At 43.9% G+C, this 144179-nt stretch overlaps 2 protein-coding genes across 5 annotated transcripts in view; one reads left to right on the top strand and one right to left on the bottom strand.

Moving 5' to 3' along the window:
* Window positions 1–19473, top strand: part of LOC139419017 (rho GTPase-activating protein 10-like) — a 59058-nt gene extending 39585 nt beyond the window's left edge. The window contains exons 16-24 of one of the 2 annotated variants that reach the window (XR_011635372.1): window positions 266–324; window positions 2855–2960; window positions 4687–4846; window positions 7314–7443; window positions 9791–9944; window positions 13320–13403; window positions 14424–14524; window positions 16216–17579; window positions 18342–19473. Coding sequence is in view for 1 of the 2 variants with exons in the window: in XM_071168840.1 (XP_071024941.1) it covers window positions 266–324; window positions 2855–2960; window positions 4687–4846; window positions 7314–7443; window positions 9791–9944; window positions 13320–13403; window positions 14424–14524; window positions 16216–16304 (883 nt within the window). In the remaining variant the exon portion in view is untranslated. Of the gene's footprint in view, window positions 1–265; window positions 325–2854; window positions 2961–4686; window positions 4847–7313; window positions 7444–9790; window positions 9945–13319; window positions 13404–14423; window positions 14525–16215 lie in introns of both variants that reach the window. The other variant, XM_071168840.1, reaches the window with a different exon arrangement.
* Window positions 19474–25782: 6309 nt separating this feature from the next.
* Window positions 25783–131040, bottom strand: LOC139419016 (mineralocorticoid receptor-like). Of its 3 annotated transcripts, none has more exons than XM_071168838.1 (9): window positions 130582–131040; window positions 127164–129110; window positions 75174–75301; window positions 52586–52702; window positions 51297–51650; window positions 49297–49441; window positions 41540–41670; window positions 32319–32476; window positions 25783–30674 (listed from the first exon to the last, which is right to left on the bottom strand). In XM_071168838.1, the coding sequence occupies exons 2-9, from the start codon at window positions 129089–129091 to the stop codon at window positions 30519–30521; spliced, it is 3117 nt and encodes a 1038-aa protein (XP_071024939.1). In that variant the 5' UTR covers window positions 129092–129110; window positions 130582–131040; the 3' UTR covers window positions 25783–30518. The 3 variants fall into 3 exon arrangements, with proteins under 3 accessions (XP_071024939.1, XP_071024940.1, XP_071024938.1); XM_071168839.1 differs by having other exon boundaries at window positions 130674–131040; XM_071168837.1 differs by having other exon boundaries at window positions 26745–30674; window positions 75165–75301; window positions 130674–131026.
* Window positions 131041–144179: the final 13139 nt, after the last annotated feature.

Raw genomic sequence — 144179 nt, 5'->3', positions numbered from 1 at the left:
GGGAGGCTAAGTAGCCTTGGCACAGGGCCTGGTGCAGCACTGAAAGGACCTTCAGAACTTGGTTATCTCAATGTGGCATGGTGCGCCATCTAATTCCATCCCCGACACGGCCACATTAATCATTGTTGTGTACAGACCCTATAAAACAGTGCTGCGTCTATTTCTGTCCCCCCCCAATTCTCCACCTCTTCTGCGTTCTTTTGCTCTCCACCTCTTCTCTCACTTTTGCTCTATAATGCATTCTCTTTATTTCTGGTCTCTCTAGGAGTCTTCCTGAGCCACTGATGACCTATGGACTCTACAAAGACTTTATCGCCCCTGCAAGTAAGTTTGAGCCGTCCTCACTCACAATACAGCTCTTCTCAAACCAGATGTAAAACTACTCACAGGAGTGTAGGAGCAGAGCAAAGGAATACTTATCCATTTTATTGCATGTTATCAATGAGTGCAATGCTGTGTGCATGACTAGCAAGTGTTTGTCTGAGACAATTCATCGTCTAAGTGTCCCAGCACAGTTAGGTTGGCTATTAATCATTTTCATTGTCTCAGTAGTTCTATGGAAAGCGGATGCTAACTTAACTGTTTTGCATGTTCCACATCTTGTAGAGTCTAAACAAATACTTGTTTTCATGGTTTTCCTCTAAAAGTGCCTCAGCATGTATCCTTAAAGCCTTTCATGGGACCCATAAAGATGTCTTCATCTCTCTCTCTCTCACTCACACACACACACACACACACACACACACACACACACTGTAATTCAACCTTCATCTGCCATTAAAGTAACCTTTGGTTCTTTGCAATTAAGGTAACTTAAAAGGGAAATGTTACCACCTGTTAAACACTATAAATCTTAGTATCACACACTAACGTCTTCAAATGGCCCAGTGACTTTGAACAGAGAGAAACATGACATTTCTCTCCCTATATAATCTTACTCCAATAGCCTGCCTGACATGTCCTGAGTGATCCTCCTAACATGAATTACCCTCAAGTCCCATAATTGGATCACGATGGAGTGTTTTTATCAGCTGTTTGCAATGCCCTCATAATGCAGGTACAGAAATGCATTAGCAATAAATATTTTCTGAAAGATGACAGCATCCTTAAGAAGCTTTATTCCCTTATTCAAATTTGTGCCGTTCCCATAGTAATGGGGGGGGGGGGGGGGGGGGGGGGGGTGCACGCCGGCTGTTTCTGTGTGTGGGCAGTAGCCATCAGATGCCTGTGTGGGTGTGTGAGGAAATGTTTAAGGGATGATGTTGTGGGTTTCATCACAACCCTTTTACACGGTAGCTTTATACTATCTCTCTCTAGCCAGCAACAGTAGCCTATATATCCTCTGGCAAAATGCACTCATGTCTAATATCGGCATCGAACAGGAAGTTTGCTGTTCATCTCTATTCTCTTTTTATTTGCTGTTAACTCTTTTTACTGTTTTCTTTTAAATATGAAAAAATCTGTAGTCTACACTAGCTGATCAAGCCAATGTAAACGGCATCCATTGTTTTCTTGTATGGTAGCTTGTACTGGGCTAAACTGACTGTTTTGTGCTGTCATTCTGTTACCAAACTTTGCATCTGCACTGTTCTTCAACTGCATGTATTTTTGTAACTTTTTCAGTGAACAATTTCCAAAGTCGTCCTTATGCATTGAGTTGTGTGGTACTTTGTTTAACTTGGCAATCATTGGTTTTTGTTTGGCGTACGTTTCTGAAGTGAAAAAAGAGTCTCCGCATTCTGTTACTGTGGAATTGCCTTACTGTAACTGCACCAATATTGACTGGAGCTGCCGACAAAATTTAAAACGGACGACCCTGTGTCTCCAGTGAATAGATCCGGAGTCGGTGGTTCCACATCTCCTACTGTGACAGTTCCTTCCAGAGTGAGATCTGACTGGACCAGAGTGCTTGCTGCTCAGGAGTCTTTCCACCTAAGGAATGGATAGTACAGCACTGTAATAACACAAATGTTCTGTTTTTGGTGGATTCCAATTGTATTTAACTTTATTTAGCCAGGGAGTCGAGCTGAAACCAGTCTCTTTAGCAGATGAGCCCTGCATACACAATCAACAATGACACTATACATGTACACTATAAATGAAAAGCGCAAACAAAACATGAAAAGCAAAACGCAATCATATGAAATGCATTCCTCACTTAAAAAGCCTTCTGAATCCATCTGAATCGCTCTAAAGGCACCAACTCCACCAGCTTTAAGGAGTTTTGCATATCATTCCAAATGAGGTGCAAAAAACTAAAAGTATTTTCCTGACTCTGGAGATTGAAGGGATCTCCAGGGTCAGCCATCCCTGAGTCTAGTAACTTATGTCTAAGGTTAACAGTGAGGTGTGGTGGAAGTTTATGCAAGAGGGCTTTATAGACGATTGCAATGTACGCTGATAAACTGCCTCCAATGGCTTCAATACAGTGGCAGCAGCATTCATACAGTCAATAACCAGAATGAATGTTGACATACTCATTGGTTTTCTGCTATTAAACAAAAGGCAGGTCCTGCTCCTATAGAAACCTTTTAATTCTCAATTCCTTAACTAACTCATCAACATACTTTAAGAACAATGGCTTTTTATCAATCCAGTTGTGCAGATATTTATAATTGGGGACACGGTCAATATGGGTTCCATCCAAAGTACATATGCATAAGTAACTTATGTGATTTTGAGAAATAAGTTTTACCTTGAATTTTGGTTCAACAAAGGATTTCTGCAGATCAATAAAGTTGACGCCTACAGCATGGTGCTAGCAACACGTGGGTTTGATTCCCGCATGGTCCACATAGAATCATGGCACTGTAAGCGGCTGTCAAATAACCTTGTTTGTCCTGTTTTTAAACAGAGGGTGGTAGTCCAGAGTCTCGTAGCCAAGCCATCCACTGCCTGGTCCACAAGCTGCCTGAGAAGAACCGTCTGGTCCTGGGGCTACTGTTGAAACACCTGGCTACGTGAGTTAGCAGCCTTACACTCGTCCTCGGTCTTGTACTCTTTCTCAACTGTCCTTGATCCACCCCCCCCCCCCCCCATCTTTCGCTCTCTTTCCTGTCTCTTCTCTCTCTCCCATCAATCTTTCCTTTTCTCACATGTTCTGTTCCAACTAAGTTCAGGCAGAGAACTCCCTCCCCACCCTGTCTTAGAACAGCCCAGCACCCTCCACAATAGTAGTCAGAAGTTTGAACTGCTTCACCAGTTCCCTATGCCTTTAATGAAATATCCCGCTCCCTCCATTTCCCACCCGCTCCTCTGGGTGTACCCCTCTCTCCAAACTGGACTGTTAGCTGTTACACAACTTGCCCTTTCAGAGATAGGATCTGAGATTTCAAAATCTTTGCTAACATTACAAGGTTTTACCTCAGCAACTCACTTTTTATTTTTTTTTACGACAAACTAAATAGTAGCAAATTGAAGATAAGTAACATGATCCTCGTTCCCTGAGGCAATCAAAGTCTGGAGGATCTTATTTCTTAGAAAACCTGCCCCAGGGTTCTCAAAGTAGAAGTAAAAAGGCATTTAAGTGCAGCAATTGAATTTGGATTATCCAGCATGAAATTCTTCCGACTGGAGTTTTTTTATTTTATTGAAATTGGCTGCGTGTGTATGTGTGTGTAGAGGGGGTGGGGTTTGACTGTGAGCTTGTCCTGCAGGGAGAGAGGCAAAGCCAAAATGTCACACCCCTGTCTGAAATGGTTTGAGAGATGTGATAAAGGAAGGTTGTCACTAGGTGACATATTTAGGTTTGCAAAGGCTCCCTTTCATGCATTTCCACCATCCCTCTGCTGAATGACAATTTGTCATTTTATACATTTAAGGAGAATATCTTAACCGGTCTAATGACTTTGATTTGAATTTGTCTTAAATGTATGTTCTTACTATACAAAATTGTAAGTTAGAATCATTAAAACAACAGTTGATTCGTTGTAACTCAAAATGATTGATTGAATTTGAGGTTTCTGTTTAAAAAACAAAAAACAAATGCAGCAACACCTCATGGCACAACGCCTCCCCTGCATGTGACCTACGTGTGTGTTTTTTGTTTTTAAATGTATGTAAATTGTAGTCTTGTCTGTCTTTTTCGTTGTGTGCAGGAACCCAGTAAGACTAGCTTTGGCAATTGGTTTAAGGGTAATGGGAATCCAAAAAATATCTAATCTCTGCAGTTTTTTGCAAATCTTCAGTCATTCTAAAGTCAAGCAAAAATTCCTCCTCTAGAAAAAAGCAACCCAATTTGGCGTCCACTTACTGTGAATCGGATGAAAGGCAACTGAAAAAGTTCAGAGTTTGAAGTGACAAAGTTTAGGGGAGAAGGTCAATGTTCAAGAACAATCTACGGAGTGGTGATGAACTGGGTAATGATGTCAGTCAGAACTCTAGCGAACACCTATGAGGCCAAGCCAGAGATGCTGTTCTAGACACCTCTGACTGCCAACAAGGTGGTAGCAACACCTTCCTTCCTTGGCAAACTGTCAGAAAGATGTTAGTAAGCTGTCAGACATGGAGTAATCTGATTTTCAAAGCGAATTTGAAATTTTCTAGCTGAATTCTTTATAGTATACAGGCCTTCTAAAGAGTATGTATCCCCCTATGTAAAACATTTTTAAACGTCAGGAAAAAGCACTCTAAATCAATTGTCTATGAATTCATGAATTGTTTATCCTCCCTGGTCTCCCCATGCAGTGTGGCGGCCCACAGTAAGTTGAACCTGATGACGGTGGCCAACCTGGGTGTGGTGTTTGGTCCCACCCTGATGAGGCCCCAGGAGGATACTGTGGCTGCCATCATGGACCTCAAGTTCCAGAACATTGTGGTGGAGATCCTCATCGAGCAGCACGAGAAGGTAACCACTGGGTTCTTCTCTTGAACGATACAGACATCCGAACGCACTCCTGAGCAGTGGTGGAATGTACTTGCAACACAAAACTACTTAAGTATTTTTACTTATCTGCACTTTACTATTTATATTTTTGACACATTTTACTTCACTACATTCCTTAAGAAAATAATGTACTTCTTACTCTATTTTCCTGACACCCAAAGTACTCGTTACATTTTGAAAGCTTAGCAGGACAGAAAAATGGTCCAATTCACACACTTATCAAGAGAACATCTTTAGGTCATCCATACTGCCTCTGATCTGGCAGACTCACTAAACACATGTTTCATTTGTAAATTATGTCAGTTGGCGTGTGCTCCTGGCTATCCATAATTTGAAAAAAGAGAATTTAAAAGAAAATTATGCTGTCTGATTTGCTTAATATAAGGAATTTGAATGCTTAAGTTACTTTTGATACTTATATTTTAGCAATTACATTTACTTTTGATACTTAAGTATATTTAAAACCAAATGACTTTTTCTGAAGTAGTATTTTACAGGGTAACTTTTACTTGAGTTTTTTTTTTAAGGTATTGTTACTTTTACTCAAGTATGACAATTGGGTACTTTTTCCACCACTGCTCCTGAGCTTTTCCCCCTGACCACAGTAACATCTATAGACCCATCCTCTAATATTGTTCCTCAAAGCTGCAACCAGAGGAAAGCTTGTCTAAAACCCACCGCTAAACGCACTGCTGAGACTTTTCTCCAGTGCTGGCAATGGGATTTTGAGGACATTGCTCTGAGTGACATTTTAGGCAATATTAAAGCATTTTCTCGTTTGCAATATTCTTCACATTTTATGAGTAAAGTAAAACTTAATGAAATCCCTGTTTGTCTTGGGCTAGGGCTCTAAGACAAATGAAACTAAAGCAGCTTATTGATAAGAAGCATTAAATAGATAAAAACTATGTGTTTTACATAATGTAGAGATGATCACTTTGAGCTGACTACAGAACCTGGCTGACATCATTCCATTGGCCCAGTGGTTGACTTACAAAGCAGGGATTCTCATGTTGCCCCTTTTTGTGCTTAAAAACGATATCCAGTATGTCATGGTACTCTGACATCTACAGGGGTACATGGAAGGTCCTTTGCCTAACCTACAGGGTTTAAGTCCCATTTTGAGCCATGCTACGACAGAACTGTAATCTGCTTTTAATGTAAATAGTCATCTGCCTACATCTATAGAGTGGCTCAATTCCCAGAGCCACAACAAAGGGCTGAAGTTAGTATGTGATTTGTGCTAAGTATTCTGGTCAGCTATAAGATGCCAAGAGTACCCCTAAACTCAAATGTGAATTGACTATGACTTACTCGTCAATTTCGAGATCCTCTATTTCTAATAGTCCAAATAATAGAAAGCGCTCAACCTTCAACCACCCAGCAATTAAAGTTTTGGTGAGGAGACACTTCCATAAATGTTCCAGAACTTCACCATACACACCACAAGGTGATGGACGACTTGGTGTCAGAGCCAGAATGTAATAACCTTGGAAGCTTTAAGAAAAGTGCTGAGCTGCGAGACGAGAGGTGAGGGAGTTTTGCAGCCAGACAGACAGACATTAGCTTTCCTCTCAGGCCCAGTGCCTCCCTCCCCTCCCCTTCTCTCTCTCCTTCCCCCTCTCTCCTTCTCGCCAGACTGTTGATACCCCCAGATGCTAGCAGACAGTGTTTTACATTCACATCCATCTGCAGAGATGGTAGGGGGAGAGATTGCTGAAACTCTGCTGCTCTCAACCATATCAGATTTCTCTCACTGTAACGTACTTTTTTCTCCCAACTTCCTCTTACTTTTCTCTCGCTCTCTCCCCTCCCTCATCCTCTTTACCTAAATTCTTTCAACTCCACATCTGAAGTTAGTCTGTATGTAAAAACATCTGCTATGTAAACAAGCTGTACAGTGAGCCTCCAGTCCAGACCTACTGCCCGTCAGTGGGTCAGCAGCTCCTAGCCACCTCTGTTTCCTGTTCATTAGGCACTAAACGGAGCTAAAACCGAGAGTTTGTCCAATGAAAACAGTCATTTTTGTCTATTGTAAAATGTGGGTGCCCTAATAAACATGCTGCTTTCAGCAGATTCCCTAGATTCCCTGGATTTGGTCTTAGTGTTTCGGGGTCTGAGTTTATATTAACCCTGATATAAGTTGCAAAGGAAGATCCAGTGTGTTTTCTTAGTACGCAATAAGTGAGCAAAGAGTGAGCAAATCTCAACTGTCCCTAGAGATACACATGCTGCTGGGCTAAAGTGCTTTGCTATCTGACTTGTGTCAAATGTGAGCTCTTCAAAACACACATTTTACTAAGGTCAATTGAGGACATGCCTCTGCTCAATATGCTCTATCTTTGCTTTGAGGGAGTAGTTAAACACATTTTTGTTATGCAAACACAGTATCCCCGCCACTCACACACGCTTTCTCTTCTGGTTTCAGATCTTTGGAGATGTCCCAGGCCCGTCTTCCCCAGGGCTCTCCGCCCCCACCAGGCAGTCCAAGAAACTGTCTGTTCGACAGAACCGACCCCTTGCCGTCTATAACCCAAAGAAAGTGGACCTGCAGACAGGTAAGAGACAGAGCCCTAACGTTACATCCTTAGCCAGCCTTGCTGAAAGGTTGAGTTGGAATGGGACCCCTACTCATGACAAGTATTTGACTCAGCGAACCCAGTAAAGGTTCCTGTACTATATAAAGCAGTCATGAAGCTAGTGTTGCGCCTTTGTAAACCTGCACAATAGCTTTATAGATCATCACTAATATAAAGGAGACAGCTGTACCACTACTGTACCAGGTGCCTCCTCCCACACTGCTCTACCAGGAGAGCCTGGTGTTTTAGCCTGGTGACTTAACCTGCTGCCCTACTGTAAACCCCAGATCCCCAGCCCCCATCAGATCCTCCTCCTGGAACATGACCTAAAGGAGGCTGAATCTGCTTACCAGACTGACTCCTGCCATATTGCTCCAGGCTTTTACTATTGGGGTATTTTAATACCTGGGATGAAAAATATATAATCCTATCTTTAACCAAATTGTGTTCTGGGTCTGGATGTTTTTAAAGTGATGTCTAACTACCTGGCGGAGAACGTTTTAATTTTTAAATATATGTGTGGGCAAATATACCCAGTAGATATGGGTGACTAAGCCAAGGGATTTTTTTCTATGGGGCTGATAATGTTCGAAGGAGAACGGAGAGAACTGATGGCATCCATAGATTTGTCTCATTTTTACATATGCGACTCGTGTGTTTAGAAGTTGAAATGAGTTAAACATTTGACGGACTACAATGGACCGTGAGGAAGGTATGTGTTTCTCATCCATTTTCACACGTCTTTGTGTGGCCGTAGCTTCAGCCCCTTGCAAATGTGTTAATACACTTTCCTTTCAATGGGGCAACTGTCCAACAGGTATTGGGTTTCTGAGGACACTGCAGTTTGGAGTGCCAGGAATATCATATTTTCCTGGATCAAATCATTCACGATCAAGTTTTGTTTTATACCGTACTCTATTTTCTCTCTGTGATGGACATCTTACATTTTTCCAAAACTCGGGTGAAGCAGAACATATACTTTTAACAATATGTTGACACGTTATTAAACTATATGACTGCCAGGGTTTGGAAGAAAGTCCTGTCATTTGCAAGACGATTAACCAGGTACTTTTGAAAATTTTCTGGGCCAGTTCAATCCTGTGTTTAGCTTTTAGCATTAGCCAGGGTTGTATTCATTAGTCATCAAATGGAAGACTACTTGAACTTGTCCAATACTAAACACTTGTTTGCGCTTTCTGTATTATAGGTTTTGCTACAGCACCTTGGTTTCCATCCAATTAGCGACAGATTTTCATGCGAATATTGTCCAATCTGTGTAAAACGATATGCGCATCTCCCACCCAATGTTTCCATCAACCCAGTTGTGACTTTAAAAAATAAAAGATTATGCGTAAGGTAATTAATCCACATAATGGCACAGTCATTGTGTACAAAGCACATGTTCCATTTTACAAGAACTCTCTGGTTTTGATTATTTGCTTCTATTTGGGCTTTTTCTAGTAAAAGTAATGAAGTAATTCTGAATAACTCATTTGGATCGTGTAAACATGGGAAATGAGTTTTGTTCAACTGCAATATCCTCTTGATAGATGCTTCTTCTTAACTCTATACAGCTGACGGTAGTGAACGTTTTTAATAATGGTAGAAGAGAACGGGTTTAACTGGTTCCAGAGGCTCTAAAACCCAGACAGTCATCCATCTTGTGCTCAGTGCAACCAACAAGCAACAGTTCTTTGTAGTTGTGTAGACTTTGTTTCGATACAATCGAGGCTAGATGTCATATAATCATGGGATATATATGTCTTTCATATAATCAATGTCATCTGACCTACCGTATACGGGCCGAAAAGCTACAGTAGTTTATGAATGTCCCTTTTTATGATCATGATTGTCTTCGACAGAAACTGAAACACTTTCTTCCACAGTGCAGCACAGCACTGTCAGCCATTAGCTTTTAGTGGAGTCCAGGGGGGGGGGGACTGCCTAAACGTCACTCATTCAATATAGACTCTCATAATCCAGAATGGCCACCCTGTTGCTTTGATCGGTGTGGTGGGAAAGGAAACGACACTTCCACATTTAAACAAGCAACTTCCTTTAACTTTTCATTGCTGCTTAGGATCGTCTGTCCCTCTGTTTTTAAAAACAGGAACTAAGAGTTGTACTGGACAGTGAACTTGGCCTGGAACCTCCTAGCGTCCCTTAGTCATGGTGATCTCCTGGTCGTCCACTGCCACATTCAGCTGCTGTAGTGGCACAGGGTCATTCACAGAGCCACGTTTAGCCTTGCTCCCCTAAATAATGGACAAAGACGTTCTCGTCCAACAATTTGCTCTCAATGACTAACAGCCTTACTTCTCCTCAGTGTCACCGTCACCTGATGTCGGTTCCAACTCGGATGAGGCGTCGCTAGGCAGCAACGAGTCGGTGTCGTCCCAGTCGACTGCCTCGGGGACGCCTCCGGAGAAGGCCAACCATGGTCGCCTTCTCGCCAGCCTCAGCACAGGAGACAGCCCAGGGTAAGTGGGTCTACATGGAGAAATGCCTGTGGTTAACCTCAACATCAGTCTACCTAACCCCCCCCCACATTAAGATCTGTAGCCGTCTGGCTTCACCCTCTCAAACTCAGACAGTCTGGAAGAGCTGACGTGTTGCAGTGGGATTGAGTGTTTTCTCTACTCATGCCACTTAGTCGCTGACAGGGACATGTTGGTGTTGCTGGCTCCATTCATACAGCAAACCTTCATATCTCTTTAATTGAAACTCTATCTCTGTCTCTGAGAAACTCTTTGAGCTGAATATATCGCTAGTGTCATAACCTGCCCAAGAAAATATGCATTTTATTATTTTTTTTATTATGTGGTGCAAAGTAAATTGATGCCCACTTCCTCCTGTCTACCCCTCCCAGCCTCCACGTACATAGGCATATCTTTCAATTTCCTTGCTTTCGCACTCCTCGCTCTCCTCGCGCTTGCTCTCTTCCCCCTCTCCCCCCTCTCTATCCAACCCTTCTCTCTGAAGTCCTTGGTTTCTTTTAGTTGTCTCCAGCCCACAGCTTGCCTTGAATGCTGATGCGAGAGCTAATAATAATATTGGGTTAGACTGCAGATGTTGGGCTGCTCTTTGTCTCTGCAGTGTCACATGTCTGCAGATTCACCTCGTGAAAAACTTTGTTTCTGACTCCCCCCTACCCCTCGCCCACTTTCCCTCCCTTTCTCTCTCTGAGATGCTCAGAGTGCAATGAGTTTTCTCAAGACACACAAGCTGTAAAACAACAAAATTAGCACATACTTAACTGAGAAATGACTTCTCTTTGGTTTTCAACTTGTCTCTCTCTCTCTCTCTGTGTGTGCGTCGTGCTCGTCTGTGTCACACCTCTAGCCTTGGCTCCGAATCGCCATGGTAGACAGATGGAGCTACAGTGGCTTACATAACCAAGACTAGTTTTTTCCTATGTTTTCCCACTTTGTGGCTTGGCCTCTCCTCCAGTGGAACGGAAGGAGTGACCGGGAGGGGGTCGTGAATATCGCCGTTATTTGTTTGTGAGACGGGTGGCGGTGCGTCAGCCATGTAAATCGTATTGGCTTTTGGAGATATTCTAGTTCACTCTTATAGCTCAGCTCTGACCTTTTATGAAGACTGCCGTGTGTGAGAGCATGGCAGGGAGCACCTTTCTGGCAGAGGTCACGGCACCGCCACTCTCCACCAAAAAAAAGGCGTGGGAGGTGGAATGTGTGTACAACAGGTAGCCTGTTTTCAGATCAATTTGTGCTGCCTACACCTACATTTTAAATGTGTCTACTGTGGCCAGTGTCCAGATTCCCTTTTCCCGCTATATTAAAATGCCAGTAGCCCTGACCACCAAAATGCATCCCAGACTACCACCTGAAGTGGTCAGACAGATCTGAACACAATCAAACAACAGACTTTTGTGCATCGAGACCAGTCTATTCAATGCGGTCTTCGTATTCTGATAGCAGAAGTTATGGCCAGAGAGGGGTAAGGACTATGTTCCCTCATTCCCATCCCACCTGTAACCCCTGCCCCCAGGCCCTCCCAAGCTGCTCCATCTAATTGTATTTTAGTGTCTCTATGGGAGCAGCGGCTAGAAGCAATTTACTCATTGCGCTGTATTAGCATGGGCCCCGGGCAGGGAAGGAGGGAGGGCGGCTTGACGCTGGCTGTCCCTCTCAGCCCCTCTGTGCCCTGGCTGGCCCTGCTCCGTCTCTGGAGGTTAAAGTAGGACGAGACTTGACGCAGAGAGCATAGAAGAGCGCAGACACACTCTCTGCCACCTCCGTCCCCCTAGCAGTAAAGAGCGTATGGCACAATGAGATCTTTACTAGTAATGGTTAATAGGATTGATGTGAATGGTCGTGTCTATAGGGTGTCCTCTTATATCCATTTAGTGAAGATGTTGTTATGGGCTGTGACCTCCCCAGGTAGTTTATAGAGGACAGTTGAATTAGTGGGGAAGTGGAGGCTTTACTGTTAAGGGAATTGTTTCCCCCTCCAGTTACACTGTTCAGGCTAAAGGACCTCTAGTAATGGTTCTCTAGAACATTCTCTAACTTGGTGATACTGGTTCTTTTTTTTTTCTGCCCTGAGAACAGTGGAAGTTGTTCCTAGGGGGAAAATACAATTTATGGGTCAATCGCATGTTCTTTTATACCATTGGACTAATCCATACATCAAATATCAGTCAAATAAGTGATTACGATGTAGGACATTAATTTTCAAAAATATTCAAACAGTGCTTCATTAATAAAGTGAGGACAGCTGTGAACATCCCCAGATTTGAATAATTATGCACCTGCTCTGTTTTATTCATAGGTTGTGCCGCTCATCTGTGTCCCCCCCCCCTCTTTCTGTTCCGCAATCAGCATGTTAAAGGCTGTTGAATTGTCCTGAGATGGTGTGGTAGTCAGACGGGGGGGGGGGGGGGGGGGGGGGGGGGTCAAGGGCATGATCAAAGAAACGGTGTTAATTCAGCCCCAATATGAGACTGTTTTTTTTATTTTTTTTTAGATCTGATGAATTGTCAATAGTTTCTTTCTAAAGTGATGACCCTTGATTCTGTGCCCTGCTGTGCTTCACAAAGGGCCAAATCTCTCGCTCTTTCCTTTTTGAAACACTCCACTGATTTTGTCCTTTAAAAAAAAATTCTCACATAAATAAACTTGTGTAGAATTTAAATGTGCCCTTCAATACAGAATTGTTTTTTTTTTAAAAACTGTACAAACAAAGGTAATTAGAACAAAACCTGTGAGTTTCTGTAAGCCTTGCCAAGGCTGTGTAGATTCTGGAGGTGGAATATTAATTGGCTGCATGTGAAAGTAGCTAGCTGTTAAGTGTGGTGCTCTTCCCAGCCTCTTCTCTCTGCCACACACTGTCCCTTGCTGAAATCCCCTCTGGCTTTACCCCCACAGCTCAAGGGCACTAGCCATTAAAACCTCACACTCTACCTCTCACTCCCGAACAATTGCTAATGATTTCAGTGTAAATTATAGCAGTCGTTTTGAGATGGCTGTGTACTTTTTAAAATTCTTATTATGTTGGTGACTACAGGGAATTAAGCATGTTTAACTTAAACAACTTGAAATATGCGTTTGAGAAGGGAATTCACTTTTCAACTTAACGATGGCGGTCACCTAGATCTTCTCACTGCAGTAAAATACAGATGGGAGGACATTAACCATTCAGTTAAACATGCCGCAACAATCTGAGTTCATAGGCTTCACACGGGCCCGTGAGAAGCCTAAGACCCACTACTGGGTGGATGCAGTGGTCACTGACATTGTGTTGGCAGACCACTGTCTGGTGTCATTGTGATGCTACTGTATGTATTTGGTATCTGGTTATAGATGTTTGTTGTTCCCTCTGTTTGACTGCAGGGCCTGCATCGCTGTAGCAGCCTCGCGGCTCAACTCTGGAGCCCTGACCAAAACCAGTTCTGATGGGGACAAGACCGTGGACGGGTAAGCGCGCGCACACACAGGTATTTGAATGAACTCTGGGAACTCTGTAGACATGTAGCCCATAACTGTTATCCATAGCTGGGCTACCTACCAGACAAAAATATTAAGTCAAGCTTTCAAATTATGCTGAGGAAATTGCACATGGCCAAGTCATTATGGGCAATCCATTATGTTATTTAATATATACAAAAGGCCTGTTCCTCCAGATGCAGTAAGAATACCCTCTATTCAAAAGAACAAATCCCAAAGTGCAGGTGAAGATAGTTGCGGTGACAACTCGGCATCCGCAGAAGTTTTTCAGTTTGAATAGATGTTATGTTTTGCTCTCCAATGTTGTTGTTGTTGTAGCAGAGTGTAGGTATATGAAATATTTGTCAGGATATGAGGTATTGAAGGCTGAGTTTTCTACATAGTTCTCAACTGGCAGCAGGCATTACTGTTTGCAAAACAACAACAAAAACCTTGCAGAATAAACATGTTGTTTTGTCAAGGCCAGAAAAGCATCTTCTCAAACCTTTGCAGGTCTATGCATGCATATGTCTTAGACAACCCTTTTACCTCACATTCACTTTAAGAATGTAGCCTCAAAGTGTGTCTGTAACCACTACCTACGGGTAGAATTTTTCATAAAACCGTGCCAGGAGAGGAACTCAAGAATTCCATTCGGCTGTTCTGTGTGTGTAGAAACCTGCTTTAGAATTGCCCCGCTCTTTTTCTCAGTAGAACCATAATGGTTATCTATCGCTGTGGCCTGACGCATGTCTGCAGTCTGAGATGCATCTACACTGACCCTGTGTCTCAGAGGGGGGCGGTGGTGTGGACTCGCTCGCCAGGTTCAGATAGCGGCCAGACAACAGTCCTCTTGGTTCGCGCCAGCCCCTGAGATACCCGCAGTCCTTTTGCTCATTTTCTCCCTGCTGTTTCTACTGAATACCTAGCCCAGATTGAACCGTGGAGTAATCCTCTGATCTCCCTCCCTCCCAAAGCCCCGCCAGCTCACTGATTGTCTTCATTTTTCAGTGTCACCGGTGGCGGCGGCAAGAGAGCCATGGCGGTGTATCCGTGCGAGGCCGAGCACGATTCTGAGTTATCCTTCCAGGTCGGAGCAATATTCAGCGCCGGTAAGTGTTATCGCTCCGACAACGGTCGCTCACTCCCGAAATCTCAAAGAACCACCCGGCATATTGGATTCCATGAGGGAACCGGTAACAGGACAGCCCAATCTGATCTTAAATCAGACTGAGGGGATGGAGGGCGAGAGGGGTAGAGATTGACTCTCCAGTCCATCTGAAAGGACTTGACAGAGCTCTAGTCAGTCAAGGGAAATGTACTTGATACACAAGTCTTTACAACAAGAGGATTATGTAATTGATACAATGTGTCCGTGGCTGGGTATTACCAGCCAATTATCATTGAGGGCTTACTCAAGTATGCATATGGGCTGGGGTTCCTGAAGATGCAAGACACTTGCCTAGCTTCCCATCCATATGCCTCTTGCCAAAATGATGTTTTCTCTCCACGATGAGTCTGGATTTGCCCTATGATTTCAAAATGCCGTTCTGATTGGTCCCAGAAACCGATGGGTTGGGCCAGAGCCAGCCTCCATGATGACTTTATCAACTTTGATTTGTTAGAGATTGAATCGCTGATTTTTAAAAAAAAAAAAATTTTTTATTTGTTTTGTACAACTCTCCTCAATGAGTTCTAGGATGTCAGATTCAGACTGAATGTATATAGCAGTTTTAATAGAGCAGAGGAATTAAATTCAGGGTGAGTGGTCAGGCAAGGGAGACACTACTAATAAAATATTATCTGGTATGAGGTTGTTTTCCAATTGAGTTTAACTGAGGTGTTTGAGATTGTAACAGACGGAAAATATAAAATGTACGCCCTCGTGCCAAAAATATTTGAAAAATATGATTCACTGTCAATTGGCAGTGCATGGGTCGACAAATGTGTTACAGTATGAGGGCGAATATGGGCAATCTCTTGACTAGAGACCTATATTGGCTTGCGCATGCATACCTAACCAAACATGGTCAACTTATTTTATCAATAATTGTTTTAATAATGGCACAGCTTGATTTAATATCATCTTGGGTTTTCCATCTCATAAGAAATCGTATGAAATAATATACACCACAAGCAAGGGAGCCAAATATCACGTAGTATAGAGATGGGTTAGAAAATACTAAAGTTATGCATCAACATACCTCAGCCCATTTCACTTTAGTCAAATATACAGAGTTTGGGTAGGAATCCATTGGTGCTGTATTTTTCTGCCAATATACCTCTGACGATCATCTCATATTCAGTCTGAAGATGGTCCGGCACCATGGGAAGACCAACTTAAAAACGTTTTCAAACACTTTGCAATGCAGAACTAAAATGGAGAATTCTGATTGGAGAAGTCCCTCCCTGTATGTCTGTTTTAATCCATTTAGTGCCTAATTAACATGTCCCTGTTCTCTGAAAAGCTTATCTGTGCCAAACACAGCCTACAATGATACCCTCGAGTCATTCTCCCAGCAAATGGGGTACATTACCTGAACGGACAAAATGAGGATGATGTGGCACGGGGGCATTGCCCATCACGTTCGGTATTTCCTGAGCACAGAAAGTAAAATGTTTATTTCCACCACAATGTCAGTGTTTGCTGAGATGATGGTTGTTTATATACTCTGTCAACTATAAAGCTCTGAGCAAAACTTTCTCTCACTGACACAGCCATCTGTTTTCTAACACTGTTGAAACACACTGCGTTTACTCCTATCTCACCCTGTCTCCTGGTACCTTCTGTTCCCATCTGCAGTGGCACCTTCCAGAGAACCTGGCTGGCTGGAAGGAGAGCTGGAGGGGAAGAAAGGCCTCATCCCTGAAAACTATGTGGAGATGCTGTAGTCCAGAACCTTAGACCTTAGACTGTATTCTCTGTGAAAGACTAGCCTTGTCCCAGAGCTGTTTGTGCTGTATACCTTTATATGGTCATAGTCATTACCAAACTGTGGACGTTTGCTATACAGCAAAACATTGTTGGGAAGTCCTGATTAACAGATCTTGGACCAGGCTAGTGGAAGAGGGGTCTCGTCATCCCTGACAATCTACGTCTAGATGCTGTATGCCAAACCCAAGGGTCGCCTGGCCTGCTACCATCTATGGCGGTATCTCGCCCAACTGTCACCTTATACATGGTATCCATGAAGTCGATGATGACACACTCCCATTCTCAAAATCATACTTTTTCTTATGCCTTCAACTCTCTCGTTCCCTGCCCGGCGACTACTATGCGTTCATCAACTTTAATGCAGAATAATAATAAATACCCCCCAGCAATGATGTACAATCTATCTTGGATATAGGAAAGAAACATTTTAAGGTGCCTTACAACACCAAGACAGTTGACATGTATTTACTGAACGAGTATGTTTGGAAAATGCTAAAGAGTTGTGTTCTGTGAATGTCTGGAATACTCTTCAAGAGGTGCTTTGGTATAATATGATGTATTTAATTGGCACATGGATTGCATTTTTTATTGTTTTACCACAATTTGTTCTTTTTTTTAAAGTATGGAATCCACCGTTGTGACTGATTGTACACTGACATGCTGTAGAGGCAGTCATATTGGAATGGTTCTCCTTCGATCAAACCATAGAAATATAATTACTAGAATGGTTCGTGTATGTCTATGGTTCAGACACTCTTCCTCTGCATACTTGTTGACCTAGACATTCAAGGATGTCCGAACTTAGACTAGTTATCGGGTCGTTTCCACTTCTAAAAGCACAAGGAGTTCGACACCCACCATCTCAGATTGTGCTGAAATCGTTTCTGTAGTTACAAACATAAGATTAACATTCCTGAATTATTATTTTGTTGAAATATAATTTGATCTAAGAATTTAAGCTAATTGATTGCAGTTAATTGGCCATTTTTTAAAATAGGATTTAAATAATCTTCAATAAATATAGTAACATCATTTGACCATAGTTCTTCCCACCAATGAGTAAGACATGAGGAATCCAATAGCCACCCACATACTCCTCCCCAACAACCAGTATCAGTTCTGTCTAGCAAGTAGTATGGAGCTGCGGCCTTGGAGTATTGCAACTTCATCCTATGTAAAGTATTTCCTGTGAATCTGGCATTAGCATTACCATAAATTAGTGTGAGTACCAGGTTTTTCCTACTATATGCCGCTGTTCCTGCTACTGCCACACCCTTTATACATGTTGCTGGTCTCTTGTGTTTGTTAATTAACATGGGTCACAAAATTGCCATGCAACTTTGGGTAGAAAAACCAATAGCTTTTGCTCATAATGAAACTAAATTGTGGCCATCCTCATAATTCAAGCCAGTCCTCCATGAAAGCAATTCCGGTTGTCCTTCTCTTGTGCTTAATCTGTGTCCAGGAAATGACCCCTCTGTGGTTTACTCCCTTTATGAAAGGTCTGGATTAGTTTCACCATTCCTGGTGAATAAACAAACCATTAGGCTACAGCAGTTCTAATGGGTTCAATGTTATGCTCTTCAATGGGAAAAGTCTCAACACACACTAGTATTTTTTTCAATGGTGTTGGGTTTAATGGTACAAGTTGCTAATCACACATTTTCAAATAATTAAGAAACACCACTGCCATGCAATAGTTTTATAATTGTATTGTTTTGTTAGGGTTTGTCACATTTTAGTCACTAACCCATTCCTACAAGTTTTGTGCTTGTAGGAAAAGTTTTCATGAGAATTGCACCATAGGTGTTGCCCACTCAGAGCTGCCATTTGTTGGGTTGAATCATTAGGCTGCTAAGACAAAGACGAACTGAATTGCTTTCATGGAGGACTGTCTTGACTTGTGAGGATGACTACAATTTTTCATCATGAGCATCACATGTGATTTGTTTAATAAACACGAGACCAGCAACATTTACAAAGGGGTGTGGCAGTAGTAGGAACAGCAACATCAAGTTGACAAAACCTGGTACTTTCATACTAATATTTGGTAAATAATACAAGTAATTTCAAATGGCAAATTTCTCTGAACGGGGGAAAAAAACTGATTCAGAGGGAATCGATTACATAGAATGAAGAAGCAATACTCCAAGCCGCAGCTCCATACTAGTTTGACAGAACTGATACTGTATAATGACCATTGGTTTGGGGGGTCCTTGGGTGACTTTGGATCATTTTATTGGATTCCCCATGTCTTGCTCAATGATAGGAAAACCTTTGGTCCAAATTGGCTGTTCGGTACTATATTGATTGCATATTTGAGTCTTGTAAATTAGAAGGGACAATTTGGGTGCGATCAATTAGCTTAATTTCTCAGATCAAATAAAATGTAAACAAAATGTTGCAGGAATGCTAATTTTATGTTTCAAAATACAAAAATGGCTTGCCTAAAGGACATGGAAAGAATATCTAACGTTCTAATCAATTATTTAGGTGTGACTGAATGTTCAACTCAATGCAGCAATGATGTATGGGAATGTGCTTAAAGTGGGGTTTTATTGAAAACCGATTTTATAGATCCATATTCGACGATGTTCAAAATCTTTCTGAACAGAGTTTACAAATTAGATGACGTTCACATCTTATTTTGTATTATTCTGTACCAAATTGACTGACGAGACAATATTTTATTATTATTATTATTATTATTATTATTATTATTATTATTACCACAACCACAAATGCAGTATTTTCCAAATCTTATTGTCTATGGCTGTGTATATAGTTATTTTAAAAGGCCACACAAAATGCCAAGTATATTCTATTCTGAAGCCCTTTTTTTTTTAGTGGTCAACGGAATTAAAGTTTAGTGGTTTCATTTTGAGTGGTTTTTATAATTGTAAGTGTACTAAACATATCACAATACTTTTATTCTATTGCCGTTCAAAGAAGCCGGTTTCATTTTTCTAAGAGTTTTTGTTCTCTCATTTTGCATTGCTATTGAAGTGATTTAAGACAGTGATTCATGACATTTCTAAAGATCCTGGCATCCATTTCAATTTTGTAACATTGGATGTCCTCTTGATCAATGTTAAATAAATAAAGACATTTTTATTCTTTACCCAATTATGTATTCTTCTGATAACTGGAGAGTAGACGGACACCGCAGACTGAAATGGTCCTCCCAAAATAATATTTTTATATAACAAAGTGAAATGGCAACTACTGAATCGTTTCAATGAAGTTTGTTGGACTGTCAGGACTTTCTGTGGTGAACAATTGAATAGAATATATCAAAAGGTTATCATTTTGGGGCACCAAAAATAATTAACAAATGGACATCTTTGTCTACTGCAGTTTTCTGAATCAACCTCTACTTGCTTGTTCTAGTGGTACATTGAAATCATTTGAAGTCTTACTGAATGTTTTTCCTTTCTACTTAATGAGTCATAGGCATCAGGATATTCAGCAGACCCTTTCTCTACAGACACTGCAGAGATTTTTCATCGCTGATTCAGTCTGCTACAGCCCTGCTGTCTGCAGTAGTCGGTCTTCCACTATAATGGAGGCCTACTTAAGTCTGCATTATACATTAGGATACACCAACTGAAAGCTCTAGTCCCAGTCTTGCAGCTGTACGACTACAGTATTTTCCAAAAGATCATAGTATCGACAGGCCACATGATGTCTATCAAACCTCTCCCTCCACCTCAATCCTCCACTCACGTGAAAATCCTTTGGATTTCATCTGGTGTAATTAATGTACAAACTGCTTCCAGTGGGCTACTGGGGTGTGATGCATGTTACATAATAATTACCACGTGTCGTTGGACTCCAAGTCTTGCCGAGTTCAAAACCACAGGGAGCTCAGAAATCTGACTTCAGTGCATTCATGACAGCTTGGAACAAGATGGGAGGGAGGACTAGCTCCGACTGGGAGACATTGTTTTGAATGCTCGTAAACATGGGCCTCTTTCTAGAGCTCCGACCTGAAGATCACTGACGTCATGATTTTACCCCCCCCCCCCCCCCCCCAAGTTTCCAGTTGTCTTGAAAGCGCCATAAGCCATCCACTCTTATGTAGTCTGTACTGGAGAGCAGGGCATGCCAACTAGCTGGGTCAGATGTTTAGGCTAAAAGTACTGGTTGGTCTGTGGGTGGGTTGGGGGGTAATGGCGAAGGAGGCGTCATGGCTCGACGTGCCCTCGAAATGACGACGGCAAAAGAGGCTGTGACAGCAGTGGTTACATAATCAAACGAGGCTGTGTCAGACTGCCTCGATACAGCCCCTCTGTGTCCTTCTCGCTCTGTCTCTTTACCTTGCTCATTTTCTCCTCTCATCTCTCTTTTTTGCATCTGTGTCCATCTTACTGCCTCACATGCTGACCAGACCACTCGCTCGCATGTTGAATTCTGTCCCCCCACACCAGACGTGATCAGGGCACGCAGATTGAAATATCAAAACGTACTCTGAACCAACTATATTAATATCGGGACCGTTCGATAAGCAAACATTTATGGCAATTTAGCGAGCTTGCTGTTAATTTGTCCTGGAATATAAACATTTGGTTATTTTACCTGAAGAACAGTGAGGAGTTGGCATGTGGGTATATGCTCCTAAAAACCAATGATATGGGAGAGGCAGGACTTGCAGCGCTTCAAGAGTCATAAATAGAACCAAGTTCTATTTTAGCGCCTGGCTACTCAGACGCTCGTGAGCAGTGTGGGTGCAGTGATTGAGTAACATGCATGTGTACATTGTATTTTGCAACCCGAGTGGTGTGGTCCGCCTCTGTCTGCCCCGTTCTCGCTCTGTCTCACTCAGCGTCTGTTTGTTCCACTTCTTCTTTCACTCTCCCTGCTGAGGTAATTTGTTAAGAACTGTAGTCACTCCTGTTGGATCTTCCCCAATATTACTTATATTAGGACTTGAAGGAGCGGGGATGAAAATGAGCCTGTGTTGCTGCTCACTTAGAACAAGTTGGCTGTCTCTCTGCCCGTCCGTCTATTCGTGAGATTCATTTACAGTATAGCTCAATCATCCATGTCGCCACTTATAGTTGTGTATTTTGATACAGTAAAAATCTAGCTGGATCTTTTTAATTTCCTCGTGCGGCCAAAAACTGCTGTCCGTCAGCTGTCGTCCACCTCCTGCGGCGCGGTGTCCTTAAGCACCTGAAAGTAGACCGTGTCTTTTATTTCATCATGGCCCCAGTCAGACCACTTAGCCTAGTGACAGCGTTCAGCTTATGACATAACAATGTTACAGCAGTCTCAACGCTTTCATTATCCGAAAAAAATATGGGTGGCCAGCTGGCAAGTGTCTACACTGAAATGTTCAACTTTTCCCTGACCCAGTCTGTAATACCTTTACAGGGGTTCGTGCTTAGTTCCCCTCCTGTTCACCCAGAACTGCATGGCCACGCACGACTCCAACACCATTAAGTTTGCTGACAACATGACGGTGGTAGGCCCGATCACCGACGATGAGACAGCCTATAGGGAGGAGGTCAAGGACAACCTCTCCCTCAACGTCAGCAAGGCAAAGGTGCTGCTCGTGGACTACAGGAAACAGAGGGTGCCTTACTGCTTGATAGGGCAACTGCTTGGCATCCGACCGCAAGGCGCGTACGGACCAGTACACCACTAGGGCCAAGCTCCCTGCCATCCAGAGCCTCTGTACCAGGCGGAGTCAGAGGAAGACCCTGTTCTCTCTGCTACCGCACGGCAAGCAGTACCGATCCACCAAGTCTGGAACCAACAGGACTCTAAACGGCGTCTACCCCAAACCATAAGACCTACTAAGTAGTTAGTCTGGGTAGCTATTTGAGTAACTTTAAACTCAACATATAAAGTGGTGTTCCCATGTTTCATGAGCTGAAATAAAAGATCCCCAGAAAATGTATATATGCAGCAGAAGCTTATTTCTCTAAAATGGTGTGTACAAATGACTTTACATCCCAGTTAGTGAGCATTTCTCCTTTGCCAAGATATGCCACACCTGTCAGGTGGATGGATTATCAAGAAGCTGATTAAACAGTATGATCATTACACCTTGTGCTGGAGACACAAGGCCATTATAAAATGTGCAGTTTTGTCACACAACACAATGCCACAGAAGTTGAGGGATCATGCCATTGGCATGGAATGTCTACCAGAGCTGTTGCCAGATAATTTAATGTGAAATTCTCTACCATAAGCCACCTCACGACCACGTGTAACCACTCCAGCCCAGGACCTCCACATCCGGCTTCTTCACCTGCGGGATCGTCTGAGATCAGCAGGGTCTTGACCTGACTGCAGTTCGGCATCGTAACCAACTTCAGTGTGCAAATCCTCACTTTTGATGGCCACTGGCACGCTGGAGAAGTGTACTTTTCACGGTTGAATCCTGTTTTCAACTGTACCGGGCAGACGGCATGTACTGTATGGCCTTGTGTGGGCGCCCGGTTTTCCGATGTCAAAGTTGTGAACAGAGTGCCCCATGGTGGCGGTGGGCAGGCCACAAGCAACAGATCAACTCTATGCAAAGGAGATGTCATGCTGCGTAAGGCAAATGGTGGTCACACCAGATACTGCTTGGTTTTCTGATCCACACTCCTACTTTTTAAGGTATCTGTGACCAACACATGCATATCTGTATTCCTAGTCATGTGAAATCCATAGATTAGGGCCTAATCAATTTATTTAAATTGACTGATTTCCTTATGAACTGTAACTCAGTAAAATCTTTGAAATGGTTTGTTTTTGTCCAGTGTGACTGCATTGACCCTTTTTGCACTAACTTCTTTTGCTTCTTCACATATGCTGCTTCTACTGCTATCTATCCTGTCACTTTTATTCCTAGTTATGTGCATATCTACCTCAATTACCTCGTACCCCTGCACATTGACTCGGTACTGGTACCCTGTGTATATAGCCACATTACTCATTATGTATCTATTATTACTTGTATTTTTGTGGGGGGGTTTCTATTTATTTTATTTGTCTCTGGATTGTTGGGAAGGGCCCGTAAGTAAGCATTTAGAAGAATATCAATCTCAATTCCCTTGAACCAGGCTAATATTTAGATATTCTATCTTGGTGGGAAAAGTTTTTCCAGAGTGCGATTTAGGCAACAGCAAAACATGAAAGTGATAAAAACCAATGCAGGGTGAGAAGAACAGATGAGGAAATGAGAGAAACAGAAATACATGTGAAGCAGAGTGTAGGATGTTGGGAGAGAGGAAAAAGAGGTAGCTGAGAGAGAAAGGGGGCCACAGAAGCCGCCATGTGTGCCGGGTGCAGCCGTGAAATGGGACTGATCCAATAGATTCTGTTTATCTGGCACGACCACAGTGAAAGCTATTGGAAATCTGGGGGAGATTTGGAAGTGGGCTGTGGATTTTTCGAGAGAGCGAAATGAGCAAAAGTAATACTGTCGGGTTCTGTTGCTACAGTCTGGCATCCGGGAGTATTTTCAGATCAGCTTTTAATGAGGTTAATGGTGATTCTGTCTACAAGGGTGGCTGGCGGAAGGGGGTTATAATATTGTCTCTTTTTCGCTTTTTTTGTCTGCTGTTTTCCATCCATCCCTCTTTCATTATCTATTGAATTCTTAAGTCTGTATGAGCTAAAAAAAAATATTTGATCAGTTCATATTAGCAAAACAAACATGCATATGCATGCTAAATTCTCTCCCTCTCTCTCTCAACTCTCATTTTCTTCTCTTCCTGGCACATCTTAATTAGTCATCTGGCTCTCTATCCCTCCTCCCATCCTCCTACTCCAATTTTCCCAGTCTTGGATCTATATATACAGATTGGATAAGCCAGTGGCCCGAGCTGTGTGCATTCCCTCAGGTTTTCCTCTTTCAAACGATCTCATTGGAGTCTTCCGACGCATGTACACACTAGATGTTACTTACAAACTGCAAATCAAAAAAATACATTATTTGTTAACGGTTTTATTGGAATCTCTTGATAGTTTTGCAAACAGTACCGGCAAATATCTGCTTCAAGATATACAGTTTGTAGTAGGAACTAGTTGTTTTTATTCACGCTGAAGGATATTCATGTACTGTGGATAGTTGCTGACAAATATTGTACAAAGCATTGGATTAAAAATGTATTTTGGGATAAAAACAAACCAGGTGCTATTAATAGGAAATGCTGCTCTGAGCTTGGATGTGGCTTTGGGGATATGGCTTAGTCTCAATATACGGGGTTAATGTTTGTTAAAAAAAAAATGTGAATGCTGTGTCTCCATTACAACTGTAACCGTCAAATAATTGGTGAAGTAGGACAGAAATCGATGGTAAGCTACATAGTGAGCTCAAAGTATTAGGACAGTGACACATTGTTGGTTGTTTTGGCTCTGTACTCCAGCACTTTGGATTTGGAATGATACAAAGACTGGAGGTTAAAGAGTAGACTGTCCGCTTTAATTTGAGGGTTTTTTCATCATCGGGTGAACCGTTTAGAAAGGACAGCACTTTTTGTACATAGTTCCCCCCCCCCCATTTTAGAGGACCAAAAGTAATAGCACAAATTCACTTGTGTAATAAAGTAGTCAAGTTCAGTATTTGGTCCCATATCCTAGCATTATGATACTTTAACCTCTCATAGTCATTGCATCATTTCAAATCCAGAGTGCTGAAATACTGAGCCAAAACAAGTGTCACTGTCCCAATACTTTTGGAGTTTACTGTACATCCATGTCCTTGCACAGGGAAATTAATGCTGTAAAGGTTGAGTAATACGCTTTTTTGTTTAGAATATATCGGAATTGAAAGTCCTCATTTGATCTATATGCATACTGTAATTGAGATGGTTGGAAATCCCTTTGTACAAATGCATAGTGTTGTACTGTAGAAGGATGAGCAGATAACCACTAACTTATTTCTGAGCAAGGCAGTAAGCCATATACAGTAGAACTTCCATTGGGAGCACTGCAAAATCTGAGACCAAGCCAACTAAACCTGTGAACAGTCATGATGCATCCATATCTCAATGATACAAATGGTTGTTTCTAGAAATCCCAGGGTAGCACGGTTTGGGTTCTATATTATCACCAGTATTGGAGTCGAATTCATTTAGGTGTCACTTTCAGTCAACCCAAGAGTTATACCCTAATAAGCCTTTTCCTCCAATTCAAATGGTATGTCCAGATTATTTCCTAAATAGATTGGAAGTGTAGTCAAATGAATCCCAAGTGTGGTGACCACATCAACCTGTGAGTTGGAACCTTAATAGCTGAACAAACTGAAGAGGCAAGAGTATTTTCAACCTACTCTATTTCAGCTTTAATCAGTTTTTTTTTGATTGCTTGATTTTAGTGTGGTGCTATTAAATCACATATCGCCAAGGGGTTTGGGAGATAATCATGTCAACAGCAAGAACTCATTGATCCATAGTTTGGTACTGTCTACTCTCTGTAACAAAGAAATGACATATGTTTGCCTATTTTTTTTTTTTTAAGTCACATTGACATAAAATGCAAAATAAAAGTACAAAACAATGTCAGATAAACAGTTAACATTATTTGTAAAGGAAGAAGAAAAAAAGAGGACATTTCTTTCTCTAACATTCAGGTAGTAAAGTGTCTGTCACAATGTTTGGTACTTTCATAACTCACTCTAACCCGTTGGCTTTTTGTAGCCTGGTCCCAGATCTGTTTGTGCTGTCTTGCCAACTCCTGCCAATCGTTATAATGTTTGGCATCACAATGGCTGGCAAGAGTTGACAATACTGCACAAACAGATCTGGGAGCAGGCTAGCTTTTTCGTGTGAACCTTGTGCCATTTCTTTCTATGATCCAAAACGACAACATAACAAGTGGGAGCCGCATGAACTGCAGATATTCCAACAAGATGTAAGTTAAAGGAAAAATCCACTCAAACTATTGATTTAATTTGTTTCATTAGTCCCCTGTTGATGCAGTCTCAATGTTTTGCATGTCAGCAGTCAAGTTTTTAAGATATACTTTTTTCAATAAGCAAAGTAACTTTGGTGCTTTCAAGACGACAAAACGAGATAAAATCATGTCGGTGATCTTCAGGGTTAGGAAGTCGGAGCTCTAGAAATATGCCAGAGTTTCCAACTTGGAATTCCGAGTTGAAAGACGGTTCAAATTCTACATCTTGCCAACTTGACTAATGAAGTAAACTTTTTTTTTAAGTTGTATTTATTTTTAAACGATCAACAGTGGACTAATGAAACCAATACCAAAATAGTTTTGGACCGGATTATTCCTTTAAAGTATAAATGTTTTTTACACTACTCAAACATAATGACTTTCTGTATTATTTACAATATATACTGTAAAATGTTAAATCAGGTGAGATAAAAAGGCACAATTTTCCCTTCTTAAATACAATGTAAACATCTCATCAAAAAAAGCATGCATAAACATTTCACTTTACAAAAAAAGTTATGTTTTTTATTTTTAGACAAAGTACTTAAATATTGTTTCCAGCAAAATATAATTCTTTCAAAAATACTTTTCCCATTCGTCCTATGAACCTTTTTTGACACTATTTTTAAAAAATAAAAAGGAGAGGGTAGAGGAGCAAAACGAGAAGAAAAATAATAGCAGTACTTTACAGCGTGTCTTTAGGGTCCTTCAGTTCACAACTTCAACACAGCAATGTACAAAAGGGACATGGATGGACAGTCTGCAAAATGAGACCGTTTAAGCATAGGGACTGGCTTTTTCTTTAATCGTGATCCTCCTGCCATTGTCTGTTCTATACGTCCAACTCTGGACAGCTTCCTACAAAGTAGAACCTATCGTGAAACACCAACAGCACCTTAAAGGGGAGTTCACATTTTTGAAGTGAACTATCCCTTTAAACTATAGGCCTTATTCATGCAGCGTCTCTCCGTATATATTCACATTTAGTTATCAACCAGACACACAACGTTCTAGCTGGGTTAATGCCTCAATTGTCACATCTCTTCTGTACAAATCTAATTCAGGCAATTAGGATATTCCGCATAATCCTATAGAACGTAGGAAAACTAACAATGCCCTCGAAAAAAGCAGATCAACTTTGCTCGTGCTTGCCAGGGGGAAAAAAAACAACCACACACCCTCACAAATGAGGTGAAACGATGGAACCAAACGCCCCCTCTGTTTTTCCTCTCGAACGACTATCTCTCACGCTATTCAGTAGCATCAGTGTTCCACAATGATTAAGCAGTCAGTCAATCTGGTGTGAAAGTAAGAATCAGACCTGGGTTCAAGTACTATTTGAAATTGTTTCAAATTCTTTAATGTACTTAATTGAGCTTGACTTTTGCAATGGAACCAGTTGAAATGCAAACCCCACCCACCTGACAGTCCCGGCAGACTAAAGCAAACGCTCTAAGTAGTTTGAAAGGTTTCAAATCAAGTGTGAACCCAGGTCTGGTAAGAATGGTCCAGATGACTGGCCATACATCTAGAGTTGGCCCAAAGACAAGATGGACAACACAAAATCAGGACAGGTGGCCAATGCAATGAGTCAATCATTTATCAGCAGTATCAACATGTACTTCCAAAACAGTTTCTGTACAACAGTGGGGGAAATGTGACTAACCTAAGCAAGTGCCATTGCATTTACTGTATGTATTTGCCGCTTGCCAGGTAAATTTGAACACATTATTAATTTACTGAAAGCACTGTGACTAGAGTAATGGCATTTTCCAACGTCCAGTTCCAATATCAACATCATACAGTATGTTTGAAGGTTATTGTATCTAATCAGGGTTGGGGAGTTACATGTAATCTGATTACAAAAAAATGCAACTAATCAGTTACTTTACCAGCACACATATTATCCGATTACGGATGCCTACTTTTAAAAACCTAGATTACTTTTAAATTCAGAATGGATGTTTGTGAAAAATCCATTACGACACCTTTCTGTTTTCTTAATGAGAAAGGCGCAAGTTTAAGTTTGTTCCACCTGAGCGGGTCTGATCACAAGTCGGAGACCACTGATGACACACAATGCGATTGATGGATTATTTTTGTCATCTTCTAATGTCTCTTAAGGGTAAAGTAATCCAAAAGTACCTGGAAGTAATCAGATTGCATTACTGAGTTTGGGTAATATGAAAATACGTTACTGATTAACATTTTAGACAGGTAGCTAGTAACAGATTACATTTAGAAAGTAACCTACCCAACCCTGTATCTAATGCTGATAATGTTAGTTACCAGAAAAGTGTTATTTCGTCATCTTTGCGTTTACAAAAAGAAGCACCTTAGGTGTAAATTGTCTGGTTTATGAAACCGAAAACCTTTGCAACAACACGCTTACAAAATGCTTAATTATTAATTCTGGAAACGGTAGATAAGTGTCGGTTGACTTCACAAAGGGTGCTGGTTTGGATGCACTAAGTACGTAGAAATAAACCAAGAAATGGGTGCTCTGATGTTTTCACTATACTGTATAACTCAGGGGTTCTCAAAGTGGGCTCCACATCTCAACATGTATCATTTATTTTTGTGCTTTTATTATTACTAACAGACTAAACAAATCTGGGCCAAGGGATCTGTGGAATAATACTATATATAGGGTGTAATACATATTATTCATCTACTGTACAAGTGATGTTCTTAACCCTGGGGAACATGGGCCTGGGAGGCTCACAGGGATATTGGTGCCCACAGTACTCAATCAAAATTATCAATATTCCAAATTAATTATTGTATTCCCCCAAAATGTTTTTTATATGCACTGTAATTCAAGCTTTAAACAGCTAAGTTTTTATCTCTGCCTCATGGCAAAATGTGTAGAATTTTTGGGTATTTGCTTTAAAGCTACAACAACGAAAAATCGACCCCATGACAAAATGTGTAGAATTGCAGGAATTGACCTTTGAAAATGGCAACGTTTTCTCTCCGATGCCAAGGGCCTTTTAAAATAGTCTTTCCCAGGGCCCAAGACTTGGTTCGTCCAGCCATGCACTGCCAAAGTCCTAGTAAAAATCATTTTATGCTATTTTTAGTCATTAGTTGTGTTCTGATTATGAATGGGTTTCTGATGAATTTGCTATGAAAAAGGGGTCACAGCCCCAAAAAGTTGAGAACCCCTGGATAACTAACTGGGTGTACCGCCGTTACGATGTGAGGGAAAGTCGTCATTGTGAATCCATCAGGTGTTTCCATACTCCCGCACCCATTTTGGATGGAATTAATCTATTGACAAATGTTGCGTAGTTAATCATCTACATATCAGAAACCCTTCATGTATGACATGGCAGATTCACTTTTAACTGTTACTCAACTTTTTTCACACTGGATCACACAAAACACCATACTTTGAAAATTCTTCATTTTGAAGTTTTTGCATATTAATAAGAGTTTACGTTTTTGATCGTTATACAACGTTAAAACAATTTTAGTTATGTGGGCATTTGGGTGTTGTAATGCACACCACTGCAGAACAAAAGTGGAATTAGTTAGCTTTTTAAGCAACTATTCAGTTTATTGTTAAGCTTGTATAGCCCTTGGAGTATGTTCAAATAGACCTTGATCCTCTCACAGAAACCCTACATTTAGTCTTTGTCATGAAAAAAGTATATGTTGCCATGTAACCTAATGACAATACACTGCATAGCAACATCTAAGCATTGTTTTCCATATTGTCAGAGTAGTAGTACTAATATCAATGAATCAATGCAAAAGCACAGTTATCTGACATTTTTCAGGATGGTAAGATGGTCTGTGTTACTGTCTACCTGTGTGCGTGCTGCATTACTGTACACGTGGGTCTGTGTGAATGTATGGACTGTAGCGCAACCAAAAAAATGTATGGCTTCGTATCCATAGAAAAACATTATCGTCTTTGGGGGGGGGGGGTGCGCACGCTAAGGGTTGGGATGCTTCTTTGTCACATTTTAAAAAGTCGTCCTCAGTGCGTTTTCCTTGGCTCTGTGATGTCACTCACTCAGCGTCACCTCTCTAACCGGCGGACGGAGACTGCAGTGTGGGGGACAACTTCCTCCACCTCTCTTCTTGTCCCTCACGTGTCACTTCCTGTCCCATTTGAGAAAGGAGAGGGGGCAGCAGATCGACTGGCTGGCATAGTAGTTAGGCCACTCCTGAGGCTAGGGTCCTTCCTTAGCCTTCATCCTCTCCCACTCCTCCCCTTCTCATTATTTAATTCTCTCTCCTCTCTTCCTCCCAGGGACTCAGTACAGTCACTTCTTGTGGAAGTAGAGGGTGTGTGTGTTGCCCGACTCCACCTTTGGTATCTGGTCACTGATTATCTCCACCAGCATCTCTGGAAACTCCACCTTCAGAGCCTGAGACTCACGGAAAGTGTAGAAACAGAAGTCTAGCAGGTTCCCCACCAGCTAGAGGACAGAGGGAGGGATCAATCAATAACATGTTATTTGTCACATATAGACTAACAGTGAAATGTGTCCTTCCCAACATTGCAGAGAGAAATGTAGAAAAAAAGAACATGGAATAAATACACATTGAGAGCGGGGGAGGGAGAGCGGGAAGGAGAGTTGTAGTTTGATAGAATCCAGCTGTGTTTGCATAGGGATTTCATTGGCTTATCGTGAAGTGTGAATAATACACAGTACAATCAAAGCCTCGTTCTTGGAAGTTGGGGTCAACTTTGCCCTGGGAAACCTTGAATTGGCATTCCCCTTTTCTGACGTGTGTTCGGTTACCTTACCTTATTCAGAGTGATGCCACCTACCATAGCCAGATCCTTAGGTTAATGTTGTCATGGCATTGATATGACTAATTGTTTATCGGTTAGGGGTCACGACTCATGAGTCTGACGTACCACTAGGGGGTGCTACTGATTCTCAATAGACGATACCTCTTCTACATAGGGCATCGTTTCCCAAACTAGGGGTTGCATGAATTGAAAATGGGATCACGAGGGAAACTCTGGAGGGGGGGAATAAATATAATAATGGCTTGGTTCATAGAACCAGGGTTACGTCAGTAACCTCTGGTAGCTGCTAGATGTGGTTGTAATAAACAGAGCGGTTTTTGTTTTCTTCCTACAAATGCGTCTCTTTTGAACGGTTTAAGCTACAAAATATTATGACCCCATCACTGAAGGAGACGACTCTCAGGAACACGTATGTGTCTACAATGCCCACAAACAGTGCAGAACAGAACAGAGTGGACAAGACCAGGCACTAAATCAGACGGGGGGGGGGAACATAAATGAGGATCTATGATATTCAGTGTAGAAAAGAACAAGGTTGTTGCCTGATGATCTTCTGAACTTCCCAATACCTTTCTGATGCATGTCAATCACTTCAAATCCTACTTCCTTCAAAAGTATCGTTTAACAGACTGATTTTAGACTGTCATAACCCCAATATCAGGGACTTTTCCCAGCATTTGTGAGATGTGAGTATTTTTCCTAATGCTTCTAGCTCCTAATGTTTCACCACATGCTAAGTTGTCCTTGCATAACCCCTGCAGTCAGTGCATTTAGTTAGGGGGATAGTTGTATTGACCCACCACTCTGAGCCTGGACATTGATTCCTCCATGTTCCATTTATCCACCAATATAGGGCAATCTCTGCCCATTCCAAAATAAACACCCTTTAGGGCTAGTCATTGGAATGCAATCTGTTATTTCAGAGATCCTACATTACATTGTTAAACTCCAGTCAGGGGACCTGTTATTTGAACTTGCTCTGTGTATGTGAAATGGCTAGCTAGTTAGCGGTGGTGCGTGTTAATAGTGTTTCAATCGGTGACGTCACTCGCTCTGAGGCCTTGAAGTAGTTGTCCCCCTTGCTCTGCAAGGGCCGCGGCATTTGTAGCGATGTGTAACGATGCTTCGTGGGGGTGTCGGTTGTCTGTGTGCAGAGGGTCCCTGGTTCGAGCCCGGGGATGGAAGCTATACTGTTACATATGCATAGCATAGAGGAGGCTTGTTGATGGGACTTGGCATGGTAATGTGGCGCTGGGTCCAGTGCCTGATGTTATGGATACAGTGATGTGGGTCCAGTGCTTACATCATGCATGGCGTCCAGTAGCTTGGTGAGCTGGAAGAAGCGTTGCCACGTCTGTCCAGAGTTGTTGGTGGCCTTGCCCACAGACCTCCTCAGCTCCTTGATGTAGTTCACTCTCATCTCCTCAAACGCTGCCTGGCTCTTTAGACCCTCTTTGGGAACTGAGAGGAGAGAGGAAGCCAAAAGATAAGTATTAATGGGAGGCGTAAACAACTAGCCTACATAACAAGACTACATAAAATGTATTGTATAAGCACATGGCAATTTGACCTAAACTTGACCTTACCGAGAACATTTGATTTGACCACCCTACAGTTATAAGTTGTCATAAGTTGTCATAACATGTGTTTTAATCATGACCTTTTTTACTCTATTTTATTTAATTGTTTTCATTATTGTTGACCAACCACATCAACCCTTCGTCACTTCACCCATTAATTCAGTTCATGGTAGTTGTCCTCTTTTTTTTGACTTACAGCGTCAGTCAAATAACTGTCTAAGAGCGGGATGAACATATTGAAACAGGATGTACAGAGTATTTTAAGTGAAAGTCTTCTCAATATGGATAAAGGTATCCTCTCGATTTCTCCCTTTAAATCTCTCTCTTGCTCTCTCTCTTGCTCATATCTCTGTAGAGGACAAACTAACGGCGATATGGCTGCCTGCCAATCTCATCTTAAATGACATTCTGCGTCTGGCTGGCTAATGAATTAAGAAACACCTCGTCTCCCAACGCAGTCTCTCTTAGATCTTTCTTCTAGTGGAGGCCTACAGGAACACTTCTGATATACACTGTGGTGTAATGAACAAAGTGCTGCAGGTACAGTAATCAAACTAACCAGCACAGTGCCTTTATCACTAGTAGCCTGCAACTCTGCCACTGTTATTCCACTGCTGCACTGGAGGTTGGTGGCACCTTAATTGGGGAGGGGTGATGGCTGGAGCAGAATCAGTGGAATTGTATCAGCATGGTTTTTGTTATTGTTGACATTATAGTGAGCTGTCCTCCCGTCAGCAGCCTCCTGTGCACTGTTGATTATCATAGCTGCTACTACTACAGTAAATGATCATAGTACACAGTAACCTACATTATTATGGTCATACAGAGACATCAGATGTTATTCAGACATATATTCAAAACGGGTCTATAGGTCAAAAAACAATTGTTTAGTTTTAAGTGCAATATCACGGGACAGTGTTAGGTACTCCACACACACACACCCACTGTGTTGGCACACTAAGGCAGGTGTTCTCTAGCTAATGTTGGTAATTGACTAAGCAGCTTCAGGTAATGATTACCTCAAACCAGAGCAACCAACTGTTCCAAATGACACACTTTAAAGTCTAATTGACATCCTGTTTCATAGGGAGAAGGCTGACACACCGTAGCCCAGGTTAGTAGGCTACCTGCCGGGCTGGTCCCAAATCTGTTGGTGCTGTATAGCCAACTCCTATGGTCAGACGTGGCGTTAGCTGGTCCCAGTTCTGTATGTGCTGTATAGCCAACTCTATGGTCAGAATAATCATGCCGCACTAACAGGTCCGGGATCATTCTAGGACCTGCCTGGTCCCAGATCTGATCCAGAGATGGCAAGATAACAACACAAACAGATCTAGGACCAGTCTAGGAGGATAGGCTACCTGCCTGGCTAGATCCTTCTGGTGTCACAGCATAGCTCAACCTGCCTCACAGACGTACGCTAATGACAAGCTGCTCTCCTTGTACTGTTTCTATGGTCAGTTTTGGAACCTTTAAAATGTAAATTTAAAAAGCTATTTTTTTGGGTTGCCTATGGCTGAGTTGAGGCACTGTGTTGACCCTTGAGGCCTGCATTTGACATACAGATGTAGGATCTTAATTTGATCACCCTGCTACAGGAGACCTTTCTGGCTATGCAGGCCATTTGAAGCGTGTAGTGTATTTGAGGTTTAAAAACGCTTCTGACGTTTGTTAATACCACTTTGAAATTCCAGACTTGATTTTCCCTTCTATGAATCAACCACTACAACAATGCAGGGCTGGCGTTATGGGCGAGCCTTAGGGGGTCTGGCCCCGCCCTACCGTACCTACTTGCCCATCCAAATAAAATATTGATCTGACTGAGATGCACGCCGACAGACTCGATCTCAGATGAAGTATCAGCGTGAGCGAAACGGCACCCCTCTGTCTCCGTATGTGCAGACCATGTATCTGATAGTCTGGACAAAAGGAGTATGGCATGTCATACTTAAATCTGTGGATTGTTTCAAATCATATGCATAGGCCTATTTGGGAAGCCAGCATTTTGGGCAGCGCACTTGGCAATAGGCCTAATTGATTATTTAGTTGCAGTTGTCAGTGAAAATGATCTTAAATGTGGGAAGATAATGTGTCTTGAGTATCCTTTTAAAGTGTTGAGACGAGGGGAGTGGTTTGTGGCGACAATATGGGCGTCTTTCTCCAGAATACATGCACTCAGCTCTCCAGAATGTGCTCCGCTGTCTGCTGCATTGTTTCATTGTGTGAATTGTTTTCCCTTTTGATTAGATTTGTTTTAATCAATTCACCATTACATATGTAACCAGTAGGTCTACTAAATGTACCGTTCATCCCTGTCATCTGGCTATTTTAATGTCTGTTAATGCATGTATTACAGACATGTATTATTCTAAGAGTGGAAACGTTGTTTGCAGAGATCTGTAAGTTAATTTTATATCCATAATTTAGGAGTTTTGACAAAAACAAAATTCTTGTTTGGAAGGCTCCATGTGAGCATGAGGATGTGGGTGGTTGAGGGAGCGTGTGCCCACGAGCACGCCAACCTGCTGAGTTGATACAATATTGCACTTTACTAGCGATAGCTCAAGACAGGTAGAAAGGGAGGCAGACGGGGGGAGTATAGAGATTAATACGATTGACAGAACCTGAATTTTCATCAGGCTTATTTATTAGTTGGCTTTAGGTCTGTTTTACTTAGTTGACGATGGAAGTTATAGGCCTACTGCTGCATTGGCCAATAGGCTATCTGAGTAACATGCACTCATTTCTTTAGCTGCCAAAGGATCACGGTGTGTCTATATGTCAAAGGCTGGTACTCTTGCATTAGTTGAATTTAAACATTCAGATTTTATCGTTTTGATTCAGATTTTTATGATTAATTAAGTGACAATTTTGAGAAACGAAAACGTAATTGAAATTAAACTCTTCCACAAACATTTTTATATAAAATATAATCCATTACTGGAACGTAGAAATGGTAGGATAAATTATAGACTTCCCTAAACTTGAAACTATGAGCTGCCTGTGGTCTTTACTATAACGCAATTCCTGGAAAAAAACGGCCCGTTTTTAGAAATCAAATGTCCGTCCAACTGATTCTCTCTGTTACCAGCCCTGCAACAATGTCCATTCATTATAATCCACATAATAATTCACACTTCCTGTTGCTGCAGGATTATTTTTCCTGCTGTAGCAAACTGGCTCAAATGAATATCCTACATCTGTACTATACTCCGTCTGTAGTAAATGTGGTGCACCTGCAAGTAAACATGAACTTGTACTGTGTACACCATGTGTGTCATGTACATATGACAAATACACTTGATTTGATTTTGTTTAATTAGCCTAGTTTGAAGCTTTGCATTTGAAGCCTAAACCCAAACCAACATGTGGCAGACAAACACACCTTGTTGTGCTGAGGGCCATGTGAGAAAATAGTTGACAGGGCTTTTTGTTTCTTAGAACACACAGCCACATGCAAGAGTAGGACTAGAGCCTGTCAGTTAGCATTGCATCTTGGAGGAAATCGCTCAGCGAATGGCAATGCTCAGTTGTATGTACGCAGGCACCACACACACACACACACACACACACAAACCTAGCCTAGAACGTAGCAGAGACCAAGAGCAATAACTAGAGCTCTCTGGAAAAGCATCAAGGCGAGAGAGGGATTCTGTTCTTTCTGTTTCGCGGCTTTTTTTGTGGCCCTAATTAACAGGAACATGCTAAAACCAGTGCCACATTTGGGCCCTTTGTTTTCGCCCCACTGACTCAGTCCCTAATTTAATTCAGCTCCAGTTGGCATTTAGTGTCTAGGGCCGGCAGACGGTGTGTCATTTAGGGGTGTGGCCAGCAGACGGTGTGTCATTTAGGGGTGTGACCAGCAGACTGTGTCATTTAGGGGTGTGGTCAGCAGACGGTGTGTCATTTAGGGGTGTGGCCAGAAGACGGTGTGTCATTTAGGGGCAATTACTCAACGCAGGTACCCAACCTAGATGTGTCAACAAGGCCGTATTTCACACACATCCATATTTCTTAAGCAGCCCGGGTTTAATAAATAATAAGCACCAAATGGAAGACAACTGACTGAAATAGGGAGGGACTATCTATACCTGAACTTGTCCAATAAGAAACACTTGTTTTCATTTTCCATTGCATAACCTTTTGCTACGGTGCTCCCTAATGAATATGACCCAGGATTTTCTATGAATTGCAACCTGTAGAACCCTCTATTTTTTTCACAACCTAGAAATACTTGCATTGCTTCTGCCTCATATGTTCTGTACATAGGATATTTTCACAATGACACCCAATATAATATATAGGCTATCGTTAAACACACATAACATGGTAGACATGTAGCTTCCTGCTTTAGTCTTACCAGCTCATACCTCCAAGACTGTGTCTTGGCCTTGATTCAAGCTATGATGTACCGGCTTACAAAGGGAAATGCAGGGTATTTCAATAAATAAAGACTGCCGTACAAATATGCCTGTAGACTGTTCTGCTCCTAGATAAAACTTAATCCAGAAAGATATCGCATCCTGTCGCACTGGAAACGTTTAATAAAACCATGTCAAAAACAGCCCCCCTAATGAATAACACTCAAAGGATTATTATCTATCTGACAAATAAATCAGATTATAATAATGGATTGTGGCTTATATAATGATTATAGTGCTTTTTTTGTACTAGTTTTAGAACACTACTTTATGTGGGGTAACTCACGTTATCTACCATTTTAGTGTAGCAACCATCTAGCAAGCAAGGCTAATGCATGTCAAGTTTAGAAACCATTTTATGACAATCATCCACCACAATATTTATTAGGTGGCGTTCTATTACGGAGTATTGTTTAAAGGACAGTGTTTCCATACACTGTCACTGTGGAGCCGAAGAGTTCATCTGTTTTTATCGGATCACACCCATTCTACAGGGTCTCATGAGTCACTGCAGGGCAAGTGAACCCTTAACCAAGGTCAAATACAAAAAACAGCTCCACACACAACTACTTCTCTGTAAACACCTTTCCACAATAACTCAACACACACATTATCCTTATCTCTCTTCATTAGTTGGTGACAGTCTGTGTTCAAGAATATGGAGGAAGTTGGTAGCTGGAAATGTTTTCTCTGCCTCGAAAGTATCAGATGTCATTTCACTGTTAGTCACAAATATTAAGAGGATGAAATAGCCTTTTACAAACCTAAAAAGTAAACAACATAAAATTCATAGTCACTTCGGTCTAGAAGGATTGAGATGCTAAAATGAGAACCTCAATATCATCATCCACAAGAAGACCTACAGTAGGATGCAATCTCTGACCGACACTACTGAAACACTGCTGACAGATTCATGCAGCCACATAGGATCAGTCAGATCACCACAGCACTCTCTCTCTCTGCCTCCATTTGGGCCATGTTTGAAGGAAGTAGGAGAAAAACAGCAGGTTTTGGAGTGCTGCCCAGTGCTTGACTGGGCTTTATTAAGTACAGCAGGGCTCTTTGGAGAGGCTCTAGAGGATGAGGAGGGAAGAGGCAACAACAGACGGACCAGAGAGCTCTCTCTCGTTCGTTCTGTGCTGTTTCTCTCTCGCTCTTTCTACCTCTTCCTCCATCTTACTCTCTCTCTCCCTGCTCTCTCGTGCTGTCAGTTTTCTATCCCTCTCTCTCTCTCTCATTCCATCCTCTCCCCACCGTCCCACTTCCACTCCAACAGCACTCCAGCTTTCAGATTAATTTACTGACACTCCGGTTATGTCAGGCCAGTGTCAATGCCATTTGGGAATGCTTAGAATTTCGGGACTAAAATGCAATTTTAAAATTACACAAGTGTGTTATGTCATTGATTGATCTCATTTAAGATACACATTTTAGTCAAATGTTTTTAATGCATATCCCCTGAGTGGGGTCATGGCCAGTGTTGCTGGAGAACCCCTGGAGCAATTAGGGTTAAGTGCCTTGCGCAAGTGCACATCAACAGATTATTTTAAAATGTTTTACCTTGTCGGCTCCAATATTCAAACCAGCAACATCGTCAGTGTTTCCTACTTACAAAGCATGTAGAGGTCTGTAATTTTTATCATAGGTACACTTCAACTGTGAGACAGAATCTAAAAAAAAAATCCAGAAAATCACATATGATTTTTAAGTAATTCATTTGCATTTTATTGCATGACATAAGTATTTGATCACCTACCAACCAGTAAGAATTACGGCTCTCACAGACCTGTTAGTTTTTCTTTAAGAAGCCCTCCTGTTCTCCACTCATTGCCTGTATTAACTGCACCCGTTTGAACTCGTTACCTGTATAAAAGACACCTGTCCACACACTCAATCAAACAGACTCCAACCTCTCCACAATGGCCAAGACCAGAGAGCTGTGTAAGGACATCATGGATAAAATTGTAGACCTGCACAAGGCAGGACCTGCACATTGGCTACAGGACAATAGGCAAGCAGCTTGGTGAGAAGGCAACAACTGTTGGCGCAATTATTCGAAAATGGAAGAAGTTCAAGATGACGATCAATCACCCTCGGTCTGGAGCTCCATGCAAGATCTCACCTCGTGGGGCATCAATGATCATGAGGAAGGTGAGGGATCAGCCCAGAACTACACGGCAGGACCTGGTCAATGACCTGAAGCGAGCTGGGACCACAGTCTCAAAGAAAACCATTAACACACTACGCCGGCATGGATTAAAATCCTGCAGCGCACGCAAGGTCTCCCTGCTCAAGCCAGCACATGTCCAGGCCCGTCTGAAGTTTGCCAATGACCATCTGGATGATCCAGAGGAGGAATGGGAGACGGTCGTGTGGTCTGATGAGACAAAAATAGGGCTTTTTGGTCTAAACTCCACTCACCGTGTTTGGAGGAAGAAGGATGAGTACAACCCCAAGAACACCATCCCAACCGTAAAGATTGGATTGGAAACATCATTCTTTGGGGATGTTTTTCTGCAAAGGGGACAGGTCAACTGCACCGTATTGAGGGGAGGATGGATGGGGCCATGTATCGAGAGATCTTGGCCAACAACCTCCTTCCCTCAGTAAGAGCATCGAAGATGGGCAACTAAGGAGTGGCTCCGTAAGAAGCATCTCAAGGTCCTGGAGTGGCCTAGCCAGTCTCCAGACCTGAACCCAATATAACATCTTTGGAGGGAGCTGAAAGTCCGAATTGCCCAGCGAAAGCTCTGAAATCTGAAGGATCTGGAGAAGGTCTGTATGGAGGAGTGGGCCAAAATCCCTGCTGCAGTGTGTGCAAACCCGGTCAAGAACTATAGGAAACGTATGATCTCTGTAATTGCAAACAAAGGTTTCTGTACCAAATATTAAGTTCTGCTTTTCTGATGTATCAAATACTTATGTCATGCAATAAAATGCAAATGAATTACTTAAAAATCATACAATGTGATTTTCTGGATTTTTGTTTTAGATTCAGTCTCCCACAGTTGAAGTGTACCTATGATAAAAATTAAACCTCTACATGCTTTGTAAGTAGGAAACACTGCCGATTTTGCAGGTTATCAAATACTTGTTCTCCCCACTGTAGTTTGGGGGTGGAGGTGCTGATTTTTTGTTGTTGTAATGAAGCCCTTTATTTACTTCCCCAAAGCCAAATGAACTTGTGGATACAATGTTTGTGCAGTTTGAAGGAAGTTGCTAACTAGCATTTGCACAATTGCTAATGCTAGTTAGCACTGGCTCGCGAAACTACCTCTAATACCTTCCTCTGTATGCAGAGACGTACAAATGTAATCCATGAGTTTATCCGACTCTGCAGAAGTAGATAAATGGCTTCATTGTCAAAATCCCAAAGCATCCCTTTAATAGTTTGTCATTTTCCGCTCTGTTTGCTCTAACAACACTCCTAGCCAGGCTTCCATTATCAATCAGGCAGAAATCCATGGAAAGCTGAGTAGTGCTGCCTCTGGCTCCACGTGAGACTACCCAGGATCCTCCAAACGGAGGCCCTGCCTGACAAGTCTAATAAACATTCCTACAAATCCGCACGGCGGCAGTTCAAAGCAGAGCAGAGGGCTGAAGCCTGGCCTCCCAAAATAGCTCCCATAACTGGCCTATGTAGCCTTGTCCTCCTGTAGCTCTGCCTGCCTGCTCTGCCCCGACTGCGTTTACTGCTGGACGCCAACAAGAACCTTGTCCTCAGTTGCCATATGGTGAAACAATATGGGGGTCTCTTTCTTCATGCCCCGTGTGGCTCAGTTGTTAGAGCATGGCGCTTGCGATGACAGGGTTGTGGGTTCGATTCCCGCGGGGGACTAGTACAAAAATGTGTGCACTCCCTACTGTAAATCGCTCTGGATAAGACTGTCTGCTAAACACCTAAAATGTGAATCCCTCTCTCACACTGAGATTCTTCTCTCTCTGTGTACTTTCTCACAATTTTACCTCTCGCTCTCCATCGACTGCCCTCTCTCTTCTCTTTCTCTGGCACATCAGTGTCATGACAGGTTGCGTGCCAGAGGTATAGCATAATCGTTGCATCCTGTAGTGTCACCCAATCCCGCTTTCCGTGCATACCTAGAATGTATACTACTCCAGCTTATTATAGACATGACCCTGTATGTATACCTGTTATTGTTCCTGTTTGTGTTCCAACTCCAAGCTCAGCAAACAAATTACAAGTGATGTACCTGTTATTTACTCTGTCAACCTGCTTGTATACTGACATGTGGCTGATACACACTACCTCACTGCAGCTAGCTGTTTATTGGTGCAACACAAACACAAACACACACACACACACACACACACACACACACACACACACACACACACACACACACACACACACACACACACCATATAGACTCTCTTTCTCACTCACACTCTCTCTCACACACACACTGCTGTATGCACACACTCACTTAGAGTTGGATGTTTTTCTGGCAAAGGAACTCACACCCCCCCCCCCCCCCCCTTCAACACACTTTCAGCTGACTTACCTGTGCTGAGCAGCAGCAACACTTTCATGGAGAGGAACTCTTGGTAGGTGAGCTGTAGCCTGACAAACTCCTGGCTCACCTGCCTCATGCCCAGACACAGGTCGTACATGGCTGACTGCTGCATGCGGTCCCTGGGGGGAGAAAGGATGGTTGGTCAGTGCCTGAGGCGTATTGGTTCTTGCTCTCACTATACAGCGCTGTAAGTTTAGCTCTAAAAACAACTGTTTGAGTGCATTCCCACTGGGAACACACTGGTTGAATCAACGTTGTTTCCAAGTCAGTTTGATGAAATTCCATTGAACCAATGTGAAATAGAAGTTGAATTGACGTCTGTGCCAAGTGGGATGGCTCAGTAAGCTCCCATTAGCATTGACTGTATTGTGTCCAGCCAAACTAATCTCATACAGTGGGGCAAAAAAGTATTTAGTCAGCCACCAATTGTGCAAGTTCTCCGACTTAAAAAGATGAGAGGCCTGTAATTTTCATCATAGATACACTTCAACTATGACAGACAAAATGAGAAAAAAAATCCAGAAAATCACATTGTAGGATTTTTAATGAATTTATTTGCAAATTATGGTGGAAAATAAGTATTTGGTCACCTACAAACAAGCAAGATTTCTGGCTCTCACAGACCTGTAACTTCTTTAAGAGGACCCTCTGTCCTCCACTCGTTACCTGTATTAATGGCACCTGTTTGAACTTGTTATCAGTATAAAAAAAGACACCTGTCCACAACCTCAAACAGTCACACTCCAAACTCCACCATGGCCAAGTCCAAAGGACACCAGAAACAAAATTGTAGACCTGCACCAGGCTGGGAAGACTGAATCTGCAATAGATAAGCAGCTTGGTTTGAAGAAATCAACTGTGGGAGCAATTATTAGGAAATGGAAGACATACAAGACCACTGATAATCTCCCTCGATCTGGGTCTCCACGCAAGATCTCACCCCGTGGGGTCAAAATGATCACAAGAACAGTGAGCAAAAATCCCAGAACCACACGGGGGGACCTAGTGAATGACCTGCAGAGAGCTGGGACCAAAGTAACAAAGCCTACCATCAGTAACACACTACGCCGCCAGGGACTCAAATCCTGCAGTGCCAGACGTACTGGCTTAAGCAGGAGGACACGTCCAGGCCCGTCTGAAGTTTGCTAGAGAGCATTTGATGATCCAGAAGAAGATTGGGAGAATGTCATATGGTCAGATGAAACCAAAATATAACTTTTTGGTAAAAGCTGAACTCGTCGTGTTTGGAGAACAAAGAATGCTGAGTTGCATCCAAAGAACACCATACCTACTGTGAAGCATGGGGGTGGAAACATCATGCTTTGGGGCTGTTTTTCTGCAAAGGGACCAGGGCGACTGATCCGTGTAAAGGAAAGAATGAATGGGGCCATGTATCGTGAGATTTTGAGTGAAAACCTCCTTCCATCAGCAAGGGCATTGAAGATGAAATGTGGCTGGGTCTTTCAGCATGACAATGATCTCAAACACACCGCCCGGGCAACGAAGGAGTGGCTTCGTAAGAAGCATTTCAAGGTCCTGGAGTGGCCTAGCCAGTCTCCAGATCTCAACCCCATAGAAAATCTTTGGAGGGAGTTGAAAGTCTGTGTTGCCCAGCAACAGCCCCAAAACATCACTGCTCTAGAGAAGAACTGCATGGAGGAATGGGCCAAAATACCAGCAACAGTGTGTGAAAACCTTGTGAAGACTTACAGAAAACATTTGACCTCTGTCATTGCCAACAAAGGGTTTATAACAAAGTATTGAGATAAATAAGTATTTGGTCAATAACAAAAGTTTTCCACCATAATTTGCAAATAAATTCATTAAAAATCCTACAATGTGATTTTCTGGATTTTTTTTCTCATTTTGTCTGTCATAGTTGAAGTGTACCTATGATGACGATTACAGGCCTCATCTTTTTAAGTGGGAGAACTTGCACAATTGGTGGCTGACTAAATACTTTTTTGCCCCACTGTATGTCCATGAAAAACAGCTAACATCCCCAAAACACTGACTCATCCATATAATCTGTACATTCCCACCATCCACCACATGATAACATACAACATACAGTGCCTTGCGAAAGTATTCGGCCCCCTTGAACTTTGCGACCTTTTGCCACATATCAGGCTTCAAACATAAAGATATAAAACTATTTTTTTGTGAAGAATCAACAAGTGGGACACAATCATGAAGTGGAACGGCATTTATTGGATATTTCAAACTTTTTTAACAAATCAAAAACTGAAAAATTGGGCGTGCAAAATTATTCAGCCCCTTTACTTTCAGTGCAGCAAACTCTCTCCAGAAGTTCAGTGAGGATCTCTGAATGATCCAATGTTGACCTAAATGACTAATGATGATAAATACAATCCACCTGTGTGTAATCAAGTCTCCGTATAAATGCACCTGCACTGTGATAGTCTCAAAGGTCCGTCAAAAGCGCAGAGAGCATCATGAAGAACAAGGAACACACCAGGCAGGTCCGAGATACTGTTGTGAAGAAGTTTAAAGCCGGATTTGGATACAAAAAGATTTCCCAAGCTTTAAACATCCCAAGGAGCACTGTGCAAGCGATAATATTGAAATGGAAGGAGTATCAGACCACTGCAAATCTACCAAGACCTGGCCGTCCCTCTAAACTTTCAGCTCATACAAGGAGAAGACTGATCAGAGATGCAGCCAAGAGGCCCATGATCACTCTGGATGAACTGAGCAGAGATCTACAGCTGAGGTGGGAGACTCTGTCCATAGGACAACAATCAGTCGTATATTGCACAAATCTGGCCTTTATGGAAGAGTGGCAAGAAGAAAGCCATTTCTTAAAGATATCCATAAAAAGTGTCGTTTAAAGTTTGCCACAAGCCACCTGGGAGACACACCAAACATGTGGAAGAAGATGCTCTGGTCAGATGAAACCAAAATTTAACTTTTTGGCAACAATGCAAAACGTTATGTTTGGCGTAAAAGCAACACAGCTCATCAACCTGAACACACCATCCCCACTGTCAAACATGGTGGTGGCAGCATCATGGTTTGGGCCTGCTTTTCTTCAGCAGGGACAGGGAAGATGGTTAAAATTGATGGGAAGATGGATGGAGCCAAATACAGGACCATTCTGGAAGAAAACCTGATGGAGTCTGCAAAAGACCTGAGACTGGGACGGAGATTTGTCTTCCAACAAGACAATGATCCAAAACATAAAGCGAAATCTACAATGGAATGGTTCAAAAATAAACATATCCAGGTGTTAGAATGGCCAAGTCAAAGTCCAGACCTGAATCCAATCGAGAATCTGTGGAAAGAACTGAAAACTGCTGTTCACAAATGCTCTCCATCCAACCTCACTGAGCTCGAGCTGTTTTGCAAGGAGGAATGGGAAAAAATGTCAGTCTCTCGATGTGCAAAACTGATAGAGACATACCCCAAGCGACTTACAGCTGTAATCGCAGCAAAAGGTGGCGCTACAAAGTATTAACTTAAGGGGGCTGAATAATTTTGCACGCCCAATTCTTCAGTTTTTGATTTGTTAAAAAAGTTTGATATATCCAATAAATGTCGTTCCACTTCATGATTGTGTCCCACTTGTTGTTGATTCTTCACAAAAAAATACAGTTTTATATCTTTATGTTTGAAGCCTGAAATGTGGCAAAAGGTCGCAAAGTTCAAGGGGGCCGAATACTTTCGCAAGGCACTGTATTTGTATCCTCCCCCCTACACACACACACACACACACACACACACTACTGCGCCTCAACCCTTTGGAACATCTTTCCACATAGTTTATTCTATTTGCTGAGATAGGATGAGTTGAGAGCCAAATTCCTCTAGAGTGCAGAGCACTGCGCACACACACAGTAACACAACGCAGATGACTTAGCTGCTTCAGTACGCTGTGTAAAGGCTGGGTAAGACTTACTGCATCGCCCCAGTCATGGTACATGAAAACACACACATTAGCATACGCACTCCGTCCTAAACAGTCACTCACACACCATATCAGAGAAGTTGATCTCAATCCTGTCAACGTGCAGAAACAGCAACCAACAACAACGGGGCAGAGGGACAGTAGAGTAGGTTGGGTCGGATGGAGAGGGAGAGCTAATGAGCAATGTGTTATGCAGATGCCGCAAATCCCAGGGAATTATGGGTTTTGGAAGCCACCTTCTCCACTTTAAATCACCCATCATGTCGAGACTCGAATAATCAAATGCAAGCGGTGTGGCTCCACTTGAAAGGGAATTCACCATAGGGCTGCATAGCAAATAGCACCCCGTGCCCTATTTAGTGCACTACTTCTGACCAGAGCCCTATGGGGCTAGGGTGCGATTTGGGAGGCAGCTCATTTGATACTACTGCAGAAACCACATAGTAACACTAGGACAGAGGGAGATTCTGCTCTGGATAGAACCGGTCTTAACATTCTGAAACAGATTTGCAGCAACAAGGGAGAATTGGTGCATATGTTCTCATTATAAGCATAAAGCAGGTTTAAAATACTAATTAGTACAATTAGTTTACTGTATACGATGTACATCTGGCTGCACGAGGCTTGGTTTAGCTGAGTGTGTCTCGTTCTCTTTCTGTCTGTCTGACTTTGTCTATCTGACTAACTTAAGAACATATGAAAAATGTATGCGTTTTAGGAGTAGCATTGTGTTGGAGTTCTGCAAACTGTAATTAATTATTTGGAGAACCTTGGGTCTGAGTATAAGAAGTCTCTACATATTTTGTCTGAAATCAATTTTGCTGAATCATTGCCCAAAATGAGAAGAAACCCACTGCCCCTGGTTTTTCTCTCTCCGGCTCTTACCGTTGCCATGGAGAGATTCAGGAAGCGAGGACGTAGAAAGTCAGACTCACTTCACTTCTGTGAATATCCCTGATAGACAGAGCAACTACAACTCTATAACCCCCACTTCAAATACACTAGTTTGTATTGGGAGTTGTTTTTCTTGGTCACTGGATATTATTGGCAAACGTCTTTCAGAGTCTTGTTTATACCTCTATCTTCTGTCCTCTTGGGTCAAGAAGGAACTTTGCATGACCTTCTTGACCCTCCTCCTCTGTCAATCGCTACAGTTTTAGGTCTAGATGCACCCACTACGGGCCCAAAATTTGGAACAATCGTTTTAATAGAGCTATTGCAAGCTATCAAACTTTAATGCATAAATTAAGTTTAAAGGGCCACTGAACACAGATTGGCACGTGTTTTTTCTGTTGCTCATTAGATGAGATTTCAGTCTTGGAAGTGTGTTCCTGACCGATTCTGCATTTGGTTAATGACATTTGTCCCCCATGAGACACTGTAGATGCAGAAGCCTATTTCACATCCTCATAATCCCCAGAATAAATCTAAGAACTCAAGAAATCTTTCATACATTTTTATGTTTATGCCAACAATGTTTTAGTAGTGAAATGTTACATCTAAGGTATTTGGTGCAGTATTTCTCAAGTAAAGTATGTGTGGTGTGTTGTCTTATGTAAACAAAGTGGGAGTTGCTGGGTAGGTCTGTCTCACTGTCTATGCTATTGGATAGATGGCAATCACTGCAGCTGTTCACCCCATGTTAATGGGCAAATAGACAAATCGCCAAATCAAAACCCAACCTCCATTTACATGTTGTGACGCACAGCGGTTCCAAACTCAATTTTAGACGAGACTGACTTTATGACAAATTATCCTATTTACACGTTGTAGTCAATTTTGACATTAGAATAACTGTTTCTGACTCAAATCGATGCCACATCGTTTTCAAAGGGATTCAATGCTTTTTGAAGGCAGTCGCTCTTTAATTTAGATGTGCTTGATGCCAAAGAGAAATACATTTGTCTTTTTGTTGTTCTCTCAATCAGTAGACCTAACTAAATTAGGATGAAAAATCCAAGTGGGCGGACTACCCAGCTACCGGCAATCAATTCATTCAACAATGTCAAGACAAGGAAGTCACTAAAGGAGCCAATCATAGAAATCATACAGTTAACAAACGGCTTCCTCCTCGAGGACTAGAGATGAACAAACTGCTTCCTCCTCGAGGACTAGAGATGAACAAACTGCTTCCTCCTCGAGGACTAGAGATGAACAAACTGCTTCCTCCTCGAGGACTAGAGATGAACAAACTGCTTCCTCCTCGAGGACTAGAGATGAACAAACTGCTTCCTCCTCGAGGACTAGAGATGAACAAACTGCGTCCTCCCCGAGGACTAGAGATGAACAAACTGCGTCCTCCTCGAGGACTAGAGATGAACAAACTGCGTCCTCCCCGAGGACTAGAGATGAACAAACTGCTTCCTCGCCGAGGATTAGAGATGAACAAACTGCTTCCTCCTTGAGGACTAGAGATGAACAAACGTGGAGAAAGTATGGATTGTTTGATATACTGATGCTGTTAACTGACTGGCAGACAGACGGGCAGACAAAGGTAGGCCGACAGACAGTTTGAGCAATAGAGTAGCTTCCCTACTCTATACGTCTCCTAAAGAGACATACAGGGTTGGTTTCTCTACTCTATAGGCCGACAGACGGGTTGGTTTCTCTACTCCTATAGGCCGACAGACGGGTTGGTTTCTCTACTCCTATAGGCCGACAGACGGGTTGGTTTCTCTACTCCTATAGGCCGACAGACGGGTTGGTTTCTCTACTCCTATAGGCCGACAGACGGGTTGGTTTCTCTACTCCTATAGGCCGACAGACGGGTTGGTTTCTCTACTCCTATAGGCCGACAGACGGGTTGGTTTTGCTACATGTCTCTATCTCTACAGGGACATGCTTTTGCCTTCCTCCTAACTGGGGACCTTGGCCTGATTCCATGGTCAGTCACTGACACACTGGGGATAGTGGGGACACTAGGGTGACATGCAGGTTTTCGTGACAGAGCACTGTGGACATTCCAGCCGACATCCAGGCCATGCAGTAAATCAAGTTGGTGTAGGATACTCCTCATGGGGATTGTCACCCAGAATACCTGGACCATCTGTCACTCAGACAGGCAGTTCCACTGTAACTGCGTCACACACAGGCGTTTCAGAAGGTCTTAGAATATGTATCAGCAGCACATGCTTAGGAAGACATCTACTGTAGGTAAATTTATGATCATGGATGGAATTAGTTAAATGATAGAATGTAACTTTCTCATTTTACTTAACATGTAATGACATTGTATCCAAACATACTTGGTCTCTGCAATAACTTCACTATTGTCTGTCTTTTTGTGTGTGTGTGTCCCAGAAAACATTGGATTGAAGTCCTACTTTTACAAAATCAAATAAGACAACTATCAATTCCACTCCATCTGGGTGTGATGCACGTTCCCCATCCACCTGTAGGGGCCAGTATTCTCCCTCTGCACTGGACCTGTCCAGGTCCCATACCATTACCCTCCACTTCAATGCACCAGTCATGCACCACAGCTCCAATACGCAGCTGCCCCATATACGTTTCCTCCTCCTGTTCAAATATATTAGAGCGGATCACACGCCCCATTGACTCTCCGCTCTGATCAACTGTGCTCTGGGGATCGAGGAGCCGTTTCGGTACAAAAGCCTTTGCTTTAGGGAGCAGAGTTATCCGACTTTCAGTCACAAGATACTGAGCAGTTTTTTTCAAGCCCGTCGTCGCTCAGAGAAGTAGGAGGAACTATGGACTTGCCGTTTGGCTTTGTTCGGAACTAACTTTTTTTTCTGAATACTGCATATCTGTAAAGTGTGGTGAGCGAGACGACTAGGTCGGTGGTAGACAGACTTACTCGTTGAAGACAAGGTCGGGGGCGAAGTAGAGCATCTGTCCGTTGGTGTGTTTGTAGGACCTCCAGCTGAGACTGAAGGAGGACAGACACATCCAAGAGTACTGGATCAGGGTGATTTGGTCCTCTATGGGCAGGCCCCGGAAACCTGGGAGAGAGAGAGGACCATTATTGATGTGATATGTTCCTGCATGTTTGATTTGGCAATGAAAGTCCCTGACATCCACTGTTAATGAAGGCTATTGAATTGAATCGAGGGGACTGATGGGAAGGGAAACGGTGAGAGGTAGTGAGTCTTAAATTGAGTACAGTAGTGAATGCAGGACCAGTGACATACCTAGAGAGACACAGGTACAACAACCCATGAGACATTCACCCAGTCTTTCCTCTCTCTCTGTCTCATATGTGTGTGTGTACGCATATGGCAAGGTGCCTAGCAGCACCAATATTTGTTCAGACATGAACAAACCACTGCAGAGTATTCACCCGGTGTTGTTTTGTTTTACACAAAATCCCCCAAGGCTTCTAATTATTGGCCTTGTTGTCTATGTGGGCCCTTAAATAGACTAATGGGAAAGTAGCCAATCTCTCACTCCGACTTTATACAGAGCATTACATATGAACTCTTCCTCATTCTATAATGCAGAGTCCCAGCGAGGATGCGGATGCTGCAACTGAAAGTGACTGATCAGAGCTTAGGTACTATTCCAGGCTTTGCATGTCAGTCGTCAGCCATGCAACCGCTGCCAAGCCCGCGATGTGTCACGGTATCAATTCATTGTTGAATTAGTGTGTGGGTTGTATTGCTGGCTACGCCTGTGGCTTTTTTTTTTTTTAAGGACTCAAAGCTCTTGATTCAAATAACTGGCTTACTGTACATCAATGGTGCTCCCTGGAAGAATCTATAGCTGGGTCTAAGATGCTTATTAAAAGATTAACTTTTGGGTCGCCCATCAAAGTGCTTGAAGACTGAAGACACTCAACAAGTCAATAGTTTAGTGACTACAGTACAGGATGCTGCACACAGCATATACTAGGCTTCCTGTGTACTGTGGCACTGGACTGTCCAGTACAAGGCTTGTTTATAGTCTACAGCAGCCATGTAGCGCAAAGCAGTCTGCCTTATTAGTGCGAGTCTTCTGGAGTTGAGCTTCTGTGCTTCTATTAGCAGAGCTAAGTCCAAATGTAAACTGAATGCTGTGGAACTTTCAAAGTCAGAGAGAGACTCAGAGAGAGAGAGGGACAGGGGAGAGAGAGGGGCTGGTTTCCACCTACTGTGTCTGTCTTTCTATTTATACGTCCAGATACTGCAAGCAGACACCCTGGAAGAGGTATCAAGTATTTGCAATACAGCGAATTAAACAGTATCAAAGAGGTGACTGACTGTAAGGCATCTTTTGAATATTTCACCAACTGACAGTTTTTAGGAACTTACCTCTTTAAAAAAACAAATGGTATATTAAAGTAACATTTTGTGTAAACGAGTTCGATTTACATTATTTTCTAAAAGGCTGATGAATGTAAATTAGCTCTGTTTCCAAATCTTGATTACATTTTGGCTTTAAATAGGATGCTATCGCTAATCTCATTAAAGCATGGCGGAATAATTTCCTAACGAGATCGGGAAAATTACTGCCGAATATATTCAGAAGGCGCAAATGTTAATACCACACCATGTCAAAATATCCCTGGAGTATAAAATACATGATAGAAGAAATCACGAACAGCCAATACGCCCACTCGAGATTTACCCATGTCTCTGCCCCCAAGCATTTAGAACGGAATAGGATCGAAATAAGTTGACTCTAGACATTTATCTGTTTCAGATGTCCCCATCAAAGATATTACTGTATAGGAAAGGAAGCCACTCTTCCTTACATCCATTCCGCCCAATCCCATCCAGAACCCCCATTTCTGTCTAACCTGGAAGTAGTTTGGCCTCCTTCAACAAAGCCATCAAAAATATTAGGGAAAAAAAGGATGATACTGTATCTCACTCTAACCTGGAAGTACTTTGGCCCACTTGACCACGCGGATCATCTGTTTCCCAGCCAGCTGGTTGAGGCTGGACAGCAGGTGGTCGGTGGTGTCAGGCTGGGTGTTGTCGTAGCCCGCAAACACCACCTCTGGCTCAATCAGCTCCAACACGCTGCAGATGGAGGGGGGCAGGTAGGGGGTCACCAGCCCACCTCCAGGGCCGTGGGGCACCAGGGCGTTAGTGGGGCTGGTGCTCAGCTCCTTCTCTCCTGAGGACAAGTACCCCCCTCCAGATCCAGGGCACATCTGCCCCCCCTCCTTGGTGGGGGTTGAGTCTTCGTTCACACCCTTCAGCTTGCCTAGCTTCTTAGACTTCCGCGCTGTAGGGAGGAAGAGAGAATGACCCTCCAACTTAAAGTAGAACTTACCATGATGTTTCTGCATTGGGGTTTCAAAATATGTTCTGTTGACAGAGAGCATGTAAAGTGTACGTACTGAAGTAGCTACAAATATTCAAGCTGAATTTGAGCTCAACTTTGTTTGGCAATTGTTGGACTTTTGGAAGCTAAGTGTCATGTTGACCATTCCACAAGGCAGTGCACAATTGTTACAGCATCGTTAGGGGAGGGTGTGGCTAGGGGAGGGTGTGGCTGGGGTAGGCTGTCATTGTAAAATAAGAATTTGTTCTTAACTAACTTGCCTAGTTAAAGGTTAAATCAAAAATTCAAATAAAATATTCTATCGTCACTTCTGTTTGTCAGATGTAGTAGTGCTCAAGATATCCTAACAGAAGTGTTTTCTGCCTCTCTCCAGGGACATTGTAACTTTGAGGGAAAGTATGTTAGGAAGTGAATCAGGATTTGGAGACTGTCCACCTTTGACAAAGTACAGTAAGGAAAACATTTGTTCTGTATATTGCAATAGCGGTAAAACGGAAAACCTTTTTTTGCTGTATAAGCAAGTCTATTTTGGTTCCCTGGGAGTATCCAAACTCTGTATCACACGTTAATATTGGCCTGCAAACTGTACTTGGCTGTGGGTTCTGTAATGATACAGAAAGTCTCAAAGTAGCACCAATTTGACTCCACACAATAACCCTCAACTTTGTTGTTTTTACGGTTCTACGACTAGTCGGGGCACCGACATATTTCTCAGGTTCCTGCCATTGAACCCGCCTATGATCAGACTAGGAATCTGATTGGCCGCTCAGCAATAATAGCTGTTAGTCCTAGAAAGCTCCCATTTCCTTGGAATAGGGTGTTATTTCAGATGCATCGGTTCAGATTTAAGATATCTGGCATTTATGATTCCGTACCTCCGAGATTCATCCCGGCTTGGAGACACTTCCGTACTCGACAGGCCGGACAGTTTTTCCTCCGGATCTTATCGATGATACAGTCATTTCTTCCGGCACACAGGTAGTTGTGCTGGCCTTAACACACAAACACACACACACACACACACACACACACACACACACACAGACAGGAAGACAGGAAGTTTAATAGTGAGCCAAACGCTGAGAAACAAGACTGCAGGAAGCTGAAACATATGGAGGACAATAGGATAACTTACAGATGTAGGATCTTAATTTGATCACCCTATTGCAGGAAAACGTTGTGTACTTAATGTTTAAAAATGCTTCTGAAGTTATTTAGACTGACACTTCAGATTTGATTTTCCCTAATGAACATTTTATCAACTCCAACAAAAATGTCCATTAATTATAATCAACATAATCGTTGAAATCCTGTTGGCAAGATTATTTTCCTGCTGTAGAAAACTGGCTCAAATTAAGATCATACATCTGTACTCAAATGCATTGGAGTGTTTCCATAATATACTGTAACAACCTAAAATACCAAGAAATCTTGATACCTTAAGCCATTCTTGCACACAGACATATACAGTACATATACTGAGGATTTCCTCAACTGGCCAGTATGGTCTCGTGATATGAATACTACATCATAGAAACGTAGGCTTTAGAATTGACTGCACATAACATCAAATGGGATTATTCCACTAGAACTATAAATGGTTACTAATGGTGTCTCTGTATGGTACATGGGTACTATATCTAAACACGAGTGTGGTTGGCTGAGGCATTGGTTGTGTGTGTGTGTGTGTGTATGCCTGCGCGCAGCCCGTTTGTGTGTCTCTCTCTGACTTGTGCCTGGGCTGCTCCAGTCTCTGACAGTGACGCTAACAGGCAGAGAATCCCCCTCTTCCTCCCTGCCTAGCCCACAGCTAAACCAAATGATCTCCTGTTTCAGAGAGCCAGCTTCCGCTCCACTGGACCAGCACTGTACGTCTCCTCTTCCTCTCCTCAATTCACCCCTCTTCTTTTCCTCTCTACACGTCCGCCAGCCTCAGTGCCACACGCGCCCCCACACACACATTCGTTCCCCAGGCCAGGGACGGCCAGCTCAGCGCGCCTGCGCCGCACCACGGAAGCAATACATACAAACACTGCGACTGTCATATATATATATATATATATATATATATATATATATATACACACACACACACACACACACACACACACACTGACCCGAGCTATGGCCCGAAAACCTTCACTATGGTATGTCACAGCCACAGGAAGTGGCCAAGCGAGATGCACCGAGTACAGCCAGAATACAGGATACAGTGACTTTAGTTCATTACATTTCATCTGATGTTGACAAAGTCTGAGTGTCTATGAAAGTGGGGGTCTGCGTACGTGCCACAGGAGGTTGGTGGGACCTTAATTGGGGAGGACGGGCTCGTGGTAATGGCTGGAGCGGAATCAGTGGAATGGTATCAAACACATTGTTTCCAGGTGTTTGATGCCATTCCATTTGCTCCAGTTCAGCCATTATTATGAGCCGTCCTCCCCTCAGCAGCCTCCACTGGTACATGTATGTGTGTTTTTGTGTGAGTGCCTACCGTACGTGCATGCATGCATACATGCTTGTTTCTGAGCATGTGTGTGGGAGTGTTGGCATGCAAACATATTGCTGCATTGGCCTTCTGTGTGCATGCATGCATAACTGTTTGTCAATGTACAGTATGTGTGACCATACCGTATGTGTGTGAAGCTGCACAGTGTGTGTGTGTAGTCTGATCTCTGCCAGGGGAAAGTGAGGAGAGGAGAGGCAGCAGCTGTAGCTAGGTCTAGCTCCCTCCAGTCCTCCACTATTTCTGTCTATATCACATGACTCTTACATAAGACCATTTTTCTTGCTCTAAAAAACAGTAAACTGCGACACAGGAAACGCACAACGCTAACCCCACCCCACCTCCTGCCCTCTTCCCGCCCCCTCACTGGATGGTTCAGACTCTGAAAAAAGGAAAACTTGTCTTGGAGCCCTTCTATCCAGTGTCCAGCTCATTCCCATGAATCCTGTTAATAATTGTCAGGAAGTTACACACTCCAAATTGTGTGTACATGTACAGTATTTAGTTTGTTCCTGTATGTATTGGTGGATGAGTGTGGATTTTATGTTTCTCAACATTTACAAAAGGTGTTTGCTGATAAGTGATGAAACACTTTTCCAGGGATTTAGCCCCGTACACTTTATATGAACCGGAAAAATATTGTTTATCCTCATCGGCTCTACAGAGAATCTATTCGTTCACATACTTAGAAACTCAACTTACTCTAACAGATTTCCACATTTCTAGATTCATCACCTAGTCCTCAACTATAATAAATATGAAGATGGCGCCGGAGGGGAAGGCTGCCGTCTTATCGTCTCTTAACCAACCATGCTATTTTGTTTGTTTTTTCATAACTTGTTTTGTACATAATGTTTCTGCTACGATCTTTTGGACATCAGAACTGCGATTACTCACCTCAGATTAGACAACAAGTTTTTCTTCATTGAGTCAGACAGGAGGGAGATACTACAGACACCCGACCAAGCCCAGATCCCCAGCTTTCGCTGGAGAAGGAAACGGAGATTTCGCGGAAAAAGATCAGGGTGCCTTGTTAAGATCAGGCAAGGAGTGGCTAATCTGCCTTTGCCTTCTGTCCTGCTAGCTAATGTTCAATCGCTGGAAAATAAATGGGACGAACTGAAAGCATGTATATCCTACCAACGTCCCGTTGATATTAACTGTAATATCTTATGTTTCACCGAGTCGTGGCTGAATGACGACATTAAGAACATACAGCTGACGGGTTATACACTATCAGCAGGATAGAACAGCAGCCTCTGCTAAGACACAGGGCGGGAGCCTATGCATATATGTAAACAGCTGATGCACGATATCTAAGGAAGTCTTGTCTGAGGTAGAGCATCATGGTAACCTGTAGACCACATTATGTACCTACAGCGTTTTCATCTGTATTTGTTGTAGCTGTCTACATACCACCACAGACCGATGCTGGGACTAAAACCGCACTCTATGAGCTGTACACCGCCATAAGCAAACAGGAAAACGTTCATCCGGAGGCGGAGCTCCTAGTGGCCTGGGACTTTAATGCAGGGAAACTTAAATCAGTTTTACTTCATTTCTATCAGCATGATAAATGTGCAACCAGAGGGGGGAAAAAAATTCTAGACCACCTTTACTCTACACAGAAGTGTACAAAGCTCTCCCTCGCCCTCCATTTGGCAAATCTGAACATAATTCTATCTTCCTGATTCCTGCTTACAAGCAAAAATTAAAGCAGGAAGCACCAGTGATTCGGTCTATAAAAAAAGTGGTCCGATGAAGCAGATGCTAATCTACAGGACTGTTTTGCTAGCACAGACTGGAATATATTCCGGGATTCTTCTGATGGCATCGAGTACACCAATTCAGTCACTGGCTTCATCAATAAGTGCATCAAGGACGTCATCCCCACAGTGCCTGTATGTACATACCTCAATCAAAAGCCATGGATTACATGCAACATTCGCACAGAGCTAAAGGGTAGAGCTGCCATTTTCAAGAAGTGGGATTCTAACTCTGAAGCTTATAAGAAATCCTGCTATGCCATCTGACAAACCATCAAACAGGCAAATCGTCAATACAGGACTAAGATCGAGTCGTACTACACCGGCTCCGACACTTGTCGGATGTGGCAGGGCTTGCAAACTATTACAGACTACAAAGGGAAGCACCGCTGAGAGCTGCCCAGTGACATGAGCCTATCAGACGAGCTAAATAACTTCTATGCTCGCTTCGAGGCAAGTAACACTGAAACATGCATGAGGGCACTAGCTGTACCGAAAGACTTTGATCATGCTCTCAGTAGCCAATGTGAGTAAGACTTTTCAACAGGTCAACATTCACAAGGCTGCAGGGCCAGATGGATTACCAGGACATGTACTCCGAGCATGCGCTGACCAACTGGCAAGTGTCTTCACTGGCATTTTCAATCTTAGTGTTCTTGAGCAAAGAGACTAAGGTAACCTGCCTAAATGACTACCGACCCATAGCACTCACGTCTGTAGCCATGAAATGCTTTGAAAGGCTGGTCATGGCTCACATCAACATTGTCCCAGAAACCCTAGACCCACTCCAATTTGCATACCGCACCAACAAATCCACAGATGATGTAATCTATTCCACTCCACACTTCCCTTTCACACCTGGACAAAAGGAACACCTATGTGAGAATGCTATTCATTGACTACAGCTCAGCGTTCAACACCATAGTGCCCTCAAAGCTCATCACTAAGCTAAAGACCCTGTGACTAAACACCTCCCTCTGCAAATGGATCCTGGACTTGCTGACGGGCCGCCCCCAGGTGGTAAGGGTAGGTACCAACACATCCGCCACACTGATCCTCAACACAGGGCCCCTCGGTTGCGTGCTCAGTCCCCTCCTGTACTCCCTGTCCACTCATCACTGCCATGCCAGGCGTGACTCCAACACCAAGTTTGTTGATGACAACAGTGGTAGGCCTGATCACCGACAATGATGAGACAGCCTATAGGGAAGAGGTCATGGACCTGACCGTGTGGTGCAAGGACAACCTCTCCCTCAATGTGATCAAGACAAAGGAGATGATTGTGGACTACAGGAAAAGGAGGACCGAGCACGCCCCCATTCTCATTGACGGGGCTGTAGTGGAGCAGGTTGAGAGCTTCAAGTTCCTTGGTATCCACATCACTAACATAGTCCAAGCACACCAAGAAAGTTGTGAAGAGAGCACGACAAAACCTATTCCCCTCAGGAGACTGAAAAGATTTGGCATGGGTCCTCAGATCCTCAAAAGGTTTTACAGCTGCACCATCAAGAGTACCCCCTACGCTGCTGCTACTCTGTTATCTATGCATAGTCACTTTAGTAACTCTACCTACATGTACACATTACCTCTATACCGGTGCCCCCGCACATTGACTCTGTACCGGTACCCCCTGTATGTAGCCCCGCTATTGTTTATTTACTGCTGCTCTTTATTTGTTATTCTTATCTCTTACTTTTTTTTAGGTATTTCAAAAAAAACTGCATTGTTGGTTTAAGGGCTTGTAAGTAAGCATTTCACTGTAAGGTCTGTTGTATTCGGCGCATGTGACAAATACAAATTGATTTGATTTAATCCAAGAAACCATTGCCTCCTATTTGTACTCCATAGAAGCATTCCTAGAATGTGAATGTGCACTGATGGACATGGTGGACCATTATTACATCATAATGTTTTCATATACCAAGGAACAGATCAAATCAACATTATACTTATTATAATGATACCAAAAACACATTTTGTACATAGTTTCCTTCCTATAATACTATACTTTAATACAATATAAAATCTCCTGCAATCATCGTAAAAGGGCTACGGCTACATTACTACCGTAAGTGCTCAACCAGCTCCAGGAGAGGGAACTCCATTACATTACATGGCAACCGAGGGAGTTCCTGAACGGACTCCATTGATGTCTCCTTTTTGCTGCGTTTGTGACATCAACATCTGGCAACTGGCCTGTGAGCGGACCCTGCCTGTCAACTGGAGCATAAAACCGCTATGGGGATATTACTATGTGGGGAATACGATGTCTCCCTATGGGAGACCCTTTTGAACAGCTTTTCTTTCTTTTTTTTGGCCCAGGTTGCCAGATACTGAGAACATCCTTGAAAGAAGAGTCTGAGAGGCTCATGTCCTCCACAGATTCAGGTTGAGGCCATACAGTACTGCAGCCTTTAAGCAGTTCCTATTTAAATAGTCTGAACTTGAGACCGTGGCTCGTGTTTCGGTATCTGTCCCGCATTGAGTGAAGAGGCGTTGTCTAAGACACTTGTGTCATTAGGCTAGGCTATATTTAGTGTTTACCGAGCGTCACACGCACACACGACGACAACGGAGATCCTGCCAGTGGTATGTCTATTCTAGCCAGGCAATGTCTTTTGACATAGACCAACACATTTGACATAGGCCAACACATTTGACATAGGCCACCTTGGCTGCATACAGCTGTGTAACAACTGTTGTTGTTGGATTAAGGCAGTCGGCTCCTAAATGGCTTTCACCAGATAAAAAAATTAAATAAAAAAAAAACGCTGGAGAATTTGACACAGGCTCCGAATGAAAAGCTCTAATTTGTTTTCAATGACGACGTCTGTCAGAGTGGTATTTTTCAACAGAAGTTCTCAACACGTTCCTATTACATTCATGGTACACCTTGAAGTCATTCAAACACACACACTCCTATACATTTTGTATTCAAAGAGAGGGAATAGGCACCCACCAACCAAGTTGATCTGGATTTCCCATCTACTCTCCCCTATTATCTCAAACGTCTGTTATTTTACCCCAGGCTCACAGCCTTACATGTCTCCATGGTCATTATTCTCTCACCGGGACATTCTAATGAGGCTTTATTTCAACATGAAGGTATAGTCTATACCCATGAAGGTATAGTCCCCATTCTTTAACCTACCTCTCCATCCTTCCCTCTCACACACACATCTAGTGGCCGATGTTCTCTTGGACCTCCATTTGATTTATTAGGATCCCCATTAGTCAACGCCAGTGGTGACAGCTAGCCTTACTGGGATCCAACACATAGCTAAAAAGACATTACAGACAAAATACTTTACAATTTACATTTAAAAACATGAACATCAAAGACAATATAATTGATTTCTATTCGGAAGGAAGGAGCAGCGTTCTTTTATAGAGTGGTTTAGAAAATAAACATTTCCGGCAGCGGGCCAAAACAAACGTGACTTCTCTTCCAAATTAAACAAATCAGAAAGTGCTTCATTACCTGTTTCTGGGGCTAATAGTTACACATATACAACCCTCTTGGATTTCCCAACTGCCCTGTCTGTCACAGCAGTGTACGCATGATTTGCTGTTTTTATAAAGTCACCTGACTCACTGCCGATCCTAAAGGTTAACCCAGTAACCATGGCAACCACATCCGCCCCTACAGGTTGAACTTCCCGCTTTACCACGACAACCACAGTGCTTAGTCCCTCTATAGGAATTCTACTATTTGTGATGCGATAATTCAACAGTCTATGTAATGACATGCATACTGTAGGTGTAGGATAATTGGCACACTTGCATATTTAGCATAATATAGACCTACGCAATTTAATCTGGCTTGGTGTAGTAGGTAGTCACACATGTAATTTCAGATACCTATCAGTCAAAACACACAAACTATATTTTCTTCAAAAACGTTCTGCAAAGTGCAGTCACAACACCCATACACACATCAACAGTACACACACACACCCCCCACACCACAACTGTATCAACACTGCCCCTGCACATATCAACCACAAACCAATGAGCCAGTGATAACATTGATAAAGCCCATCTGATTGGCCTGGCGGTGTTATTTGGTTAAACACTTAAGGTGTATCCTACCCAGCAACCCAGTGCTCAGAACCCTCTTTGCATTGATGTCAAAGAACAAAGGTATCAGCCTGGAAGAGGAAGTAGATGGGTGGTGATCGAGGCCTTTAGTGCCACGGGGCAACGAGGGCATGAGTGGCTCCACACACCATCTACATGGGTCATCTCAGGTCAGGTTGAGTTAAGGACACAGAGGAAACACGGAGGGACCGGTCGGTCTGTTGGCTAGATATTAACTGGCACTCATGGTTACGATACTTCCGCATAGGTCTATTATACAATGGACTAGGACTGCTACTAAGACTACTGCCTACCATTCATCTAAGCTGCACAATACTAGAATGAACCAATTAATAGTAACTGGCAACCGCTGATACTGTAGGCTTATTTGGGTCTGGAGCTGGACAAGTTGAAGGCCAGCCATAGGCCTACATCCACATAGCACTGTTTAAAGGCCTATAAACCCAATAAACCAGGACTTCTACTAAGGTGACTAGCGTTCAGAGCATAGACAATAGTTGAATGAACCTTGGGTAACCCTGGTACTTGGCCTACTTACTCATGTTGCTAAACCAATTACTATAATCTGCAAAAAAAAATATAGTATTCAGGCCTAGTGTTTTATCAATGCATCATCCACAGCTGTTGTTGTCTGCAACATTTAATTAATACAACTGTGGTGTGAAAGGGTTCGTCTTCCATTAATGACACAATTACTTTTAATTATCTAGCATAATTACTAGAGGCTTAAGGAAATTCTGCACCCTCAGTCAGTCACTGTCTAGCCTTGTTCACTAATTACGTTGACAGTCATTAATGGGATCAAGGGGAGGGCACTGTCGTCATGGATTATATAGGTGTCTATAGGCTCTAATACAGGTGTCTGATCAAAAACTGCTTTCACTTGGTAACTTGAATTTCTCGTGGCCAGACTAGGTAAATATAAATGTTACGAGCATCTGACCTACAGTAATTAGGCACGATTTTAGTTCTGGGTTTACCGGGATTATGGTAACCTTAACGAAGTGGGTCAAACACAACCTAAGAGGTGGTCTTAATGACTTCCTGTTAGTTTATGTAACGTTGTTAGTATGGATTAGATTGCTATAATGCCTGCTTTGATACACCTTATGTTAAAGGGACAAGTGGTGTTCATTGTATGGCACAACTTGAAGAAATATGCCATTTTGGAACACCATGCTTATTGTTATGATGGGTATTAACCAGTTATTCTGCATATAGCATGACTAATTCATATCAAATATATCAGAGTAGTCAAAGGACATCACATCTCTATAAAATGTGAAAATGCATATAGCATGATTTTGTATTGTAATAAATATACATTACATCAATGTAGGTTTATTGTAAGTCTGATAGAAGAACATGTATGCCATTCGTCTGAGAGGGACTGAGTCTAATAAATGGCTGGGTTTCAGATGCTGTTATATGAGACAACCTGAGGCACCCAGTCCAGCTAGAGGAGGCGTCACAGACCTATCAGTAAAAATATAAACCATCTGATTGGAGCACAGACCTGTCAGTCAAAATATAAACCATCTGATTGGAGCATGGGCCTGCCAGTCAACTCATAAACAGTACCATTCGTGTCCTCAGATGAACTTTTCCACTGATGCCCAGAGAGCGAGAGCTTTACATCAGTGTAATGCTAACCATCCCCGTGCCACATACTGCAATACTATACACGGCTAGCCTGTAACACGGTTGAAAGGTTTCACAGTAGACCTTTGAGTTCAATAAAGTAAAAGCCAGTAAAATAATAAGTCATGGAATAAAGAACTGTACTGAATATTATTAAACAGAACGGTATGCCAAACCACTGATGACATGTGAATAATAAGCCAGCAGCACTCAACAGTTAGTCTTACAGACCAGAAAGGGGATGTGTCCCAAATGGCACCCTATTTATTATAGTGCACTAGTTCTGACCAGAGCCCTATGCACTGTTTAGGAAATAGGGTGCCGTTTGAGACGCAGCCCAGAGCAGCAGTCCACATGGAGTGGTTTACAGAGCCCAGCTGTCTTGTATCAACACACTGTCTCAGGGATGACTTCAGGGATAGGGGAGGGGTAAGGATAAGGGAGGGGAGGGGTAGTGGAGGGGAGGGGAGGGGGTAGTAGAGACTAGTTCAATGTGTGAAGATGCTTGGCTTGGAAACGTACTGTATCCACAATTTTCAAACAGCTTTTATATACATTGTCTGCTATGCTAATTCAATTCAAGTCAAGTACAAACCAAATTCCTACGTGAGGTAACAGAGACTACAGTAAGCCTGAAAAGTTAGTTTTGTAGGTACTGTATGAGGTGAAACAACAACCAACAAGGCTCAGAAATGAATGAGAATTTGTCTATAACTTTATAGGAGATAATGATTCTACAGCAATACCTCTGGGTGTTATTCATAAGCCCCCGTAACCCTTTCCATTTAGCAACAGCTGCTAAGCTCAATAAATGATGCCTTGTGCTCAGCTACACAGAGAAGGCTATTTGTCATATCAACTAAATGTATATAAAAAGACAAACGAACGAGTATTAAAATGCATACACCGTTATTCTCTAAATTACGATGGAATATTTATTCATTGAAATGAGAGATCTTTAAGGGAACAGTTAGTGGGCGAACATTTCCATAATGAATTAAACATCATCTGGTTTCAGTCTGGTGGGAGGCAACATGGAGTGGAAAGGGAAAGGGAGATACCTAGTCAGTACAACTGAATGTATTCAAAGAGAGGTGCGGGTGGGGGGCTGCCTTAATTGACATCCACGTCATCAGTGCCTGGGGAACAGCGGGTTAATGACCTTGCTCAGGCAGAACGACAGAACGACAGATTTTGACCTTGTCAGCTCGGGGATTCGATCCAGCAACATTTCGGTTACTGGAACAAGAGGTGTATATACTGTATATGAGAACTTCCATTGAGATCAGAGTGGTATACTGTTCAGCCGACCACAGTTTAAAGCTACACTTACCAAACCACCAAAAACGACCATTCACACAAACCCAGTACATACCTAGTCTACGTCTAACCCAAAATTATAACCTGAATTATAGATTATATTCCAGTTCCTTCCACTACTCACACACTCCGTAGCATGGTCCCAGACCTGTTTGTACAGTATCGCCTAATCCTATGGTTAATGCCACACAAAGAGATCTGAGACCAGCCTATAGACTCCTCGACTTTATCATTGAAGGGAAGCGTACACAGGATTTTAATGTGAGCTGACGATGAGTAAAGAATACTAACTAGCTGTGGGTTGTAAATGGGTCTGAGACTCTGAGTCTGTAACTGGGTCTAATGGGCGGAGGCAGTAGGAGGCCGTCGTGCCTGTGAGGCAGCTGGGGGGCGCCTTGACAGAAATGAAACATGGATTATTTCTCCCGTTGTATTGACATTGTCCTGCAGTCTCCTCTCATAGCTCATTATCAGACTCACCTAGGCCAGGTTTTTCACACTGAGGAAGAGGAGGAGAGAGGACGAGGGGAAGGAGGAGAAAGAGGGAGGAGGAGAAGTAGAACGTCTCCTCACGTCCTACTTACACCTCTCCGGAGCTCGGTGCTGACACATCACTTTAGTTTTCTTTCTCTCGCTCTTGTTCCCTCTCTCTCGCTTACTTTCTTTCTCAGCCCCTCCTCTCTGTGTCTGTCTGTCTCCCCCTCTCGCTCGCTCTCTCATTCTTTCTGTCTGCCTCATTCTCTCACTCCCCTCCCTTCTATGTCTGTTTCTCTGCCCTCTGTCTCTCTTTTGCAATTCCCCTGTCTTTTTCTCCTACTTTCATTCTATACCCTACCTCTCTTTCCCTCCCCCTTTCTTTCCCACCCCCTCTACCTTTCTTTCCCTCCCCCTCTACCTCTCATCCTCTCTCCCCCACCCTCCCCCTCTTAGCAGCTATGCTGATGTAAGGTAAGCGCTAGCTGGGCTCACTGCACACATCACAAAGGACACACATACTACAGTACAAGCAACCTTGATGACAGCCCACTAGTTCACATAGTTTGACCAGGCAGCAGCTGCACCAGAACAGACCCCAGAGTAGTCAGTTCAAACATAATATACACTACATTACCCACAATTCCTATAGATTGTAACTAGGCTATTCCACATCTAAGAGATAGAGTGATGGCCTACAATACCTGACAGTATCAGTTTAGATGTGACACAATCTTCTCCTTAAGTAATTTTAAGGAGTAGGATACTTGTCCGGATGCTTATAAGAAATCTCGCTACACCCTCTGACGAACCATTAAACAGGCAACGTTCAATACAGGACTAAGATCGAATCCTACTACACCTCTCAAATCAAATCAAATCAAATTTTATTTGTCACATACACATGGTTAGCAGATGTTAATGCGAGTGTAGCGAAATGCTTGTGCTTCTAGTTCCGACAATGCAGTAATAACAAGTAATCTAACTAACAATTCCAAAACTACTGTCTTGTACACAGTGTAAGGGGATAAAGAATATGTACATAAGGATATATGAATGAGTGATGGTACAGAGCAGCATAGGCAAGATACAGTAGATGGTATCGAGTACAGTATGTACAAATGAGATGAGTATGTAAACAAAGTGGCATAGTTTAAAGTGGCTAGTGATACATGTATTACATAAGGATACAGTCGATGATATAGAGTACAGTATATACGTATGCATATTAGATGAATAATGTAGGGTAAGTAACATTATATAAGGTAGCATTGTTTAAAGTGGCTAGTGATATATTTACATAATTTCCCATCAATTCCCATTATTAAAGTGGCTGGAGTTGAGTCAGTGTCAGTGTGTTGGCAGCAGCCACTCAGTGTTAGTGGTGGCTGTTTAACAGTCTGATGGCCTTGAGATAGAAGCTGTTTTTCAGTCTCTCGGTCCCAGCTTTGATGCACCTGTACTGACCTCGCCTTCTGGATGATAGCGGGGTGAACAGGCAGTGGCTCGGGTGGTTGATGTCCTTGATGATCTTTATGGCCTTCCTGTGACATCGGGTGGTGTAGGTGTCCTGGAGGGCAGGTAGTTTGCCCCCGGTGATGCGTTGTGCAGACCTCACTACCCTCTGGAGAGCCTTACGGTTGAGGGCGGTGCAGTTGCCATACCAGGCGGTGATACAGCCCGCCAGGATGCTCTCGATTGTGCATCTGTAGAAGTTTGTGAGTGCTTTTGGTGACAAGCCGAATTTCTTCAGCCTCCTGAGGTTGAAGAGGCGCTGCTGCGCCTTCTTCACGATGCTGTCTGTGTGAGTGGACCAATTCAGTTTGTCTGTGATGTGTATGCCGAGGAACTTAAAACTTGCTACCCTCTCCACTACTGTTCCATCGATGTGGATAGGGGGGTGTTCCCTCTGCTGTTTCCTGAAGTCCACAATCATCTCCTTAGTTTTGTTGACGTTGAGTGTGAGGTTATTTTCCTGACACCACACTCCGAGGGCCCTCACCTCCTCCCTGTAGGCCGTCTCGTCGTTGTTGGTAATCAAGCCTACCACTGTTGTGTCGTCCGCAAACTTGATGATTGAGTTGGAGGCGTGCGTGGCCACGCAGTCGTGGGTGAACAGGGAGTACAGGAGAGGGCTCAGAACGCACCCTTGTGGGGCCCCAGTGTTGAGGATCAGCGGGGAGGAGATGTTGTTGCCTACCCTCACCACCTGGGGGCGGCCCGTCAGGAAGTCCAGTACCCAGTTGCACAGGGCGGGGTCGAGACCCAGGGTCTCGAGCTTGATGACGAGCTTGGAGGGTACTATGGTGTTGAATGCCGAGCTGTAGTCGATGAACAGCATTCTCACATAGGTATTCCTCTTGTCCAGATGGGTTAGGGCAGTGTGCAGTGTGGTTGAGATTGCATCGTCTGTGGACCTATTTGGGCGGTAAGCAAATTGGAGTGGGTCTAGGGTGTCAGGTAGGGTGGAGGTGATATGGTCCTTGACTAGTCTCTCAAAGCACTTCATGATGACGGATGTGAGTGCTACGGGGCGGTAGTCGTTTAGCTCAGTTACCTTAGCTTTCTTGGGAACAGGAACAATGGTGGCCCTCTTGAAGCATGTGGGAACAGCAGACTGGTATAGGGATTGATTGAATATGTCCGTAAACACACCGGCCAGCTGGTCTGCGCATGCTCTGAGGGCGCGGCTGGGGATGCCGTCTGGGCCTGCAGCCTTGCGAGGGTTAACACGTTTAAATGTCTTACTCACCTCGGCTGCAGTGAAGGAGAGACCGCATGTTTTCGTTGCAGGCCGTGTCAGTGGCACTGTATTGTCCTCAAAGCGGGCAAAAAAGTTATTTAGTCTGCCTGGGAGCAAGACATCCTAGTCCGTGACTGGGCTGGATTTCTTCCTGTAGTCCGTGATTGACTGTAGACCCTGCCACATGCCTCTTGTGTCTGAGCCGTTGAATTGAGATTCTACTTTGTCTCTGTACTGGCGCTTAGCTTGTTTGATTGCCTTGCGGAGGGAATAGCTGCACTGTTTGTATTCGGTCATGTTACCAGACACCTTGCCCTGATTAAAAGCAGTGGTTCGCGCTTTCAGTTTCACACGAATGCTGCCATCAATCCACGGTTTCTGGTTAGGGAATGTTTTAATCGTTGCTATGGGAACGACATCTTCAACGCACGTTCTAATGAACTCGCACACCGAATCAGCGTATTCGTCAATGTTGTTATCTGACGCAATACGAAACATCTCCCAGTCCACGTGATGGAAGCAGTCTTGGAGTGTGGAGTCAGCTTGGTCGGACCAGCGTTGGACAGACCTCAGCGTGGGAGCCTCTTGTTTTAGTTTCTGTCTGTAGGCAGGGATCAACAAAATGGAGTCGTGGTCAGCTTTTCCGAAAGGGGGGCGGGGCAGGGCCTTAAATGCGTCGCGGAAGTTAGAGTAACAATGATCCAAGATCTTTCCACCCCTGGTTGCGCAATCGATATGCTGATAAAATTTAGGGAGTCTTGTTTTCAGATTAGCCTTGTTAAAATCCCCAGCTACAATGAATGCAGCCTCCGGATAAATCGTTTCCAGTTTGCAGAGAGTTAAATAAAGTTTGTTCAGAGCCATCGATGTGTCTGCTTGGGGGGGGGATATATACGGCTGTGATTATAATCGAAGAGAATTCTCTTGGTAGATAATGCGGTCTACATTTGATTGTGAGGAATTCTAAATCAGGTGAACAGAAGGATTTGAGTTCCTGTATGTTTCTTTCATCACACCATGTCACGTTGGCCATGAGGCATACGCCCCCGCCCCTCTTCTTACCAGAAAGATGTTTGTTTCTGTCAGCGCGATGCGTGGAGAAACCCGTTGGCTGCACCGCTTCGGATAGAGTCTCTCCAGTGAGCCATGTTTCAGTGAAGCAAAGGACGTTACAGTCTCTGATGTCCCTCTGGAATGCTACCCTTGCTCGGATTTCATCAACCTTGTTGTCAAGAGACTGGACATTGGCAAGAAGAATGCTAGGGAGTGGTGCACGGTGTGCTCGTCTCCGGAGTCTGACCAGAAGACCGCCTCGTTTCCCTCTCTTTCGGAGTCGTTTTTTGGGGTCGCTGCATAGGATCCACTCCGTTGTTGTCACGAGTCCGACCAAGGGTGTTTCCCTTTCCCGGGCAGGTGGCGCTCGGCGGTCGTCGTCACCGGCCTATTAGCTGCCACTGATTGTTTTTCCTCCCCCACCTTGTATGTTGAGTGGTAGCACCTGTGGATGTTTAATTAGTTTGTCTTTATTAGACAGCCGGCCCGCCTGGTTGTTGTGCGGGATTATTTCTATGTAACCTTCGGCTCTGTGGTATAGGCACGTGTTAGTGCCCGGTCGGGATTGTTTCCCCTTGTACATTTTGATTCCCTGTGTTGTGGGAACGTAACTTTTTTGTGAGCACCCTGTGGTGCGTTGGTGCGATTAAAAGACGCGCAGCATTGAACTCTCTGTCTCCTGCATTTGACTCCACACCCACGACACCCGGAGCATTACAGAATCCCGCACCTATCAAATTGAATGGAGTCAGCAGGAGCAGCAGCCAACCCTCTCCCATCGATGGAGGAACGGGTTCTCCACCACACCACCGTCCTTCATCGGATTGAATCCGCTATGGATCAAGTGATGGAGAAAATGGACAGATGGGAGAGGAGTGGGCTCCTCTCTCCACCTTCGGCACCCACGGTTCCGGACTCCCCATCTCCCGACTCCAGCACCCTCCGTCTGACGCTACCGAGGGCTTATGATGGAGCGGCGGCGGGTTGCCAGGGGTTTCTGCTCCAGCTGGAGCTATACCTGGCCACCATCAGACCCACTCCCTCAGGAGCAGAGAGGGTGAGTGTCCTCATCTCCTGCCTCAAGGGTCGTGCCCTGGAATGGGCGAACGCGGTCTGGAATGGCCCAGCGCGGGAGCACTACCCAGAGTTTTCCCGCCGCTTCCGTGCAGTGTTTGATCACCCTCTAGACGGCCGAGCGGCGGGAGAACGACTATTTCACCTCAGGCAGGAGAGGAGGAGCGCTCAGGATTACGCGCTGGAGTTCCGGACCTTGGCAGCCGGATCTGGGTGGAACGACAGGGCCCTTATGGACCACTACAGGTGTAGTCTCCGAGAGGACGTCCGCCGGGAGTTAGCGTGTCGGGACACCACTCTGTCACTGGATCAGCTGATTGACATGTCCATTCGACTGGATAATCTGCTGGCTGCCCGCGGGCGTTCAGAGAGGGTCCTGTGCGTTCCACCACCCAGCCCCTCCGCTCCCATTCCGATGGAGTTGGGAGGGGCTGCGCCGAGGGGTACCGGAGGAGGAGGCCTTCCCTGCACCAACTGTGGTCGCAGAGGACACACGTCTGATCGGTGCTGGGGGGGTCCGTCTGGGAGTAGAGATGGCAGGCGGAACGCTTCTCGGTCACCCCAGGTGAGTCAGCATCAAACTCACCCAGAACCCCCTGTTGGCCACATGTTTGTCTTAACTTTTTTCCTTCGCTTTTTTCCCTCTTCCCAGCATAGGGCGCTAGTCGATTCAGGCGCAGCTGGGAACTTTATGGATCGCGGACTCGCCCTTAAGTTAGGGGTTCCGCTGGTGCCGATAGATTCTCCTTTTCCCGTGCACTCCCTAGATAGCCGGCCATTAGGGTCAGGGATGGTCAGGGAGACCACGGTCCCACTGGACATGGTGACGCAGGGGAATCATAGGGAGCGTATCAGCTTCTTTATTATTGATTCGCCTGCGTTTCCAGTGGTGCTGGGGACTCCCTGGCTGGCCCGGCACAATCCTAAAATTTCGTGGAGACAGGGGGTTCTCCAGGGGTGGTCAGAGGATTGTTCTGGAAGGTGTTTGGGAGTTTCCATCGGTGCCACGTCGGTGGAGAGTCCAGACCAGGGTTCCACGGTGTGCATTCCCCCCGAGTATGCCGATTTGGCAATCGCTTTCAGTAAAGTGAAAGCGACTAAATTACCACCTTATCGACCGGGAAGGGATTGTACGATAGATCTCCAGGTAGACGCTGCGCTTCCCAAGAGTCACGTGTACCCGCTGTCCCAGGAGGAGACGTTGGCAATGGAGACATATGTCACGGAGGCGCTGGGACAGGGGTACATTCGGTCCTCCATTTCACCCGTCTCATCGAGTTTCTTTTTTGTGAGGAAAAAGGAGGGAGGCTTGCGTCCGTGTATCGATTATAGAGGTCTAAACGCCATCACAGTGGGGTATAGTTACCCTCTACCTCTCATCGCTACGGCGGTGGAATCGTTCCACGGAGCGCAGTTCTTCACAAAACTGGATCTCAGGAGCGCGTATAGTTTGGTGCGTTTTCGGAAGGGAGACGAGTGGAAAACCGCATTTAGTACTACATCAGGCCACTATGAGTACCTCGTCATGCCGTATGGGTTAAAGAATGCTCCAGCCGTTTTTCAATCCTTTGTAGACGAGATTCTCAGGGACCTGTGCGGGCAGGGAGTGGTGGTTTATATCGATGACATTCTGATCTACTCGGCCACTCACACCGCGCATGTGTCTCTGGTGCGCAAGGTGCTTGGTAGACTGCTGGAGCATGACCTATACGTCAAGGCTGAGAAATGCGTGTTCTCTAAACGAGCCGTCTCTTTTCTGGGATATCGCATTTCCACCTCGGGGGTAGTGATGGAGGGTGACCGCATTAGGGCCGTGCGTAATTGGCCGACTCCGACCACGGTAAAGGAGGTGCAGCTGATTCTGGGTTTTGCCAACTACTACCGGAGGTTTATCCGGGGTTTTGGCCAGGTAGCGGCTCCCATCACCTCACTGCTGAAGGGGGGCCCGGTGCGTTTGCAGTGGTCAGCAGAGGCGGACGGAGCATTCAACAAATTGAAGGCGCTGTTTACTGATGCGCCCGTGTTGGCGCATCCGGACCCCTCTCTAGCATTCATAGTGGAGGTGGACGCGTCCGAGGCTGGGGTGGGTGCCGTGCTATCACAGCGCTCGGGTACGCCACCAAAACTCCGCCCCTGCGCTTTCTTCTCAAGGAAGCTCAGCCCAGCGGAGCGTAACTATGATGTGGGGGACCGGGAGTTGCTAGCGGTGGTTAGAGCTCTGAAGGTGTGGAGACACTGGCTTGAGGGGGCTAAACACCCCTTTCTCATCTGGACCGACCACCAGAATCTGGAGTATATTCGGGCAGCTAGGAGACTTAACCCACGTCAGGCAAGGTGGGCCATGTTCTTCACCCGGTTCCGGTTTACTTTGTCTTATAGACCGGGCTCCCAGAACGTGAAGGCTGACGCACTGTCCCGCCTTTATGACACGGAGGATGGGTCCACCGAACCTACTCCCATCCTTCCCGCCTCGAAGCTGGTAGCCCCAGTGGTATGGGAGGTGGACTCGGACATCGAGCGGGCGTTACGGGCTGAACCCGCGCCTCCTCAGTGTCCAGCGGGGCGAAGGTACGTGCCGCTTGGTGTTCGGGACAAACTGATTCGGTGGGCTCACGTCCTACCCTCCTCGGGTCACCCTGGGGTGACGAGGACAGTGGGGAGCCTTCAGGGGAGGTATTGGTGGCCTACGTTGGCTAAGGACGTTAAGGGTTATGTCTCCTCCTGTTCAGTGTGCGCTCAGAGTAAGGCTCCTAGGCACCTTCCTAGAGGGAAGCTACAACCCCTCCCTGTTCCACAGCGGCCATGGTCACATCTGTCCATAGATTTCCTAACCGATCTCCCGCCGTCTCAGGGGAACACCACGGTTCTGGTGATTGTGGATCGGTTCTCTAAGTCCTGCCGTCTCCTCCCGTTGCCCGGTATCCCTACAGCCCTACAGACTGCGGAGGCGTTATTCACCCATGTCTTCCGGCACTACGGGGTGCCGGAGGACATCGTTTCTGATCGGGGCCCCCAATTCACGTCCCGGGTATGGAGAGCGTTCATGGAACGTTTGGGGGTCTCTGTCAGCCTGACCTCCGGTTATCACCCCGAGAGTAATGGGCAGGTGGAGAGAGTGAACCAGGAGGTGGGTAGGTTTCTGCGGTCGTATTGCCAGGATCGGCCAGGGGAGTGGGCACGATACATTCCCTGGGCTGAGATGGCTCAGAACTCACTACGCCACTCCTCTACTAACGTGTCCCCTTTTCAGTGTGTGTTGGGGTACCAGCCGGTCCTGGCACCATGGCATCAGAGCCAGACCGAGGCTCCTGCGGTGGAGGAATGGATACAGCGCTCCAAGGAGACCTGGAGGGCCGTCCAGGAATCTCTACGACAAGCGAGTGGACGGCAGAAGAGGAGTGCTGACCGCCACCGCAGTGAGGCCGCCGTGTTTGTACCGGGAGACAGGGTCTGGCTCTCGACCCGAAACCTACCTCTCCGCTTGCCCTGCCGGAAGCTGGGTCCGCAGTGTGTAGGGCCCTTTAAAGTCCTGAGGAGGATAAACGAGGTGTGTTATCGATTACAACTCCCTTCCTATTATCGTATTAACCCCTCGTTTCATGTGTCTCTCCTCAGGCCGGTGGTAGCTGGTCCCCTGCAGGACAGTGAGGTACCGGAGGTCCCCCCCCCCCCCCCGCTGGACATCGAGGGGTCCCCGGCGTACACGATCCGGGCCATTCTGGACTCAAGACGCCGGGTGAGGGGCCTGCAGTACCTCGTGGACTGGGAGGGGTACGGTCCGGAGGAGAGGTGCTGGGTACCGGTGGGGGACATCTTGGATCCCTCCATGTTGAGGGATTTCCATCGCCTCCATCCGGATCGCCCTGCGCCTCGTCCTCCGGGGCGACCTCGAGGCCGGTGTCGGCGCGCTGCGGGAGCCGCGCGTCAGGGGGGGGGGGTACTGTCACGAGTCCGACCAAGGGTGTTTCCCTTTCCCGGGCAGGTGGCGCTCGGCGGTCGTCGTCACCGGCCTATTAGCTGCCACTGATTGTTTTTCCTCCCCCTCCTTGTATGTTGAGTGGTAGCACCTGTGGATGTTTAATTAGTTTGTCTTTATTAGACAGCCGGCCCGCCTGGTTGTTGTGCGGGATTATTTCTATGTAACCTTCGGCTCTGTGGTATAGGCACGTGTTAGTGCCCGGTCGGGATTGTTTCCCCTTGTACATTTTGATTCCCTGTGTTGTGGGAACGTAACTTTTTTGTGAGCACCCTGTGGTGCGTTGGTGCGATTAAAAGACGCGCAGCATTGAACTCTCTGTCTCCTGCATTTGACTCCACACCCACGACACCCGGAGCATTACAGTTGTCCTGTTTGTAAGGCAGAACACAGGATCCGCGTCGCGAAAAACATATTCTTGGTCGTACTGATGGTGAGTTGACGCTGATCTTATATTCAGTAGTTCTTCTCGACTGTATGTAATGAAACCTAAGATGACCTGGGGTACTAATGTAAGAAATAACACGTAAAAAAACAAAAAACTGCATAGTTTCCTAGGAACGCGAAGCGAGGCGGCCATCTCTGTCGGCGCCGGAAGTCATCTGATGCTCGTCAGATGTGGCAGGTCTTGCAAACTATCACAGATTACAAAGGGAAACCCAGCCGCGAGTTGCCCAGTGACGCAAGCCTACGAGCGAAATGCCTTCTATGTTCGCTTCAAGGCTAGCAACACTGAACCATGCATGAGAGCACCAGTTGTTCCGGATGACTGTGTGATCATGCTCTCCGTAGCCTATGTGAGTAAGACCTTTAAACAGCATGCGCTGACCAGATGGCAAGTGTCTTCCCTTACATTTTCAACCTCTCCCTGACTCAGTCTGTAATACCTACATGTTTCAAGAAGATAGTCCCTTTGCCCATAGTCCCTTTGCCCAAGAAGGCCAAGGTAACCTGTCTAAATTACTATCACCCTCTAGCACTCACATCTTCAGCTTTGAAAGGCTGGTCATGGCTCACATCAACACCATCATCCCAGACCCCCTGGACCCACTCCAATTCTCATACTTCCCCGACAGATCCACAGATGACGCAATCTCTATTGCACTCCATACTGCCCTTTCCCACCTGGACAAAAGGAACACTTACGTGAGTATGCTGTTCATTGACTGCAGGAAACAGAGGGCCGAGAACGCCCCCATTCACATCAACTACCTCGTACCCCTGCACATTGACTTGGTCCCGGTATTCCTTATATATTGTCTCGTTATTTTATTGTTTCCTTTTACATTTCTATTCTGATTTCCTTTTACAGGTTTTATACATTTGTCTTTAACTCTGCATTGTTAGGAAAGGGCTCGTAAGTAAGCGTTTCACAGTAAAGTGTACACCTGTTGTTTTCGGCGCATGTGACAAATACAATTTGACATGGCTATCTAACACACAGAACGAGGACATGTTTAGGGGCTAATTGAACAAGTGAACAAAGCAGCAGTTGTTCCACAGAAATCACAGCAGTTTCCCAAGAGGCAAACAGTCTACAGATTCCAACTGTGTATCCCATTTGGAATTGAATGAGCCTAAAATAAGACTGAATAGGCCTGGGTGATAACACTCTTAACCAACCTCATGTGGCCAACTCTGCTGCCTGCTTTCTGCACAAACAGCTGCACACACACACACACACAAACACAAACACACAAACACACAGATCTTCAGCTGTTATATGTTAACTCTTCCCAGCCCTCCCAGGCACGCTCAGAGTAGAATGATATCATTTCTGATCCGATAACCCAGGAGACCTAATCCGGTTTCTTAGGAATATATATATTGACTGTTTGTAAATATCATCAAATGAAGACCTAATTCAATAGGAGTTCACTGTAGTTCCTCAGTTGACTGCTGAAAAAAACACCTACCGACTGCCTTGTTGGTGCTTGCCTGCCTCCTCGGAGTGTGTGTGTGTGTGTGTGTGTGTGTGTGTGTGGTGTGTGTGTGTGTGTCCATGCACGTATGTGTGTGAGATTTAGCCCAGTGCCTCACGCTACACACAGTAATGAAAAGCGCATTATGAGTTTTTGTTTTTTCCCCAGCTAAAACACAGCATAAAGGGCTGTTATGGGAGAAGTATGTAGTTTGTGAGGTTTTCAGTCATCTTAGGCCACAAACTGTACATGCGGAGCAATTTAACCTTATTTGTTTCTGACTGAGTCATACATTTCTGTTTAAAACTATAAATATTTGACAGGTAATTATCTAGAAGCTCCAAAAATGGAGTCATTCGTAAACACCAGTTTACGACTTCCTTTTAAACTTTATTGGTATTTCTTTAGACTGACTGGTCTGGTGTCACCTCTCTCTGGGTGAGTATGTTTTGGGTTTGGGCTACTTTGTTGCTAGCTCAGCATTTTCTCCTGGAGGTTATTCCTCTAAGACTATATGGAGACTGGTGTGAGTTAGCCTAGCGCCAGGGCGCTAACTTAACTTAGCACTGAGGTTTAAACCCGGTAATGGAGGGGTTGTGTTTCGTACACAACCAAAATGGCCGACAATTATCTTTAAAGGCCATATTCACATCTTCTGACCAGGCATATTTCTGTCCCCAATCAACTGTACTACTATAGACAGAAAAGCAGATTATAAACAGAAGCTCTTTAAAATGCATTTCACACTTTCTTTAAGACTTTATTTTACACTGTGTCCCATATGGAGTCTGAGGCCATAGAAGGGAGGGTTCCTCAGACTTCAACAGGAGGCACGCTAGTAAGCACCCAAACCCAGACCCAAACGGAAAGGCATATCATACTTTTCCTACCTTCTACGGCTCTCTTGAAGAAGACCTTGCAGCTGCCGCATGTAACAACCCCGTAGTGACATCCCGACGCCTCGTCCCCGCAAACCAGACACACTTTGGCTGTGGACGACGGGTGTCTCAGCGACGCGCTGAAACAAAAGCACACACCGAGACGACACAGTTTAGCCTTTAAAGCTGACAAAGTAATTGTAATCCAACGACATCAGAAACGGAGGCCTCTGAGATGCTGTGAAACATTCACATTTTTACTACGTAAACAGTACATTAGCCGCACAATGTGGCTAACCATACGGATCCCTGCCAACTGACAGAAAAGAGAAAGGATTTTGCACTTGTCAGATTTACTGCAGTGAGTTGGAAATGACGCTGACAGAAACACAGAGGAGACGTCTTTAGCAGGCTAAGAAAAACAAAGGACAGACAAGAGGCTGTGAGGAGGGGTGTGTGTGTTTTTGTCTGTTTGTGTGTGTGTGTGTGTGTGTGTGCGTGCCTGCGTGCGTATTTGTGCAAAATAACAGCAAGACTGTGGAGTTGATTTGGCCCAGATGACAGAGTACAGATTAAAGTCAGATACACTACAGTCAAAAGGCAGAAACTGTTAGCAGATGTTACACTAGGCTAACCTAACAATATCTCCCCTTCAACTACCTATCGCTGATGTCTAAGGTCAACTTTGAAACAACTGTTTCCTAAATAATGGATTCTAAGATATGTAGACTATAGGTCTGACCTACGCCGTTGTCCACATGTGGAGAGAGATGTCAAACCAATGTCGATAGACTATCAGCCAAGTTGATAATGGGACAGGTCCCACTATGGACTGACCTGGCTGCAGAGTTCACATCCTGTTATGTCACTGAGTCTTGCTCCATAGTTAATGATTCTCCAGGTGGTAATCAGGGGCGAGGACTTAACTTGTTATTGATGACACGGATAGGTCGAACACTTAGTCACACACACACACACACATATAGGTGGATCGCTTAGTCACTGGGCTCAGGGCATTGTAGGCCACTTATGTACGCGTTGATGTGATGACACATCACACAAGTTTGCTCAATCATGTTGTTCTCCCTTTCTATGTTGTGAGTCATGCTATGGCTTACTGGGTCACTATGGCTTACGGGGTCACTATAGCTTACGGGGTCATTATGGCTTACGGGGACATTTTCTAATAATATGCCAGACGAGTTCACCTATGCCTTAGGTCAACTTAACCAGAGCGTACTGGGGTTACGCAAGAAATACTGAGTGGCGACTCAATATTGTACTGTGTAGCCAGTGTCATTGGTCAATTGGCCTGCTGTACTTAGGCAAGGTCGAAAATGAGGCTTTGAGAAGATATGGCTATGCCGTTACGGTAGATAAGTTCAAATCTATACTGTAAGTTACACGCACCATAAAATACATCTCTAGAGAGAGGGAGGCAGGGAAGGAAAGAAGTATATATTTTGCCCAAACATTTAAAAACGGACCAGGCCTGGGTGCTCCAAATAGTTTCGCTGAATCAGCAGAGATCAGATTAAATCGCTGGGTGAAACCTGACATAGTTTTCGGGGCAGGAACTCGACAGCGGCACAGTGATGTCCTGTAGAAAGGTTTGAAAGTGACCCTTTCAAATGATGCACATGGCATCAGCCTAAATTGCGGGAGTAAACTCTGGAGCAGTTGTGAATACACTGTGTACAGTGGGTAACATATTGAAGGCTTGTTTCTCAGGGCGGGACATTCATTAATGTCAGTTATTAATGTCTACTCCAGATACTGAGTCAGCCGTAACCAAAAGCAGTCTATGTAGCGAGAGACGTAAAAACCAGACAGAGCACAGCGTTGTTATTGACAAGATGGCTTATTATTCCAAGGGTATTTGAAGTGTTTAATGTAAGTTACAGTGCTGTGGAGTAAATGTTGTACATGGTAAAAAATATATGTTTAGTCTATAATACACATTTTTGCTGATTTACACAAAAATAATCTATGCACACAAATAGACACACATGCATTGAAACACACACACACCCTACCCCCCACCGAAACAACAAAAACAAGGAGATAGGTACAAAAACAGGACATGTCGTATCAAGACATAAAAATGACCTCCCTCCAGCCCCCCTCCTTCCATCTAATTACCTCGCTCATCTCAATCAATAACACACAAGGTGATTGTCTGGTTAGCATTCTCCCGACATCCTTCATCAAACGAGCTATCTTCTCTCGCAGACACACACACACTGGCTCTAACACACACACTTCCTGCCAGGGCTTGCTGGAGGGGGTAAACCAACAGCGGCAAGCAGATACGATCAGGAGCGCTGATCTAATTCAACCTTGACCATCTACACACACATTCAATTTCTTAGCGCGATTAGAGGAGTCTCTATCGAGATGCGTGTGTGTGTGAGTGGATCTGTCTGGCACTGGGCCTGTGTGTGTGTGTACGGGTGTGTATGTGTATGTGTGGGTGGTTCTATTTATGATCAGCCTGCTAAGCAGACCTCATTTCCCCTAAACCCAGTCATCTTTCCCACACCAAAATGCATTGACTGAACTCTGTAATATCAGCAAAACGATGCAGAGATGTGTGGTGAATACAGGGCCAGTAAGCCAGTTGCCTTGCCACGTCACAATAAACTCATCCACCCACCCCCACCCCACGCCCCCGCCCCTGCCTCGCTGCCGGCCGGTCCCCGACAAGGTGACTTCCCCTCCCTGGGAGGAGTTATGTAGGTCATCCCGACTCCTGCTTATGAAACAAGCAGACAGACAGCGGGCCAAGGCTGGCTGCAGTGACTGTGCACACACACACAGCTCCAACAGAACTGTAGTATAGTGAAGGACGACAACACCCAGCCCAGTCAGGATAGAGAACTGACAGGCTACATACAGACATGGATGCATATGAAATGGCACCCTATTCCCTATGGGCTATCTCTGCATACCTGTTTCTGGAATGTTTGTTGAATGTTTTTACATGAACCTACCAACAAACATTCTGGCATCTAGTACTTGTTAGTTGGTATGTCTTTATTTCTTTAGCAAATTTCTACTGTACAGTTAAACTGTTAAACCTCTATGGCAGTGGTGTTCAAAGTTTTTAAGCTGGGACCCAATTTTTTTTTGCCAGAATTTCTGGGGACCTTATTTTTCCCCAATAATTTCTTGTGACCCCACCATACCTCAAATCTAATGACACAACCTTAAAATTGGTCATTTCATTTTTAACCAAAAAAAACATATGCTCAATAAAATTGTATTTTTCAAATTAGCTTTCTCAAAAATGTGAATTTCTGTACATTTTGGCGACCCCACTGCAGTTCCCCCGCGACCCCGACTTTGCATGGCACTGCTTTATGGAGAAACAGAGACAGTTGTCCATTTGTATGAAGAGCTCTATTGTACTTTCACCAGGATCAACGTAACCACAGCTCTCTCCAGTAATGTCTGTTTATTGCAATGAGCTCAACCTCTTTTAATACTACAGCCAGATATTAGTGTCATCCTTCCATCTGTTCCTGGCCCAAACCGTGCCAACACCCAAATGTGCTTTATAAGGCTGCAGCAACAAACTAACACTAATAATCAGCCATTATATATGTTTTGCCGAGTACGAGTTGATGAACAGAATCACTTCTTTGGTCTGTGGAAATGATATTCGGGTGTTGTTGGTGTTGTTTTGAACATTAAGTATGCCATCAACCCTAGCAGTTAGCATAAGTATATAACGCAACATTCAACCAGCACTCTGTGATGAATCAGAATCACAATGTCAATATCTACCAATTTTTCAGTTCAACTCTTTTTACATGGACTATACCAAACATTAGGGACACCTTCCTAATATTGAGTTGCATCTTCCCCATTTGCCCCCCGGAACAGCTTCAATTGGTCGGGGTATGGACTCTACAAGGTGTCGAAACCGTTCCACAGGGATGCTGGCCCATTTGGACTCCATTGCTTCCCACAGTTGTGTCAACTTGGCTGAATGTCCTTTGGGTGGTGGACCATTCTTGATACACACGGGAAACTGTTGAGCGTGAAAAATCCAGCAGTGTTGCCGTGTTTGACACAAACAGGTGTGCCTGGCACTTACCACCATACCCCAATCAAAGGCACTTCAATATTTTGTCTTACCCATTCACTCTCTGAATGGCACACATACACAATCCATGTCTCAATTTTCTCAAAGCTTAAAAATCCTTCTTTAACCTGTCTCCTCCCCTTCATCTACACTGATTGAAGTGGATTTAACAAGTGACATCAATAAGGGATCATAGCTTTCACCTGGATTCACCTGGTCAGTTTATGTCATGAAAAGAGCTGGTGTCCTTAACATTTTGTATACTCAGTGTATATGACTTACTTAGTTTATAATGAATTAATCCTAATATATGTAACTACTTTTAAAGGGTTAGTTCGGGATTTCCCCAGAGTCAGATGAAATATACCATTTTTGTCTCTGCATCCAGTATGAAAGAAGTTAGAGGTGGTTTCGCCATGCATTAGCAGTCCACAGGAATGCTAGCATGCTAGCTGTTCCAATAGGCAACTCCCTAAAACAAACACACCACTTCAATACAGCTATGACAGGAACAGAGTTTTCATAGCAGGTTAGGAGAGCATTTTCCCTATCCTTAATCCTAAACCGTTTCCTAACTTTAACCTAATTGTCCTAACCTGCTACATAAATTCTCCTAATCTGCTACAAAAAGGTAACTTCCGGTCGTAGCTGTATCAAAGTGGCGTGTTTTAAGGGAATCTCGTTCCCATAGACTTCCAGTCACTGCACTAAAGCTAGTTAGCAACTTTAAACTGCAAGCAGATACATAAAAACAGTATCCACGAGTTCATCTGACTCTGGGGAAGTAGATAAAGGGCCTCATTGCCAAAATCCTGAACTATCCCTTTAAGAGCCCAATGTTCTACCACCACCAGACACATGCAAAAGCAGGTGATATATCTAGCCTCAAGATACATGTCTAAAAAGGAGCTCTTATTCTTTTCACTCTTGACCCCAGTCTCTTTTACGTTAGACATGTACCATTGGAGACTAACTCAAGGGGACTTTCAATGCTACCAGAAGATCAAAGCCCCCCCCCAATCCTTTTTTATTATATTTCTTTACAAAAAGTCCCAGGGAAAGAATTTTCATTGTTTGTAGTCTACCTTTAATCTTCAAACAATAACACAGGCGATACAATAGCAGTTTATTTCATCGCACAAATCTCTCGTCAGAGTAAGTTGAGCAAACAACCTGAATTTCTCGCCCTGCCTCGCTCCATATGAATCCGTAAAATATCTATGGGATTGATTTCCCCCCGCAATATCTCACTAGAGACTCTATTTTGTCTCAGGGGACTATATGATAATGGGAAAACTAGATAAGGCCTGGAGATGTGATTGTGGGTGTGAAGCCAGAAAAGAGCCACTCACTGACTGTGCGGCGAATGCGTTATTGGGCAACAACAGGACAGATGTTGGCGCTCAAACTAGACGCCAGGCTAATTTGGATGTCACACTGGGATAACACTGAAAAAACCCAGAATGCTTCAAATATCTGGACACTTTCTCAGCTGTGTAAGGAATGCTTTGTCAGCATGAGTTAAGTTAGTGAAGATGGGTGATTTAGCTAAAGTTAATGGTGGTGGTATTAGGGGGAAAGGCAGGGATGCAGCCTCATAGAAGGATACTATTGGAGATTGTTTATCTCTATGGATGATAAACAGCCTATTGGATATCCTACAATAATTGTCTGTCGATACAGATGGTTTTTTCATATGTATTTTATTTATTCACTACAAATCTGTCTTAGTGGGTCAGTTGCCTCTGTATTTTGCCCGGCTAGAGAGAGAAAGAGTTGGTTTGTTTTTACCTCAAGACTGTCAGTAAGCCTCCAAGACTAGAACACAGGTCAGGAAAGGAGTGTGCATTTAGGGTCAGATGAACTCTGAAATTAGGTTGGATGTCGGGAATGGTTACCGTGGAAACTGAACAGAAAATAAGGCATCTGCCGTCATAGACAAAGTAACGGGAGGCAGTCTCAGAAGGTTACTCGTGTAAACGCATTACGTGGGTGATTTTAGATGTCATCGCTGTGACCCTGAAGGCAGAACCCATGTGAGGGAATCAAACCCGTTGACCCCGATAAGTACATTAACATTACATATCACGTAAACAACCTGGATAACCTCACAAGGGCCCTGTTGGATAGAAGACAAAGATCTCATCAGGCATGTACTATACTGCTCTCTTTCTATCTCTCTGTCTGTCACTCACATCTGCACTACACACACAGAGCACATAAAGGATAGGGGTCATGGCAGTGTGTGTGTGTGTTTCAAGTTTTAATGTCATGTGCACAAGTACAGTGAAATACCTTTATTTCAAGCTCCAAACCCAACAATGCAGTAATCAATATCAATATAGCACTAAAAATAACAAGGTAGAACAAAAACACGAGAAATAATAATAAGTATTAAGAAACTACTTAGAGTCAGTTCCAATACCATATTTACAATGTGCAGGGATAGTGGAGTGATAGAGGTACAGTAGATATGTATATGGGTAAGGTGACTAGGCGCGTGTGTGTGTTTGTGTTGGCTTACCTTGGGTACATAGATAGCGATATAGTCACTGAGTCATTCCACTTAGCTATACTGTATTACAGGGGTCAGACAAGAGCCATAGCCTCACTGAACCCACAGTCTTGAAAGAGAAGTACCCTTGACTTGTGCAAACAATAGCGCTACAGTACAGTGACCCGCTATGGTCTAGAGTACACTATTTATATAATCCACACCTCGAAATTTAGAAAAATGTTATGTAAAACAAACAGAGAGAGGGACAGAGAACGGATAAAACGAGTTATGTAACTTGTAGTCAGACAGCCTAAACATTAGGACACCCACTCACCACCTCCCAACGAGACACAGAGGTCTATTGAGGTGGAATTAGAGACTGTTGTTAGGGAGCTACTTTACTTCAGACTCTGTGAAGGTGACCCTAGCATAAGGCCTGTTTGGAGAGTACCTGAGCACGCAGAAATCTGATATGTGTATCCCTACGCCTGACTTCTGTTACAGTGATACTATGGTTACAGTACTGTACACTGGCCACTGTGGTTGCACGGGTGGTAAAAGGTTAACTGTGGCCAAAGATGCTTTCTATGGGTTCTGATGCTTCTAGCCTTGAGTTGCACTTTTGACAACATATCTACAGTTTTTCACCTTTGAATGTGTATACTTTGACTGTGTACAGATTAAGGCAGCCCCCCGCACCTCTCTGATTCAGAGGGGTTGGGATAAATGCGGAAGACACATTTCAGATGACTACATTCAGTTGGACAACTGACTAGGTATCCCCCTTTCCCTTTCCTTTTTTTGTATTGCTTACTGGGTATTGTCCAATGAATTCTGCAACCCCTCCCTCTTCAAATCATGGCCTTTGATGGACTGTCGTTTCTCTTTGCTTAATTGAGCTGTCTACCAAGTAGGGCTATCTTCTGTCCACCACCCCTACCTTGTCACAACACACCTGATTGGCTCAAATGCATTAAGAAGGAAAGAAATTCCACAAATGAACATTTAAGAAGGAACACCTGTTAACTGAAATACATTCCAATCTAAAATATGAATATTTGTTTAACACTTTTTTGGTTACTACATGATATGTGTTATTTCATAGTTCTGATGTCTTCACTATTATTTTACAATGTAGAAAATAGTCAAAATAAATAAAAACCCTGGAATGAGTAGGTGTTCTAAAACTTTTGACTGGTAGTGTACAAAGTGGGGCATATCTGGGATTCTGGGTATTTCATCCCAATTTTGTTTTTATTGCGCAACAGAACATGAATTGACTGTCCGATTGTATCTGGGCTGTGATTGCATTCCTTATTGTATCGTATCTGTGTTTGTGCTGTCTGCTCACCGCATAAACTGTCCCTGACCCTCCTGATAACAACAACAGATCTTCTCTCTCTCTATATCTCTTCTCTCCTCTCTCTCTCTCTTCTCTCTCTCTCTCTCTCTCTTCTCTTTCTCTCTCTCTCTCTCTCTCTCTCTCTCTCTCTCTCTCTCTCTCTCTTCTCTCTCTCTCTCTTCTCTTCTCTCTTCTCTCTTCTCTCTCTCTCTTTCTTTCTTCTCTTTCTCTCTCTCTCTCTCTCTTCTCTTCTCTCTTCTCTCTTCTCTTCTCTCTCTCTCTCTCTCTCTCTTCTCTTTCTCTCTCTCTCTCTCTCTCTCTCTCTCTCTCTCTTCTCATTCTCATTCTCTCTCTCTCTCTCTCTCCTCTCTCTTCTCTCTTCTCTCTTCTCTCTTCTCTCTTCTCTCTTTCTCTCTCTCTCTTCTCTCTCTCTCTCTCTCTCTCTCTCTCTCTCTCTCTCTCTTCTCTCTCTCTCTTCTCTCTCTCTTTCTCTTTCTCTTTCTCTCTCTCTCTCTCTCTCTCTCTCTCCTCTCTTCTCTCTTCTCTCTTCTCTCTCTCCTCTCTCTCTCTTCTCTCTCTCTCTTCTCTCTTCTCTCTCTCTCTCTCTGAAGAGAGAGAGAGCCGGGAGACGAGGAAACATTTTTGACTAGGCATGCAGAATTCTGCAAAACTATCCTCTTTGTACAACGTAAAACACCAAATAATGCAGGCAGAGCAGAGTTAGGCCCGATACCCGCTAATTATCAAAATCCAGAAAAGAGACGTTAAATTCTACAACCTCCTAAAAGGAAGCAATTCCCAAACCTTCCATAACAAAGCCATCACCTACAGATAAATAAACCTGGAGAAGAGCCCCCTAAGCAAGCTTGTCCTGGGGCTCTGTTCACAAACACACCCCACAGAGCCCCAGGACAGCAGCACAATTAGACCCAACCAAATCATGAGAAAACAAAAAGATAATTACTTGACACATTGGAAAGAATTTACCCCCCAAAAATGAGCAAACTAGAATGCTATTTGGCCCTACACAGAGAGTACACAGACAGTGGCAGAATACCTGATCACTGTGACTGACCCAAAATGAAGGAAATCTTAAACTGTGTACGGACTCAGTGAGTGTAGCCTTGCTATTGAGAAAGGCCGCCGAAGGCAGACCTGGCTCTCAAGAGAAGACGGGCTATGTGCACACTGTCCACACAATGAGGTAGAAACTGAGCTGCACTTCCTAACCTCCTGCCAAATGTATGACCATTGTATGACCAGACATATGTTTCCCTGAGAATACACAGACCCACAAAGAATTCGAAAACAAATCCAATTTTGATAAACTCCCATATCTACTGGGTGAAATACCACAGTGTGCATCACAGCAGCAAGATTTGTGACCTGTTGCCGCAAGAAAAGGGCAACCAGTGAAGAACAAACACCATTGTAAATAACAGCCTACATGGCTAGCAAAACAGCCGAACCAGATCCACAGGTCTAACTGCACCTCGCCTAGTGTATCTCCTGACATATAGCTGAGAATAGCCCGTTTTATGGCAAGTTAAAGGGAAAGTTCAGGATGTTGGCAACGAGGCCCTTTATCTACTTCCCCAGAGTCAGACGAAGTAGTGGATACCCTTTTTATGTCTCTGTGTCCATAGCGTTAACGCAATGAATGCAAGGCTATGGGTATCTGCTACCATACTAGTATTTCACAACACAGTATCCCATTCCCGACCGAGAACTTTGACCTTTACCTTAAATAACCTAGAATACCAGCTGAAAGGTTAGTAGAGACATAGAGCTGACCTGGTCTGAGCTGACCTCAGCTGACCTCCTTTAAGCTAGAACCTTGACATCTAGTGATTAAAACTAAGCCTGAGGACAAAGTAATCCATTATGGAACTTAAATTTAGCCTCCATCACTCACTGTCACACCTATAGGCCTTGGTCAAATGTAGTGCACTATATATGGTATAATATGGGGTGCCATTACAGATGCAGCACTGACTGTAACTAATTGCCTGAGATAATGAAACCATCTAAGAATGTTCGCGTGAATCTCCACGGCGATGTGAGTGACAGGCTGTTATTAACTTCTGGCTCGAAACTCCCATAATTCCCGGTTGTCAACATCAGAGAGTCTAGAGAGGCAGAAGTAGTAATAAAACCCATCGGCCTCAGTCATGTGATACGGTTTTGAATGAGCTGCTGTCTAACCTAGCGCACAAACTATGTCTCTGTACTACACTCGTAGAAAAAAAAGGTGCTAAGTAGAATAATATAGGGTTCTTTGGTTTGTCCCCATATGGGAACCCTTTTTGGTGCCAGGTAGAACCCTTTGCAGAGAGGTTTTCATAGAACCACCTGTAAATGGTTCTACTATGTTACCGGTGACTACCTCGTTTTTACATGAGGTGACTGACTACCTCCATGAAGCTGGTTGAGAGAATGTGCAAAGCTGTCATCAAGGCAAAGGGCTACTTTGAAGAATCTCAAATATGAACTATATATTTTGATTTTCAGTGGTGTAAAGTACTATAGTAAAAATACTTTAAAGTACTACTTAAGTGGTTTTTGGGGTATCTGTACTTTACTTTACTATTTATATTTTGGGCAACTTTTACTTTTACTTCACTACATTCCTAAATAAAATGTACTTTTTTTATTTTTTTTATGTACTTTTTTCTCAAACATTTTCCCTGACACCCAAAAGTACTTGTTATATTTTGACAGGAAAATGGTCCAATTCCTGCACACACATACCTGGTCATCTCTACTACCTCTGATCTGGCGGACTCACTAAACACAAATGCTTTGTTTGTAAATTAATGTCAGAGTGTTGTAGTGTGCCCCTAAAAAAAAACAATTAAAAACCAAGAATATTTGCTGTCGGGTTTGCATAATATAAGGAATTAGAATAGTTTTCCATTTACTTTTGATACTTAAGATCATTTTAGCAATTCCATTTACTTTTGATACTTGAGTATATTTAAAACCAAATACTTTTAGACTTTCACACAAGTAGTATTTTACTGGGTGACTTTCACTTTTATTTGAGTCGCTTTCTATTAAGTTATCTTTACTTTTACTTAAGTATGACAATTGAGTGCTTTTCCAGCACTGTTGATTTGTTTAACACTTTTTGGGTTACTACATGATTTCATATGTGTTATTTCATAGTTTTGACGTCTTCACTATTATTCTACAATGTAGAACATAGTAAAAAGAAAGAAAATACCTGGAATGAGTAGAGTGTCCAATCTTCTGACTGGTACTGTATATCATACAACCTAGTTATAACCTAACACAGTGGTGTTAGGGAACTCCTAGTTTACAGGCCCCATCAGGCCTGCAAGTCACATTATGCTGGCTTGCAAAGTGATGTGTAAATCCTATTGGAATCCAGATATGCAACAATTTGAACTTTTAATCACCTGCTACCTGCATTCAGAATGACTGCCAGGATAGGCAAGACTGAGTAATGAGACTCCCGAAATCATCTAAACTGGAACAACCATCTCAGTAACGGGTGCAATAAATCCAGATTAGTTTAGGAAAATGAATGTAATTTATCTTTGTGTAGCATAAGATTAATCAACCAATCAATGTATATGCAAAAACACAAATATTGAAACAAAGATTTCTGAAAATCAAGCTCCAATACAGAATGCTGGGAAATATGATAATGATGGGTGTGGTTTTGAGTGTATTACTTTACACATAGTAAAAATGACACAATCACACTCAACTCTGGTTACTAACACCAACACTGGGATTATTTTACACCACTGAGTGTTAAGTTAATTTAACTTCTGAATCAAGACAGAAATGTTACACTTAAAAATCAACACATGGTAATATTGGCCAATTGGCTGTGTACCATCCAATACGGGTTCAATTTAAATACAAATAAATACAATACACTGCTAGTTCACTCATACTCCCTTCTATTTTCCTACTCTCTGCTCAAGAGAATCACAGAAAATACTACTTTTAAAGAAATAAATCATGGCAAAGATATATGTCAGTACTGTATGTAAAATGATTAAAGGAATACCAGATACATGCACAAATATTCCCATATAGGTACAAACATTTTTAAATTCTCATATCTTTTTAAATTGATCAGATCACTCGAACTCCTGATGTTAAAGTGTTAACACTGAGGTAAACACTAATGCTCAGGCACTATTCAAAATAAATAAATAATACAATAAAAAAGCTGATTCAGATTCAGAAGAGTAGAACCCTTCTTGTGACTCCCAAAGAATCATCAAAGAACACTCCAAAAACCATTCTTGGTATGTTAAAGTTTTTAGGTAGAACCTTTTGTCTTACAAAGAACCCCCGTCTTCCAAATAGGGTTCATCAGATTCAAATGGTTCTTGCTAGACCTTCTTAGATCTTTGCTGTTGTTTTGCAACGGAATTATCTACTAGGCCGATAATGACTAATGACTGATTCCGGTTGTGCCAGCTATGTATCTGACCAGAGAAAACCTCTTGATCAACAGTCCAAGGATGCGTCCCAAATTGCACCATTACCCAATTCCCTACATTGCACTACTTTTGACCAAAGCTCTATGGGCCCTGCCGTTTGGGACACAACCCAAGTCTGAACCACTTTGATCTGGAGCTGAGACAATATCTGTATTGACTCGAAGAATCAAGGCCTCACAAGTCCAGTACAGCTCTCTGATCAGTTAATGAACCTCATTGTTTCTGTTTTTAGCTGCAAACTTCCAGGAACGTTGTGCTGGAAGCAACCAGAAAATTCCCAATAATAGGCCTACACAGTCGGCAACCAGCTGGCAAGACTGCTTGTTGAGAAATAAACTTACTGGGCATAGGATTGATCTCCAGGCCATGGGAAATTGTGAGATACCCCAAACAAGAAGCCTGGTCATATACACAATGAGCTTTAAAAACAGAACAGAACATGAAATAAACACCACCACGCAATGACTTTGATCGTATTCCCCCCTCAAAATAAAACCTGTACAATAGCAAGGAAAACAAGCGAACGAGTTCCCGTTAGGCGTTAAATCTAATCAAACCGAAGAAAAGGCCATGTTTTCAGCACCTTTGGGGTAACCCGGCACACTATTTACACTAATCTAGCTTAGTGGCGTAGCCCATAGACATAAACAGAACCTGCTGCGTCAAAGCTGCACTGCTAAAGCCTGTTTCTCTGAGGCAACAAATCCTCTGCTTTCGGTGACACAGGTGAACTTGTGACCCTTGTCACCCTTAGCGTTTAACCTCCTACCCCCCCCCCCCCCTCCCTCCTACCCCCATCCTACGCCACCCCCACCCCCCTTTGTTCGCCCTACCCCCTACCATGGTTCTCTACAGCTCCAATACCAGGCCTTGTCTGTTCGGCCCCAACAGGCCAAGCCAGGGTATGGACCAAAACACAGTCAGTTTTGAGTAGCTATGACAAACAGGAAATCTCTAAAGTGCAAGATTATCTTGTGAGGATCAGGCCCTAGCCCTGACCTGAGCCATGTACCTCGACCCAGGCTAACAGCTCTCTCTCTCTCTCTCTCTCTCCCTCCTCCCTCTCTATTGTACTTTGCAGCAACAGTTATTTCACACTTTAACTTTGTCGCATCACCGAGTACAGTAGTATTGTGCCAGTAAGATCGATTGTGAACATGTAGGCAGAAAGTGTAGAGACTCAAGTGTGTGGAGAGGTCATGACCTGAGCATGCATAAATGTAAAGAGTAGGACTCTAGAAGCGCAGCTAAAAACAGATGTTGATCTAGGGCATGCAAGTAAACTATGTACCATTATTTATTTAACCTTTATTTAACTAGGCAAGTCAGTTAAGAACAAATTCTTATTTATAATGACGGCCTACCCTGGACAACGCTGAGCCAATTGTGTGCCTCCCCATGAGACTCCCAATTACAGCTGGTTGTGATACAGCCTGGAATCAAACCAGGGTCTGTAGTGACACCTCTAGCACTGAGATGCAGTGCTTTAGACCGCTGCACCACTTGGGAGTCCCCTAAAGAAATGATGTTTTAATACTATACGGCGTGTCCCATTTGTTCCACTGCTTCATGCCGTAGTCACATGACTACAGTAAACCCAGCAGCCAGCCTCCCTTATGAATTCCATCTGTACAATGACCCCTAACCTCCTCTTGAGCTTTGAAGATTGCATCTAGACTGTGTGTTTACTCTACAGCACAATAAACAATGAGCGGCCAAACTCAGGCCCAGACTGCTCCTCCTCCTGCTTGTCAGACAGCCAACTTGACCAATCTCAGTATCTTAATGAGTTAAATGTGAGAGTATGAGAGTCCCTGCAGTTCAATATAAACATTATAGCTACAGTAGCCAGATGTCCGCATACAAGTGAAAATCACTCAGCATTGATACAAAGACAAACACAGTGTTTCCCCTATATTCATTTAACTTGAACAACTAAACCAGATATACAGTATGTAGAAAAGATTATGGCGCTATTATGAGATCATCATTATGAGAACTAACAACCACAAATTAAAACTACACATTCAGGGAGAATGTAAAATTCAAAAAATGTCATGGCATGGGGCCCCCATTGTTATTATGTTTGAGTTTTCTCTCAGCCCCATGATACAAATGTGTAGATTGTAGGAAATTAGCTTTAAAACAGATTTTTTTTCTCTCTCAGCCCCATGATAAAAACAAGCCTTAAGGAGGAGGCCGCGCCCATTGACCCCCCCCCCCCCCCCCCCTGTTGATACACTACTATTTAATAGGCCTAGTCTTTCTTTAACATAGCCCACTTTGTGTATTGAATTGAATTGAATTGAATTATGCATTAGTACGTTAATGGTTAAAACACATAGTCAAGCTTGGCATAACATTGTAATCTGCAGAAGCGTATTCAAAGAACGACCTTCATCGTAACATGAGGATATTTAGAGAAAAGGTATTCCTCGCTCTAAATCTATGGGTGTTAGCTGGGCACAAAAAGCAGTAATGTAGGTAGGCTATCAATCAATCAATCAATCAATCAATCAAATGTATTTATAAAGCCCTTTTTACATCAGCAGATGTCACAAAGTGCTTATACAGATACCCAGCCTAAAACCCCAAAGAGCAAGCAATGCAGATGGAGAAGCTCGGCTATACGTGTTGCCAGCAACCATAGACATTAGCATAGCTGTCACATGCAATATCCATCACCTACCACCAGTCAGTGAATTCTAAATAAAAGATTGAATAGGTTTTCGAAGGAGACTGGTTGAGAGATGTCTTATGCAATGGGGATATAGCTTACTTCTAATGTACTGTACTATGTACACGATATACAGTACATATATACTGTTTGTATACTCCTACAGTATAGTGCTGTGCTTCAAAATATTCTGTGTGTGGGGATGTAGGTCTGTAGCCTAATTCTCTAACCTACTGTATATACATCAGAGGAGGATGGTGTAAGGGTTGAGCATCTCAGTAAAGTCACAGAGTATGAAACCGCAACCACAAGAAACTACAAGGCAGGCAGGCACTGCACTGGACTGCTTGCCAGCCAAGGCCCTCGTTAGCTGGCCCACTGCCAGGTGGTTAGCACTAGGCCAGCACATTCTGCATAGGACTGGGAGCGCAAGCTAGACTGCCTAGCACTGTTGAAGCTTTCCAGTCAGGCTTTATGTAGTATTTGACTACGACTGAATTCTAAAATGTCACCCTATTCCCTACGTAGTGCACTACGTTTGACCAGGGCCCTTGGCACTACATAGGAAATAGGATGCTGTTTTGGATACTTTGACATGCTGAGCTATGGAATAGCTGCATTCTGGAGCCCAACAAGAAGCCCTATCCACAGACATGTATTCCCTCATCTAGGTCCAGGCAAAACTCTGTAAGCTGCTTACACCCGTCACAACAAGGTGTCATGTGAGGCCAACCTCCACTTCAATACATGCCACTTAGCAGACGCTTTTATCCCAAGCAGTTCAACAGTAGGCCTACAGAGTGCATACATTTAAGTATTATGCATGTAATCCCTGCACAAATTGATGCTTTTTTTGCATTGTTTACTGTGTTAAAAAAAATCGCCCAAATATACATTTTGCTTAAGCAGGTATCACAACTTTAGCCTATTTAAAGTCATGTCCAACTTCAGGAACAACTATGTCTATGTCTTGGGGCTGCAGGTGGCCTAGAGGTTAGAGCGTTGGATTAATAACTGGAAGGCTGCAAGATCGAATTCCTGAGCTGACAAGGTCAAAAGGTCATTCTGCCCCTGAACAGAGCAGTTAACCCACTGTTCCTAGGCCGTCATTGAAAATAAGAATTTGTTCTTAACTGACTTGCCTAGTTAAATAAAAATGTATATAGGGGGGGGGGGGGGACTATTTCAAGTATAGACAGAGTGGCAAACAAATTGCATGTATTATGTTTATTTTCAAGAATGCACAATTTATCATTGGACTATGAAGAATAAACATTATCTGTAGTAATCTCACAATGTATTTCCAAGATGATTCTGAGTTTGTACTTTGTCTCCACAGTCAACTCATTTCTAAAATGGACTAGTCCGGGCACAACTATCCCTCAGAGTTTGTTGACAGGTAAGCTGTGTTGAATTATACTCCCTCAAAAAATAACAACACATCAACTGACTGGGTGTAATGTCAGGTATGAATATGCAAAAATATATCATTTTAAAAGGTGTTTTAGCTAGCTCACCAGGCTAACATTAAGCTAGCTGCTTGCTAGCTAGATAGCTGGACCACCAACTGAGATGTAGGTTTCTGCGGGCATTTTGAGTAAATGTAGTTACAGACTACAATGCTATTGGCTACTGTACCCGTCCTTGCCTGAACCCATATACCATATGTCCTGATGATGCATGAAACTCTCCTGCCTCCCATCAAATGGGCAGGTCTTTTATAAATGACAAGCATAGCTATATGATACCTCTATATGATAACTTTGTTATGTTCGTTGTACAACTCTGTGTTTGTTGGGAGAGAATAGTGCATGACGACGTCTTCCCTCTCATCACATTTTGCTACAAGCCTAACAACTGACCTGACCTGACCTGACCTGACCTGTGTAGCTGCACAGCTTCTGTTATTACACCAACAACGTCCAATCAGCCATATGAGGCTGGTAGAGTACAGTATAAGGGAGGCCACATCTATAATACTCAAATGTAATATAATACTCTCTGATCCTGGTTCAACTGAGGATAATGGATATAGTCTGTGTTTCCTCTACATGCATTTAGCAGAGGCGAACCTAAATCGTGGCCGCCACTGCCCAAATGTTTTTATATATACAATATAGATGCATGCCCCAGGAAGACCACATCCGCTAACTTTGCCACCACAGATCAAAAAAAATCCTAGAGGAAACACTGATTTGAAATTGCATTTGACTGGCTTAACCCAGGGCAACACTCAAAACAAAGCAAGGTTTTTTTTTTCTTCTGAAAGGTCAACTTTGAGATTCTGATCCACCACAGTAGTACAAAAGGATCCTACACAGACGTGCTACAAAATGTTAAGGAACAAGAGCATTAGGACCACACACACACACCAACACACACACGTACCCGGTTCTGCTAAAGCTAAATGTGTCCTTGCCCGATGACCTTTATCGAATTTGTGCACGTCAGCGGATTACTGGCACATATGGCCATTGGACGAACAATGCCACACCTGTTCTAGCACGCGTTGCAATCACGTCCCAGTGAAAAACATAACCATAATAAAGAAAAACCTCAAACAGACAATAATAGACTATCCAGGGAACGTAATGCATTTGATGATGCTTTTTCCACAATCCCAGCAGTGCTATATGTTGTTTAAAATCCTCAAACTCAGATGATATCACAGGTGGCTGGTGGCATCTTAATTGGGAAGGACAGGGTCATAGTAATGGCTCGAATGGAATGGTATTAAACACATGAAAACCATAAGTTCGCTACCATTCCATCCACTCCGTTCCAGACGTTATTATGAGCCGTCCTCCCCTCAGCAGCCTCCTGTGGATGATATTCATGTTCTTGTGAAACGTCTGATTCTAATCAGAACAATAATAATGTGGTCAGTCAGTCGCATGAGAAGAAGAAGCTGTGTCACATTAAAGTTGTAAGATGCTTTCTCGTTTAAACCAGTTCTACACACAATTTGGACTGTGTTATTCAAAAATACAAAGAGAAAGGTCACGAGTGGTTGTGCAACAAGAAGCATTGAAGACAGAGAAACCGTAATGGGAGGGAGACTATTCAAATGCACAGAGAGTCGATTTGGACTGTAACAGTGTGGAATACAGTGATTCACCATCAATGTCTCTGGATTGACTGTGATCCCAGTTCCAATCACACAGTGAGTTCAGCACCCCAAACCAGGCACTGCCAGGCAGTCATGCCATGCCCGGCTGTACCCCACAGACTCTCTCTGCCCCAATCATTTGGTTGACATGAGAGAGAGAGACATGTTACAACACTGTATATAGACATAATATGACATTTGAAATGTCTTTATTCTTATGGAACTTTTGTGAGTGTAATGTTTACTGTTCATTCACTTTTATGTATTATCTATTTCACTTGCTTTGGCAATGTAAACATATATTTTGAGAGAGAGAGAGAGAGAACCATGTGCAATTAGCCAGTCAGAGATGCTTCAAAGATCAGGATGCTTTCTAAGAACACACTCCCTATCCTCTACCACCCCCCCCCCCCCCCCATCAAAAACATACACCCCTCTCCCTGCTGTCCTTCCACACAGACGACCGTTCGACGGGAGGGCAAAGCCCTAAAACTAAAAACCAGCCGGCCGTTCAAGACAAGAGGTTAGAAATAACATCAATCACAGTAACCTTGGCTCAGGTGAGAGAGAGCTACCTCAGACATGGCCCCGGACCCATCTACTGATGTATATTTAATAAGGGGAAAAATATTTGCAGTGGCGCGAGAAGCTGTGCCCTTTCAGCCGGGCGCCCATGTCACCTTGGACCACCATTTTCTGGTGATGTCAGCAAGCAGGCGGTACAGTACAGTTGAGAGGGAGGGAGGGTGAGAGCGAGAGAGAGAGAGAGCACTTCTCTATGGCATTTACAGGTTCATTTGGGGGCTGGAGAGATGGCCATGACCAAGGTCAAGTTAGCTACAGTACATCTACCAGCAGACAGTGTTGTGGTGGTGCTTGCACCAGTATGTAAACTATGCTTGAAATCCTGCTCATAAAATATTGCTACAAATGAGAGTAGCCTAGCTACCTAGCAGTGGAACACACAGTTATGTAAGCACCAGAAACAGTAATCTAGTACAACTGTCCCTCTCTGTCCCTTTCTCTCCTCTACCCCACCTTCTCCTCCTCCTCCCCAGGCTCCCTCTCCCCCTCTCTCTCTCTCTCTGTGTCTGTCTGTCTGTCTGTCTGTCTGTCTGTCTGTCTGTCTGTCTGTCTCTCACTCTCTGTGTCCGTCCGTCTGTCTGTCTCTCACTCTCTGTCTCTCACTCTCTGTCTCTCACTCTCTGTCTCTCACTCTCTGTCTCTCAGTCTCTGTCTCTCAGTCTCTCACTCTCTGTCTCTCTCTCTCTCTCACTCTCTCTCTCTCACTCTCTCTCTCTCTCTGTCTCTCACTCTCTCTCTCTCTCTGTCTTTCACTCTCTCTCTCTCTGTCACTCTCACTCTCTGTCTCTCTCACTTTCTCTCTCTCACTCTCTCTCTCCTTCTGTCTCTCTGTCTCTCTCTCTCTCTGTCTCTCTTTCTCTCTCTCTCTCTGTCTCTCTCACTCTCTCTCTCTGTCTCTCTCACTCTCTCTCTCTATCTTTCTCCCTTTTTCCTCCTTCTCCAGGCTCCCTCTTCTCACCTCATCTGACCCCTTTCCTCTCTCTGTCTCTCTCCCCAGCTGATCCAAAGCAGCCCCATCATAATTCCTATCACGTCACACTTTTTAATGAATCATCACACCGACCATGCTTTGCAGCTCAAACGCCCCAGTTCAAATAGAACGCTGCCCAACTCAAATATTCTTGGGGCCTCCGGGAATATCTCCCACTATTTTCCGTCCCAAGGAAATACTGTCAATTCATCCCCCTCTTTTTCGCTGCCGTCTTCTGCAAACAGTACGTCTCATTGTTGGAGGTGTATAAAACTCTGAAGATTAGGATAAATACATGACATCCCTCCGAGTTCACTCATAAATATTTAGGAATGATGGGAGACGGCTAGGTCTCAGGCATGGAGGGAGGGGGAATATATATAGTGCTTTATTTGGAAGGTGTGTGTGGGAGTTTGCTTTGTTTAAAGTGGGAAGTGAAAATAATGTATCATTTTCACAGGAGCTGGAGACGGGCTAGGGTTCTAGATCGGTGGAGATGGATCTCTTCCTAAAAGTCCTAACAGCGCTTCACTACTGCAGTCAGTCAGTCAGTCAGTCAGTCAGTGTGGATTTCTGGCCTCTTTAATTACACTTTGCGGGCTGGAGTTTAGTCTCAAGTGAGATTCGTTTTCAGGAGTGCTTAAATGGGAGACCGTGGGGATTTGTACGGCGAACAAAGGATTTCCTATTGAAAAGACAGGGCTTTGTACGCATGGCGGAAAAGCTGCTTGTAGCCGTGGCATTTATATATTCACAATTCTGATTCATCTTGTGAAACCCTTTTTCGCGGTTGTTAATGGAAAATAAAGCATGATTGGTTGATTGAGAGCTAGAAATACAATACTAAGATGGGGGGAGTACAACGAGGGATATGAAATCTCCCATCTGCTCTAGTACTGATCTAGGATCAGTTTGGCCTTTAAGATCATAATGATTAGGATTATATCGACGGGGGCACCTGATCTTAGATCAGCACTACTAAGAGGCTTTTTGAATATGGGCCCTGTGCTCTATTCTACATAGGGCTGTTTTGACACCAGGTATAGCACATTGGCAGCCTTTGAGGTTCGACTATATGCCCCTCTCTCTCTCTCTGTGTATTTTGCCCTTGGGGTCTGCCTGTCCTTAGCGACTTTTACAAGAAAGCTTGTCAAAACACGGTGTTATAGAGTAAGTAGTGCCCTGTGCTGGGATGATCCCGGGCCAAAACACACACACACACTCGGGTTACAGTTTAACCCCAGAGGAGGTGACACACACACACTCCTTTGAACTGGTTTACCGCTGCTAGTCTTTACTGCTGCTAGTCATATTTTCCGTTTAGCACCTCCGGTCTCTACACACACATTAGCGTCACAGTCTACTTCTACTAGATAAACTGCCCAGAAATGGTATATATAATCTGTTGTCTTTGGGCAACCACTACCGTCGTACGGGTTGTCACTTAGGCATACATTACAGTCACTCCGGACTCAGAGCTAGGCTATTCTACCCCACAAGCATCAATACCGCATAGCCTTTAACTAAATAGGTGCCACATGTGCATTCAGGGCCCATATTCATAGTGTCTGAGAGTGCTGATCTAGGCTGATCTGTCCATATAATATTATTCATTATGATCTAAGAGGCAAAACTATTCCTAGATTAGCGCTCATACTCTGAGACGTTTTGTGAATACAGCCCCAGGACTCTGATTGGATGTAGTTAGACATCTTCTGAAGTGTATCTGAAAGATTCACTGCTGCACCCGTTCTAAATAAATCAGCAACTGGCTAGACCGATCAGATGATGAAAAAACATTATGCTTGCTTTGCTTCCATTTTTAGGGGTCTACCGTCCACTTCTTTGCTTGGTCGATGCTTTCTGTTCTGCACAGCAAGAACCAGGTAGTTAGGATACAAGGAGAAAAGACATCCTACAACTCAAATAGGTTTTTGATGTATATATTTTGAACTCTATATATCAAACTGCCATGGTTGTTTCCAAAACCACTTTCCCCTCTGCTAACACATCTTATCCCAACACAAAAGCCCCCAGAATATATAAATGTTTTTCAGGGTTGGGGTGTATTCCATTTCAATTCAAGAAATATACTGGAATTCCAATTTGGTTTACTTTCTGAATTGACCCCAACCCAGGTTTGTATACAATGTCAAACATACAGTAAATCTAACCTCCATGACCTCTGACCTTTGCTTTGAATTCCCCTCATGTCCTGGTATAACAGATGTCACGCTGCCTGCTTAGCGAGTACCGCTTCCTCCTCATTCAGCTCACACTGAGACTCGAACCCAGGACCTCTGCTTTGCTAGCACATGTCACCTCCCTCCCAAACTTCCTTACCAAGGCTAGCTATTCGGTGGCGCAAGTGGCGACACTTCAGGCTGAGGAGTAAGATTCACATTTCCCTATGTGCCACACTTATGTGCTACACTGGCTGTAGTAAATCCACTCGTCTGGCCAGTCCTTGCCCCCCGGTTCTCCTTTGTCCTCCTCTGTGGGGCTGCATCCAAATGGCACCCTATTCACTACAAAGTGCACTATATAGGAAATAGGATGCCATTTTGGACGCACAGGGACTGGCTTGTTGTAGCGCCACAGGGCCTGTGCCTGCCACCACTTCTGTACTCTACAACGTCTTGTAAACACCACATCTTTCTTCAGCTGTTTCCTCCTCCTCCTCCTCTCTTAGTTCCTTCTGTTTGTCAAACATACACACAGGACTGTATAGAGATGTTTTATTTTCTGGTGGCCAGACAATTCGACTCTTAATATATGGATAAATCCCTCTTCCTGTGTTCTGGTTTTGGGTAAATATGCTATAGGTTTTTGGCAATGCCATTTAGACAATTTATTTTTAATTCAGCAAAATACCAGTATACTGTATGTACTGAAGGTAATTCACATGAACATGCATACTAGTCTCTCCTGAAAGCCAGTTTTCCCTTCGGAGTCAGGATGTTGTGCAGAGGTCCATTTTGAATCCTGTTTGTTTTATTGTGATACCATCAGTTGTTATTAACGGCAAACAGGAAACGGAGGATAAATTAATCAGTCTGTCTGAGACGCTTGCCGTCGGCCATCAATCAGTAACAATACAGTCACTGTTGATTTAATTGGTTGGGAATGCTGGTTTGGCTACAGATTGTACTGAAACATCACCTCCTCAACCATGGCAATAACGACTAGTCCCAATCCCAATTCTCTAGGAAAGTGTTCACTTGTGCACTCCTCCCCATGCATCTAAACGCAATGAGGGGAAGTGAACTGGTGCACACTTAGAGCAGAAGAGCAGTGAATTTAGATGCAGAGTTAATACCATGTCAATCATTAGGGTTAGGGTTTGTACCATGTCAATCATTAGGGTTAGAGTTAGTACCATGTCAATCATTAGGGTTAGGGTTAGTACCATGTCAATCATTAGGGTTAGGGTTAGTACCATGTCAATCATTAGGGTTAGGGTTAGTACCATGTCAATGGTTAGGGTTAGTACCATGTCAATCATTAGGGTTAGTACCATGTCAATCATTAGGGTTAGGGTTTGTACCATGTCAATCATTAGGGTTAGGGTTTGTACCATGTCAATCATTAGGGTTAGAGTTAGTACCATGTCAATCATTAGGGTTAGGGTTAGTACCATGTCAATCATTAGGGTTAGGGTTAGTACCATGTCAATCATTAGGGTTAGAGTTAGTACCATGTCAATCATTAGGGTTAGTACCATGTCAATCATTAGGGTTAGGGTTAGTTCCATGTCAATCATTAGGGTTAGTACCATGTCAATTATTAGGGTTAGTACCATGTCAATCATTAGAGTTAGGGTTAGTACCATGTCAATCATTAGGGTTAGGGTTAAAACCATGTCAATCATTAGGGTTAGGTGTTAGTGCCATGTCAATCATTAGGGTTAGGGTTAGTACCATGTCAATCATTAGGGTTAGGGTTAGTACCATGTCAATCATTAGGGTTAGGGTTAGTACCATGTCAATTATTAGGGTTAGGGTTAGTACCATGTCAATCATTAGGGTTAGTACCATGTCAATCATTAGGGTTAGGGATAGTACCATGTCAATCATTAGGGTTAGGGTTAGTACCATGTCAATCATTAGGGTTAGGTGTTAGTGCCATTTCAATCATTAGGGTTAGTGTTAGTACCATGTCAATCATTAGGGTTAGTACCATGTCAATCATTAGGGTTAGGGTTAGTACCATGTCAATCATTAGGGTTAGTACCATGTCAATCATTAGGGTTAGAGTTAGTACCATGTCAATCATTAGGGTTAGAGTTAGAAACATGTCAATCATTAGGGTTAGAGTTAGTACCATGTCAATCATTAGGGATAGTACCATGTCAATCATTAGGGTTAGGGTTAGTACCATGTCAATCATTAGGGTTAGAGTTAGTACCATGTCAATCATTAGGGTTAGGGTTAGTACCATGTCAATCATTAGGGTTAGGGTTAGTACCATGTCAATCATTAGGGTTAGAGTTAGTACCATGTCAATCATTAGGGTTAGTACCATGTCAATCATTAGGGTTAGGGTTAGTACCATGTCAATCAATCTGTGGTTGAAGGAGAGCGACCCGGCTCTACTTATTTTCCTGGTTTGTGACTCCACCCCCAGTTAGAGGGGAATAAAGCAGCCCAAGAGTTAACATACACAGGAACTTTATTTAAACACACGGAGCAAGATGAACATGGGGATGAGTTAAATAAAGGTTCAATAAAAATATTTAAAAAATGTACATGGGAATGAAAAGTGGGAATGGTAGTGGAATGGTAGTAGAATGGTAGTGGTTTTTGAAACAGAGGTAATTAATTCACTGTATACAATACTACAACTGATAGCAGAAGTATAACAACAAGCTTATTAACAAGGGAAGGATGACAATGTATATTCTACCTGTACATATTACAATCCAGCTATACACAAAGGCAGTGTACAACCATAGTAACAACTAACTGTGAAGAACAATATACAAATGTCAACTCACTTTGTGCACGCACAGCATCTCACCAGTCCAGAAAGTGTTATTGAGTCCAGTTGTTGATGGGCAGAGACAGAGATGTTGCACTCTGCCACTGCTTGAGAGAAACTGGTGGTATTGTGTGACCCGAGTCAAGAGGATGGGCAGATTTTGGGGATGGCAGGGTAGCGTAGTGGTTAGAGCGTTGGACTAGTAACCGAAAGGTTGCAAAATCAAATCCCGAGCTGACAAGGTACGAAATCTGTCGTTCTGCCCCTGAACAAGGCAGTTAACCCACTGTTCCTAGGCCGTCATTGAAAATAAGAATTTGTTCTTAACTGAATTTGTTCTTAAATAAAGGTAAAATACCTATCAGGGCACAGGTCCCACAGGTCAGGGAGAGTTTGAGAGGCAGGTTTATGGTACCCCCTAGACTCTCAGACTCCGGTCAGTCATGGGGGATAGAGAGGGGAGTGTGCAGCTCAGGGTTGTGAGGTGCTGATAACAGTAACCGGCAGGGAATTTGCTGTCCCCTGTGGACAAACGATGTTGGGCCCTACACTAGACTCTGTTATACTGGGCCAACGTTTAGTGTTAGTACCAATGTAGAACCCCAAAACAATACCAAAAGTACTTCCTTTAGGGCCTTTCTTTGTCCCTGGTAGAAAACAATTCAATCCAATCTAACTCTGGGCCACGTACAGAAATCAATTGGAGTGTAGTCCTCCTTGAGTGTAGCGTTGATGTGCCCAAGGTCAACATGTCGTAGAGGTAACTTTTGCTTTGCTCTCCCTTTCACTCTCTCTTACACTCCCTCTCTCTCTCTCTCTCTCTCTCTCTCTCTCTCTCTCACACACACTTATTCTCCTTCTCTCTCTTTCTCTCAGCCCCTCCTATCACTTTCTCTCTCTCTCAGCCCCTCCTATCACTTTCTCTCTCTCTCTCTCAGCCCCTCCTATCACTTTCTCTCTTTCTCTCAGCCCCTCCTATCACTTTCTCTCTCTCTCTCAGCCCCTCCTATCACTTTCTCTCTCTCTCTCAGCCCCTCCTATCACTTTCTCTCTCTCTCTCAGCCCCTCCTATCACTTTCTCTCTCTCTCAGCCCCTCCTATCACTTTCTCTCTCTCTCAGCCCCTCCTATCACTTTCTCTCTCTCTCAGTCCCGCCTATCACTTTCTCTCTCTCTCTCAGCCCCTCCTATCACTTTCTCTCTCTCTCTCAGCCCCTCCTATCACTTTCTCTCTCTCTCAGCCCCTCCTATCACTTTCTCTCTCTCTCTCTCAGCCCCTCCTATCACTTTCTCTCTCTCTCATCCCATCCTATCACTTTCTCTCTCTCTCAGCCCCTTCTATCACTTTCTCTCTTTCGGCCCCTCCCATCACTTTCTCTCTTAATTCTCTCTCTCCCTCCCTCTCTCTTGCATTCTCAGTGATAATTGTCTGATTGAGTAATCTGTAAGCAAACTAAGAGTAAGACGCAGCGGATCAATATGGAATGTTTGTGTTATTCTCCAGGAAGTAAGAAGTCATCAAAGAGGGCCACGCAGCAGTAAGCCAATAAGTAATTAACTGGTTAAATCTACATGTCGTCCAGGGTTAATTGCTCGTATTTAATACCAAATCAAGGTGACTTCAACAGTAAATGACTGTCTCTTTAATAATAGTCTCATCATGGAAATCCAACTAGCCGCCTCTTTCAAAGGCTTCCCGAAGATCAATCAGTTAATGATGCACTTGTATGAATGACTGGATGCTTCGGGATAACTTGGAGTGTAGCACATTACGAAACCTGTTTGCTCTTAGCTAAATGGATTTTGGATCTCGCTCAATGCATGTTAATGGCCAGATGGGCGGCATACAGGGCTCGTAATCTGACTTCCTGTTTACGTCCTGTTTACAGAAAGGCATCGTACAAACACGGTAGTAAACAATATCTTGTAAAGAGTTTGTTTTGTAATGGTCAAGTTCAAAGACCCTGATCCATTGTTGCCATGATATCTTCTCAGTAAACGTATTAACTTGACTCACGTCTCTCTGCCTCATCCATGGAAATGTAATGTACATTTGAGCATAACGACAAGCCTACCGACTGCCCATTGGGCAGATAGCATGCTATGTGTTCATGCTATATGTTAAGCCATGCAATTAACCTGTGTAGGCCGGTGTCTTGAAGAATGGGCTCTCGAAGGTGAAGAGTCTGTGCCATGCTCTTACCTGACGTCAACTGCTCATACCCTCAAGACTGTGGGTCATTAGATCTCTGTTACTCCCTTCATTGCAGATTATAGACCCATAGTCATTTGAATGTTCTGCCTAATCTACAACCTTCATCGATAAAAGTATGTCAATCTCTGAGCAAACAGCATAACTAATTTTTCATTTTTTTTCTTCATTTCATCAGAGGACTTGTTTACTTAGCCTGATAACTTTTTACTTACCCTGATAGCACGTTTACTTAGCCTGATAAATTTTTACTTACCCTGTTAAAACGTTTACTTAGCCTGATAACTTTTTACTTACCCTGATAGCACGTTTACTTAGCCTGATAAATTTTTACTTACCCTGTTAAAACGTTTACTTAGCCTGATAACTTTTTACTTACCCTGATAGCACGTTTACTTAGCCTGATACATTTTTACTTACCCTGTTAAAACGTTTACTTAGCCTGATAAACTTTTACTTACCCTGTTAAAACGTTTACTTAGCCTGATAAATTTTTACTTACCCTGTTAAAACGTTTACTTAGCCTGATAACTTTTTACTTACCCTGTTATCACATTTACTTAGCCTGATAACTTTTTACTTACCCTGATAGCACGTTTACTTAGCCTGATAACTTTTTACTTACCCCATTATCACGTTTACTTAGCCTGATACATTTTTACTTACCCTGATAGCACGTTTACTTAGCCTGATAACTTTTTACTTACCCCGTTATCACGTTTACTTAGCCTGATAACTTTTTACTTACCCCGTTATCACGTTTACTTAGCCTGATAACTTTCGGGACTGAACTTGCAAGGAAGACGTAGCACAGGTAGTGAGTGAGGAAATCATTTATGACTGCTATGAACACTGGGTATGTACCGATGCAGTGTGTGTGCCAGCCAAGGACTGTAGCGATGTGGAGATCCTCGGTCAAGTGAATAAACATTGGTAGTACTTAGCATACTTTCTCTCCTCGCTCGAGTCGAGCAGCGTGTATTAGCAAAGAAACGTTCCTCCGAAATTTGCAGAAGAACCTCTTTTGGTTTCAGCACCCTGAGCTTTCTCAGACGGGACGCAAGACGCCGTGGGCGCTCGAGTGCGAGCCCCAACCGCCGTGTTCATTTGGCGACGTCAGTAAAAATGACACATTGAAATTGATACGTCATCGGAGCTTTCTAACAAAAGCGGCTACGATGTCGTTTCTCTCCTATTCTGGGTATAGCTTGTTTTCCCCCCCTCCCTCTCGTCCAAAGACCTCATAACAGCCCCACGGATAGAAAAGCTTTCATGTCAGTCCCATCAGATCAGTGTCATTGGCATTAAGCGCCTTAAGTACAATATAAATACGTATGTAGGCCAATGAGGTGGCCCCATTCAATCCAATTACCCAGAATTCAATTCAGCCAGTCTCAAGGAAGGAACCTCAGGAGCCATTTCTAATGATTTATCCATTGACTATCTGACAGTAACAGACAGTCTATGAAGGTAGAAGCTATTTGTGTGGCCCAAATTATAGCAGCAGCTGGAACGTAGCCCAGTAGCATCTGTCTATGCGTTTGCGTTGGCATTGTGAAACAGCACGGAGGAAGAGTATACCTCCACTCTGTTCTGTTGAGGCATGTAAGTGACTACAGGTGGACCAGCACAAACATACCTCTCCCTTCCCGTTCTGCTTTGTCTGGCTTTCATTACACATGTTTACCCTCTGCACTGATTAAATCTGATTCTATACCCGTGTGTGGTATCTGCTTATCCAAATGTTATGCATTGAATTGAATTGGGGCTGTGTGGAACGAGGTTACAGACAGCAGTAGTAGTACTTGTGTAATGTATAGGCTGAGGTCAGTCCAAGTCAGGTTCCCATATGTTTTGAGCCGTTCCCCCTGCTCATGGCTATTGCATTAACCTGTGTTGGGTCTGTTACCTAAGGGGCTGTCCTGTGTAGGTGATGTGAGGATAGGGGACTGGGATCACACACAAGGCCATAATATTGATTAGGGAGTGATAGGGTCATAACAGACCTGAGGTGAGACTTGCTCTCCCGCTGATTCCAGGTCAGTCAGGTTACCTTGTCCTCAGCATTTGGGCTAACACCCTGTCTATGGCTTTTAACACTACTGAACCGAACAGAACCAAAACAAGTACTTAGCTGGCCTGGTTATGCATCCACCATCATTGCTGGAACCATGCTGATAGGGACAAGGTGAAAAGGCCAGGTATCAGTAGATATTAACTTTGCTTTCATAGCCAATATACACTGAGTGTACAAAACATTAGGATCACCAGCTCTTTCCATGAGACAGATTGACCAGGTCAATCCAGGTGAAAGCTATGATCCCTTATTGATGTCACTTGTTAAATCCACTTCAATCAGTGGGGAGGATACAGGTTAATTAAGAATTTGTAAGTCTTGAGACAATTGAGACATGGATTGTTTGTGTGCCATTCAGAGGGTGAATGGGTAAGACAAAATATTGAAGTGCCTTTGAACGGGGTATAGTAGTAGGTGCCAGGTGCACCTGATTGAGTGTGCTATGCTGCTGGGTTTTTCACACTCAACAGTTTCCCGTGTGTATCAAGAATGACCCACCACCCAAAGGACATCCAGCCAACTTGACACAACTGTGGGAAGCAGTGGAGTCAACATGGGCCAGCATCCCTGTGGAACGCTTTCGACACCTTGTAGAGTCCATGCCTCGAAGAGTTGAGGCTGTTCCGGAGGGCAAAAGGGGGGGGGGGGGTGTAACTCAATATTAGGAACGTGTTCCTAATGTTTTGAATACTCCGTGTAGAATCTCTGTTTCTAAGGGTGGGTTGAATGTACAGAACGCAGATAAAGCTGGGGCTTTAACACGTACAACACAGTCTACCGAGCCACTGGACATCAGCCAGTGTTAGGTTAAGACGGACGGATGCACTGTAGACATTGTTGCTTACACTACATAATGTAACCTTCTACTACTGTATACTTCAAAAGGGTCTGCCTTGAGGCTATACAGGTCACGACCCCTGCCTGTTTGTATAAAGTCAACGATTACTTGTTAAACAAAATCTATTTTGGACCTTACTATATATATACAGTGTATACAGCCCATAATATCCTATGTATTTCAATGTCCTGTTACTGAATGCTTTTCCCCTTAGCGACTGTTCAATGTCCTGTTACTGTGTGCTATTTGAAAATAAAGGAGAGCCACACACTCTATTAGCTCAGATGCAAAAATATGTATGTCCAACGTTTCAACAGACAAGCTGTCTTCATCAGGGTATAATGACAAACACGTAGGATGACTCATTTATATAGTGTCAAACGACACACTGTAATCATGGCCGGGTGTGGCCTGATGTCATTGGTTAATTGTCATATGTTAACATAGTATACAAAAAACATAAATGGATAGGGTACGATCATAGATACAATTTGGCTACATAAGCCTACAAACATTTACTATAGCAAAATCACAATAATCACAAGAATGGCTTCAGATCAAAGTCTACGTTGAGACCGAAGGGAGCAAGGGTCTTAAATTAAAGATCCAAGCAGCCTCTCGTTTTAACAATAAATTGTCGAGGTCACTCACTCTCCTAGGGAGGGTGACATGTTCGATGCCAATATAACAGAGACGAAATCGAGTGGTTTTCTTCCAAAAAGTGGGCCGCAACTGGGTAAGTCGAGTTTTTGCACCTAATGGTGCTACGATGCTCCGAGATGTATGCTATTCCCCATAGTAACTGTTCAATGTCCTGTTACTGTGTGCTATTCCCCTTAGCGACTGTTCAATGGCCTGTTACTGTATCCTATTCCCCTTAGTGACTGTTCAATGTCCTGTTACTGTGTGCTATTCCCCTTAGTGACTGTTCAATGTCCTGTTACTGTGTGCTATTCCCCTTGGTGACTGTTCAATGTCCTGTTACTCCATGCTATTCCCCTTAGCGACTGTTCAATGTCCTGTTACTGTATCCTATTTCCCTTAGCGACTGTTCAATGTCCTGTTACTGTGTGCTATTCCCCTTAGCGACTGTTCAATTGTATGCACAGATGGCGGCAGGGGGAAATTAGAATGTTCTGATTTTGTACACATAAGGCATAGATTACCAAGAATACTACTATTCATTTCCTTGGTAAACCTATTTTCTATCTAATAATAGGTCCAGGGGATGGAGGATAAGTCCAATGAGATGTCCAATGATACAGTGTCGTTTTAGTTGTGCTAATGTAGGGGCTATATTAAAGGCCAAGTGCAGTCAAAAATGTGAATTATATATATTTACACACTATTAGGTTGAAATAATACTGTGAAAATTATAACAATGCCCTTTTAGTGTAAGAGCTGTTTGAAAAGACCACCTGAAATTTCAGCCTTTTGGTGGGATGGAGTTTTGGCCTGCCAATAAGAAAGAGAGTTCCAAGCCTCTCTGCCAATAACAGCTAATTTTCAGTTTTCCCCTCCCCACTCAGACCCACTCTCAGACAGTCCTAGCAAAATTCTTGAGAAATTGCTCTTCGCTAAGAAGTTATTTTTTTGTTGTTTATTTTTGACCATTTTAATTGAAAACAATTACAGTAAGGTACTTAGAAAAATAAATGATTTGATATTGAGATAAAAATGGCGCCATTGGACCTTTAAGGTTTTTGTGCTATAGTTGTTCCCATAGGAGAGCCCTTTGAAGAACCCTTTTTGGTTCTAGGTAGAACCCTTTTGAGTTCCATGTAGAACCCTTTACAGAGAGGGTTCTAGATGGAACCCAAAAGAGTTATACCTCGAACCCGACGGGTTCTCGGGTTCTCCTATGGGGACAGTTGAAGAACCATTTAAGAACCCTTTTTTTCTAAATATAAAGATTCATAGGAGACCTAGGGTTGTCCTCTTGCCCTCAAGGGATTTTTCTCTCTCATCCTTTCTCTTCGTTTCCCTCATCCTTTCTCACATTCTACCACTTGCTTTCCTTCCCCACACTGTGATAAGAGTAGAGAGTAGAGAGGTGTATTGTACAGTTCAGATATGTAATTAAATAATGAAATGTTTGAAGGGGGAATTAGAATTCAGTTGTGAAATAGGAAAAATGTTAGCTGAAATTATTCTCTATCCAAAAGTTCACTGTCTGTTGCCAAAGTTTTTGTGTCGAAATGTGATATGCAAGTTACAAAATTAATTTTGAATTGCATGAATATAAATATTCATTGCTATGCATCTACAGTATTATGTTACTGAACAATGAATCCTTGAATCTCTCACTCAATCAGAGACGATTACTGCTGGCAGGCAGCACTGCCTCAAAAAAGCTGTTGGCTCTTAGATTACTGACCATTTTGAATCCCACCATACCTTCTCCGCTATGCAATCTGGTTTCAGAGCTGGTCATGGGTGCACCTCAGCCACGCTCAAGGTTCTAAACGACATCATAACCGCCATCGATAAGAGACATTACTGTGCAGCCGTATTCATCGACCTGGCCAAGGCTTTCGACTCTGTCAATCACAACATTCTTATTGGCAGACTCGACAGCCTTGGTTTCTCAAATGATTGCCTCGCCTGGTTTACCAACTACTTCTCTGATAGAGTTCAGTGTGTCAAATCGGAGGGCCTGTTGTCTCTATGGGTGTGCCACAGGGTTCAATTCTCGGGCCGACTCTCTTTTCTGTATACATCAATGATGTTGCTCTTGCTGCTGGTGATTCTCTGATCCACATCTACGCAGACGACACCATTCTGTATACTTCTGGCCCCTCCTTGGACACTGTGTTAACTAACCTCCAGACGAGCTTCAATGCCATACAACTCTCCTTCCGTGGCCTCCAACTGCTCTTAAAGGCAAGTAAAACTAAATGCATGCTATTTAATCGATCACTGCCCGCACCTGCTCGCCTGTCCAGCATCACTACTCTGGACGGCTCTGACTTACTCTGAATACGTGGACAACTACAAATACCTGGGTGTCTGGTTAGACTGTAAACTCTCCTTCCAGACTCACATTAAGCATCTCCAATCCAAAATTAAATCTAGAATTGGCTTCCTATATCGCAACAAAGCATCCTTCACTCATGCTGCCAAACATACCCTCGTAAAACTGACCATCCTACCGATGCTTGACTTCGGTGATGTCATCTATAAAATAGCCTCCAACACTCTACTCAACAAACTGGATGCAGTCTATCACAGTGCCATCCGATTTGTCACCAAAGCCCCATACACTACCCACCATTGTGACCTGTACAGTCTCGTTGGTTGGCCCTCGCTTTATACTTGTCGCCAAACCCACTGGCTACAGGTTATCTACATGTCTCTGCTAGGTAAAGCCCCGCCTTATCTCAGCTCACTGGTCACCATAGCAGCACCCACTCGTAGCACGCGCTCCAGCAGGTATATCTCACTGGTCACCCCCAAAGCCAATTCCTCCTTTGGTCGTCTTTCCTTCCAGTTCTCTACTGCCCATGACTGGAACGAATTGCAAAAATCTCTGAAGCTGGAGACATCTCTTTAAGCACCAGCTGTCAGAGCAGCTGACAGATCACTGCACCTGTACATAGCCCATCTGTAAACAGCCCATCTATCTACCTGCCTCATCCCCATACTGATATTTACTTATTTATTTTGCTCCTTAGCACCCCAGTACCTGCACATTCATCTTCTGCCGAACTACCATTCCAGTGTTTAATTGCTATATTCTAATTACTTCGCCACCATGGCCTATTTATTTCCTTAACTTACCTCATTTGCACTCACTGTATATAGACGTTTTGTTTTCTTTTCTACTGTATTATTGACTGTATGTTTTGTTTATTCCATGTGTAACTCTGTGTTTTTGTATGTGTCGAATTGCTACGCTTTATCTTGGCCAGGTCGCAGTTGCAAATGAGAACTTGTTCTCAACTAGCCTACCTGGTTAAATAAAGGTGAATAAATAAATAAATAAATAAGATGTTAACCACCTAACTCTCTCCCAATTCACCAGTGGATACAGTTACTGTTAGAAGTTATACCATTAGAATTATTGACAGCGAGAATGAATGGTGCAAGTAAAGGAACAATTGAGGCCTGGACAAAATACTTGACTCTGTAAAGAATAATCTTAGCTAAAGCCCAACACATACAAATAAACAATATATTTATACCTATTTTCCTATTTTTAACATTTTCTTTGTTTTGTTGGATGGGTGGGGTTGGGGGAATGAGATGGGAGGTTGAGGGTAGAGGCATGTTGGCTGGGTGGGGTTGGGGGAATGAGATGGGAGGTTGGGGGTAGAGGCATGTTGGCTGGGTGGGGTTGGGGGAATGGGATGGGAGGTTGGGGATGGAAGCATGTTGGCTGGGTGGGGTTGGGGGAATGGGATGGGAGGTTGGGGATGGAAGCATGTTGGCTGGGTGGGGTTGTGAGGATGGGGTGGAGGCATGTTGGCTGGGTGGGGTTGGGTGAATGGGATGGGATGGGAGGTCGGGGGTGGAGGCATGTTGGCTGGGGGGATGGGATGGGAGGTTGTGGGTGGAGGCATGTTGGTTGGGGTTGGGTGAATGGGATGGGAGATTGGGGGTGGAGGCATGTTGGCTGGGTGGGGTTGGGGGAATGGGATGGGAGGTTGGGGGTGGAGGCATGTTGGCTGGTTGGGGGAATGGGAGGGGATGGGAGGTTGGGGGTGGAGACATATTGGCTGGCTAGGATTTGGGGAATGGGATGGGAGGTTGTGAGTGGAGGCATGTTGTCTGGGTAGGGTTGGGGGAATGGGATGGGAGATTGGGGGTGGAGGCATGTTGGCTGGGTGGGGTTGGGGCAATGGGATGGGATGGGAGGTTGTGGGTGGAGACATGTTGGCTGGGTAGGGTTGGGGGAATGGGATGGGAGATTGGGGGTGGAGGCATGTTGGCTGGGTGGGGTTGGGGGAATGGGATGGGAGGTTGGGGGTGGAGGCATGTTGGCTGGTTGGGGGAATGGGAGGGGATGGGAGGTTGGGGGTGGAGACATATTGGCTGGGTAGGGTTGGGGGAATGGGATGGGAGGTTGTGGGTGGAGACATGTTGGTTGGGTAGGGTTGGGTGAATGGGATGGGAGGTTGGGGGTGGAGACATGTTGGCTGGGTAGGGTTGGGGGAATGGGATGGGAGATTGGGGGTGGAGGCATGTTGGCTGGGTGGGGGAATGGGAGGGGATGGGAGGTTGGGGGTGGAGACATATTGGCTGGGTAGGGTTGGGGGAATGGGATGGGAGGTTGTGGGTGGAGACATGTTGGTTGGGTAGGGTTGGGGGAATGGGATGGGAGGTTGGGGGTGGAGACATGTTGGCTGGGTAGGGTTGGGGGAATGGGATGGGAGATTGGGGGTGGAGGCATGTTGGCTGGGTGGGGGAATGGGAGGGGATGGGAGGTTGGGGGTGGAGACATATTGGCTGGGTAGGATTGGGGGAATGGGATGGGAGGTTGTGGGTGGAGACATGTTGGCTGGGTAGGGTTGGGGGAATGGGATGGGAGATTGGGGGTGGAGGCATGTTGGCTGGGTGGGGTTGGGGCAATGGGATGGGAGGTTGTGGGTGGAGACATGTTGGCTGGGTAGGGTTGGGGGAATGGGATGGGAGATTGGGGGTGGAGGCATGTTGGCTGGGTGGGGTTGGGGGAATGGGATGGGATGGGAGGTTGGGGGTGGAGGCATGTTGGCTGGTTGGGGGAATGGGAGGGGATGGGAGGTTGGGGGTGGAGACATATTGGCTGGGTAGGTTTGGGGGAATGGGATGGGAGGTTGTGGGTGGAGACATGTTGGTTGGGTAGGGTTGGGGGAATGGGATGGGAGGTTGGGGGGGGAGACATGTTGGCTGGGTAGGGTTGGGGGAATGGGATGGGAGGTTGGGGGTGGAGACATGTTAGCTGGGTAGGGCTGGGGGAATGGGATGGGAGGTTGGGGGTGGAGGCCCACTTATTTAGAGTTTTTTTCCTGTATGTACTGATTGTTTTGGTTTGAGTGTCAGCCTACAGGCACAGGTTTTAGAAACATAGCATTTGAAATGGATAATGTACCTGTAACCCCCCCCCCCCAACAAAAAATAACAAAACAAATACAAATGTGTTAATTTAAAAAACGATTTCATTTTATATATAATTAGCCTTTACAGTTAAATCTTAAACCAATTGACATTGATTTCACATATGGCTACACTTAAACATCGGGGGCCAAAGCAAATACACTCCATTTATCATAAAATTCATATTTAGAAAATAGCAGTACCGTGAGCAATCAGTGAAAATGATAGAAAGCTCTTGCAAATGCATTATAGAAATACAGTAACCACAAGAGATTAACTACATTACTGTAGAAATACAGTAACCACAATAAATTAACTACATTACTGTAGAAATACAGTAACCACAAGAGATGAACTACATTACTGTAGAAATACAGTAACAACAAGAGACGAACTACATTACTGTAGAAATACTGAGCAATGTAGCTAAGCCAGTGATGTTTCTAATTTAAGAACATACAATGTTATTTGATTCAGGTACAATATGTTTCATTGGATAAAAATAGTAGCCAATGGACAAAACAGCCAGTGGTCTTGAGTAGCATGCACAGACTCATGTAGCAGGAAATGTATTGTAAGTGTATGTCCCAGCTTACTGACAGTCATTTGAATATAGTATTAACTTCTGTAGATGGTTGATTGAGCTCATGGCAGTATATTTGACCTTCTTGGCTGGCCTCTGCAATAACGGTCTATGTGACATTCGTGAAACGTAAAACACATATTATAGACTTAGGACTATATAATACAATCCTATACAGGTTTCGATGTTAACTAGGGTCCTTTAAGGCCAAGTCACAGTATTAAGTATTAAGTAGTAGAATGACAAAGCAAATCACTCATTAAAACCCAACCAATCAGAGTATGTCCCTAACACACCCACTAAATATAATTATTTTCATCAATGTCCTCCCCAGTCCTAAGCAATGTAGCGTGCAGTAAAAGAGTATGTCTGACACATTTCCCTGTCCTTCAGTATCTGCCCCATATCGTTACCCTTTTGCTAAATATAGATTGGTGTCGTCCCAAAAAAGAAATGCCCAGTCATACATTCACTCTCCTTGTAAGTGACTCTAGCCCTCTGTGCCACATTGCTCCTGTGTACACTTCCCTCCTTTTTTAAGGAGCCCACACCTGATCTTGATTCAAACAGCCTAGTCTTTGCCACAGACAGATTTCCACTAGACATTGGCGGTAATATGATGATTATGGGGTAGAAGTCCTTAATAAGGAAAGCATTTAGCCAATTCAGACGCAAAGGCCTATTGATTTCTAATGGGCTAGCCTCAAGGTCGGACCTCCGGCAAAGAATTCTCGTCTTTCCAATAAGGATGTAATTTGTAATCCAACGCCACACCACAGCGTCCGCTCATTCTCAACCAAGAATCAATCGCAACTGGCCAAGAAATATAGGCTACCAAAACCCAAAGATAGTAGTTTGGTTTTTCAAAGCTCATCATCTCACCATGACCTTCATTCGGGCAAATTTGCGATGAAGACTTAATATTCTAGGTCTGCAATTATAACACAATTGAACATTGTACCATGAAACAAGACATACTGTACATGCTTACTTTGTGTATCGCTACCAGTGCCCCAAATCAGCAGCCACATCATCAACCCACAGCCCATCATACAGTCTGTCATACAGCCAATACAGACACGTGTGAGTCTATAGACTAGAGGACCACAGAGGAAGCCAAACCACAGTAAACCACAGAGGGAATGACTGGCATAGTACGGCCCTGCAGATGTTTACTGACTACCACAATTGGGAAAGAAAACGATGGAACTAGCACACCCTGTGGCCAAAACCAATGTAATGTAGGCCTATGCTTCAGGGTGGCACTGGCTCAACTAAGACAATGGAAGATTGGCTACATATTGTTCAGTAAATGTGTGAGGATCTGATTAATGAGTAGAATCCATTTCTATGATCTTTCGTCGTTAGAAATGCTGTGAACAGAGAAACGGAGGGTTTACGTGTGTGTGTGTGTGTGTTGTAGCATCCCAGACAGCAGTCATCTGCAGCAGCTGTTGAGTGTCAAGAGTACTGAGGAGTCTATACTCTAGGAAAATGTAAAGTAAAGATCTCCTAGGGCTATACATTTCTGTGTCTATGAGGGGGTGGCCCATTAAACACTCACCCTGAGGTGAAACGAAAGGCAACGCACGGGACGGTATTCTGTAAACTTGACTCAGCATTTTTTTGTGTTCATGCTTATCTGTGTGTGTTCGGCAGACATGCTCACCTTGTTGGTAGAGACACACACACACACACACACACACACACACACACACACACACACACACACACACACACACACACACACACATACTGTTTTCGTCTTGTGATGAGGGACAAAGCTTACCCCACCGCTCAATTCTCAGTTCCCATTGAGGCAGTGCAGCATAGGTGGTCTAGTCGTCCGGTTGTCTGGCTCCTGCACCAGGATGTGGCTGTCATTAAAAACAATAACCTTAGGTGCCTGCATGGTGACTCGCTGTAATGTTTTCTCATTTGATCTACTTTCTGCCCTCCCGCTCGCCTTGCCGGCAGACAGGAATAAATGTTTCACCTCCTCCTCTCCTCCTCTCTCAACCTTTTCAAAATCAAATCGGTCCAGTACCATAATCAACAACTTTAGAATATGCCGGGTGAGAATATGAAGGGTGAGATAAGAAGTAAAACCTTTATGCCCCATGCACCGCTCTGCCAGGTCCAACCTCCATCACACACATACGCACAGACACACACACACACTCATGCATGCACACACTGCATTGTGGGTGCACAGTTCTTATTAACAGGTTTTCATCCTCTGCTGTATGGAAATGTTCTCTTGTTGAGTTTTGGCTCTTACCAGTGTAATCACATGGGGAATTCACCCCTCACACTGTGAGTGTTTGGACTTTTTTCATAGTATGTGAATGTATGTGTGCAGGTGCGTGTGCGCACACGTTTGTATGTGTGTCTTTGTGTGCCTGCGTTCAGTGTTAATGTGCGTGCGATTGTGTGTGTGCACACCCATGTGTGTGTGTGCATTTGTGGTTGTGTGTGTTTTCATATTTTATGTAATGAGATGAAGCTTTGTTCGGATGTTGAAAATGCCACTCCGGCACTGGAGCATGTCTAATACAACCACAAAGGGGATTCTAATAAACATTACAGCACAGCCGGGAGACAACAGGACACAACGGCCCTCGTTGATAGTGTTTGCTTTGACCCGTTGCAGTTTGACCCGTTTTTATTGCAGATGGCTTAGATTCAAATGTGTAGCCTTCCGAGTCTTATATTGTAGTTTTTTTTTTGTTGAATTTTACCCCTTTTTCTCCCCAATTTCGTGGTATCCAATTGTTGTAGTAGCTACTATCTTGTCTCATCGCTACAACTCCCGTACGGGCTCGGGAGAGACGAAGGTTGAAAGTCATGCGTCCTCCGATACACAACCAACCAAGCCGCTGCTTCTTTAACACAGCGCACATCCAACCTGGAAGCCAGCCGCACCAATGCGCCGGAGGAAACACCGTGCACCTGGCCACCTTGGCTAGCGTACACTGCGCCCAGCCCGCCACAGGAGTCGCTGGTGCGCGATGAGACGAGGACACCCCTACCGACCAAGCCCTCCCTAACCCGGGCAACGCTAGGCCAATTGTGCGTCGCCCCACGGACCTCCCGGTCGCGGCCGGTTACGACAGAGCCTGGGCGCGAACCCAGGACTCTGATGGCACAGCTGGCGCTGCAGTACAGCGCCCCTTATATTGTAGTTTAACCCGTTATTACAGTAGATTATTTTGATTTGAATCTGTGCTCTTCTGACTTTATAAGAAGTGTCGGCAAACTTCCGTCACAGAGATGGAAAGAGCCCCTATTTGTCACGTACTGTACAGCAGGGACAAACTGACAGTCGCTCTGGTATGACTTGTCCGTTTTTATTGGCTTTCAACATCTGGTTCTAGAATGTCCGTGACCCTGTTCTTAGCACAGAGGACACCAGCCCAGCAACATAAACAGAATCTTACTGTACATAGATTTGTCCGCTCCATGGCATCTGTTAGTGACTGCCTCAGACATGGACTGGTAGTAGCAGCACTGTACTGTAGGAAACTGTACTGCACTGTACTGTGTGGGCTGAAGTATAACAAGCAATGGCAAAACACAACGTACATTTCCAGACTGAGCCTATGACCCGGACATTGTGCTGATTGGGCTGTTCAACCTCCCCCACCTCGGTATAATGTACACTGATGTTTTATTCCTCTCATTCGGACAGTCATTGAAAGAAATGTCTATATGGACAAAAGAATCCATACGAAGTAGAAAATATCCATAGTAAAATCTATGTATGAGCACGTGAAGGGTAAAGGGGCCCTATTAACAGAGCATTGTTAGTATAACTCGGGGCCCAGGGGTCAAGGGTTAGGGGAGTGCATCTGTCATGTGAGCAGGGACTGACGTGTTGGAGTTATGGTTGTGATGAATAGGATCGGAGGGAGGGCGTTGGCCCAGGAGTGTCAGGTTAACATTGCGTGGGAAGCTCTACTGGCAAGAATAATAACCAAGGCAATGCATTATACCGCACCACCTATTCCATTGTAGATATAGGATGTTAAACTGTAAGACCATATGTAGGCCACAAACTCTTTCTTTCTGTCCCCTGGTTTACTTGATGATTGTGGAAACGCCTCTAGGCTCTATTGTGAGTGACTTGGATCCTTCCCTGGGCTGGTCTCAAACAGGTCTGCTCAACACCTTTCACACGACCTGTCAAACAAGCTGTCCCGCAGGCCTGATGGAATGGTGTCAGCCGAGTACCTGAATGTCTATGCTCTTGAAACAGATGTTCTTATGATTCTAGAAGAGTTACTGTGCACATGTTGCCAGGGTGTAAGTACATACACTGGAATGGAAGAAAGAGCTCCAGGCATCTCAAACGTGTCAAAAACAACCCAAGAAAACATCCTCCTCCTCCAAAAACAAACCGGCTGCAGAAGCTTTTGCACGTGTTCCTTGTCAATAAACTGGGAAAGACATCAGAGGAGAGGTTTAGAGAATGAACTGACAATAGACTACTCTGTTCAAAGAAACTACAGTATGTGGAAGTCAGGGTACATTTGACTGCGTGGATGGATATTGGGAAAACAATCAGCTTTCAATGGCAAATGTAAGGCCAGTAAAGTGACTCACAGTCATTTACCATGGAAAGGTTTGTAGTCTACAAGCTCTTTAGTCAGGTTACTTAGCTAGTTTTTCAGAGAGGCCCTAATGAACACTCCTGGATGTAGCTTGACAGACACTTAGCCCTGTTAGCCCTGGGGTGCGTCTCAAAAGGCACCCTATTCCATATGTAGTGTGCTATTTTTGACTAGAGCCCTATGGGCCCTGGTCAAACGTAGTGCACTGAAGAGAAAGGGGTGCAATTTGGAATGCAATCCTGGTCTACCCATGGCCAAAGATAACAACTGTTGCCTGGGCTGATACAAAATTAAGCTGAAGCACACTGCTAGCTAATGCATTGAGCATAAATAGGTCAGACTTCCCCCTCTGAATAATGGGGAGAAAAGTGGACTGGCTCTACCAGAGAGGGCACCACATAAACAACATGTCACAGCCATATCTAGATGGGATACAGTGCAATGTTGGGGCAAGATGTTTTGTTTGGCGTTGTTTACTGAAGCTGTGCCATAGTGTTAGCTATTAGCTGAAGCTGTGTCATAGTGTTAGCTGAAGCTGTGTTAGCTGTTAGCTGTGTCTTAGTGTTAGCTTGTTGTTTTAAATTGTTTACTGAAGCTGGGTTATTGTGTTAGCTAAAGCTGGGTTGAAGGAGCAAGCTAGCTAGCTGCATTACTACCTGTGTTTTAAGTGCAGACTGGCTGGCTGGCTGGCCCAAGCCTCTAAGTATGTGAGTGAGCCATCCATTTAGACCGTAAAACTGCAAATTATCCCTCCAGATGTGTGCTCCAGTTATGCCTTAAGCGACGGATTAAATGCTAATTTGCATTAGTAAGATTTACTCTGCAACGGGTATTACTTGAATTTGCATCGAGAGGAAAAAACACTTTTTGTTTTCTCTGTTTCTTTTTTTTTTTTAGACATGACGGTGCTCCTGCAAGATAAATATGTTTTGTGTGCTGAAGGAGGTAAATCTCCTAGAAATCAGGAGTAGCACAAGAAGAATCATATGCATAGACACCTGAAGCATGCAGGATCATTTCTACCCTCTCAATTACCTTGCCAATGAATACATTACTCAAAGAAGAAGACAACAAGTATTGTGTTGAGAATAATGTATAGTAACTATTCAAAAGTAAAACTAACATAACTTCATAGGTGTCTTTTGTGGCTGGAACCATAATCTCACAGTATGGGCCACTGTAACTAACAACACAACCACCCTAGCCCCTTCTGGCTTACTAACCCAGGCAGTTTGTATATAAAACATTGCTCCTATTGAAGCCGGGACAGAAACCCACCTGCTTAACAGGGCTAAATCCAAATAAAAGCCACCCTGTCTCCCTAACCGATTAGACTGAACCAAGCAGCTGAAACCAAGTGGCTGGTGTCAGCCGAAACAACAGAAGACAGTAAACAGGGAATGTCTGGCCTGTGCCAGGTACAGTGCAGTAAAACCAGGGCCAGGGGGTGCCAGTCCTAGGGCAGTGCACTGTAGAGAAACGTTGTGGGTCCACGGAGCCAATTGACAAGGAACACAATGGTTCTAGTGTATCCTGATCTGCCATTTTGGATCTAGGTTGGTCCAGGTTGTCCTATGACCAGGTCTTCCCCTAAAAAGACACCAGTCTATTTGGACATGGCAGCCAGGCACACTCGTAAACAAGACATGGGAACAAATATCTCTCACCATTGCTGTATGGAAAATATCGCTGTCAAGTCAAAAAAAAAATGTTTGCACAACATGGTATGCACAACAATTACAACAGCATGTAAGTCACACAAGTGTTCTAGGGCGCCAGAGCCACCCCAACACATACCTTCACACAACCTGTACACAATACCGTTGGATCTGTTCTACATAACAGGGGCCATTGTGGGCCAATGTCATTGTCATTAACACAAAAGCCCTGGCAATTACAGGATGATTCTCTAACCCGACCCTCCATCCCTTCCTGCAATAGGCAGCCATTTTGATTCCTGCTAAACCAGTTTACCCCTTTTTAAGTCTTGGTCACCCAATTGCGTCTGTGTCAGCTCTCTGTGTAATTTGATACAGTGTATTTTCTATGGGCTGCCATCAGACCCCTGGAAGTCTCCTTTTACCTTGGCTGGGTCACTGTATCAGAGTTTGTCCCAAAGGTGCTACATTATCAGAGATTGTCCCCAGGGTGCTACATTATCAGAGCCTGTCCCCAGGGTGCTACATTATCAGAGATTGTCCCCAGGATGCTACATTATCAGAGATTGTCCCCAGGGTGCTACATTATCAGAGATTGTCCCCAGGGTGCTACATTATCAGAGTTTGTCCCAAAGGTGCTACATTATCAGAGTTTGTCCCAAAGGTGCTACATTATCAGAGTTTGTCCCAAAGGTGCTACATTATCAGAGATTGTCCCCAGGGTGCTACATTATCAGAGCCTGTCCCCAGGGTGCTACATTATCAGAGATTGTCCCCAGGATGCTACATTATCAGAGATTTTCCCCAGGGTGGTACATTATCAGAGATTGTCCCCAGGGTGCTACATTATCAGAGCCTGTCCCCAGGGCACTACATACATGAATTTTGTGACAAAGCCGAGCTCCCAATAGCCTGAGTCATAACAATCTACCAGGGATTTTATGGGGTGGGTTTTTATGGGTGCAACTCAAGAACCGACAAAGCACAGAGCACACTGGGTTAGAATATAAAGAGAAGCTCTGTGTGAGAGTATGCTACTACTAATATAGGTTGATGCCATCACATAGCCATAGTGCTAGCCATTTATTCAGATGTATTAGACATGTTCTGAAGAGAACAGAGCGTATGTGTACGTGGGTGTGTGTTGACCTAGTTAACGGACTGCTGAAGCAGAACAATTAACATTTTTTGGAAGTGTTTTCCTTAATGACATCCATTTCCGCCTATGTCAGTGAGTCGAGTCCCGTCATGTCCAGCGATGAGCTAGCTGCTAGCTAAACTAAGTAAACACAGCAGTTCAGAACTTGAATACAAACTCCAATTAAACATGAATGATGAATCGAGCCATGCCCTTATTTGGTCAGTAGAGCAGATCAGAATGTAGGGAGGAAGACAATGATGCGCCGAGGAGGGAAATCCACTCAGAAAACTCAACTAAATGTAGTATGGATCTCACTCAAAGAACTCAACTAAATGTAGTATGGATCTCACTCAAAGAACTAAACTAAATGTAGTATGGATCTCACTCAAAGAACTAAACTAAATGTAGTATGGATCTCACTCAAAGAACTAAACTAAATGTAGTATGGATCTCACTCAAAGAACTAAACTAAATGTAGTATGGATCTCACTCAAAGAACTAAACTAAATGTAGTATGGATCTCACTCAAAGAACTAAACTAAATGTACTATGGATCACATTGCTTTTTATAGCTCGGATGAATGTGAATTATGTCCTTGTCCATCAAACCGATAGAAATCAAACATTTTCTAACCTAAAATCCATCTGGACACAATTAACTTACCGTAATATCAAAATCGTACAATCGAATTCTGCTGTTATGAATCATAGCCTACACCAACAATGAAGAATAAACTTAAAGGGGCACTGTGGAAGCTCATAAACAGTCGTCTATATTAATGATAGGAGCCTCAGTGTCTTGATAACTCTTTCATCAACTAGGCCTGACACTATTCTCATCCATTTCACACAGCTTTTATTGATAGAAACCAGGGCAGTCACCACAATAATCTCATGCTTTGTGTTGCAGTGGTAGGAAGTATACAGTTACATTCTCTTCATACAGTATGTAAAAGAGCTCAATGACGGACAGGGACAAGCCTCTGTATGTCAGCGATAGGTAATAAAGTCTGAGCACACACACACACACACACACACACACACACTGTGCCCAGTACGGCCCACCCTGGAAATTTGGGCAAGTTTCATCAAACCCTGTTTCAAGAAGAGGTTGAAATGAGGACAGGCATTCTGATCCCAGCAGGGAAGGAGAAAGGTACAGTCAGGGAGAGAGGGGAAAGGAGGGAGGGAGGAAGGTACAGGGGGGGAGGACAGGACAGTGAGGGAGAGAGGGGAAAGGAGGGAGGGAGGAAAGTACAGTAAGAGGGAGAGAGAGAGAGGAGAAAGGAGGGAGGGAGGGAGGGAGGTACAGGGAGGGAGGAAGGTAAAGTAAGAGAGAGAGAGAGAGGAGAAAGGAAGGAGGGAGGGAGGGAGGGAGGGAGGGAGGAAGGTACAGGGAGGGAGGAAGGTACAGTAAGAGGGAGAGAAAGAGAGGAGAAAGGAGGGAGGGACAGTCAGTGAACGAGAGAGAAAAGGGGGGGAAGGGAGAGAGGAATGTACAGTCAGAGGGAGAGAGAGGAGAAAGGAGGGAGGGAGGAAGGTACAGTAAGAGGGAGAGAAAGAGAGGAGAAAGGAGGGAGGGAGGGACAGTCAGAGTGAACGAGAGAGAAAAGGGGGGGAAGGGAGAGAGGAATGTACAGTCAGAGGGAGAGAGAGAGGAGAAAGGAGGGAGGAGGAAGGTACAGGGAGGGAGGAAGGTACAGTAAGAGGGAGAGAAAGAGAGGAGAAAGGAGGGAGGGAGGAAGGTACAGGGAGGGAGGAAGGTACAGTAAGAGGGAGAGAAAGAGAGGAGAAGGGAGGGAGGGACAGTCAGAGAGTGAACGAGAGAGAAAAGGGGGGAAGGGAGAGAGGAATGTACAGTCAGAGGGAGAGAGAGAGGAGAAAGGAGGGAGGGAGGAAGGTACAGGGAGGGAGGGAAGGTACAGTAAGAGGGAGAGAAAGAGAGGAGAAAGGAGGGAGGGAGGAAGGTACAGTGAGGGAGGAAGGTACAGTAAGAGGGAGAGAAAGAGAGGAGAAAGGAGGGAGGGAGGAAGGTACAGGGAGGGAGGAAGGTACAGTAAGAGGGAGAGAAAGAGAGGAGAAGGGAGGGAGGGAGGGAGGTACAGTCAGAGAGTGAACGAGAGAGAAAAGGGGGGAAGGGAGAGAGGAATGTACAGTCAGAGGGAGAGAGAGAGAGGAGAAAGGAGGGAGGGAGGAAGGTACAGGGAGGGAGGAAGATACAGTAAGAGGGAGAGAAAGAGAGGAGAAAGGAGGGAGGGAGGGAGGGAGGGAGGGAGGGAGGGAGGGAGGGAGGTACAGGGAGGGAGGAAGGTACAGTCAGAGGGAGAGAGAGAGAGAGGAGAAAGGAGGGAGGGAGGGAGGGAGGAAGGTACAGGGAGGGAGGAAGGTACAGTAAGAGGGAGCGAAAGAGAGGAGACGGGAGGGAGGGAGGTACAGTCAGAGAGTGAACAAGAGAGAAAATGGGGGGAAGGGAGAGAGGAATGTACAGTCAGAGAGTGAGAGAGAGGGGAGATGCAGCAACAGAGAAAGACGGGGAGGTAGGAAACTAGTAGTTACCGCTGTATAAGTATCAATTAATTAGGTCATATCCTTCCTTTCTCCTCTCATCTTTTAATGAAGATAATCATGTTCAGTGTTTTAACTAAGGCAGTCTTTGAATGTCATAATACAACATTTATTTCATAAGACTGTAATAATTATTTTATTTTAGTCCATAGCTTCAAGTAATTATTTTTGAGCACATTTCTCTCTCTTGTAGTGATAATAATGACTGGTGTATATCACCCCTGTGATATCTCCAGTCTATGACTAACTTCCCATCTGTTAGCTCTGTCGTTTAATAAGTCCTCTTTTATCCAGCATTATACCGCACTCAACACAAAATAGTGTGTGTGTGTAAGTCACACACACAAACACAAAGGTGAGGACCCGACATACAGTAGTTCTCATGTGACCACGTGGAATTAGCAAAGACCCAGGCTTCAATGTCTTTACCTCCTCAAGGAACACCTTCCTTGCTAGGGCAGGGAAAGACAACTTGGACATGACCCCCAACACCCCTGTCTCACATTCACATCCCAAACGAGCAACTAACGTCCCTCACAGCCTCACAACCCACAATGCACCGGGGCCAGCCGCACCGAACCATACCACGAGGACGTGGATTTAATTAGATATTAGTATCCAGCCGCGTCTGAATTAATCAAATCAATGCTACTCATTAATTTAGTAGAAGAACATACAATTAAAGGGCTATTAGCGTTCTCTCAGGAGTCTGCCCTTTCATCCTGCCAGTAGAACATTGGGACTTGGCCCAGGTCCAGAGGCAAAGCGTTCTCTTTTAACCGGCACTTCCTCTCCTCCGCCTGACTCGATTCTACTCCTCTTCTCCAGGCTGGTGCCATAGAAGTACAATGACTAGATGTAGTAGGTGCAAAAAATAAACGTTGGCGTCACTTTAAATCGATACTCTCTTTTATCCATAAGCATAACATTTAGTGGGAGGATGATAGAGAAATATGTTTTCTTTTTGTATTTGCATGTTTGTGGTACTGATCTAGACCCAGACACCAGGTGTACTGGGCCTTTTGGGTTGTATCTTAATTTGGTCCCTGGCCACATTGATTTAAACACTCACACCATTTCTATGACTTAATGGTGCTTGACAGCATTTATCCTGTAAGTAGCTCGTCATTTAGGATGGCGTCTCAAGAGTTTTAAACAAAACTCTAGAAATGTCAACACACTGTAGCATAGTCCCAGTCAATGCTTAACAGGGCACTCTCTAAATAGGGTGACAAGAGATCTGGAGATTTAGGGAATGAGCACACAAATAATCCAGCACCCAAAACTAGGTCATTTTATAGTAATATGTTTTGTTCAGATAATTTATCATTTGATCATGGCTGTGTATATCTCAATTGAGGAGGTAAGGAAACTAGACTGAAAATAAGATTTTAAGCTTTTACATAGACTTTGAAGTAGTACTGTATTGTACATGGGACTGTAGGGTCCCCTACAAGCTTTAAACAGTAAATACTTCTATCGGATTCCCTACAAAACATACAGTCAAATATAATCTTATTTAAATACAGCAGGGGAAATCCTCTGCGTTCAAAATGTCAATCTCTGCACCGCATACAGCTGGCCACCTGTTTCTCCCAAAGCACTGAAGCAAACTAGGCTCTGACGGAAAATATTTCTGGGCCAAGGAGATTCTTTTTCTCTCTTTTTTTTTTTTGCTCTTGTGAATTAAAGTTAAAACGCTTTCGCTCTGAGTAATCCAGTCTCCTCCGACGAACAGTCATTTTTAATTAAAAACATTACCCCATATACAGAGGAAACCAAAGTGAAGCCTGAAAAAAATACTAACTGCACAGGGATTTCTCTCTCTACTTCGACCTAGCAGTCTCTCGATTTTCTCTCTCTCTTGCTCTCTCTCACTCTCTTGATATTCTCTCCCTCTCTCACTCTGTCTCTCTGTTTCAATCTTTTTCTCTTTCCCTCCCTCCCTCCCTCCCTCCCTCCCTGCCATCCAAGGCTTCAGTTGATCAAAGGAAGTTCCAGTTTCTTGCTGGTTTTTAACGGTTATGTAACTTTCTCCTGATGAAATACTGGCCTGGGAACAATACTAACCCACCCAGAGCTGAACTGGACCATAGAATTCCTGCAATTGGACTTTTTGGGGTTATGTGATCCTGGCAGGAAGTCAATCCAACTCACACTGCGGCAACGCTTGGCTACTTGGAACGATTGTAAACACCCTAATAAAATGTAATTAATAGGTACCATTTACATTGTTTACTGAGTAAAACTGAGTCCAAAAAACTTTGATTAATCACATAAAAACAGCAACCTCAGCACAGGAATATAACTAAATAAAGCAATATTTCTGAACCACAGGGATATGGGTCTTCTGTAGTGCAGTTTTGAGTGAACCCCTCCTCTTGTGATGAGCTATGTGTAGATGGAATGAAGTGTTCTTTCCCTGAGAACAGCAGGACTCTGGCTAGTCTTCCCCAGTGCGTGTTTGACTGAACCTCTCCTGTGAGGAGCCAAGTGTATAGTTTTATAGAGAGGGGCAGTTCCAGTGCTGTGTCTGTATCTGGGTCTCTGCCATACGGCCAGGCCAGGCCCCACCTCTGACTGTCATCCTGACTGACATTAGGGGGCTAAGCTGTATCTCATTAGGCCTAGGGTGGCAGTGATCCCGTCAACATCATTTGAAGATCTGGCTCCCACCATAGGGGAAGAAGACAGGTTGTCTCCAAGGTAACGGCCAGATCATTTGGCAGGAACTTGCTGCCTTGTTATCCCACAGAAACCCACAGATACTGTAGGCAGCGCAGCTGGCAAACACGCACACATACATACACACACACACACACACACACCAATACACGTGTGCAAAGACAAACACACGTTTAGTACCTCCACTGCACATAGACATCAGCTCTCTCTCTGCCAATCAAACATCCGGCTATTCCTCTGTGTCCAGTATTGATTTAAAACACAATGAAGCCAGGGGCGGGCCAACCGTTTAGGAAAAACCATTGAGTTCATTTGCTGCTCGTACCCTAGGGATAATCATTCTCACTGTTGAAAGAGAAATTGATTTCTGTTAATCATGAGCCAGCGTTATTCAAATCAGTGTGTGTGTGTGTGGGGGGGGGGGGGGGGGGTCAAGTCAAACCAGGCCAGATATCTTGAAAGAGGGGGTTAGAGAGGGTTATACAAGCAGAGTCAAGTATTTAGGTCATAAAGGGCAGTAGAAAATAGTTTTTGGGGGGGGGGTTGTTACAGTCAATGACATGAGTTTGCATATAACCATAGAAATCGAACTGACAGAATGGCATGTAAATCTAACTCATTCCCACCTGATCTCAACTAAGTCTCTGGCCCCATATTCACAAAGAGTCTTTAGATTAGGAGTGCCGATCTAAGATCACTTACGACTTTTAGTACATAATGAATAACATTTTATGGACATTTTACAACCTGACCCTAGATCAGCACTCCTACTCTAAAAACACTTTTTGAATACATGTCCTAACCCCCTGTCACATACTCTACTGTACATCCTGAATGCCAAAAGTGGACTGACCATTCCATAGCCAAGTATGACAAGAATAGCCCTGATCAGACAGCCAGAACAACTGGATGAATTGTAGCATGGCCTATCGATAGGAGGTCAATGGGACAGGGACTAACCTCCTGGACCAACATAACAGCCTCAGGACAAAGGCTGACATGACCATTGCCCCATTTTTAACCAGCCTGATGGTGCTATTGGTGCTATTTTGAGTGAGACTGGATAATTGTTGTAGATCTGTTTGTGAGTGCGTTCAAATAAAGTGGTTGGGGAGAGAGAGAAATCATTAGTTACGACCAATGATGTATACAAACCCTGGATTGCTGATGCTATGTATTGGCCATTGAGAGGCTTTGAAGTCACTGGTCGGCCATATTGGCACTTCCCCCAGTAAGAGCAGTCCTCCATAGGAATGAATGGAATTCTACAGTATTTCAATTAAATGTTCTTGGATTATCTTTTGCTATAGTGGGGAAAGTAACATTAGTAAGCAAAAACATATATACTAAAGGAAAATAGATTCTGTATTTTTTATTTTTTTTATGTTTATCTCACATAATATAATTTAAGATTATGCATTATGGTGTCTGTAATATAATACATGTGGCAAAATGAATGTAGACATGAATAAATGCATTTCTAAAGCTTCCAAAATATTTTTTACAACGTAAGGGAGTGCCAAGATGGAGGCACGGTGGTTTACACCACCATTAATAAACATCCCCTCTGTGAAATGAACAAAAATGAAGAAATATATCACACCCAAAACAAATCCCAAACTCTCCAAATACCAGAGCCGTAATCATATCTTCACATCTTTAAATGAACTGTAAACAAACTCCTTCTGCAAGGAAGGAATTCCTTATGTAACTCCTTCACATACTGAAATTGCAACAAAGTTGGATAATTTTTTCCAATTTCCTGGTTGGTTTCATAGCTGTGATACTTTTGTTTTATTCATCCTGGATCTTAATATCATAATGCTGTATTTAGCTTCACACTCAACTGGGACATTAGATAAACTGTCCGAACAACAACTGTGTCAAAGTTAGACGTTGCCATATTTGCCTGTGCAAAACAAACCGTTTTTCTGCATGTTTGTTTTTGTTTGTTGGCAGGGGCTCTGCCCTGCAAGGCAACTGTTTGTTTCCTACATCTGGCAACAAAAGCATGTGATCAATCATTCATAATAATTTATGACGTCGCCACATAATGGCCAGCCCAGGCTCCTAAAAATATATTTGCATTACACAAGGTCCCTTCAGGACCTCTCAATAACAGTACAATAAATGTTGTTTTTGTCCATACACATAGCTCTGATAAGAGAACAAACTTTAGCCTCTGTTACACTGCTGCCCTGGCCCTATTTTCTACTGTATGTTGCGATGTTGCTATCTCATGCTGGACCCCATCCCTTAGTTCCTGTTCTCCCAGCCAAGCCAACATCCCGCTACTTTTCCCTTTCCCAAACCTTGTTGTTATTAGTATTTTGGTAGTCCCCAACTCGGAGCAAACGCCCTTCTTTAACCTCTCAGTCCTGAGCAACACGGTCTTTAAGTCAGACACATTGTCCCCTTCATTCATCCTGTCACACTGTAGTAAACAGACTCAGTTCCACCCAAAAGCTACATAGCAGGGAGCATCTCTCTGCACATGAGTGCCCTTGGATTATACCACTGGGTGTGCTTTGTGCAGATGCTGTGGACAATCTATCATGTCTTATAACAAGTCTAAAGTAACATAAAGTAACAAGTCTAAAGTAATAACAGTTTCTGAGCCAGCACTCTTACTGTACTGGAGTTGTGCAGCAGCACTACAATCCCACAATGCTGTTTGTTTTCTGCTTCAACTTTTCTATATTGAAAGTAACAAACATTTCTGAGCCAGCCAGCCGCTCGTACTGTGCTGGAGTTGTGCAGCAACACTACAGTACCCACAATGCAGTTTGTTTTTGTCCATACATGGATTTCTTTCTTACCTTGACATGCTGTCTGGCATGCAGCCGTGACCTGGATAGCCCTCTCCTCTTGGACCCTGCGACATGCCGGGCCGAGATTTCCACGACTCCATTAACGCGGTAACAGGCGAAATTAGATTCAACAAGGGATTCGTCCCGTGATCCCTTGGGTCGTGCCGTGAGAAAGACATTGTCCCCTGCGCTCCGATCTGGTAGTGAAACGAGTGTCCGCCTGAATTAACACCCACAATGGCCGAGGTGGGCACAACGTTGTTGTTGTTCTCTTGGTAGTAGCTGCCATCGTTGTTCTCTTGTTTAACTTTAGACAGGAGGTTGTGGGGGAATACGCCGGCTTCGTAACTGCCATTCATCTCCGTGCCCGGAGGTCCCAAGATCCCAGAGAGACTGTATTCGTCAATGTTGTCCCTCAGAGACAAGTAGGTAATCTCGGACGGACCTGACTGGAAGAGACCCATAGAGTGTTGCTGCTGCTGCTCAGTGTAGCACTGAGGATTCATGCATCCGCCGCTATCTTTGTTTGGCTCACTTTTTATCTGTGTGATGAAAGGTGAGCCATTGCCGGGGCAGCCGGTGGCCTGGTTACACTTTGTGTTGTTGCTACCATTACCCAGACACATGCTCCTATAGTCCGTGTCGGGTTCATTCTTGATGAACTTTACCATACCCATGTGGTCCAGGCCTACGTTGAACATCTCCCCGTCCACGCTCTCCACCTTGGGGAACTCAAACTCCTTGAAGTCCTGCTGGTCTCTTCGTCCCTCGGGACTGTTGGAGTCATTCTGGACCAGGCCCAGTTCACTAGCAGGGCTGGACACAGCAAAACCACCCCCACCGCCAGAGGGGTTCCTGGGGCTCGAGGACATTGCCATGGGGCCCCCGGAGGTCGGACTGGAGATAGACGATGAAGCCCTCATGTTGTTGGTGCTGCCAGTGGGGCTGGAGACAGACGATGACCTCATGTTGGTAGAGGTGCTGCATGACGGTGGGGAGCGCACGCTGCTCATGCTTTGTGGGCTGGAGATGGGTGAGCGCATCACATTGAGGGAGCTGGTGAGTGGAGGCGACCCCACCGTGCTGGAGCCTGCCGGGCTGCAGGTGGCCGAGTTCCTTCTGTGGACGTGGTTGTGGGCCAGAGCTGGTCCGGCAGCGTTATGCTGGTTGACGGGGTTACTGATGGTCGTACAGGTGAACGGCCCCCCAAAGCAGGTGGGGCTGGTGGTGGACGAAACTAGGTTGTTGCTGCCCCCGGGGCTGGAGATGGAGCTGGGCGCCTGGGGGCTGCAGGACAGAGACAAGCCCAAGACGGCTGACCCTGATGGGGTTCCAGATGAGCAACAATCCCCTGGGGTGGAGCTAGGCTGCTTCAGGAACCCCGTAGAAGGGGACATCAACTTGGGGCTCCCCGTGGACGCAGCACACTGGCTGTCCTCGAGACAGGGGCGCCTGCAAACTCCAGCTGGGTACATCTTCCCCGGACTACAATGACCCCCCTGTTGGCCGAAGCCACCAAAGTCTGTGGCCTCCCTGGCCGCGTTCATATACAAGCCCATGGACTCAGCCACAGTTTTGGACAGCTCCTTGGAGTCCATCATCTCTGGCTTCCTCCCATGGAGGGAACTGTTAAAGAGGGGGAGAACAAAAGGCTGGTGTTGGTTCTGGGTCAGTTTGAGAGTAGGCTGCTGCTCTGGCTTCTTCTTCTCTTCGTTGTTATTGTTACTCTCCTTGCTGTCGGCTGTGTTGCTGCTGGGGGAGCAGCTGACATTGACTATGTCCATCAGGACATCACTGTTGCTGTTCAGGTTCAGGCTGTCGGCCTCCTCGGCTCCGCTGCAGCAGTAGTCCATGGCACTGCTGGGGACATGGGACCATCTGTTCTTCTCTGTGTCCGTGGATCCTTCGAAGAAACTTGGGTATGTTTTGGTCTCCATCGCTGGGTCATTGATTTACCTGCAGGTTGTAGGAATACATTAATTTGATGAATGCTGTCTGTTTAAATATGAATTCAAAGTGGTAGGGTATTTTTTATGCATTATTCACATAGCATGCAAAAGCCGCTGGAATCTCACATTGCCGAAGCTGGGGGGGGGGGGGGGGGGGGGGGGGGGGGGGGGGGGTCATAGAACGATTTGTGTTGTCATGTCTGAGTAATACTCGTTCTATGACTCAATTCCCCATCACACCTTATCATGCATTGCAAGTTACTTCTTATAATCCATTTCTTTAGATGTATGACATGATACCTTCTGGTTTGCAGGATTAATTGCACTAACTGTACTATTAAATCGCCAAGTCAGTACAGTTTGATTTTTTTTTAAATACATGACGTAGTTTTATAGTTTTCATTTCCTCCTCTTGGGCACTTCCATTGGATAGAGACAGACACAGCGTCAGATAAACTTTCATCACGGATTGGTCCGACGATTCTGTCAATCCGCTATTGTTTTTTCAAACACAACATAGCTGCGACATAACTTGAAAATGGTATCTATCTTTGTGCGTCTTCTGGAAAACATATAACAACTATCTAGAATAATTCAATGCGCAATATTGACCCATGCTATCACATTTAGCCCTTTATATTATGCGTATTGTAATGTTGTTGTTCCTAAACTTATGCCCTGGTAAACTTATATTTTAGCCTACTGTCAAAGAGAAGGACTAAAGAAAAACACTGATATTTTGATGAGGTGACCTAATTACGGGTTAGGCTATACTAAATGAGAACGCTTATGAGATAGGATAGTTGTCGACGCACAAACTACAAAAACAGGTAGGCTACATGCCAGGTTGTCACGACAGATGAAGGCTGTGCAATATTTTGGGGGGCAATCTGATCTACCAAAATGCACATCACAGTTTTGACATTGATGGCAACTGATCGAAGAGTGTGCAAAACTATTTCAAAAGTGCATTAATAGTTAGCAAGCAGGTCATTTCAGACATCTCAGTTCTGTAATGACAGCAGAGCAAGCCGTACTCTTATCCATTATTTCTTATTGTAAAGAATGATTATCTGATGGAAATGTCGCTGGAGACAAAGTTCAAGTTGTTATTAACTGATCTTTGAAAAGTCATAAACAACTGATTTTAAGTTTAGATTCCATAATAAATAAATGTCCCAATAGACTGCTGGGCGCAAATAAGTCCAATTATTATTATTATTATTAGGCTATTTTTATTGTTTAGAGAGAAAGAGAAAGAGAGCAGCCTTTAATTGTATTTATAGCCTATACTGTAGGTCGCAATCTGTCCGAGCGGTCCCTCGGGATATAGTTCAAAGTTAAAGATTTCCTGGGGATACTTCAGGTGACAATTAAAGTGATTTACATTTCGTTTAGGGAGTTGACATATTCATCTAAGTATTATAATAACCACAAGTATTTTACCTACCTCGAGCTATATCATTCTGCGCCCTTACCTTAATTACGACATTCAGATTTGTCAAGTGGCGGTGTTGCTGGGCGGCAATAATCCAGAAGAGAGAATAAAGACACGAAACCAAGCCTGTACCTTATTTCTTCTTCTTTACAATATCCCCCACTTCAGCTTTTCTGCATTTTCTCTTTCCATACATGTAGTTTCAGTTCTGACAGCTCAACGCACAGAACAGTAGGCTAGAACTCTGCTGAGCTGCGTAGCCTATATCACTCGTAATCCTCAACATCAAGACGCTGCTTGGACACACCGATCGAGAGCGACATATAGATCGGATGCATCAGGTATTCTCACATTCGGACCATAATTCCGCAGATTTAGGATTTTCTAGCCATTCGATAGAATGACTGATAAAAACAGCGAAGGAGTCAGACAGACTTGCAGTGCGACGTCATTCTGTGCACATGAACCCTCCTTCTGTAACGAGTGCAATACAAACTCTGAAGGGGTGGCGGGGACGAGAGAGGGAGAGTGGAGGGGAGGGGAGGGAGGGAGGGAGGGGAGTGCGTTCGGTCGCAGGCTCCTGAGCACAGGTACGCTATTGCGCTGGAAATAGGGTAACTTTCCATTTGAAGTATGGTTGAGTTTCTCCGTTTTAACACTTAATACTCAAAATGCTTTTTGGATAGGAGGAGACGTCTCATGAGCAAAACAAACAAAACATTATAGTGTAGAACACAATAATACATTGCAGTGGGCTATAAATACGACATTTACTAATAGGCCTAAAGTAGGCCTATTCATGTTGCAAAAAAACAGGTATATTATGCATAGTATGCATCGTTTACCACTTTGAAATCTCAGTATTGCTCTTTGACAATGGCACTGTGCTTTGCAAGGCTGACATTTTGCACATTTATCTGTAATAATGGGCTGGTGTGGGGTTATACTAACTGTATGCCAACTTGTTGTTTGAGTACTAGACAAAAACACCCACAGACCCTGACGTGGATATATGTTAATAGCTGTCTGACATATAGGGCATAGGTCTAATGAGACTGTTACATCTTCCCCCTTGGCAGGAACTGGCTGGATAATCTATCAACCTTTCTTAGTCAGAGATAGGTTATGAAGATAAAACCATCAACAACAGTCAGTGTTTAGTGCCTATGAATCATAAATAAGCATCAAATGATCCTTAATGATGATATGTAGTGGGCATAATACATGATAATACACAAGTCTTGTTCAGATGATAAAAAAAAAACATTCTGCTCTGTAGTGTTAGCAGAGTGAAATCAAAACAGGATGTTGGTGCTTTTCCTCTGACTACATCCTTTGATCTTAGATAGGAGCGACTAATAACCCATAATATATCAATCCCAGCACACTGGACACGTCACTAAGTCATAGAGGTGAATTCAGTGATTTCTCTCGGCTTTATAGCCTATATGCATACAGTGGAGAGATACAGTGGAGCTCAGTTTTAGTACAGTATTGCAACATGTTATGACTGGAGAAATTGTATCCACAGGATGGCGCTATATTTCAGTTTCTGACCTGGCAATCCAAATCGTATTAAATCAAATCAAAAATTGTATTTGTCACATGCGCAGAATACAAGAAGTGTAGACCTTACAGTGAAATGCTTACTTACAAGCCCTTAACCAACAAAGTTAAGAAAAAATAACTGTTAAGTAAAAAATAACTATAACAAATAACTAAAGAGCAGCAGTAAAATAAAAATAGCGAGACTATACACAGGGGGTACCGGTACAGAGTCAATGTACAGGCTACATACAGGGGGTACCGGTACAGAGTCAATGTACAGGCTACATACAGGGGGTACCGGTACAGAGTCAATGTGCGGGGTCACCGGTTAGTTGAGGTAATATGTACATGTAGGTAGAGTTAAAGTGACTCTGTATAGATCATAAACAGAGAGTAGCAGCAGCATAAAAGGGGTGGGGGGTGGGGGGGGTGCAATGCAAATAGTCTGGGTAGCCATTTGATTAGCTGTTCAGGAGTCTTATGGCTTGGAGGTAGAAGCTGTTAAGATGTGTCTTTTGGACCTAGACTTGGCGCTTCAGTACCGCTTTGCCACCCTAGTCATAGAACAGTCTATGAGTAGGGTGGCAAGAGTCCTTTACATTTTTTAAGCCTTCCTCTGACACCGCCTGGTATAGAGGTCCTGGATGGCAGGAAGCTTGGCCCCAGTGATGTACTGGGCCATACGCACTACCCTCTGTAGTGCCTTGCAGTCGGAGGCCGAGCAGTTGCCATACCAGGCAGTGATGCATCCAGTCAGGATGCTCTCGGTGGTGCAGCTGTAGGATCTGAGGACCCATGCCAAATCTTTTCAGTCTCCTGAATGGAAATAGTCTTTGTCGTGCCCTCTTCACAGCTGTCTTGGTGTGTTTGGACCATGATAGTTTGTTGGTGATGTTAACAACAAGAAACTTGAAGCTCTCAACCTGCTCCACTACAGCCCCGTCGATGAGAATGGGGGTGTGCTCGGTCCTCCTTTTCCTGTAGTCCACAATCATCTCCTTTGTCTTGATCACGTCGAGGGAGAGGTTGTTGTCCTTGCACCACACGGTCAGGTCCCTGACCTCTTCCCTATAGGCTGTCTCATCATTGTCGGTGATCAGGCCTACCACTGTTGTGTCATCAGCAAACTTAATGATGATGTTGGAGTCGCGCCTGGCATGGCAGTCATGAGTGGACAGGGACTGAGCACGCAACCCTGAGGGGCCCTGTTTTGAGGATCAGCGTGGCAGATGTGTTGTTACCTACCCTTACCACCTGGGGGCGGCCCGTCAGCAAGTCCAGGATCCATTTGCAGAGGGAGGTGTTTAGTCCCAGTGTCCTTAGCTTAGTGATGAGCTTTTAGTGTTGTGTGCTGAGCTGTAGTCAATGAACAGCATTCTCACATAGGTGTTCCTTTTGTCCAGGTGGGAAAGGGCAATGTGGAGTGCAATAGAGATTGCATCATCTGTGGATCTGTTAGTGCGGTATGCAAATTGGAGTGGGTCTAGGGTTTTTGGGAAGTTGACTGAGGTAAGTTGACTGAGAACACGTTCTCATTTACAGCAACGACCTGGGGAATAGTTACAGGGTAGAGGAGGGGGGGATAATGGTGTTTATGTGAGCCATGTCCAGCCTTTCAAAGCACTTCATGGCTACAGATGTGAGTGCTACTGGTCGGTAGTTATTTAGGCAGGTTACCTTAGTGTTCTTGGGCACAGGCACTATGGTGGTCTGCTTGAAACATGTTGGTATTACAGACAGTCAGGGACAGGTTGAAAATGTCAGTGAAGACACTTGCCAGTTGGTCAGCGCATGCTCGGAGTACACGTCCTGGTAATCCGTCTGGCCCTACGGCCTTGTGAATGTTGACCTGTTTAAAGGTCTTACTCACATCGGCTACTGAGAGCGTGATCACACAGTCGTCCGAAACAGCTGATGCTCTCATGCATGTTTCAGTGTTACTTGCCTTTAAGTGAGCATAAAAGTAATTTATCTCGTCTGGTAGGCTTGTGTCACTGGGAAGCTCGCAGCTGTTTTTCCCTTTGTAGTCTGTCATAGTTTGCAAGTCCTGCCACATTCGATGAGCGTCAGAGCCAGTGTAATACAATTCAGTCTTAGTGCTGTGTTGATGCTTTGCCTGTTTGGGATAGTGAGGTTTCATATAAGCTTCCGGGTTAGAGTCCCGCTTCTTGAAAGCGGCAGATCTAACCTTTAGCGTAGTGTGGATGTTGCCTGTAATCTATGGCTTCTGGTTGGGGGTATGTACGTACAGTCAAGTTAAAGTTGTCATGATGGTGTGACATGTTTGCATCTTTGAGATAACATTCTCACTTTTGTATATAATTTTTTTAAGTATTGGGCTGGAACAATAACAGTTGTACCCAGTGGGCTGAATTCAGTATCCCCTGATCCCAGTTCAGTTTCCCCTGAGCCAGACATCACCCTACAGTTGTATACAGTGGACTGAATTCAGTATCCCCTGATCACAGTTCAGTTTCCCCTGAGCCAGACATAATCGGCAGCTGGGAGTCAGTGGAGGCTGGTGGTAGGAGCTATAGGAGGACATACTCATTGTAATGGCTGGAATGGAATAAATGGAACGGAGTCAAACGTGGTACCCATATGTGTTATGTGTTTGATACCATTCAATTTATTCCAGCCTTCACAGAGAGACAGAGAGAGAGAGAGAGAGACAGAGAGAGACAGAGAGAGAGAGAGAGAGAGAGAGAGAGAGAGAGAGACAGAGAGAGAGAGAGAGAGACAGAGAGAGACAGAGAGAGAGAGAGAGAGACAGAGAGAGAGAGCGAGAGACACAGAGAGAGAGGGAGACACACAGAGAGACACAGAGAGAGAGAGAGAGAGAGAGAGAGACTTCTATATGGTATTTACAGGTTCATTTGAGGGCCATGACCAAAGTGAAGCTAGCTACAGTACATCTACCAGCAGACACAACAGACAGACAGACAGACAGACAGAGAGAGAGAGAGAGAGCACTTCTCTATGGTATTTACAGGTTCATTTGAGGGCCATGACCAAAGTGAAGCTAGCTACAGTACATCTACCAACAGACAGACAGACAGACAGAGAGAGAGCGAGAGCACTTCTCTATGGTATTTACAGGTTAATTTGAGTGCCATGACCAAAGTGAAGCTAGCTACAGTACATCTACCAACACACACGACAGACAGACATGACACAGACATGACACAGACATGACACAGACAGACAGACAGACAGACAGACAGACCCACCCACCCACCCACCCACCCCAACCTGCAGCCTTGCCCTGGTCTGCTCTACTGGCTGTTAATCCTGCATGGTTGGGAACCTGCTTAAAAGAGCAGGAAATTTGTTCCCAAGGAGGAGATAACCACCACAGTTTCCCGCCTCCGCTCTGGCAGCCAGGCAGCTCTTCCTCATTTATCTCACAAAATGGCCGCCAATCAATCCTTGCCTGCTATAGGTACAGACCAGATCATAAACATGTCTGTTTCGTGATGGGTTAAATCATTTACCTGGGCTTGACTTCTCTCTAGGGTATGGATCTTTAAAGGCCAGGTTGCAATTTAATTTTGCCCCAAAAATGGAATATACACGACTTGTAATACCCTCCCCCAAATGTGTGTTTCTTATTATAGTTTTTAAAATGTGTATTATGATACATGACCTTTAAAGTCTTTGGCGAACTTTCACTATAAGGACTTCACTGGTATAAATCAATGCATTTACTATATATAATTTCTGATTATTAAGATTTTACATAGTTTCTGGGATCTCACTTGCTCCAGGCATTAAACCTGATGTATTTTCGAAGCAGGATTCAAACTAGCTGTGTCTAAATCTGCTCTAAGATTAAGGTCTGTTTACTACAGCAGGAAAATAATCCTGCAGAAACAGGACATTTAGATTATTATGTGGATTATAATTAATGGACATTTTGGTAGGAGTTGATACATTTTTCGTAAGGGAAAATGATGTCTGAAATTTGGAAATGACAAACTTCAGAAGCGTTTTTAAAGCTCAAATACACTACACGTTTAAATGTTCCTGCATTGCGGGAAAGTTTTCCAGCAACAGGGTGATCAAATTAACATCCAACATCTGTGGTGACAGTTAGTCCTCTTGGTTAAATGATAACTATGATTAGAGGCATCACCCGCTCCAGTGATCGGAGTCAGGCGGTACGGTAGACGGTACGGCAGATTACTCGAGCAGCAGCAGCGACGTGATCATGAGAGGGAGAGGTACAGGGTGCCTCATGGGGACAGGTGAATTGGAGCATGTTAACTCCAAAACAAAACACTTCCGCAACAGCAGAAGTTACTGTCCCTACTGTATGTAGTGATTATGGTGTTAGTTCTAATCAGCCAACTGCCAACCTGACATCCCCCGCTTTGTTAAAGTCCCACTCTCGAATGTCGGTAGTGTCATTTTTCTTCTCAGCCATTGACTGGCTAATGTTCAATTTCAGGAAATAGTAAAGAGATTTTATCGGGATGCTACCAGTCACCGTTTGTATTGAGTACAATAAGTTTTTTTCCCCACAACTTTAAGCCATTTCTTCCCTATATTATTGTGTCTTTAATTTGTCTAATGACACAGTTGGTTTTGTCTAATGACACTATTCCTCAACCTCATCTTCTTTATTTAGCTCAGTGAATATATTTAGCTGTCAAGCGGTTGGATTGCGATAAACCCACGCCACTGGTCAAGTGTACAGGCCAGTGCCCACTTTCACCAATTTAAGCAGTGTTCTTCGACAGCCTTGCCCGTGTGTGGCACGTTTTGTATCCGTCGTCGATGCTATGTGTGTCTTACGTTTCAGTGGGCTAACAGGCCCATGGGTGTAGGTTTCAATAAGGTTGTTTGTTTGGACACAGTGACTCATTTGGGGAACACACAAGACACAACTCTAATGACAGCCTCTGTCGGATTGCCACCATAAACCATTTATTTAGTAAATGAGTTGGGTCCTCGGCCGTGCCAGGAGCATATTGGATGAGCAACCTGGTCTCAATATGTGTGTCCGACTTTAGTTAACACGTCCATGATGCATATGGGGCGTAGTACATGCACACACACACACACACACACACACACACATATATATATTCACAGTGAGGTTCTAACTCTCTAGCTAGTCCATAAAGGTCAGCTAAAGGGTATGTGTTGTTAGCGTGGCTTAACTCATCTCTTTTGAAACCGGAGCTAGCCTGAGTCTTAATGTGCAGTATATAGGTCAGGGAATGGTGCTAAGGTACTCAACCGTAATTACATTTTGTCAAAATAAGACATATAACTCATGTTAAGACTGTTAGGTGTCATATGGTTATTGGGTCAGTGGAGTGAGTTGAACATGAATGTGATGTGCCTGGTTGATTTCAAATATATAATGCCAGTTATTGTGAAATAACATAACCAAAGCCTACTAAGAACTACAGCCTACAGCCAGTCAGATTCTTTTAATAACACTTATGTTTCTTTTATATGTACTTATTCAATTTGGTAAAAGAGCAATTAGCCATAATGTACTACAATGTAATAATCTGTCCATCCATCCCTTTGTCTCATTGAACTACATTGTGATTCAGAGAGAAAGAATGAAAATGGACGCGTGCGCAAAGCAAACCTACAGCAGTGACACTAGTAACATAAAAAACAGAGGTGGGGTTATGGCGGTTGCATCATCTCATATACGTTTCAGTCTGATTTGGTGGAAATTTACGTGCAAATATTTTGGAAACTAAAAATGATATTGGAAAACTGATTCAATTCGATGTTATTTCTCCCCTCAGGGCAATTACTCATGTTTTTCAGAGGAATCCATTGTTGTGCGCTGCCTGGCCATGGCTTGTATGTCCCTCTTGGCAATACCAAGGAAGGGCACACTGAGAAAGGTTACGGTGTTTTCACAGGTGCCCAGACTACATACAGTGCCTTGCGAAAGTATTCGGCCCCCTTGAACTTTGCGACCTTTTGCCACATTTCAGGCTTCAAACATAAAGATATAAAACTGTATTTTTTTGTGAAGAATCAACAACAAGTGGGACACAATCATGAAGTGGAACGACATTTATTGGATATTTCAAACTTTTTTAACAAATCAAAAACTGAAAAATTGGGCGTGCAAAATTATTCAGCCCCTTTACTTTCAGTGCAGCAAACTCTCTCCAGAAGTTCAGTGAGGATCTCTGAATGATCCAATGTTGACCTAAATGACTAATGATGATAAATACAATCCACCTGTGTGTAATCAAGTCTCCGTATAAATGCACCTGCACTGTGATAGTCTCAGAGGTCCGTTAAAAGCGCAGAGAGCATCATGAAGAACAAGGAACACACCAGGCAGGTCCGATATACTGTTGTGAAGAAGTTTAAAGCCGGATTTGGATGCAAAAAGATTTCCCAAGCTTTAAACATCCCAAGGAGCACTGTGCAAGAGATAATATTGAAATGGAAGGAGTATCAGACCACTGCAAATCTACCAAGACCTGGCCGTCCCTCTAAACTTTCAGCTCATACAAGGAGAAGACTGATCAGAGATTCAGCCAAGATGCCCATGATAACTCTGGATGAACTGCAGAGATCTACAGCTGAGGTGGGAGACTCTGTCCATAGGACAACAATCAGTCGTATATTGCACAAATCTGGCCTTTATGGAAGAGTGGCAAGAAGAAAGCCATTTCTTAAAGATATCCATAAAAAGTGTTGTTTAAAGTTTGCCACAAGCCACCTGGGAGACACACCAAACATGTGGAAGAAGGTGCTCTGGTCAGATGAAACCAAAATTGAACTTTTTGGCAACAATGCAAAACGTTATGTTTGGCGTAAAAGCAACACAGCTCATCGCCCTGAACACACCATCCCCACTGTCAAACATGGTGGTGGCAGCATCATGGTTTGGGCCTGCTTTTCTTCAGCAGGGACAGGGAAGATGGTTCAAATTGATGGGAAGATGGATGGAGCCAAATACAGGACCATTCTGGAAGAAAACCTGATGGAGTCTGCCAAAGACCTGAGACTGGGACGGAGATTTGTCTTCCAACAAGACAATGATCCAAACCATAAAGCAAAATCTACAATGGAATGGTTCAAAAATAAACATATCCAGTTGTTAGAATGGCCAAGTCAAAGTCCAGACCTGAATCCAATCGAGAATCTGTGGAAAGAACTGAAAACTGCTGTTCACAAATGCTCTCCATCCAACCTCACTGAGCTCGAGCTGTTTTGCAAGGAGGAATGGGAAAAAATGTCAGTCTCTCGATGTGCAAAACTGATAGAGACATACCCCAAGCGACTTACAGCTGTAATCGCAGCAAAAGGTGGCGCTACAAAGTATTAACTTAAGGGGGCTGAATAATTTTGCACGCCCAATTTTTCAGTTTTTGATTTGTTAAAAAAGTTTGAAATATCCAATAAATGTCGTTCCACTTCATGATTGTGTCCCACTTGTTGTTGATTCTTCACAAATAAATACAGTTTTATATCTTTATGTTTGAAGCCTGAAATGTGGCAAAAGGTCGCAAAGTTCAAGGGGGCCGAATACTTTCGCAAGGCACTGTAATAACCTCACGTGGATAAAGAGCGAGCGAGATAGCGAGAGAAAGAGGGAGAGTGGGGAGGAGAAAGAGAGATTATGTGAGTGAGTGAGTGAAAGAAAGAAAGAGAGGGGGAGAGAGAGAGCCACCAAAAAAAGTCAAATTCTCCAATATATGGACTTTAGATCCCTCAAAATAAAAACCACTTTGATTCGTTCCCGTAATAGAGGTAGATGGAAATCGAAGACAGACTGTCTAAATATCCTTTTTGCCACGTACCTTAAGCCCTCACATGTGAGACTTCAACTGACTGTTAGCTGTCTCCTTTTACTAAGTTCATTCAGAGACAAAGCACAGGATCTCAGAGTAAGAGTGCTGATCTAGGATCTGTTTCTTCTTTTAAATAATAAATAATAAGATTATATGGAAGAGGAGACCTGGTCCTAGATCAGCACTCTTACTTTGAGGTACTTTGTGAATATCAACAAATACCATCTCCAGCCTTTGACACAGTAGTACATTGTAACATGTTTTTGTATTGATATAAATATGACAGGTTGAAAAAACACCTAAGCCTCAAATAACCTACTCCCTATATAAAATGCTAGCCAGTATTTATACCCCTAGGAGATTTAGCCTACAGATGTAGGATCTTAATTTGAACACCCTTTTGCAGGATAACTTTCCTGCAATGCAGGACATTTAAAATGCGTAGTGTACTTCAGCTTTAACAATGCTTCTGAGGTTTGTAATCTCCAATCGCAAAATTGATTTTCCCTTACGAAAAATGCATCAACCCATACGAGAGCGGTTAAACTGGTTCAAATTAAGATCCTACAGCTGTACATTGTTAACTAAAGCATAGGCGAATCAGCTGAAACATGTTTATTATTGAATAACCTGTTTACTCCTGCTGCCTGGCAGTATGAGACACATGATCAATATTTAGTAGGAACACCGGGTATAGAGGCTACATCCCCTGACTCCAGATCAGCACATTAACATGTCCGTTTTCATCACTACATAATGGGATGTTTGACGAAATTGTGTCAAGTAGATTACAAATTGATATTCCCCAGTTGCCTTGTAGCACACGCTTCCTTCCCCCTTGTCCAGGTTGGACCAGATGCCAAAGCAGCATGGGATGCAGGGAAAACATTCAAAACAGAAATAGCCCAAGGTGCCAGCGGCCTCATTTATAAACATTGCGTAAGTACATAATACACCTCAAAACATGCGTGCGCAAGTTTTCCTGCAAAAGTTGTCATTTATAAAAACATTTTTTTTTTGTATGTTATTTTACTTGGCATGAGAATGTCCTTACCTCCACACAAACTTCAGACCATGCGTACGCACATTTTCTAGTGGTTGAAGTACTGTATTGCAAGGAAGTACTTGCAATATGATGGCATGCTTATTAATTGCAATACTGTATATTACAAAATTAAAACATAAGATGCAGCCGTTGTCTGTTAGTGAAAATTGACATGTTTTGGTTTTGAAATCTAAAATAATTACACAGGAATCGAATTGCTATTTATTTCATCTTCATAACCATTGCAGAATAAATGTGTTATCTTTTCTGGCCTTGATGCATTCCCGAAGTTGCCATACAACAAATGACCATGCACATCTCTCATTTAATTGAGCTAGTGCTGTGTGCATTTATAACATACAAATTTAACGGGTGAACAGACCTTTTACATTGAAGTATGTATTCAACTACCGTAACTACTATTATTATATTTTTGGGGGCATAGTCTAGACAATGTTTCAGAATTTCAGAATCAGAATCATCTTTATTCACTAAGTACATTTACACATACCCAGAATGTTGGGCGGCAGGTAGCCTAGTGGTTAGAGCGTTGGACTAGTAACCGAAAGGTTGCAAAATTGAATCCCGGAGCTGGCAAGGTAAAAATCTGTCATTCTGCCCCTGAACAAGGCAGTTAACCCACTGTTCCTAGACCATCATTGAATTTGTTCTTAACTAACTTGCCTAGTTAAATAAAGGTAAAATCAAATTTAAAAAAAAAATGTTACTAGGTGACATGTGATTGACAACATTTACAGTCATAATACAGACAACAGAGTTTTAACAAAGTTGACTTATATTATACTGTATACAACTAGGTAGAGTGAGCATAGAGCTAATACAGAATTAGCAGATATACAAATGTATAGTGGGTATATGGTTGATATACATTGGATGTACACATTTACACCGTCAGTATGAATATATCTAAATGCAGAGAGATGGACAGAGTACCATGCAGTATAGTGCATTTAATTTGTGTAAAGTTCAGAGAAGGCTTAATGCGGTGTGCAAAATAGAGTGCATAGTCCTTTAGTCTCTATGGGCCAGATGGCCAGTTGGTGAGGGCCACAGCATAGTCCTTTAGTCTCTATGGGCCAGATGGCCAGTTGGTGAGGGCCACAGCATAGTCATTTAGTCTCTATGGGCCAGATGGCCAGTTGGTGAGGGCCACAGCATAGTCCTTTAGTCTCTATGGGCCAGATGGCCAGTTGGTGAGGGCCACAGCATAGTCCTTTAGTCTCTATGGGCCAGATGGCCAGTTGGTGAGGGCCACAGCATAGTCCTTTAGTCTCTATGGGCCAGATGGCCAGTTGGTGAGGGCCACAGCATAGTCCTTTAGTCTCTATGGGCCAGATGGCCAGTTGGTGAGGGCCACAGCATAGTTCTTTAGTCTCTATGGGCCAGATGGCCAGTTGGTGAGGGCCACAGCATAGTCCTTTAGTCTCTATGGGCCAGATGGCCAGTTGGTGAGGGCCACAGCATAGTCCTTTAGTCTCTATGGGCCAGATGGCCAGTTGGTGAGGGCCACAGCATAGTCCTTTAGTCTCTATGGGCCAGATGGCCAGTTGGTGAGGGCCACAGCATAGTCCTTTAGTCTCTATGGGCCAGATGGCCAGTTGGTGAGGGCCACAGCATAGTCCTTTAGTCTCTATGGGCCAGATGGCCAGTTGGTGAGGGCCACAGCATAGTCCTTTAGTCTCTATGGGCCAGATGGCCAGTTGGTGAGGGCCACAGCATAGTCCTTTAGTCTCTATGGGCCAGATGGCCAGTTGGTGAGGGCCACAGCATAGTCCTTTAGTCTCTATGGGCCAGATGGCCAGTTGGTGAGGGCCACAGCCCGGGGGAAGAACGTTTTCAGGTCACGGGAGGTTTTGGTCATCAGTGACCTGAACCGCCTGCCAGAGGTTAATTTTTGGAGGAGAGGGGGACCGAGGTGGGAGGGTTGATCTTTCCTCGATGGAGGGCAGGTGGCAGCCGACAGCCCTCTCTGAAGACCGGACAATGCGTTGCAGTTTGTCCTTGCAGCGGGCAGACGCAGACCCAAACCAGACGGTGATGGAGGAGGTGAAGATGGACTCAACGATTGATACGTAAAACCGGATCGAGATTGACTGGGAGATTTTGCTGCCCCAAGTAGTACATCGTTGTTGGTGATGAGACCGACCAGAGTTGTACCATCTGCAAACTTGAGTAGTTTGACAGATGCATTGCTGGAGGTGCAGGTATTGGTGCAGAGTGAGTAGAGGTGATACCACGTATCTTTGTGGCGCTCCAGTGCCGAGGGATAAAGATGGACAGATGGAGCTGGACACATTCAGCTGGGAGAGTTTGTCTTGTAGCAGTTCTGGGATGATGGTATTGAACGCAGAGCTAAAGTCCACAGACAATATTCTTGCATTTGACTTTGGGTTATCGAGGTGTTTGAGGATGTAGTGTAGGCCCATGTTGACAGCATTGTCCACAGACCTGTTATCTCTGTAGGCAAACTGCAGTGGGTCGAGGTGATGGTTTTGAGATGGGACAGTCCCAGGCGCTCAAAGGTTTTCATGATGACCGAGGTGAGCGCCACAGGTCTGTAGGTTGGGGAAAAAATGTCAATGCAAAACATTGTTGAATTCAAACGTTCTGCTGACCGGTCCGCACCAACTTGCCATTGCTTTTTCTTTCAGAAACTCAAATCAAATCAAATTCTTTGTCACATGTCACCTTACCATTAAATGCTTACTTACAAGCCCTTAAACAACAAAGCAGTTCAAGAAATAGAGTTAGTAAAATATTTACTAAATAAAATTGTATCAAAATCTAACACAATAAATGTACATAACAATAACGAGGCTATATACAGGGTGTCACGCCCTGACCTTAGAGAGCTTTTTATGCCTCTATTTTGGTTTGGTCAGGGTGTGATTTGGGTGGGCATTCTATGTTCATTTTTCTATGTTTTGTATTTCTTTGTTTTGGCCGGGAATGGTCCTCAATCAGGGACAGCTGTCTATTGTTGTTTCTGATTGGGAACCATACTTAGGCAGCCCTTTTTCCCCACCTGTCTTTGTGGGTAGTTGTCTTTGTTTGTTGGCACTATAGCCTTAAGCTTCACGGTTGGTTTTTGCATTGTTTATTGTTGGCGTCATTTAAATAAAAGGAATATGCACCTTGGTCCAGTTCTTTCAATGGCCGTGACACAGGGGGTACTGGTGCCGAGTCAATGTGCAGGTGTACAGGTTAGTCAGTGTAATTTGCACATGCACTGTAGGT

This window comes from Oncorhynchus clarkii, chromosome 10, assembly GCF_045791955.1.
Source record: "Oncorhynchus clarkii lewisi isolate Uvic-CL-2024 chromosome 10, UVic_Ocla_1.0, whole genome shotgun sequence".
Classification (NCBI taxonomy): Eukaryota; Metazoa; Chordata; class Actinopteri; order Salmoniformes; family Salmonidae; genus Oncorhynchus; species Oncorhynchus clarkii.
This window is presented reverse-complemented; position numbering and strand designations above follow the sequence as displayed.

Excerpts from the sequence above, each read along its gene's own strand:
- LOC139419016 (XM_071168837.1), bottom strand. The coding sequence starts at position 129,091 with ATGGAGACCAAAACATACCCAAGTTTCTTCGAAGGATCCACGGACACA. Across the intron at positions 49,442-51,296 it reads GTGGGCCAAAGTACTTCCAG|GTTTCCGGGGCCTGCCCATA; the intron begins GTTAGAGTGAGA and ends TCTCTCTCCCAG. Across the intron at positions 30,675-32,318 it reads TACTGGACGCCATGCATGAT|CTGGTGGGGAACCTGCTAGA; the intron begins GTAAGCACTGGA and ends TCTGTCCTCTAG.